The sequence below is a fragment of the Cuculus canorus genome, chromosome 9 (assembly GCF_017976375.1).
Source record: "Cuculus canorus isolate bCucCan1 chromosome 9, bCucCan1.pri, whole genome shotgun sequence".
NCBI classification, from domain to species: domain Eukaryota; kingdom Metazoa; phylum Chordata; class Aves; order Cuculiformes; family Cuculidae; genus Cuculus; species Cuculus canorus.
In genome coordinates this window covers 15,539,553-15,680,385 of record NC_071409.1, presented here as the reverse complement: position 1 = coordinate 15,680,385, position 140,833 = coordinate 15,539,553, and the positions used below count along the sequence as shown (strand labels likewise).

General features: G+C 40.8%; 6 protein-coding genes across 17 annotated transcripts in view; 5 read left to right on the top strand and 1 right to left on the bottom strand.

Moving 5' to 3' along the window:
• Nucleotides 1-34,371, top strand: part of ABCC5 (ATP binding cassette subfamily C member 5) — a 44,422-nt gene extending 10,051 nt beyond the window's left edge. For 2 of the 3 annotated variants that reach the window (XM_054074641.1, XM_054074642.1), the window contains exons 3-30: nt 3,942-4,102; nt 4,338-4,493; nt 5,177-5,324; nt 9,956-10,189; nt 10,283-10,456; nt 11,751-11,898; nt 12,315-12,463; nt 13,081-13,188; nt 14,616-14,966; nt 16,458-16,529; nt 16,650-16,774; nt 17,374-17,446; nt 17,991-18,194; nt 18,837-18,980; nt 20,645-20,747; nt 21,442-21,626; nt 22,677-22,823; nt 23,185-23,314; nt 23,823-23,976; nt 24,123-24,251; nt 25,546-25,732; nt 26,725-26,814; nt 28,301-28,490; nt 29,237-29,396; nt 29,816-29,894; nt 30,784-30,897; nt 31,981-32,145; nt 32,822-34,371. In XM_054074641.1, coding sequence (XP_053930616.1) covers nt 3,942-4,102; nt 4,338-4,493; nt 5,177-5,324; nt 9,956-10,189; nt 10,283-10,456; nt 11,751-11,898; nt 12,315-12,463; nt 13,081-13,188; nt 14,616-14,966; nt 16,458-16,529; nt 16,650-16,774; nt 17,374-17,446; nt 17,991-18,194; nt 18,837-18,980; nt 20,645-20,747; nt 21,442-21,626; nt 22,677-22,823; nt 23,185-23,314; nt 23,823-23,976; nt 24,123-24,251; nt 25,546-25,732; nt 26,725-26,814; nt 28,301-28,490; nt 29,237-29,396; nt 29,816-29,894; nt 30,784-30,897; nt 31,981-32,145; nt 32,822-32,923 — 4,182 coding nt within the window. In that variant the 3' untranslated portion in view covers nt 32,924-34,371. The remainder of the gene's footprint in view (nt 1-3,941; nt 4,103-4,337; nt 4,494-5,176; nt 5,325-9,955; nt 10,190-10,282; nt 10,457-11,750; nt 11,899-12,314; nt 12,464-13,080; nt 13,189-14,615; nt 14,967-16,457; nt 16,530-16,649; nt 16,775-17,373; nt 17,447-17,990; nt 18,195-18,836; nt 18,981-20,644; nt 20,748-21,441; nt 21,627-22,676; nt 22,824-23,184; nt 23,315-23,822; nt 23,977-24,122; nt 24,252-25,545; nt 25,733-26,724; nt 26,815-28,300; nt 28,491-29,236; nt 29,397-29,815; nt 29,895-30,783; nt 30,898-31,980; nt 32,146-32,821) is intronic. The other variant, XM_054074643.1, reaches the window with a different exon arrangement.
• Nucleotides 34,372-38,275: 3,904 nt separating this feature from the next.
• RNPEPL1 (arginyl aminopeptidase like 1) lies at nt 38,276-60,117 on the top strand. Of its 2 annotated transcripts, none has more exons than XR_008451288.1 (11): nt 38,276-39,298; nt 46,634-46,774; nt 47,434-47,585; nt 48,007-48,123; nt 49,219-49,454; nt 51,781-51,894; nt 52,831-52,943; nt 53,844-53,952; nt 55,073-55,300; nt 55,591-55,845; nt 56,403-56,538. XR_008451288.1 is itself a non-coding variant. In XM_054074644.1 (11 exons), the coding sequence occupies exons 1-11, from the start codon at nt 38,291-38,293 to the stop codon at nt 56,673-56,675; spliced, it is 2,634 nt and encodes an 877-aa protein (XP_053930619.1). In that variant the 5' UTR covers nt 38,276-38,290; the 3' UTR covers nt 56,676-60,117. The 2 variants fall into 2 exon arrangements, 1 of the variants encoding a protein (XP_053930619.1); XM_054074644.1 differs by having other exon boundaries at nt 55,591-55,733; nt 56,403-60,117.
• Nucleotides 60,118-63,415: 3,298 nt separating this feature from the next.
• Nucleotides 63,416-78,637, top strand: CAPN10 (calpain 10). Of its 4 annotated transcripts, XR_008451295.1 has the most exons (15): nt 63,417-63,470; nt 64,243-64,319; nt 64,407-64,614; nt 65,624-65,755; nt 65,993-66,189; nt 67,517-67,734; nt 68,292-68,433; nt 69,944-70,110; nt 70,671-70,954; nt 71,456-71,658; nt 72,815-73,070; nt 74,155-74,354; nt 74,980-75,025; nt 77,790-77,942; nt 78,034-78,634. XR_008451295.1 is itself a non-coding variant. In XM_054074716.1 (14 exons), the coding sequence occupies exons 3-14, from the start codon at nt 64,471-64,473 to the stop codon at nt 77,817-77,819; spliced, it is 2,019 nt and encodes a 672-aa protein (XP_053930691.1). In that variant the 5' UTR covers nt 63,417-63,470; nt 64,243-64,319; nt 64,407-64,470; the 3' UTR covers nt 77,820-78,634. The 4 variants fall into 4 exon arrangements, 3 of the variants coding, with proteins under 3 accessions (XP_053930693.1, XP_053930691.1, XP_053930692.1); XM_054074716.1 differs by having other exon boundaries at nt 77,790-78,634; XM_054074717.1 differs by having other exon boundaries at nt 63,423-63,470; nt 64,240-64,319; nt 77,790-78,634.
• A 299-nt stretch (nt 78,638-78,936) lies between these two features.
• On the bottom strand, nt 78,937-88,258 carry LOC104057820 (cytochrome P450 2J2). The gene is made up of 9 exons (XM_009559245.2): nt 88,070-88,258; nt 86,848-87,010; nt 86,178-86,327; nt 84,599-84,759; nt 83,854-84,027; nt 83,481-83,622; nt 82,673-82,860; nt 81,687-81,828; nt 78,937-79,964 (listed from the first exon to the last, which is right to left on the bottom strand). The coding sequence occupies exons 1-9, from the start codon at nt 88,238-88,240 to the stop codon at nt 79,786-79,788; spliced, it is 1,470 nt and encodes a 489-aa protein (XP_009557540.2). The 5' UTR covers nt 88,241-88,258; the 3' UTR covers nt 78,937-79,785.
• A 2,751-nt stretch (nt 88,259-91,009) lies between these two features.
• LOC104057861 (cytochrome P450 2J4) lies at nt 91,010-102,935 on the top strand. Its single transcript, XM_009559300.2, is given in 8 exon segments — nt 91,010-91,025; nt 94,045-94,065; nt 94,068-94,142; nt 94,599-94,750; nt 95,490-95,666; nt 96,917-97,058; nt 102,055-102,170; nt 102,173-102,935. Coding segments are annotated over 8 exon segments (831 nt in total). The 3' UTR covers nt 102,305-102,935.
• Nucleotides 99,700-120,902, top strand: LOC104057818 (cytochrome P450 2J4). 6 transcript variants are annotated; one of them, XM_054074927.1, is made up of 13 exons: nt 99,768-99,929; nt 100,439-100,580; nt 104,627-105,493; nt 107,464-107,585; nt 108,741-108,950; nt 109,601-109,754; nt 109,970-110,119; nt 111,652-111,812; nt 114,222-114,398; nt 115,751-115,892; nt 118,226-118,413; nt 119,090-119,231; nt 119,910-120,902. In XM_054074927.1, the coding sequence occupies exons 7-13, from the start codon at nt 109,975-109,977 to the stop codon at nt 120,086-120,088; spliced, it is 1,134 nt and encodes a 377-aa protein (XP_053930902.1). In that variant the 5' UTR covers nt 99,768-99,929; nt 100,439-100,580; nt 104,627-105,493; nt 107,464-107,585; nt 108,741-108,950; nt 109,601-109,754; nt 109,970-109,974; the 3' UTR covers nt 120,089-120,902. The 6 variants fall into 6 exon arrangements, with proteins under 6 accessions (XP_053930899.1, XP_053930898.1, XP_053930902.1 ...); XM_054074924.1 differs by lacking the exon at nt 109,601-109,754 and having other exon boundaries at nt 99,700-99,929; nt 108,788-108,950; XM_054074923.1 differs by lacking the exon at nt 109,601-109,754 and having other exon boundaries at nt 99,767-99,929; nt 105,230-105,493; nt 108,788-108,950.
• Nucleotides 120,903-140,833: the final 19,931 nt, after the last annotated feature.

The following is a 140,833-nucleotide window of genomic DNA, read 5'->3' as shown; positions in this document are numbered from 1 at the left end:
GAAGAGCAACTGTAGAGGTCTTGTGTAATGTAGTCACATATAACTATGTTAGAGTGACTGGATTTTAAGCTGTTGAATCTCTGAACTCCTATGGCAAACCTGACCACACCTTTGAACAGCTAATTCTCTTCAGAGGTATATGGGACAGCTGCACATCTTTTCTGCATTTGAGTATATGGCTGGTGCTGTAAAGACCTGTTCTTCCCTGTAGCAGAAGCTGGGAAGACAGCAGAGATGTGAGTTTTCATTTATATTCCACTTGCCAGGAGGTGAAAGCAAATGGAGGCCTTCACTTCTTGACTTGGATCACTGCAGTAATCCTGAAAGCTGTCACCATAACTCCTAGGTATCTAAAGCTGTCTGGTGGTCTCCTCTTGATGTTGTGTGAACTCGGCTCTGCTGTCTGTACTTGGCAATGAACCCATGCAGGTGTCCAAAGGATTAATGCCTCCTTCCTCATGCCCACTGTGATCCAGCCTGGTGCCTCCTCCTTGCTGCCCCTTACTTCAGGGAGACAGCTGGTAGGGATGGATGATACACTAAGCTAGTTTAAATAGGCTCATGTTCTAATCTAAGCATTCTAACTACAGAGCAGACTGGAAGTCTAATGCTGCAAATCCCCCTATTAATACTTTGTGTACTGCATCAATTCTGGTGAAAGGAGAAGAGGAAGATTTTCTTAGTGGAATATTAAGTTTATAGAATGCTTGCTGCTTCATCAAGTGTTGGCAGACGTGGCTGTGTTGGACCTGCAAACTTAATACCTCGTTTTTAGGTACTGCAGCGTTTGATGACTTCCAGAAGTCAGGATGACAATGCTTTAGTGCTTTTATGCTTTTTTTTTTGCCAGTGCTACCTGCAAAAGCAGTGTCTAAAACCCTAATTGCTTTCAAGTGGGGTTATGTTTGGAGAAACTCAGTAATTTTTGGAAAAAAGGATGTAATTAAAACTTGCGAGTATCTTTTCCTAGACTTTTGTTTTAGTTTGATTTAGCTGTCCTTAAGCTAACTGGGACAGTTGATCCTGTGTTCCCCAGCCCATAAAAAACTAATAGATAATCTTGTTTTGAAATACCAGTCCTTTAATGAAGTCTCTTAAATATTTTAAAACTACTTTAAGCACTGAGCAGGACTGCTGATCATAGAATTCTGTTGCTCCTTTTATGCATGCCTAGTCCTGAGCTCTATTGTGCTGGTCTGTTAATTTGCCATTTGCCTCTCCTGATGGAGATCTTGAACAAAGGAGCAAGGAGGCCTGCTGAGCTATGCTTTCTAAATGCAGGAGGTGGGAGTTTCTGTTCCACAGTGATGCCAACTCAGAGTTCTTTACTAAATTGAAACAATTTTAACTTTGCGTGATAGCAAATCAACTACATTAGCTTTTCTATTCTGTCAGCTGTAGGGATTAATAAAAGAAGCCTTTGTGTCTGCTCTAGTTTCCTGCCAGGTAACAGTAGGACCAAAAGAGATACAGCTTCTTCCCTGCAGTGATCTGAGCCCTGGAAGATGCTCTGCTTACGGAATAGTCTGTAATTTGGTGGGTGGGGTTTTGTTCATAGGTTGACTACATACACATCAAATTCTTTCTCTGCAAGATGAGTAAGGGATGGAAAATCTATTTTGCTTAGCCTCCAGGTTTGTCTGGTTTTGTTGTCAAACCAATAAATTGCTACCTTGTGTGTTAAATATGAGATTGCTTGTGTGAAAGACTAGGATCTCACTGGTCTGTTTGTTTCCTCCCCGCCATACATAACACAGCTGCCTCCTTTCTCTTTACCTGCTCCTCATCCTCAAATAAATGCCTGTGGTGGCTGCTTAGAAGGAAACTTAAAAAAAATCCACTATGTGAAACATATTTGAGTTTGCTTGCCTTTCTGCATGATGTTCTTCATGCCCCTCTTGCTTCCTGCAGACCTTCTGTCTTGCTTACCTCTGATATGCTGTCTATTGGACAGCTTTTTTAACTTGACTCTTAAATTTTATGTATTTTCATGGCCTTCTCACAGGAGCTTGGTATGTGGATTGTCACTTCGGTACTGCTGTCTCTAATTTAGTGCATAAATGTTTTTTCCTGCTCTTAAACAACACATTTTCCTCACCTTGCCCAGACTGTCTGTTGTGATTTGAGCCATCATGTTGTGTTCCTGGCTCTCACATTACTTTATGCGCCTATTGTTGCTATGACCAATTGGTTGGACAAGGAAATCATGATAACAGGTGCTGGCAGGGTTTTGTTGTGCTCCCGAGTTGTAGAAAGTCAGAGGGGCCAGGTGTGCTTCTCTTTCTCTGCCTGTCTGTGAGCTACCTGTGGAGATAAAAGAACAAGACAAGATCATGCGTGCAGTAGTACTTCATCGGCACTCTTGGAGATTCCCTTCAGGATTAAAAGTTTAATTGTATTCTTTGTGTTAATTTTCCCAGTTACTGAATTGTATCAGCCTGTGCCCAGGTATAGCACAGCTTCATGAAATGTGCTGTGTGGAACCATCACCCTCTGTTAGGAGCTGCCCATGGTTTCACATGCTTTCTTGGAATCCATTTGAGCATAATAAGACACTGTGTAAATGGTTGCTGTTCTGTTGTGTCATGCATGTAACCTATGATACATTTATCCTATGTGAGTTTAATTCTTCTGATTTTAGTCTGTTTATGCATTTGACCTTTACAGCATCCTGTGGCAAAGTTCTTGATATAAGTATACCTTCTGCCAAAAACATTAGTTTCACTGAGTGCCCCCAGTTCTTCTGTTGTAAAAACAGTTGATGGCCATTCCCTAGTGTTCCATGGCATTCATGAATTTGTGAACTTCCAAAATAACTCTACCTGATCTTTATTCCTCTTCTCTCCAGCTGAAAAATCTTAAATTTATGCTTGTGTGGAAGCTGTTCCAGTCCCAGCTCTTCTTGTTGCTCTCTGCAGAAAGGAATTTTTGAGCAGAATATCTTTTTTGAACAGAATTGATAGGTGACTGACTAGTGTTCAGAAAGGAATCAAACCTTAGTATTTTGTATGGTATGTGAATGTTTTCTGCTTTATTCTGTGTTGTTTTTAACAAGTCTTCCTTATCTGTTGGCCTTTTTGGTGATGCTGAGCAGTGAACTGCTGCTTTTCAAGAGATGCCTGAATGATTCCGTGCTGTTGAGTAGAATCCAATTTAGACTTGGTTTGTTTCTGTGGGCGTTTCTTTAGAGCTATAAACACTGAGATGTATCACTGTTCCATTGCTTTTATTGGTATATTATTAAGTTGCTGAATTACAAAAGGTGTCATTTGATTTCTGTTTGATACTGCAGCCATGATTTGTTAGATGTTCCTTTGGAGAATAGTGCTAGAGCCCACAATATCCCATTGCTAATGAGGGCTACAAGATTTTAGTTTCCAAGAAAACTGTATATGCATGTAGGCCATCAGGATATTGCTGATGATGAACATCTGAAAAATAACAGGGAAAACTGAACTAACAGTGTTGGGTTGTTGCTGGTTTTTGTACTTCGTTCCTTTGCTCTAGAAATGCACTGTAGAACTGCTTAGGAGTCTCATTTGATGATCCAGTGGGTCCTTTCCAACCTAGTGACTATGATTCTATGATTTCTTCCTGCTAAACTGCACGGTTTGGAGTTTTTCTAATATGACACAGAAGTGTATGGTCTTTCTTAAAATCTTGATTGTACAGTGGTGCGATGTGTTTGTTTCTTGATAGTTTTACATGTGGGAACATGCTGATTAATTTAAGTTTTACAAATGCAGCCATCTAATGCAGATCTAGTGTGTGGCTTCCATGTCTTTGCTGCCAGGCTGAAGCCTCTCCTCCAAAACATTTGATTGATGGTGATTGCTGTTGCACCACGGATCACAGGAGAAAAAGATGCAAAGTTGCTGGAGTCAGGAGTCATGGAGTTTAAACTTAGTTGTGAAGACTGACTTCTGTCTTTCTTGTAACAGCAGATTGAATGCCAGGATGCCTTGGAAGCAGCTGCTCGGGCAGAGGGCCTGCCGCTGGACATCTCTGTGCATTCCCAGCTGAGAATGCTGGATGAAGAGCATCACAAGAGCAAATACCACCATGGCCTGAATGCGCTGAAACCCATACGGACTACTTCCAAGTAAGTCTTTAGGCTACCAAAGGACTGATAACAGTGTTTTTTTTCAGGCTGTCCACAAAGCAGGATTGCAGCTGCAGGTCTGCTGACTGATACTGAATGCCTTAGAATTTATTGAGCAAGTAGGACTGGCATGGATGATCCTTCAATGAAAGGAACCTTTGTTTTTCTCAGGGATTTACAATTCTGTTTCCTTTTTCATTTGTTTGTGATTGTTTGTATTTTTTTTTTTTCTTAGACACCAGCACCCTGTTGATAATGCTGGGCTTTTCTCCTGCATGACCTTCTCCTGGCTCACTCCTTTGGCCCACAAAGCGTACAAGAAAGGGGAATTGTTTATGGATGATGTGTGGTCTTTATCAAGGCATGAGTCATCAGATGTCAATTGTAGAAGGTAGAGGCATCCTGTTCCATTATTTTCTTGTTTCCTTTTTTTAATACATTAGTTCACAGGCAGTGACATAGCATTGCACTAGAAAAGCAGCACGGATGTTTTGTTCTGCCTTTCTGAGAACAATGGAATTTATTTTATCCTTCATAGACCACCTCGTGCTGCTGCACTGTTTCTGTACTCTTGCCAATTTCAGTGAATTTAGAGGATTCTGTCTCCAGGAGTGTTTTGTGATTGTTCTGATTTTGCATGTCTTTATTTTTTATTAAAACAAAGTTTTTTCTTAGCATTACACTGGAAAAAGTCTTGTGCTAAAATAATGAAAAGAAATACTGACGGTAGCAAGGTGCTCTGAATATGGTTTGATCTTGCTATCCGGCTAATGAGAGTTTTTCGCAGGTATTGACTTCACAACTCTTCTGCCAATAAGAGTTTTTATATTAAGACTGCCAAAAAGATTCCACTCAAAGCAAAAAGCATTGTGTTTTTCATCTCTCTTTTGTAGAAGTAACACAACATAGGTATTTCAAGATGAAGGTATTTCTCTTTACCTCGCAGAATCTACCATGTATTTATTTTCTATTGCTCGGAGCTAGGAAGTGCTTGGAATTTTCTTGAAATACCTGTGAGGTTGTACCTTCTCTCATGGTGAAACACTTATTACACGACGCTTTTGTTTTTATTAGGCTGGAGAGGTTGTGGCAGGAAGAACTGAATGAAAGTGGGCCCAATGATGCTTCGCTTCGGAGAGTTGTCTGGATTTTCTGCCGCACCAGGCTCATCATTTCCATAGTGTGTCTGATGATCACGCAGCTCGCAGGTTTTAGTGGACCAGTAAGTAATAGCCATCCTTTCTTTAACAACCCCAGAGGGCTTCATTTCATGGCCAACTGTAAAATATTATGGTTTCATTGCAGAATCACTTAAATGTTTTTACTAGCTAGAAGTTTTGGGGCAAAGCTTCAGAGTGATTCAATAATCCAAGATAGGTTTCCTACAGCTGATGGATCAGTTGCTGAATACCAAGGCCAAGTTCTTGGAGAAGGGAGGGGGTGTGGGTTTCTTGGAGGAAATGCACACTGGGTTTTCTCTTTATTTTTGGGCATAGTTTAAAGTTCTTCCTTAACTGGTACATGGTCTTTTTGCATACAGTCCTTGTGTGCAGGTCTTTTAATTCTTTTCTTTTTCTTTTTATGTTTCTGTAAACTTATCTTGGAATAAAATTCAGGCTGATAAAACACTAATCTTAGATTATTGGCATTAATAGCACAGTCTTCAAGAAGTGGAAAAAACAATTTTATTAGAGCACTGCTTAAAAATTAACGTAAGCAGATCTCAAGTCATCTGTGGGTGTAGTCTTTACTTATCCTACAGAGGATGGCCAGGCAGTTTCATGTAGAAGTGCTAGAGTACGCTGTTGCCTTTAGGAGCTGCTGCTGTTTGTTGCTATGGGTCGTTATGAAGATAACAACATGGGACTTGACATTCACACCGTTTTTTTGTCACCTGTTTGTTGCACGTGCTGTGCAGGTTTACAGTTGAAATTTTGACTAAATTTATTCTCTACACATTTCCCTTGAGGAGTAGGAGCAGTATTACTGCTAGTAGTACACGTTTCAGTGTGCTGGTAAGCTGAAGGTTCATTTCTTGGGTAAGTACACTTGGGTGCACTGTTAGGTGAAATGTCTTTTTAAAATGTTTTCCTGCTTGTAAATGTCTTATCAAAATGATGTTCCTGCTTTCTAAGCGTTTTTAAAGTTTGCCTTGTTTCATGTAATATGAATAACAATAAATCTTTCTGTCGTACTGTTTTCTTGGTAATAATTTGTAGTAGCTTGTGTTATAAACCGTATGAACATACTTTGGTAATTAACAATAAATCATGATAAAGGTTTTAACAGCATTAGCTTTCCCCAAGAAGAGCTTCTGTCATTGTTTCACTACAGGGCTTAGTAGCAGCTTTTGTCCTTAGCGAAGAACTTGCAGCAGGGTTGCCCCTAATTTCTGTAGTGATTTCCTCTGTTTGTCTCAGCTGAAATGCTGAATGAGAGAGTGCAAAGGGAAAGGAAAAAATCAACCCAACTTGACCAGTCCAGGGGCTACCACTGCAACTGATGCTCAATTCGGGTAATTTAAATTATCTGTAGACTTTTGCCCATTTACAGGCAGCCTTATTCATTTCTCTGAATAAGGAACAATTCTCTTTTGGTTCCATCATTTGGCATGAAAAATAAGCCTTTACCATCCCTCCTCCCTGTTTTTAAAAACTGGCATGCCTCATAGAAACGCCTATGCTGTCTCCTCAGAAGTATTGGTGCTTTCTTGTATTGTTATAACCCTTTCAGTCACATGAAGGTGGAAGGGGAGATCAGGATAAGCACTTGACTTGACATCATATACTGGTAAAAATTATCAAAATGGAGTTAAACGCTTTATTAAACTTCAAAAATTTTAATTGAATCTCTATGACCTTGAAGTATTAGCCAACACCTCTGGCTCTGCTATGAGCATTGTGATGGTTATAACTGGAAAGGCGTTGTTGTAGACTTCCCATGTGTGGGATTTTTTTAATATCAGGTAGATCCTTCAAGGGTCTTCCTTTTTTTGTGTTTTGATAAGTCCTGCATCTGGCACGGTATCCAAACCCATAACCTGGTGAGACAGACACGTGTCAGACTGCCTTGGAATAACCATCAGAATGTACCAGTATAGGTGAGAGACTGTTTATCTCCAGTGAATGTTTGCTGCCATTTGATCAGCTACCAAAACTTCACGTGCAGGTTGAGGAGCAAATAAGTTTTTTTGATTACCAAGCATTACCAGTTTAACTCCGTGTCTGAACAATGTACCTGTTCGCAACTGTTCAGAACTGTTCTTCCTATTTGGGAGATGGGGAAAGTTGCTATCTTAGTGGAGTACAGCGTGACAGTTTGGTCAGTTATTGGAGGGGGGACTGGTAACCTGTTGGAGGTAAGTTTCCCGATTTCCTAGTTGGCTCCAGTTGCAGCCTGCCCCGTGCTGTCGCACGCTGGCTGCGGCAAGGATGCCGGCACTGCAGTGGGACCAGTGACAGAAGCTGTTCTTTAGAATTTTCAGGATGGCTGTTTTCTGCGTCAGAATGAGACAGTGCTGCTGGGCAGAGCCAACGCCAAGAGCAAAGGTAAGGTAATGTTTATTCAATGGGAATGCTTAAGACAGCCAAGCAGCTAGTACCACCTACTACGGTAATAGTCACAGGAGTTTCTTTTTCCCCATTAGCCTGAGTTTTAGTTTTTGTACTGTCTTCCTGGTCTTGTAAATAACTTTATGCTGGATTCTTGTCATTAAATTAGTTTAAATTCATATAGCGTGTGTTGATGTAAGTGTTAATTCTGTGTGACTTTTTTCCCCTCTCCCTTTTAAAAATTCTTTAATCTGCTGTTTCCTCTTTTCTTTCTTCTGGAAAAAAAATACGGGGGTATAACATAAGGTGGTCTCTGTTTCATCACGGGAGATGCTGAATCTATAAAATAGTGCTGAAAAATTGCACTAAAAAGTTTTGGGAGGAATGAGACCCCAGGAAACATCTGCTATCTTTATACATCCTTTCTTGGAGACTTTCAGCAATGCTGTGGCGTGTGAGAAAATGCTTACAGTCTGCGACCATGCTGAGTTACAGCTCGTGAGGAAAAAGGGGGCTTTTCACCCCAGTTGCTCAGTGACTCGGTTGCATATGTTGGATTGAATATTGGAAAAAGAAGTCAGTAATCTTCTTAGTAGCTGCAAACCAACTGTATGCAGTTGTGGTCCAAACTAGATCCAAGTAAGGAGAAAGTTGGAATGCAGTAGGTCTGTGAATGTGAGCTCCTCACATTTGTTCAGAGATCAGCATGTAAATTTTCTCAGTGACCATTATAGGACCTGATGGACATCTGGCTTTAATTCACACTTGTGAAAAAGAAAGCAAAATTATTTACAGCATGTTTCCTTGGTTCTGATGTGCAGAATTATTTTCCTCAGAACAGATGAATTTGATCTCCATTTTTTTCTGTTACTTGGTGCTGGGCTGTAGCTATCAACACCTTTGAAGTAGTGGGGTTTTGGTTTTTTCCCTCTCTCTTCAAACTATACAGAACTCTTATTTGCAAAATCTGGTTTAGCCAAGAGGACTTCAACGGACTGTGATGTGAAGAGTTTCTCAAACATTTTCTTTGGTCCCAGTTTTTTTTGTTGCTTTTTATTGTGGGCAAAGGTAATTCTCTGCTCTGTGCTAGCATATCAAAAGCACCAGTATCTTAAAGCATCATTTGTTGAAAAGCTCTCTAGGCAGTCTTTTTCTGTCTGTGAAGCCCTACCATAGGATACTTTTAAAACCAGATTTCAGAATTTGTGCAGCCTCAGAAGCCTCCTCTCTTAGCACCTGCAAGTTTGACTTCATTTGGACTTCATGAACAAATACTGTTCTGTTTTTGTATCTTTATAATTTTGTGTGTAATTTCAAATCTAGTTTGTTGGAGGCTAAGACTGACTGTTAGATATTAGCCCTTTATAATTATCCTGTATGTGCAGATTGTATGTTTATATAATGCTCTGCCTGTTGTACAGTGTTTTTGAGATGTTACCATTTAACATGGCACTTTATTGCAAATAAAAGCCTTTTGTTTCGCAGTCGATAGTATTTAATATTGCTGGTGATTGTGAGTTGTATTATGTTATATTGTGTCGTTGGACCACAAAAAGCTGGAGGTGGGAATCGATGGTTCTGGGGGCTGTCATCTTTCTGCAGGTGATGTTTGAAATGTGATTCCTGAGGTAAAGGGTTTATGTTTTGGGGTGAGAGGGCATGGGGAGGGATTGAATGGTTAATTTTTTGTCTTTTTTTTTTTCTCCCCTGTCCCAAATGACTTTTGGTATTGCGTACCTTGTGCTTTCTGCTTGTTTTTTTCTTTACTATTAAACTGCTGATGTTTATTTCCAGGAATGTTTTGCAAATGTCCTTCTCACTCTTCCCCTCTACAACTGTAGGTACATTGTTCCTTTTTATCAAATAAGCACGTTTGAAGCAAACCAAAGATAAAATAAAAAAGGTCTTAATGTCACGTAAAGGAATGTTTCTTAATGTGTGCAAACGTATAAGTAGTGACTATATTTTAAAACTCTTCTATATGATAATGCATTGCTTTCAGCTAACTGACAGATTTATGTTAAGTTAGAAGACACAGAGGATTAGAAGCGTGCTGCGAGGAATATGGTTCCAAATTAAACTCTTTTTACTTACTAAATTTGACTCAGTGCTTGGCTCTCAGCAGGGCTTTGTTACAGTACTTCTTGTATTGACACCTTTTACTTCTAGAAAGAAGATGCTTTCTATTTCAAACGGCTCTTTTAAAGCAAAGTAACCTACTTATTTCTAACTTAACATAAAGTTGTTGCATGTTCTTCTGGGATGATGGGATGTTCATGCAAGCTTGCATTTCTTCCTGTAGGCGTTCGTTGTGAAACACCTTTTGGAGTATACCCAGCAGAGTGAGTCCAACCTGCAGTACAGCTTGTTTTTAGTTTTTGGCATCTTTATGACGGAAATAGTGCGATCTTGGTCTCTTGCTCTAACCTGGGCTTTGAATTATCGCACGGGGGTTAGACTGCGTGGAGCTATCTTGACAATGGCATTTAAGAAAATTCTTAAGCTGAAGAATATCAAGGAGAAGTCTCTTGGAGAGGTAAGCTGTGGCATCGTTTTGGAAATTGCAGTGTGAAAAGGGATACGTAATGAGAATGAGCTGTCTCTTTAAATAATGTTATGTGTTTTTCAGCTCATAAACGTGTGTTCCAATGATGGTCAAAGGATGTTTGAAGCTGCGGCAGTTGGCAGTTTGTTGGCTGGAGGCCCTATTGTGGCCATCTTAGGAATGGTTTATAATGTGATTATTCTGGGTCCAACAGGCTTCTTGGGGTCTGCTGTCTTCATCCTTTTCTACCCAGCAATGGTGAGTCAGAAAGAGTTAAGATGTGGTTAATTTTTTTAGTCAGACGTGTATAAATCTGAGTAAGAGGTGTTGAAATGTGCTAGGTTTATCCTGTTTGTTGTTGAAGGTGTTTCTAAAGATGGTGGATGAAGCAGAAGTTTGGAAATGGAAAAATCAAAATGATAAAGAAAATTAGAACACAGAAATGGGAAGTATCATAGATTTGACTGAGATAAATATGCATAGCTAAATTAAACTGGAGAATGCTCAGGTGCTTGTGGCAGAGGTTGGAAAGGGATAAGGGCTCCAGTCTGTGTACAGGGGCTTGGTGTTGCATGAGCTCACCGTTCAATTTCAACAAGAGATGTTGAAAAGCACCACGTCTGAGAGGGTGGGTGTTTTTGATGAGTTACTCCTGCCTCTACATCTGAGCTGAGATGGGCTAGTTCAAGCCAAAATCTCCTTGCCTTTAAAATGCCCTATCACGCTGTTGATCTGTCACTGTATTCAAAATATACATTTTAGAAAGCATGGAGGCTGAATACTGTGAGGTCTGCTTTGGTCAAATGTATCTGGCCAACAGTAAGTATTAAAATGGAATTATATTTTAAAGAGAGCAATGAGGAGCAGAGTTTGATTGTCTTTTCTAGTTCTTTTCAGCAGTCCTCTGTTGATGGACATTCCGAAAGAGGTTGCAGGAGTATGAAGAAGGGCAAAGAGCTGGAAACTTTAGTGTGCTGGGTTTGAATTTCAGACCAGGATGAATGTGAGAGTAGCAGATACTCAGAAAAATGTGAACAAGTAATTATTTTTAGATTGGTTTAGTAAAAGTGTTAAAACTGTTTTTACCACCTTTATAGCACTGGCATATTGTAGAAATTGATCTGACTGTGCAAATCCAGCTCTCTGTCTTATGGGACCAATTTAAAAGGTTGGCTAAAATGGGTTCTAGTGTTTGTTTACCATGAGGATCAACTTGGTATATATTTAGGTTATATGCTTGTTAGTCCTTGTGCTTCAGAAGCTTTAATGGATCTGATACTATACAGTTTTGGTAGAACCCCACACCTTTATTTTCTCAAATTTTATGTATGTTGAAACTTGTTATTGTGACCATAGGGCTCAGTGCAGCTGGGCTGGAAATATGAGTAGTGTTTCCAGCCTGTCTTTTAAGCTAGAACAACAGTTGCTTCCCCCATCCCTGAATCCTTGTATCAGTTTTAAAATTGGCTTTCTCTGGTAATTTGGAGGAGTTGAAAGTACTTGCTCTTCCTGAGTTGCCATTAATGTTGCATGGTGTTGTGTTTTGTTTCAGATGTTTGTATCACGCCTCACAGCTTATTTCAGAAGAAAATGTGTATCGACAACAGATGAGCGTGTGCAAAAGATGAATGAAGTTCTTAATTACATTAAGTTCATTAAAATGTATGCCTGGGTCAAACCATTTTCTCAGAATGTTCAAAGTGAGTTCACACAATCTATAAACGTTTCTTGTTCTCTACGTGCCCCATTCCTATTTGTTGTGCATGATGGTCTGGACAAACAGACCTGCTTCTAAAGTTCCCCCTTCTAGCATAATGTTTGTGACTTCGTGCTAATCTTAACTTTAAAGATTTTGTTCTATTTTTTTATCATTTAATAAATGCGCTGGCTGCTGTTTTTAAATAAAGTAACCAGACGTATTCTTATGGAGATGTACAGACTGTTATAGTTTGCTTCTCTGTAACTGTGATCTTTAAAAGAAGGTATACAATGTGATGAATGCAAAAGCGTAGAGTTAGACCTCTCTTACTTGGTGTTTATAGTGTTGTAGTAGTGTCTGTTGTGTATGTACCCCTTGAATCATACTTCAAATGTGATGCCCTGTTTATATTTCTAGAAATTCGTGAGGAAGAACGTAAAATCTTAGAGCGTGCAGGCTACTTCCAGAGCATCACTGTGGGTGTGGCTCCCATAGTTGTAGTCATTGCCAGTGTGGTGACCTTTTCTGTCCATATGATCCTCGGCTACGATCTTACAGCAGCTCAGGTACTTTCCTGCAGTGTTGAAAACATTCTTTACAGTATTGCTACAGTAGCTTTTCTGCTAAGGCATATCTCTTCATCATATTCTTTGCTTTGTGTTTGTGCCTGTGTCCAGGCTGGAGCCTGGCTCACAGAAGTGAGTGTCTGATGGGTGTGACAGCAGCGTAGTCGTATATTCTGCACAAAAAGCTCTCAATGCTGTTTCAGTTATTACCTTCCCAGAACAAGTTTAGAGCTGAATGTGAGTGCTCCTGTTTGCCATTCAGATAGGATGTTGGGATTACTGGATGATTTTGTTTTTACAGTGTGCTTGGATGCAAACAGCACAAATGTTTTGCAACACTGTTTGAACTTGGGTCTTTGTAAGTCATAGATGAATGCAGAATCTGCTAACTGCTGCTTTCTGTAGATGTACAAGCACTGAAGATGTCTCTCTTGGTCTGTCACAAAGCACTAGAGTTTTCTGCTGCTTGACAATATGTTGAATATTTAAATGGTTATTATTTTACTGTGGGCCTTTCAGTGGCTTTGAATTGCTGCTGTGGCATTTGAGCTTTTAGAAGGTTGGAGTTGTTAGAATCACATCTGGATGCAATATAGTCTTTCTTGTTTTGTTTTTAGGCATTCACAGTGGTTACTGTCTTTAATTCAATGACTTTTGCTCTAAAAGTAACACCTTTCTCAGTGAAGTCTCTATCTGAGGCATCTGTTTCTGTTGACAGATTTAAGGTAAGCAGTCCTTCGGCCTTGCAGTTTTAACTGTAAATGTGGAGTATTGTATGTGTATGATGATAAATGCTAGAGGAACCCTTGGAAGGTAATGTTTTTAATGACTGAGGAGTTTTTTCTTTACACTTAGCACTTAGATAATTGGATTCTGCAAAAGAAATGTGAATTCCAGACCAGATTAAGCGAATGTGAATAAAATGCTATATGAATAAAATGCAGTTGTGATCTGATGAAACAGTCTATGGCAGAAAATGAAAACCTTTGTAACAGACAATTATATCTCATCCTTCAATCCCTGTGGAGTGAATACACTGTGTGTACTTTAGCGTAAACTCAGAAGACAGGCCTTTATTTTGTGGTTTCTCTTGAAAACAATAGTGTATTGCATGTTGCACAGAATTCCAAATAGGATTCCACAAACACTGACAGATACATGGATTCTGTGTAGTGCATTCAAGAAACAAATCTGAGTGTGAAAAGAATGGGATCTGCAGGATGGTTCTGAGTTCCCATTGCTTTTGAATGTGTTTGTTTCATCTTTTTGTCACCCTATATCAGGCTTTCTTAAATCCAAATGTGCTGAAGGGAGTTTGGGGAGAAAAGAGAAGGAGAGGGGAAATTGTAGTATTTCCCAGTTTGACTGTAAACACTGTAATCTGTGTAACACAAGGGGATGCTCTAACATGGCAGTAAAAATGTAACTGACTTCTTGGCTCTGTAGATGGGTATGAGCTTTCTTATGAATGTGTGATTTGGGCATAGCAATTGCAAGAGTAAATAAGGCTGAGAATTGAGAAGTCTTTAACTGCGAAAGGCTTCTTAGTTCAAAACATAAATTATGTATTTATCTTGTGATTAAACTGTGTGAAAAATCTCTTCCTAATCTGTGTTGATTGTAAATACTGATGGATGTGCTGGAAGACATGATGCAATGGACTTAATGGCTTACTGTTTACCATCATCAGTCCATGATAGGCCAGCTAAATTTGTGAGATTACTTTTTCCCAGCAGAAAAGTTGAAGGGTAAAGGTTGTGGTTAAAAGTTGTTTTATCTCCTTCCATAATGAGTGCTGGAAAAGTCAGTCACTTTTGCTCGAAGTGACCTCTCCAACCTGTGTATTCTGCTCATGTGTTTTCAGTCTGGAAATTACAGAGCTGCAGTTGCAAACTGTGTTAAAATAAGCCCTTCACAACCAGAATATTGCAGTTCTGTGAAAGTCTTGTGTATGAGTGCTTCCACCACATCCAGGAAAGCCCCAGCCACTTGGCAGGCCTGGAGTTAGTTTACACTAATGAGCTACCTTTTGCTCTTCAGCTTCCTCCTGCTATATAGCCTGGTGTGTTTTGCTGCGTGAGTGTGCCGTAGGCTTGTCTCCCAGTCTTGATCAGGTGTTTCACCTTTACACCTCTCTCACAACTCCTATCAGAGTTTATTTCTAATGGAAGAGGTTCATATGATAAAGAAAAAACCAGCCAATCCTCACACCGCGATAGAGGTGAAAAATGCTACCTTGGCTTGGGACTTCTCCCACGCCAGCGTCCAGAGCTCACCAAAGTTGACCCCCAAAGTGAAAAAAGAGAAGAAAGTCGCCAAGGGCAAGAAAGAGAAAATGAAGTTGCAGAATGAGGGACAGCAAGCTGTGCTGGCAGAGCAGAAGGGCCATCTTCTAGTGGACAGTGATGACCATCCTAGCCCTGAAGAGGAGAGCAAAATCATCCACCTGGTTAACCTTCGACTTCAGAGGACTCTCTACAACATTGACTTGGAGATAGAAAAGGTAAGAGAAGAAAGAGAATATCTAAGCTTTCAAAAATCCTCATTTTTAGCTGTCCATTGGAATAGAATGCTGTGTATTTTGCATGAAATGGAGCTTATTGCTTTTCTGCACTTCGGTAATATCCATGGCAACTGCTGTATCCAGGATGCAGTGTCTGATCTTGATGTAAACAGCTGTGCCATTTTAGCAAACTAGATCTTTGTAAACAGCCTATGAAACAGCTGCAGGTTGTGTAGCTTTTACATCTAACTGATGGTTTTGCTCTCTGTAGCTCTCAGTACAGAATGTGAGCATTGAGCTCAGCAATGCAACAGCGGTATTAGGGATATCGATGGTGGGTTTACTCCTGCAGCCATTTGATAGTTTACAGGGTTTCAGCTATATTCCGAGTCAACATTTTAGGTTATTAGGTGTTCTAATGGAGCATAACAGTACCTTTAATTGAAAAATGTGCAATTTTCTACCCTGAAGAATTTTTGTACAATTGAAGGACAAAGGTTTTCAGGAATTTAGAATCAGTTGGAGTCGTCACTCCAAGATGGGTAAAAGCATATAAAATGTCAAAGAAAAAGCATTGTATTTAATACATAATGACATCTACAAATACTAAAGCTTTGCCGTCTGGCAAATGAATGTTGCAGTAAGGGCATCTATGCAGTTATCAAGATAGTTAAGGTTAAACTCTACCCAGTAGTCACATGAATAGAGGGATAGTTTAAACTATTGTAAACTATCATGTCCCCTGTATATTTTAAAGCTTTGAGAAGGTTGCACATAGATTAAGAAATAGCCTTGAAAATGAGTACAGTTACTTGAAAATGTAAAGGCATGTTTGCTATTAAAAGTTTGTAAAAGAGAAGAGGCCAGCAATGTATTCCACAAGTGGCTATATACCCTTTCTGTCCACGTTGCCTTTTTTTACATAAGGAATAAATGTGGCTTTGAATTCATTGTTTAATGTGGGTATCGACTCGCCCATTTTATTGCAGAGAAATCTTCAAAATGACTAGATTCCAGCCTTTCCTTGTATGTGTTCCTTAGCAAACTGCATCTCATGGGCAAGGAGCTTTACTGAACCCACGTATCCTAAATTCTGCTTTTCTTTCAGCTTTTCCCTCTTTACATCTTCCATTACCACTTTCAAAAGCATCTTGCTGCAGTCTGTTCAGGCAGGCGTTGATGTGTTTGGCTGAGTGCAGCATTTTCTGGGCCCAAATCAGGCCTAGTCAAAGGGAAGCTGATCTTAAAACTTGTTCATTTTTACTTGTGGAGCTGACTCAGTTTTAGTCCTCTGTGGAACAATATTTGCTCTTTATTATTTGAGAGTTAAAATATTGACTGTCTGTCTCTTTTGTCTCTTATGCCCCTTTTCAGCTGTCAGTAAGGTCCAGCTGTCCCCTCTGAGGTACTAAAGGTAGTCCATATTCTGGAAGGGATGGAGAATATAAGAAATGAGTACCATAATCTGTTTTTTTTTTTTTTGCTGTCTAGGGAAAACTTGTTGGAATTTGTGGCAGTGTGGGGAGTGGAAAAACTTCACTTATCTCAGCAATTTTAGGACAGGTGAGAAATTCTCTTTTGACCAATTACATTCTTCTTTTTCCTATTTCACTTCTACTCTGTAGAGGAAAGTCTGTTCTAAATATGGAATAGCATAATTTCACAGTTTATCTTTAATTTCAGATGACCCTGTTGGAGGGTAGCATTGCAGTAAGTGGAACATTTGCCTATGTGGCCCAGCAGGCCTGGATTCTCAATGCTACACTTCGGGACAACATTCTTTTTGGCAGGGAATATGATGAAGAAAGGTTTGTCAGAACCATTTGAATTTCATGAAAATTTAGCAATTCTTGGCCCAAGTGTGGGAAAAATTAATGCAGATTACACTGCAGTTAAAGCCTTTGTCCTTTTAGAGTCTGTCACTAAGACTCTTTTAAGTCTCATTTAAGAGCCTGCCTTTCTTGAACATGGCTGCTGTAACTAGTGGCTGTCAGTGCATCGTTTGCAGCGAGGGCTGTACCTCATGCTGGAGTGCTCTGATCTCTGATTTTAGCAGTTGCTGTGGAGCAGCACTGAAATGGCGTTTGCTCTTGCTATCCTGGCTTTGCCCTCTTTAAACACAACAATAGCTTTTTGCAATGTACTGGCATCTTTCATGGTGCTCCCCAGTGGGGGCCTTTCGCTGTGCTAGCTATCCCTGGAAAGAAATTACCTCCTTACCTCCACAATACTTCAGAAATAGACGATTCATTATTGTGCTCAGTTTCCTCCTGGAAATCCAAAGATGGTCATTTGTCTTAGGCTGCTGGAATCTGTGCTATTAGTGTAGAAAGTGAGATAATGCTGTACTATCTAGATACTTGCTGGAGAAAAAAGTGTTCTTACTCTTTATCTAATTGTTCTTTAGATACAATATGGTGTTGAATGATTGCTGTCTAAGGCCTGACCTAGCCATCCTTCCAAATGGGGACCTGACAGAGGTATATATTTTTCATATAGTAAAATAGTAGATGAAGAAGGGAGTTTTGGTTTAGCAGACTAGACTAGAGTAAAGGAAATATCTGTCTGGTATACATATAAACCAAGCTGTTAAATGCACTGTTTTGAGCTAAGCAACACAGGCTCTGGGCTGTTGAAAGTTGTGCTGTGTTTTTGACTTGGATATTGACAATTTGGGAGTTATTTTATTGTGTTGTGTATTTAACTGCCTTAGCAGCATCTATTTGAACTTGATGAAAAAAGCATGGCTATGTTAATACCAAAAAAAGTAAAATAAGCAAGAAAGCACTGCTCTGTTAGAAGCATATTAACCTTGAGTTTGAATATATAACATTTCACAAAGAAATGTATGCCCAAACTAATTATATGTTTGCATTAAACCAATATATTGGCTTACAGGGGAGGGTATGTATAGATATGTATATGTAAATAAAAATATTATGATCTGCTCCATTCCAGTCACCTCTTGAGCTCTGAGTACCTGTTATATATTTCTGTAGAAATAAAATGTGTGTGTCTGTACAGATTGGTGAACGAGGGGCTAACCTGAGTGGAGGACAGCGTCAGAGAATCAGTCTGGCTCGAGCTCTGTACAGTGACAGAAGCATTTACATCCTTGATGATCCCCTTAGTGCCTTAGATGCTCATGTTGGAAATCACATTTTTAACAGTGCAATAAGGAAGCACCTGAAGTCAAAGACTGTCCTTTTTGTCACTCATCAGCTTCAGGTACTTCATCTCTCATACTTTCTTTCTTGGCCTTTCTTGAAATGCTGTTTAATCAGTTGGCTTCATGCTGGGAATTCCTATGCCCTGACCTGTTATAGCGTTACCCTGTCTGTCTGTAGGAGGCATGGTTTATGTTTACGAACTAGGTTTGCAAATACACACTGGGCATCACCTAATTCATTACTTGCTACCAATGCTGCTTGGTGTCTGGTCAGGATTGATAGCGGAAAATTTACCAGATACCTTGTTCAAAACTGCTTTTGCTGATGTACTATAAAGCAGGCTCATCACATCAGAAAACACTTAATTTGATGTCAGTAAATCAGAATTGATATATTCTGGGATTTTTTTGCCATTTTCTGTGCATAGAAATATTAATATTTAGTCCAACGGTGCTTGTGGTCTTTAAGTATCCTGAAATCTGTCTTCCATGACGTTGGTTTTGATAGAGCATAAAAACTGTATTTGTGTGCAGTGAGAGTAATCAGGATGTTCTAGTCAATGCAGAGCCTTTAAAAATCAGATGTCTGTTATATGGGAAGATGTGTATTGTGTGCAAATGTCTACTGAAAAGAATTATGTGGGAGTGTTTGATTATAGGACATAATGATAGAGATGTGTTCTTACTGCCATTTTCTGCAGTATCTTGTTGACTGTGATGAAGTGATCTTCATGAAAGAAGGCTGCATTACCGAGCGAGGAAGTCATGAGGAACTGATGAATTTAAATGGAGACTATGCAACAATTTTTAATAACCTACAGCTGGGAGAAACACCACATATTGAGGTACTTGTTTGTTTTTTCTAAAGCGCTCTGAGTGTTGACTTTGAGATGGACCAATGATCTGACCAATAGATTTCCTGTAGAATTATCTGTGCTTCATTAGCACTTTCTTTGCATTCACAGTAGGGAATGCAAAGTTGAGTGAACTCTGCCAATGAACTCATGAGTTGAACATGAAAGTAATGTCATCTCCTCTGGTGACACTCGGAGCTTGTTGTCTCTCTTACTGTACAACTTGCTGCTTAATATACCTCCAAATTAGAAAAGACCTGGACAAGCCTTTGGAAAAACTCTTAATGGTTTGTTACACTTTTTTCAAAGGGTGTGACTGAGGCACAGCAAAAGTGATGCAACTTGTCACAACTTAGATGTGACTGTTTTTGAAAATGTAGCTGAAACTGCTTTTTTTTGAGGGAGTTTTGAGGAAAGAAAGTGTTTCTTGACACTGCTTCTGTTCTGAAACAATGGCTGTAAATGCAGACTCAGATTTGTGCCCTAGTATTTTAGTTAGTAGAAAATGTAAATCTGGAAAATAAGAACCATTCAGTAGGACATGTAAGTACATCTTCAATTATTTCCTCCCTTTCTCCTGTTTGTTTTCTGAAGTTATTCTTTGGATAAGCAACTTTGCTGTTTTTTCTGTGACTTGTCTAAGTTCAATTTGCATTTTCTCTCAGCATTTTATTTTTTAAGAGATGAGAGGCTCCTTATTCACAAGTTGCAGAGTTTTTCAAAAGTTTCTGGATAAATAGCATTGTGATAAATATGCAGATGTAGCAGGTGTTTGAAATTTTCTTCTGGGAGATGTTAGTGAAAGAAGCAAAAGAATATAACGCATTTCTCTGCGTAACCTCTCTGAGGTATGAAGATTATAGTTTTCTTGTTTAATGTCAGTTAGTGTAAGATTCTCCAGTCTGCATGCTTGGCTGATCTTCACTGTCTCTCTGTAAATACAAGCTCATGGAAGAAGAGTTTGCATTCTCTGTGGGGTAAGAAGAAATGGATGGTGGAGTTAGATTCTCTGTGATTTGATGTGCGAGATGTTTCTTCTCACATAAAATGTGGAAGGATGACCCTAAGGATGGTATATAGGGTGGGGTTTCAATTAATGTGGACTGTCTCTGAAGAGGTAGTAACTTCCATTTGTGAGAAGATGGTTGGGTTTTGAACAACAGTTGTGTATGCAGTTCAGTGTGGACACTGGATTTCTGGAAGACCAAGTTAACCTGACTTTGTCCTTGAGACACTTCATGAAAGCTTTCCTGAGGGAAGTACTAGGGTGCTTGGGGTAAAAAAAGCCTCTTAATAAAATTGTGACTTATTTTTACAAGGGACAAAGGGGCTTTTATCTTTATCTTTATCTCAGTAGTAGGGGTGTCATTCCTCTACCATAAGTGTAAACTTGTGATGCCACTGATTTTGGAAATTAACCTTGCAAACTACCAGTACAAATTGGTAGTGGTTCAGGTTAATAGAGGGGGAGAACTTAATCCACCAGAATTAGCAATCATCCATAATAATGGCAAAGTTAATATTGCCCTTGATATGAATGCTAAGTTATTGAAAGCCTTTGTCCATAGGAGGCAGCTTATTAGAAGTTTGTATTCGGGTATGAAGATGTCAAAGCAATTTACTCTGATATGTTTAGTGTCATTGTTTTCCTGCAGATTAATATAAAGAAGAACACAAGCAGTTCACTGAAAAGACCACAGGATAAAAGTACCAAAACAGGGTCTGTGAAGAAGGAGAAAGTTGTAAAGAAGGAAGAGGGTAACTATGTAATCGCATTTCTGGCTTTATTTTATGCACCAAGAAGCTCAAAGCATGCACTTACAAAATGCATTATGAATGTATCTCTCAGGTTTTGAAAGCTTTCTGAACTCCTGGTCAGTCAGCGTCATTGACAGGACAGAGGAAGTGGGCAAAGAACATACATAAATTCATTAAAAATGGGTGCCTGCATAATGGTTTTAAGTTCAGTCAGGCTGTCACTGGTCAGATGCCATCAGCACAAGGAAGCTTGTACTATCCTGTCTTCTATAACACCTCTCCCTCCTGTCCCGAGAGGGCAGTGTGTGGTATTCAGAGTTGGAGGCAGGACACAGCATTTATGTGTGAAGAATTGGAAATTCTGACCTCAGTTTTGTGTTTTGTCTTTTTAATGTTATCTTTGAACTTCAGCAGCATTTGAAAAGCAGTGGTGAGGCCAATACCAGCCTAATATTTAGGTCTGTGCTGATTATGCTTTTTCAGACATACCGTGACATGAATGATTTTGCAGAGGAAATCTGACTTCTTGAAAAGCTGTTTGAACCATCGAGTTCTATTTATTAAGTAATGTCTTTGTGTCTGAAAGTGCTCTGTATGGTTTGAAAATTACTGTAACTTTATATGTGTTAAACTTACAGAAGTTTCGTGGAATGGCTTATTTTTCCTCATTCCCTCTTCCTCTTTTGTTTCACAGGCCAGTTGGTCCAGTTGGAAGAGAAAGGCAAAGGCTCTGTCCCCTGGTCTGTTTATGGTATCTACATTCAGGCAGCTGGAGGCCCCTTTGCATTCCTCGTCATCATGGCACTGTTTGTGTTGAATGTGGGCAGTACAGCTTTTAGCAACTGGTGGCTGAGTTTCTGGATCAAGCAAGGCAGTGGAGTAAGATAAAGAGCTTTTCTACTCTCATGTCTAACAGGCAAGGGGATTGCTCTCATAGACTAATTCCAAGAAGTCCTGTGAGACCAAATGATGCTTCCTAACTTAAGCAAGTTGTAAGGCCCTCCAGGAGGTGATATCACTAGAGAGATCATTTCCAAGAATGAGAGCGCTCCACTAATAAGATACATACAATACATCATGTGGTTTTATACTGCCCTCTTGTTCCTTGTCTTGGTAAGTCTAAGAAAAGGAAGTGAAAAGGTTAAAGGGGCCAACAAGCTGCAGGAAGAATTACTAATTTTAGTACTGGTTTTAATTTAAACACGTCCTTAAATCTAACTGGATAATCTTGTTAAAGCATATGGCTGTAAGTCAAATTACTTCTTTGATTTGCTTTGAAGACTGACCTGGAATGGTTTGGAACTTTTCCCACTCTAGAGACTTTAATTGCAAGTCTTGTTGTGTTTAAAAATTGAAATATAACTGTAAGAATTTTTTGTGGGGTAAGAAGAGAAAACTACTAACCTTAGAGAAGAAATAATGAAGTGCAGATGGCCAACAATATTAAGATAAGCAATGAAGTCTTTAGACATATTTAAAGATGGAAAACAAAAGAATGAGAATGTACAGTGTGGTAGTGAAAAATTTACTGTATACTAGGACAAAATAACTGTTTGATAAGACCAATGTACAAGATATGCAAGGTGAATATTGCTGTGTAATAGGAGTGGTGGCATGGAACTATCTGGCGGTGTTCAGAAGAACACAGGAAATGATAAGCATGAAATGGGCGATTAGGAACCAAATGAAGTTGGAGTTGTGGTAGTGTTTTCCAAATTATTGTAGGAAAAAGGCTAAGGGCTATAAATCTGCAAATCAAGTATCTCTGCTAGGGAAAACTTTCTGAAGTATTCAGAGATCATCGATGTATTTTATTTAATGTAGAACTATTAATTATGGCTGGAGGCAACACAAGACAGTTAAATTCTACCACGTGTAGTGTGTACAGGCTGAATTTTTAAATACACTGAAACCTTGAATTTTCCGCAGAACACGACTGTGACTTTGGGAAATGACACTGTCATAAGCAACAGTATGAAAGATAACCCCCACATGCATTACTATGCTGGCATCTATGCGCTCTCTATGGCGGTTATGTTGATTCTGAAGGCGGTTCGTGGTGTTGTCTTTGTAAAGGTTTGTGCCAATGCTGTTGCTTTTCTTATCCTCCCCTCCTCCTTCCTCCTAGTTCTGCATATTGCTGTCACTGTGGTTCTTTTGGTCACCTCCCAAGAGAGACTTTTGAACCAGAGGAAGTCAGATCACAAATTGTGAGGTTTCCTTAAGTCATCTCTTGGGGCTGCCCCATGCTTTCTCTTAAACATATGCCTGAATTAATAGCTTCCTCCCACTGCTTGGAAGCAAAGAATGCGAGGAAAAAAAAACTCTTATATTTGGAGAGGGAAAATGAGCAGAGTGTTTTGGTCCCCAGGGGAGGGGCAGTAGTGGGAAGGCAAACATCCTTTCATAACGCTGCTATGTTTTTTTGCACTGTCAGGGGACTCTCAGAGCATCCTCAAGGCTCCATGATGAGCTCTTCCGACGGATTCTGCGTAGCCCCATGAAGTTCTTTGACACTACACCCACTGGGCGGATTCTCAACAGGTTTTCCAAAGACATGGATGAAGGTATCTCATTATGCACTATAAATCCCACATTCAGACCTTGCAGTTAACTCCTTAATACTCTGCAGTCTCTTGCTGTTGGAGCCACCGTATCCTATATCTGTTGCCTAATTGAGTATTTGTAATAAAGCAGGAATTGGGATGTATCTGGGTTATGTTTTTTTGAAGGCAGATAATATCTGAAGTCTGTCTACTCACAGAGGAAACGTGCAGCTGCTTTTGTACCTACAGACTGCACATGGACTGTTAGTTAATGCAGGGGAAACCTTGAGTATCGGGGTGAAGCTGATGTGCAGCAAAGGTGGTTAATTAAGTCAGAGTTGCATCAGTGCTAGTTCTGCAAATGGGAGTAACTGGAAAGATTACTAGCATCTGAGAAGATAAAAGCAATGGTAATGAAAATATACTTAATTTGAGTAAGTCGATGATGCACAGCTGGACTGAATTGCTTTATCTAGGTTGGTTTAGCTTTCTGTACTCAAGATCTTCCTGTTTTCGCTCTCTCTTCCAGTTGATGTTCGTTTGCCATTTCAAGCAGAAATGTTTATCCAGAACGTCATCCTTGTGTTCTTCTGTGTGGGGGTGATTTCTGGGGTTTTCCCCTGGTTCCTGGTGGCAGTGGGGCCCCTCATTGTCCTGTTCACAGTTCTGCATGTTGTGTCTAGGTAAGTACATCTGCTGCTTTGTCCAAAAGTATGGATACTTTGACCTGTTAATAAGGACAGTGGGGTTCTTCCAGTGTATGTGCATCATCTAGTGGTTTGCATATGGTGGTTGTACACGTTGCTTAAAAGTACTTCTTTCCTTACAGAGTCTTTATTCGAGAGCTCAAACGTCTGGACAACATCACACAGTCTCCATTCCTATCTCATATTACATCTAGCATCCAGGGTCTCTCCACGATCCATGCCTACCACAAAGGACAGGAATTTCTGCACAGGTCAGTCTAGATGTCCATCTGAGAGTGGTGGAGCACAAAGCAGGTTGCATTAGGTTTATGTTCAGAAAGATTGGCCAATGGGGTCTATAGCTGATGGCACGCATTGACTCTAAGAGTGAAAGTTACTTTTTGGGGGAAAAACTGAGGGAGAACAGGAAGGAGAAGGGAAAGGGAAACTCCCCGGTACCCAACTGGGAAGAGCAGTGGTGGAGTGTCCCATGTGAATGCTCTCCCCTGGAGTTCTCTGCAGTGCAGCAGGTGAAGTGATAATGGTAAGAACAACTTTTTGGCTGTACTTTTTCCGTATTAGTCTATACTTCCTGCTGGTTATTTCTCCTGGTGATGTTAGCCTTGGTTAGAGTATGCTAACAAAACCTCTGTGTGCATATTGGTGAGCTGATCAGAACGTATAGTTGGGTTTTTGTTGAGTAGTTAAGTGATTGTTAGCCACCTTGTGCACTATGCTTGGTTTTCTCTTGCATAAACTAAAATCTGCAAAACAAATGATAGCAGAAAGTAGTAAAACATTTCTCATGTGAGTCATAGCTGCTTCCCATGAGATTCTGCCATAACCGTTTCAGGGTTGTGCAGGTGCAAGGTCATAAGACCAACAGCATGGGAGCACAAGGAGAATTGCTACAGAAGCTCTGGAACAACACTGCTGCAGCAGCTTAGGTGAAAGGTTTCAGAGGTGCAAAGAGCAGTCCCTTAGCATTGCTGGTGCTAAAGCACTAAGGCACTGCACGCACTGTGCAACAGTGATTTGTGCATAACTGAGCTGGATGATCAGAAAATCTAGTTACTGGCTTTGTGAATCTCAAGCATCTCCTGTTCAATGTATATTCTCAGCTCTGCAATGTCAGGATTGTAAATTAAGTGGCTATTGATGTGTTTTAATTAGTGTCACCACTCATGTTAAAACTTACTGTAACTTCACTTGTACACATGCGTATAAAATAACATTCTCTGCATATTCTGAAGATTGCTGCTTGTGCTGGTGGAGCGATTTGTAGCCGTTGTGGTGAAAGTGTGTGTAACGTTGCCGAGTTTTTCCCCAGTATAATTCATTGTTTTACACAGAAACTTGCTTATTTGACTTCTGAGAGTTTAAGTAGATATCTGGCATTATTCAGAAATGTTTGTAAACCCTGCTTTCATGTCCTAAGTCTGTCAGTGACAGATTGGTCTTCCCACCCTGAATTCTGACACTGAACAGTTTTAAGTGGCTGTGTAATTTTGTAGTATATCAGGCTCATGGAGGTCTACTGACCTTTCTTTCTTTACTTTGTTTCAGATATCAGGAGCTCCTAGATGACAATCAGGCACCATTTTACCTGTTCAGCTGTGCAATGCGCTGGCTAGCTGTACGGCTGGACATTATCAGCATCGCTCTTATCACAACCACTGGCCTTATGATTGTCTTAATGCATGGCCAGATTCCTCCTGCCTATGCTGGCCTGGCTATCTCATACGCTGTGCAGGTGAGTACATAAATGTACTGTATTACTTGATTTCTCATTTAATGTGGTTATCACTAATAAGTAACACAGCATTGAAAACTTCCCTTAGTGCACTAGAATGGAAAAAGGCACTTGTTACCCCTTTTGGTAATGGAGGGGAAAGCAGTTCAGAATCAGGACCTTTTGCTAGCAGTCAAATAAATTATGAGGAGCTAGGTGCTTAAGGCTATTGTTTTGGGAAGCTGCCTCTCATAACATGATGAAGTAGAAGCTGTTAGAGGCTCTTCATACGCTGTATATTGCAGTTTCCCTGGTTATTTCCAGAAACTAGATTGATGGCGCATCTAACATCTGCCAGACTGATGTCTTAATGTTTTGCTTGCAATATGTTGTCACGGTGAACAGTTAAGAGACTTCTGGGCTCAGAATACTTACTCTTAGAGCTGTTGTTTGGCCTTTTCTGCCTCCTTGTGGTTGTAAGGTGAAATTACAAAACTTAGTTGATATTTAAAGCTGTTGCTTGTGGAAAACCTCTCTAAACTAATGGTTTTACAAGCAACTAAAACATTATGGTTACTTCAAAATTAACCACTAACTAAAATTAACTTGCCTTGGGCACCCTAACTGTATGGTACGCAGTGCCAAGAGTACTTCTATCAAATATCATAAATCATAGAATCATTTAGGCCAGAAAAGACTGTAGAGAATGATGAGGTTTCCTCTCGGCCTCTTCTCCAGGCTAAACAACCCCAGTTCATTCAGCTGCTGCCCGTAAGGCTTGTGATCCAGAGCCTTCCTTTGCTGCCCTCCTCTGGACATACTCCAGCATCAATGTCTGTCTTGTATTGAGGGGCCCAAAACTGAACCCAGGATTCAAGGTGCTGCCTCACCAGTGTCAAGTACAGGGGGACAATACCCTCCCTTGTCCCACTGGCCACACTATCCATTAGATTTGTCTCTTAATTCAACAATAAATCACAGCTTTCTCACAGTCTTTTTTCCTATCACTCCAGTTAACAGGGTTATTCCAGTTTACGGTCAGACTTGCTTCAGAGACAGAAGCTCGCTTCACCTCGGTGGAGAGGATTGATCACTATATTAAGGTAGGACAATAGTAGATCCAACTGCCTGTTGTAGAATTTTTTTGTCACTTGTTATTTTGCTAATAAAAAGATTAGCAAGAGAAGGTCAAATTAAAAGAGAAGGTCAGCCATAGTCTCCCTTAGTACAGAATGTATATTTCTGATCTTGTAAACGCATTAATGCAGGTTCTGTAGTACTGCAGAGTGAGTTAGTTTTATGAAGCATGTATAGAAGCATTGGCAGGATGAATGGCATAAGAACTGGGAGGTAACTAAGCTTACAGGCATCACTTGCCTGGTGTCACTGAAGTTACATGAGAATGTCAAAAGTTTGCTGAAACTTTCAGTGGAGTTGAGTGTGAAAGGAGTAACTGGAGACTCAATACAATATTTTACAGGAAAACCCTGTGAAGGTTCTGTGTCTTACCAAGTCCCAGGGCTTTTTCACTATCAGCCCTGAGGCTGCTGTTGTGAGCACCAAGCTCAAAGAATTTGAGTACTATTGTAGCAGATAGCTAGTTCTCTCAAACCCTTGGAGTGTGATTAATCTGTCTCTAACTAGATGTTGCAGATATTCACAATTGATGTTCCCTATGGGATCTCTCCCTAGTTACTGTTGGAAATGGTTCTTTCCAGAGGGCAATTCATTACCTGTTCTAAGTGTTTATATCAGAATGAGAAAAATTACACTCCAGAAACGCTTGCTTCTTTGTAGGCACTATAAGGGAGTTGATGGGGCCTGGTTCGGTTGGAGATTATTTTCTATGTGTGTTAAGTTATGTGAGGTGAATCCCGTGGCAGGATTTCTGCCATTCTTTAAGGCTGCTTGTGCCAAACAGGGGAAAGTGACTTTGGCTTCCTTCTAAGTGTACTGTAAAGGCACACGTTTGGCTTTCAGTGGTTCTGCTTTCTTGTTTAATCTGTGAAATGCTTAATGAGGGACCTGTTAAGGGGCAGAGTGAAACAGTGAAAGTGAGCAAGCTGGAAGGGGCCCAACTGGCTCAGATTTAGTAGAACAGGGGAGAGTGAGGAAGAGAAGGAAGAGGGTAGCATTTGTGCAATGTGTTGTATGGGCGTTCTCTTCTGTGTCAGAATCAACAGAGGTGACCCTGGCAAGGCATAGCAAATGAGACACAAATTGAGCAGATTTTGCATTCAGAAGCACCCAGTGTTTGTAGTGCCACAAAACTCAGTACGATTGTGCTCATAAATAGGCCTAAAATAATTTTTGAATTCTATTGGTAAAAATAATTGTTCTGTAAAAGGACCAATGTCATTATTGAGGCAACAAGAGGGGAATAACAGTGTGGTCAATGTAACAAAGCAAACTTCTGAACCACCAGGCCCACATTCAGCCACACTGCTCTTCATAAAACTGCCATAAACTGATATGGAGCAGACCTGCAGGGGAGAAGTCCTGATGAAAGCTCTAACTGATAATTTTCCTTTCTGGTGTTTTGTTTACTGGAAACTGAACTTTGGTGTTTTTTTAATTTTTTTTTTAAAGACACTTTCCCTGGAAGCTCCTGCTCGAATTAAGAATAAAACTCCCCCTCTGGACTGGCCACAGGAAGGTGAAGTTGTTTTTGAAAATGCAGAGATGCGGTACCGAGAGAACCTCCCTCTAGTGCTTAAAAAAGTGTCTTTTACCATCAAACCGAAGGAAAAGATTGGCATTGTGGGAAGGACAGGCTCAGGTAAGGGAAAACATTAAGCAGAGTTAAATTACTACTTTTACAGAATGGGAGTGGAATAGAGTGGGGCAGTCGTGCTGGTTCTTCTGTTTTCTCTGTGTTTGGATAAATTGGTAATTGCACAGGAGTGGTCCAGCAGTCTGTCAGTGGTGGATTCTTTTCATGTACATACATAAACAGTATCCCTTAAACAATAAAAAGCAAGTTTCCATTTAAAGCAGAGAGAGAACCTATGATGCCTCAGCCAGTGCGCTCACGTTTAACACGCCAAGCCGCTTACCAGCACAGAATGCTGCCTACAACATGCTCATTGCAGCTTATTTGACTCTTTTGAAAGGTTTTTTTGTTCTGATGCTGCATCCAGGTTTGGCTCTAAGCTATCTCAGAATCTCTAAGTTATCTCCATAATGCAAAGAATCAACCCCCTTATTTGTGAGATGGCTGAAATCAACTCCAAAACACAGTTTGTAAATAAACAACTAATATTGCTTTATTGATTTCCATGGCAAGGTTTTGGTAGTGGGGATGAGGCAGTACAGGGATGGCTTCTGTGAAGAGAGATTAGGAGATGCCCCTACAGTTGCTTAGAAGTTTAAATGCTGAACCACAGCATTCACTAGCACTGTTTGCCAGAACTTTATGGCATTTTAAAATGCTTATCTTACACATGGACAGCTTTTAAAGTGTTTTCTCATCTCAAAGCTGCTTTGGCTCTGTAGAAATGAGTATTTTTTTTGTCTCCTTTTTAGGGAAGTCTTCCCTTGGAATGGCACTCTTTCGTCTCGTTGAACTGTCTGGAGGCTGCATTAAAATTGATGGAGTGAAAATAAATGACATTGGTTTGGCAGATCTTCGCAGCAAACTCTCAATAATTCCTCAGGAACCTGTGCTATTCAGTGGCACTGTGAGGTTAGTGAGACCATAAGAAAGCAAAGAAGGACTAAGCAAGCTATTGGCTTATACTAGAACTCAAGTAGGTGCCTGATGAGAAGTTCTCAGGCATCCTAGCTTCTGGTTTTGAAACAAAAAAAAGCACAGCTAAGTGATTTTAGTGGATCCAGTACAGAACTGGATGTTTTTGTCCTCTATGAAAGTCTTGCTTTCCCTTTAGATCTGACTGAAACTTTTGTATCTTTGTCTTCCATCTCCACTCTTCTGTTCTTTGGCTATTCTAACCTTTGTATGCTGGGCACATCTGTGTTCCTTGGCAAGGAAATTCTGTCAGTGGAAGGCTAAATTGAAATCATCTGTCTGGATGAATTAGCATGCTACTGTTTTTCCATTCATGCTGAATAAAAATCATGGTTGTCTTCTGCTTCCCTCTCCAGGTCAAACTTGGATCCTTTCAATCAGTACAGTGAGGAACAAATCTGGGATGCTTTGGAAAGGACCCACATGAAGGAGTGTGTAAGTGCTATGTGCCCTGTGAAATATGTTTGTTTTGGTTTCCACATCAATGTATTCTGTTAGTAGGTATTTCAGAGACCTTTAGATAAAGCTTTTTCTTTGTATTTTTTTTTCCCCTCACATTGTCTCTGCCTTTTTTTTCCTGATTTGGTCAGACTGACTTTTTTTTTTTCCTTGGAGAACATGCTGTATTTTGGCTGTGTCATTTTTTAGTATGTAGCGTAGTAGAGTGCTGCTCCACTGCATGCACTCCTCAGGTGTTAGAATATTTCAAGTGATATTTTACTGTATGTGCCTTAGGTGTGCATTCTGCATTTACATTTGTGAGTGTAAAGGTCAAACTGTATGTTTACTGAACTTAAAATCTGCCCTTTGTGAGGCCCTCTGCAGTCAGTCTGACTGCCATATCATTTCCAATTCTTTTCTTCCAAGTCAAGTGGCATGTGTGGCTATGGTGTGTAGGCTGCAGGAATTCCTGCAGGGACTAGGCTTACTCCTGGTGAGAAAGATTGTCAGAAGATCTGCATTCTTGTTGATTGTTTTTGTACATGGCACGCTTTTTTCCGAGAAATGAAATACTTTGTACTTAATTCATGCTAAGGTTGCCTACTGAGATGGTGCAGCTTTTAGCTTAGTCCTAGTGGTGTCCTCAGGACCTACCACTGGCTCACAGGTGTTTCAACCCGACTGAGTAGGTCTGATGTTCTATTGCTGTTCCAGCATTAGATGCTTGTTACTGATTTCCTCAGCAGAGACAGGGCAAGATGGACAGCAAAGTGGATATTTTGGAACATGGGCAAGATTTGTGGGAAGAGCAACAGTTTGTCTTATACAATGGAAATACAAGAAGTGTGCAGTGCTCTAAGATTTTTGCCTCTTTCTCGCGCAGGTTGCCCAGCTGCCTATGAAACTTGATTCAGAAGTGATGGAAAACGGGGAAAACTTTTCAGTTGGAGAGAGACAGTTACTGTGCATAGCTAGAGCTCTACTGCGTCGATGCAAGGTGAGCACAGGGATGAGGGAAGTAGCTGGAAATGACAAACTGATAGGATTGAGCCAGCCATTTTGTATACCAGATGCTCTCTATCTGTCAGAGGAATCACACCAACAATTAGTGTGATCCAGAGAGGTGTAGAGTTGGAACAACTAGGAAGGCATCTATAGCCAGCTGCCAGTTCCTGTAACATCCTGCCATTGGAAAGGTATAGCTCTTCAGAGTTAAAAATAGTGTGTCAGACTGGACTAATCACTTATTCAGTGACCTGCTACTGGTGAGCATCAGATTCTTTTCCTTCTTCCACCTTTTTGTGAATGTCAGCCAAGTAATTACCTTCTATATGGTGTTCCACTAAAACAGTGTCCAAGTGGAATTTGGGACCAAGCTGTGCCAACAAAGTTAAAGGTTTTTGCAGTATTGGAAGGCAAATAATAAATTAGAGTGAGAGAAGACTTTCAGATTGAGATCGACTGGGATTCTCATTTTAACATCTTTTTTTCTTAAACATCACACACCATAATATTTTAAGGTTCACTCTGCATCTGTTTTAAAGCCAGACTACTAAACAGAAGTTACTGCTCTCTCTGCAGTACCTGCACAAAACGAGGCTTGTTTAGCTTTGACAAGGCACCACTCCAAATCAGTTTGTCTGCATTTGAGAGGAAAGGTAATTCTTCCAGGCATAAGAAAGCTAGTAAGCCTAGCCAATATTGACTCATTCCAGAAGGAATGTCACCAGCAAGGATGTGTCAGATTAGTTGACCAGTAAACTTTGTATTTGAAATTTAGCTGCTGAATGTAAAGCTGAAAGTAGTGGAAACTTGAGACCCGAGTCAGAACCCGAACATCTCCTGGCTCTAGACAGTGGCCATAAAAATCAAGTGTGATACATAGGGTAGCTTTGTTGAAGATTACATAAAGCAAACTGAAAAGGTGCTTGTAAAAACTACCGTTGTGACCACAGGTCTGTAAGGATTGCCAGTTGTGATAAGTCTTGGTCACAGAAATTCTGCCCACTCTACCTATTTTTATATTCAGGGAGGGAAAGTGTTACTATGGGTAACAGCCAAGATTATGTGCTGCTTTCAGATTTTGATACTGGATGAAGCAACAGCTGCTATGGACACTGAGACAGACTTACTGATTCAGGAGACTATCAGAGAGGCATTTGCAGACTGTACTATGTTAACAATTGCTCATCGCCTGCATACAGTTCTGGGCTCTGATCGCATCATGGTGCTAACACAAGGACAGGTAAGCAGAAAGACTTCTGTGGCTGCAGTTCCTATGGCAGTCTGAAGGTGCCTTATGTATAGGGTGAACTGAAGGAACCAGCTAGAACTGAGGGGCGGAAAATCATCTGTGTTCCTTCACATCCTTGGAAATCATATTCCAGTAGAATCAGTCATTGCCTGACTGACAAGATCAAAGAGAGGAAAATTCCTTTTGGCCAAGAAAATACCACAGAGTAACAGTTTCTCTTTTAAAGTGTTTATGAACCTCCCTTTGCAGGGTATTTCTGAGATTGGACTCAGTGGCAGTTGCCCATTACTTTCCTGAAGCCCTGTGCTATCAAACAGGCATGTGGGAGATCATTTACCCACTTTTCAGGAGCCTTAAGCAGTTAAATCAAATGTAAGAGCATTTAGCAAGCCTCTTGAAGGCAGGTGAGACAAAACCCCATAGTATCTGCCTCTGTTTGCCAGAGCCACCAGAGGCTGCTTTCCCGCTGGATCCGTTCCAGTGTTTGAAGTAGTTCGAACCATCCCAGATTACAGTATGTATGTGCTTACTTTCTCTGCCAGTTGTCTCATATGAAGATCAACGCCATGTTTGGACTTCTTTATTACTATTTCACAAGTCCAAAGGGTGGGAATTAATTCTCTGCTGGATTTTACTGACACTTCACTTGCTTTGTTTGCTTTTCTAGGTAGTGGAATTCGACACGCCGTCTGCCCTTCTGGCCAATGAGAATTCACGCTTCTACGCTATGTTTGCTGCTGCAGAGAACAAGGTTGCTGTCAAGGGCTAAAATTCAGGGCAAAGTCACTTTAATTTTGGAGAGCTACACTCTGCCTGTGGCAGGCCAGCTCTTCTTCCTCCTCCAAGCAGATTATTGCCTTTTCATCTTTTAATTTTTAGCACAATGTGTCAAGCCAGAGATTTTAAAACAGTGTCAGAAGAATTCTTCATGTTTTTATTATTGTATTTATTCCATGATCATATTACTAATTTTTGTTCTTAAATGCACTCTACAGATGGCTCAGGGAGCCATAGTTATAAATGTATCAGAGGCCTATAATGAAGCTTTATACATGTAGCTATATCTATACATAATTCTGTATATAGCCTATATTTACAGTGGAAATGTAAGCTGTTTATTTTGTATTAAAATAAGCACTGTATTAATAACAGTGCATATTCTTTTCTATCATTTTTGTACAGTTTATGGTACCAGAGATCTGGCTTTGTTATCGGACTGTATCAGACACCATTTTGTCTTTTACAGTTGGTCTTTTCCTAGTGCCGGATTTTCTGTGTGTCTGAGTGGAAGTGAAGCTTTGCAATAGTGTCCTATATTGTCACATCTTTGTTGTCTAGCGCAGGGGAGAAGAGCTCTGTGATGTAACTCTATTGCATTGTAATTTATCAAAGCTATTTGGAGCATCACTAATGTTCACCATGGCAGCAGCTGCTGCTTCCCATGATGCTTTCCCAAAGCAGGGGTTTTAGTGATCTTCTGAGTGGGGAACCACTTCTGGGTCACGTTAAGGCCTCACATTTTCTCAGTGTCCTGATACAGTATTTCTTACTGTATCAGCAGGGTTTACTTCAATGCAAGCAAGCCCAAGCTCTTCCTGCTTCGCTGATCTAACACAACCAAAACCTAACTGTTTGTGGAATGATCTGTAACAAATTAATCATAAGGTTCAAATCATACCCCGTATGCTGGCGGGAAAGCCTTTTCAGGGTTGCTTCAGCTGACTGACTCCTTTATCTTGAAGCTGCTAACACTCCTTGGAGGTTTAGGTTTGCTTTCACTGGCATGGGTAACACTAACTCTTTGTTCTGCTCACTTATATTAAGGTTAAACAACATAAATATTACCTGTTTCTTTATTGCACACTTGTTAAGGAAACAGTCCCCCACCCCATGTCTTCTGGAACTTTAAACGGGTTCCTGTTGATCAGGATGTAACACTGGTGTAGGACGTGTTTTCTTACTGTAAAGAGACCTACCTCAGGTTACTAGGTCCCGCATAGTAGTATGTAGCCATGATCACTGTACACCATCCCTGTTTTACGGGACCTGTGGCCCGGGTGGGCATGGTCGCTCCTTTAATAGCTGTGACTTATTGAATGGTCAGCGTTGCATGTCTTTGTCAACTTGGACATTTTGTAGCCTTAGCATGTTTGCAAAATGTCTCATTGAGGCAGAAATCTGAAAAGTAAATAAAACTATTTTGGGTTTTGTAAATTTTATTGGCTTAAGTGGTTTGTTTTGGGCATATAAATCACTTCTCGCCTTTTTGAGCCTTGGGGGATGTTTTTTTTGCAGGCTGGTTTTTATTTCTTGTTTATGCACCACAGCCGGATCTTTCTTCCTTCAGAGTGGGAGTGTTTCTTTAAAAGTGTAGTGAGTAATTCTTGTGCCCTCCAGCATGAGGGTGGCTTGCAATATATGTGTTTATGTTGAGTAGTAGAGGGAGTAATAATTTATAGTGCAAGTATTCAAGCTAAGTAACAAGGGGGGAGGTTGGATGGAATCCAGAGGAACCTTCTTAGGCTCAGATTTTTCCACTTTCTTTATCTGCAAGTGTTACTGTTTGTAATGTGACATGACTTGGAAGTCGCAGCATTTCTAGCTACAAATATCACAGGCAAATCATGGCATCAGTAGAGCTTAGCCTGTAGCTTCAAGATAGCCCATAAAGCATCATTCGTTGTAGTTGTTCTTTAGTAACCCTTGTCCTGAGCAAGAGTTAACTGTCACAGATCTTGCCCCACTTGTAGGCCTGGAGCCAGGCTTACTCTATCAGGGACTTGCCACTGTTTTGCCCAGTGTTACTCAACTGGAGGAGCAGAGTGTCGTGATTAGGAAAGGGAGAAGTAATAGACCTCGCTCCAAAGACCACCCAGCTAAGTCGGGGATTCTTTTCTGATGAGAAACTTGAGGACAAAAAGAAACTAGGGGAGTGGCACAAGGCAGCAGAGGTGATAGGCCAAAAGGTAATGCCTTGCTTTGCCCCTAAAAGTAGGGGCAGATAGAATGTGAAGATGAGAGCAGAATACCTTAAAGGGAGAGGGAGAGAACATGAAATGCATCTGCCTATGACTGGCTAAAACAGCTCAGTTGGTTGTCATGTGCAACTTCCTCAAGGACAGGATTATTTTGTGCCTGGCAGAGCTGACCTTACCCATGAACCTCAGTATTTCCCTTGAAGAAAAAGGGGCTAACGTACCTCGTTCTTGAGTGCTGCTGGTTTCAGAGCATGGCTTCATTTTGCAGCTAAGGCTGAGCTAATGGCAGTCTGGGCCAAAGGGGAGCTACCCTGATCTTGTCCTCCTTCTTTTTCCAGGCTGGGAGTCTCTTTCACTTGCCTGATGCCACCACTGGCTCTTGCCTGGTCCAGCAGTGACCCATTTCAGAAAGCTAACTTGCAGGAAGGACACCTTCCAAAAGTGGGAATGCTGTACAAAGAAGGAGACAGGAAGGCACACCTGGAAGGGAGGTGAAGTGGGGCTGCTTTTTTCAGTAGGTGCTAACACTAGCAGAAGGAAACTGCACTTGGGATTCACTGCACCAAACTGCTGCCTCCCAGTTATGCTCTCCTAAAAATGGGAATGCTTCCCCACTGCTTCATTGAGCTGAAATAGCTGAACAGGGTGTCAAACCAAGGGCCTATGATGGAGCAGACAGTCACCTGTGGACAGCAGGGATTAGCTCCATCATTCTGTTAAACTGTACCTCCAGCATTGTCCCTTTGGATATTGAGACAGACTGCCAGAGGGAAGTGTTCCTTCTGCTGTAATCACTTGCCTACTTCCTTTGGCACTTGTTTCACAGACAATACAGAGGTATTGCTTCTTGCAGGAGTGGCAGTAATTTTTTAATTGGCTTTCGTCCTGAACCACAGGAGCAAGCTGAGGCTTGGCCCAGGGTCCTGTCACTGGAGTGGAAGGAAGAAACATCAATGTTTACGAAGGAGACTGAAATATCTTTCTCTTTGAAGCATTCTAGAACATGTTGATGATGACGGGAATTTTCAGGAATTGGATCGTGCTTTAGAACTTATAGTGTGACACCCCAGGGAAGACTTCCTCCTGTGAGGAGTGCAATAAGACTGTGCGATTGGGACAGAGGCTTTTCTTAAAGAGATCCTACACAAAACGGCATGGAGATAATGCATCCTTCTTAGTATATAGCAAAGGCTGTGGCCTAAGGCCTACAGGTGAGCAACTTCAAGAGAGATTTGCCCAAGGTAATTGGTTTGCCATATCATCCTTGGGAATTCCAGTTGCATCAGTTTTGCCTATTCTGTCCAAATACAGTGAGTGCAGCCAGTCCCAATTTGTTACTGTAGGTTTAAAGAATCATAGAATCACTAGGTTGGAGAGGACCCAGTAGATCATAGAGTCCAACCATTCCTAACACTCCCTAAACCTAAGACTCTTAGAAAGAATATGTTCCTGCTCATCTCTTCTGTCCAATGAGTGGAAATGTTGCATTTGCTTGGGACTTCAATCAAAATGCACGTGGGATTGTTCTAAACTTATCCATTGGAGTTAATGTGCAGTAGATTGGGGCGAGTCCAAAGTTAGGCCCTCCAGCTGTGCTAGTTTTGACACCTTCAGGAAACTGGTGAAGGTCAGATCCTGAGGATGCAATATTATCCCTAAATGAAAGCCAGAGGGAAATTAAGCAGTCTTAGTACCATGCTGGGAACAAAGTCTGAGCACAATTATTTCAAAAGGCAAATGTTATGGGTGAGAGAAGGTATTGGAAGGAAAGGATAAATGCAGAAAATCTGGTTTACAAAAGGAGAATGCAGAGAGAAAAGGTGGCAGGACAGAAAGTTTTGCTACAAGGGGATGGGGTGGAGACAAAATTGCTTCTTGAAGGTGGTTCAGAAGAAGATATGGTGAAGATGCAGGGTGGCTGTAATGCCCTGTTCAACTAAAGAGTTTTCCTGATGCTGCATTGTTAATTATGACTATAATTGCAGTGTGTGTGTGTGTTTTACTGTTACATAAGCAAGCACACAAAGGTTTTCTTTACAGTCACAGCATCACAGAATCACTAGGTTGGAAAGGACCCACTGGGTCTCGAGTCCAACCATTCCTAACACTCCCTAAACCATGCCCCTCAGCACCTCATCCACGAGTCCCTTAAACATCTCCAGGGAAGGTGACTCAAGCACCTCGCTGGGCAGCCTGTTCCAGTGCCCAATGACCCCTTCCATGAAAAAATTTTTCCTGGTGTCCAGCCTGAACCTCCCCTGGTGGAGCTTGAGGCCATTCCCCCTTGTCCTGTCCCCTGTCACTTGGGAGAAGAGGCCAGCTCCCTCCTCTCCACAACCTCCTTTCAGGTTGGTCTAGGATAATACTGCAGTATGTTTCACCCTTGGTTCAGCTGGAGACAGCAGTCACATTGCGCTGGGGCTACAGTTTCTGCCTCGAGTGTGACGATGCAGTGGGAACTCAGTTGGGAAATGGTGCAGGTGCCGCTGTTGGTAGCATAAAGCTTGGGAGACTTTTGGAATGTACCACTCTGCGTTCGCAAAACCCACAACAGTGTAATAAACGTTCCTGTGTCATGCAAAACTTGGGCCTTGGAGGTGCAGCAGAGGGAGGTAAAGTGAAAATAACTTACAGAAGCACCACTGTGAGGGACAGAGATTTCCTGTTCGCTGCCCCTGGGCTGTGGAGTTCACACCACGGTTACTTCCAGCGCACCTCCTTCCTTCCAGCTGTCTCCTGCCGTTGCCGCACAGAGAAACAAGCAGTTGGATAAATCTGATAACTTTGTCTTTTCTGATTCAGGGAGGCAGCAGCGGGTGGTGTGTGACTGTTTGCCTCCAGAAGGAAAGCTGGGAGGAGATGTCACACCTGAGCAGGGATCTGGGCTTAGTTTGGAGTGAGGATTGGAGCGTGGGGAGGATTGGGAGCTGGAGCAGCCAAGGCTGGGAGGGGAAGAGCCTCGGGGGCCCTTTCGTAGGTGAGGCGGGTGCAGCGCACGGGGCACAGATCCGGTACGGGCGGATCCGGTGCGAGAAGAGCGAGCAGGGGGCACAGCCCCGGTGCAGAGAGACCCGGTACAAGTGGAGCCGGTGCAGGGGGAGCGAGCAGGGGCACAGTCCCAATGCAGGGCGAGCGCAGGGAGCACGGCTCCCGTGCAGATGGACCCGGTGCAGAGGGCACGGAACTGGTACAGACGGATCCAGTGCAGAGGGAGCGAGGAGGGGGTTCACAGCCCCGGTGCAGGGGGCACGGACTCGGTACGGGCGGCCCCGGTGCAGATAGACTCAGTACAGGGGGCACGGAACCGGTACAAAGAGAGCGCGCAGGGGTCCCGGTCCCGGGCGAGCGCAGGGAGCACCGGGCACGGCTGCAGAGCGCCCGTCCCGCTCCGTGCGGGGCTCCCGCGGTGCGCGCGCAGGCGGCGGGCGGGGCCGCCCCGCACAGCGCCCCCTGCCGGCCGCGCCCGCGGCTCCGGGCCGGGCCCTGCGCTCCCTCGGCCGGTGCCGCGCGGGGCCTGCGCGGTCCTTCCCCTCCTCCCCGCCCCGGTCGCTCCGTCCGCCGGGGCCTCCCTCATCCCCGCCCGCCCATGGATTTCACATAGCAGCCGCCGCCGCCCCCGCCGCTCCATGGCGGCCCCGGCCCCGCGGCCGCCCGGGCTGTGCTGCTGCCGCAAGGGCTCGGCGCCCGGCCCGGAGGCTCCGCCGCCGCCTCCTCCCGAGCCTCCGCCGCCGGACGTGGCTTCGGCCTCGAGCTCGCAGCTGTTCGGGCTGCGGCACCTGCGGCTGGGGCTGGAGCTGCGCCCCGAGGCGCGGGCGCTGGCGGGGTGCCTGGTGCTGGAGCTGTGCGCGCTGCGCCCGCACCCCCGCGCCCTCGTGCTGGACGTGCACCCCGCGCTGCGCGTCCTCTCGGCCGCCTTCCGCCGCGCCCAGCCCGGGGAGGCGCCCTGCGCCTTCGCCTTCCAGCCCGGGGACGCGGCGCCCCCCCCGCCCGCAGAGCCGCCGCTGCCCGTGTTCGCGCGCCCGCCCGCCGCCGCCCGCCCGCTCGGCTTCAGGGTGGACCCCTTCACCGACTACGGGTCGTCCCTCACCGTCTCCCTGCCCGCCGCCCTGCAGCCGCACCAGCCCTTCCAGATCATCGTCCGCTACACCGCGGCCGACGGACCCGCCGTGAGCACCGGGGCGGGCCCGAGGGGCGGGGGGGGGGGACCGGGACCCGCTCCCCGTGCGGTGATCGGGAGCGTCGAGTCCCGCTCGTGTCCCCGCACGGGGCAGCCCCGGCGTTCGCACCGCCAGTCCGAACTCTTCCCGGGGGTCGGGCTGGGCGCCGTGACCGCGTCCCCGGGAGCTGCTCCGGCGGTCCCGCTGAGCGAAGAACCTTTTTCTAGTATCCGACCTGAGCCTCCCCGGGACATCTTCCTGCCGAACGAGTCCTATCATTGGTCACCTGAGAGAAGAGAGCAGCGCCTGCTCCTCCTCCTTCCCTTGTGAGGAAGCGGGGACTGCGATGAGGTCCCCCCTCGGTCTCCTTTTCTCCAGGCTGAACAGACCAAATGACTTCAGCTGCTCTTTATACTCTGCTCTCGTGAGACCCCACCTGGAGTACTGTGTCCAGTTCTGGAATCAGCAATATAAGAAGGATACGGAGCTGCTGGAATGGGCCCAGAGGCTATGAAGATGATGCGAGGGCTGGAGCACCTCTGTGATGAGGACAGGCTGAGAGAGTTGGGGCTGTTCAGCCTGGAGAAGAGAAGGCTCCGGGAATACTTATAGCGACCTTCCAGTACCTGAAGGAGCTACAGGAAAGCTGGAGAGGGACGTTTTACGATGGCGTGTAATGATAGGACAAGGGGAAATTGCTTTAAGGTGGAGGGGGAAGAGTTAGACTAGGTATTAGGAAGATGTTTTTCACGATGAGAGTGGTGAGGCACTGGCACAGGTTGCCCAGAGGAGCTCTGGATGCTCCCTTGCTGGAAGTGTTCAAGGCCAGGTTGGATGGGGCCTCAAGAAGCCTGGTCTGGTGGGAGGTGTCCCTGCCTGTGGCAGGGGAGTTGGAACTGGGTGATCGTTAAGGTCCTTTCCAACCCAAATCAGTCTACAGTTCATATGACTTCACCTCTATGATGGATGCTCAGGGAAACACCCTGGTCCTGCATAGGCAGCAGGAGATGCTTCACTGTCACCCCTCATTTTGTGTCCCTGTGCCTCCACTGCCTCTTCCCTCCTTGCTTGAGGGCCGCCTGCCCGCTGGGCAGCAACCTCTGTCCCTGTCTTGGCTGTGCCAGTCCCTGCCTGCTGCCACTGAGCCCTGTCTCTGTACTGCACCTCGTTTGGCAGGGATGCTTCTGCCAGCCAAGCTGCCCTCCCGCCTTCTGCCACCGCCGTGGTACCCCCTGGCTGTTCATCCCCACCACAGCAGTGCTTTTAAAGTCTTTTGTCCTTTAAGGGCGTTGCTGTTGTTGGCGAGGAGCGTGAAAATTTGAAAGCTCCTACTTTGGCTGAATTCTTCAGGACAAGTTACGTAATCCGCAAATGCAGGGAGTTTCCCTGTGGGTTTTGCCAGGTGCTTACAAAATCAGGCCTTGCACACCTATGCTGGTGTGCCAGCAAGCTGTGTTCAGGAGCTCTGAGAAGAGCACAGAGAGATTCCACATATTCTTACAAATTATCTCCTGGGAAAAGGGTGAGAAATGGCCCCAACCACCCGTTTCAAAGTGGCTGTGGGAGGTGCTTCCATGTCGGTGTGGGTTAGTCGTGTTCGGTAGTGAGATGCTTCGTAAATTCTGTCACTCCTTTTCCACCCTTGGTATTTAGAAGCACTTTGTGCTGGGCCTTTCAGATGCTCTTGTGCAAATCTTGTGTTTTTAAGAAGTTACAATAGTGGAAATAAATAGTTATCACTGGAACATCAGTTCTTCCTGTTCAGGTTGGAAATCCAACTGAAATGATTTTTGTCACATAGTTCATGAATCTATCTGAAAAAAGAAGTGGTTTTTTTTGAGAGTCCACCGATTTTGATGCCTAGTAGAATTGACTCTCGGCCTGCTGGTTTGGTATTGTTGCATTGGTCAAAACCAGTAAATGTGTGGATCTGTTTGACTGTTACAAATTATTTAACAAAAGCAGAGATTGAACATACTGGTTCCATGCAAAATAACCTAACGGCAAGTATATACTAGGTCTTTCATAAGGAAGGTGTTGCTGAACAGAATGAGTTTACTGGATCTTTTTCTGTCTAATTGTAATACTATGCTGAAGCTCACAAAAAGAACTTTGTAACATCCTCAGAATAATCTGAATAATCTTAATACATTGACTCACTCCAAATAGTGGGTTCTGTATGAAGATTTTAATTGACAGAAGTTTCTTTTTGTTGTATGGTGACCTTTTAACAGGCTGGTCCTTCCCGAAAAGTGCAAAAGTGAGGTGAAATTCTAGCATTTTAAAAATTCACATCTACTGATAAGTGAGGATATTGTTCCTTTTCAACTCTGGAGCTCCTACGTTTAATACTTCCATGTACACTAATCTGCTGTAGTTTTTCTGCACTGAAGAGGTGCGTGGGAGTCTGTGCCTTTCAGAGTCCACAGTCTGCTCAGAAGATTCTGGTCTTTATTTTTTTTTTTTTTTCAAGATTTTATGAAGAAACCTGTTGCTTTTGGCCACGCCATGCCTTGCTTATGGTGGGAAGGCTTTAAAGCCAGTTTGGTGCTGTTCCGTGCTCTATTATCGTTCTCAGTCTGGCTGACCATGCCTCCCAAAGTACACGGTAACTCCCCTCCTCTTGAACAAACTGTTGTATTTCAGGCTAGTCTGTGCTTTCTACTGGCTTTTGCCAGCCCCCTTGCTCTGTGCAGGCAGGAGTGATCTCAGATGTGAGGGGATACTAATCTGAGACTCTGCTTTAGAAATTATTTGAAAAGCACTAGAAGGGCACTGCTTGGTGTGATGTTTGTTTAGTCTCACCTTGCATTAACATGTTGCCTCCTTGGCTCTGCACACTAGTCCAGAGAGAATGTTCCATCTTTGAAGATGCTGAGAGCAGGGCATTTTTTCCATTCCCTCTGTTGTTTGTCCTTGTTTCCCCTGGATCAGACATGAGCTAGCTAGGTTCATCCTGCCTTTTAAAGCCTTTATTGTACCTTTCTTCAATGCTTTGGTTGAAATGAAGCTACAAGGACTAGTGTCAGAAGTTTGTTGATGGTTACAGTGTCAGGGGCATGCCCTGCCTTTTTTAAGTGGTACTGAAAAGTAGAAGCAGGCATACTCACTGCCATAAATCGTACCACATTTCCTCACTCGCTGTTGTAGATTTTGGCTGGCAAAATATTTGTCCTCGAGTAGCACCTGTTCTAGCCCTTCACGTTCAGCGCTGGATGCAGAGTCATTTCAGGCTGTTGTGGTGCTATCTGTAATTGCTGTTTATCATCATAGCATTGCATTTTAATGGGGATGAGTAACCCGTGTGTGTGAGGGTAAACCAGTTTATACTCATGTTCAGTATATTTCCTTGCATTCCCTCTTCTCTGCATGAGTGAAGCAGCTTTACAGTGTTAGATCTCTCACTTCTAAAAGATATATTTTCTTTGGCTTTTCTCTGAATATAATCTTTTTAGGTCAGGGTTTATTTTCTATGGGACCCTTAGCATGCTTGTGGGACCTATAAACCAGTAAATTCATGTTTACTGCTGCAGCACAGAGGTATTGGCAGTAAAATCAACAGCAAAGAGAGTAGTCTATTTAAAATTGGAAACCTACTGCCTTGATAAACTTGGTTTGAGCCATCTGGTTATGTTGTTCCACTGTCCCATTATTTGTCATGTAGAGGAAGGAGCCAAGATCTTTGGTTGTTTGATGGACATTGTGAGACAGCTGAGAGATTAAATCTGCCTTTCACAGAGCATTCCAGCTCCCTGTGCTGTTAGAAAACCATATGCTCAGTGCATCACCAATTCACTTCAGAAGTAAGGCTGTCATCAACACTGTGTATTCCTCATGGTGTGGGCTGAAGGCACATGCTGATCAGGTGTATCAGTGACAGTACTCCTGCTCTTCCCCCCCTTCTTTTCCCTCACCGCTTTACTTCTTGGTCCTACAGATACTCTTTCATAAGACTTTTTTTTTTTTTCCTTTTTCTTTTTCCTTTCCCAGGGAGGAAAATCTGCATCTGTCTCTTACCCACTGTGTCACACTTCTGATTTGGCAGCGCACATGTTAAGACCAGTGCTATTTTCTTCCCATAGCAACCTTAAATGCAAACCCTGCTCTGTGTTCTGGTATAAAAAAATGATGGCAGTTCCTCATCCTCGGGATTTAGCAAAAAGGACAGTCCTTTCTGCAGTGCTTGAAACTTCCCCAGCGTTCCATTGGATCTGTCCTGACTCCTCAGTCCTCCTAGAGTGACTTGCTGTCCAGTGTGCCTTGCTCCTGTCACATCCTCTGCATCTTAGATGTGTGGTTTACTTTGTCATCAGATGGGGCAGCCTGTTGTTTGTCTAGAACAGAAGCTGAGGCGTTGCAGCTCTCCTCGGGAACTTCATCAATAATGCAGATAGAAACATGGAGAGATTTAAAACTGAAAGAGGCTTAGCTAATTGCCTTTGTCATTTGCTGGGTTTGGGTAAACTATTATAATCTAAGTCAAAAGAAATTATATTCTTGGCAGGTGCCTTATAAAGGGTAAGTTTCTTTGCAGCATGTGGGCAGGGGGAAACCTGGACTGCCCAAAGCCTCTGTTCAGCAGAGGAACTAAGCAGCAGGTTTTCTTACCTGAAATGTGTCATAGAACAGCTTAAATATGTGAAATGGCTCTCCTATATACATGAAAAACTAGATAAAAATGATGAGCATTATGATGGCATCACATGTATTTCTGAAGAGGAGCACAGGAGGGATTTAGGTGTAGAGTAGCTGTCCTCATGTACTGCTCCACCCCCTGCCCCCAGCAGTACCCTCCTGCTTGCACTCCTTTCTGGGGTGTTGCTTACGCTCATTTTCCGCAGTCCATAGTCCTGCCTCTGTCCGCCAGCATAGCTTGCTCTATTTATATTACAGATCTATTTATATTGTTTCAGGATAACTTTCCTCATTGTTCCAAGTGCATCTGGAACGAGAGACGGAGGCTTGCCATGTAGCTGCAGACGCTAGGAAACGGGGGAAAAAAGTACATCATGCTTTGCAAATGTTTTTTTCCTCTTGGTCTTAGGGGCTGGTCGTTCATTTAACTTCAACCAAATGTCAGATGAAGCAGGACTGATTGAAAAGAAATTGTCCTTTAATTTATGGAGTTTATTGTAAACAAGTGTCAGCTTCTCCGTTCCCCTTTGCTTCCTGCTTATGTCTTTTTCCTGTGCTGGTTAGGGAGAACTTCCCCTTATCTCTCTGCTCTAAAGCCATCATCTGTCAACCCTTTTTCCTTCCTACTGGAGTACTGCAACTTAGGTCTAGTGGTCTCTGATTTCTTTGCTAGCCTTTTCTGTCCCTCAAAAAGGAAAGGAAACAGAACCTCCTGAGTCTCTTCAGCAGGGCCAACGACACAGATTGTAAGTCAGACTTTTTTTGATGCGAGCACAAAGCCACTGATCAGAGGAGTGCTTTTAAAAGTTGACGTTGGGGCAGATCTTCAAGAACTTAATTTCTGAGCCTCCTTTCTGGAGGCTCAGCCTCCCTGGCACTTGCATTTTTTTTCTGGATGTGTTCTGTGGGAAGCTATTATTTTCAAACTGTGGGTTTTAATGAGATGTGTGTCCCTAAATGCCTTCTGGAATAGTTGTCTCTAGTTCCACGATGTCACATCACAGAGGAGATATTAATTGCTGTGAAATGCAGGGATCCACGGAGTGGAAATCTGTAGCTATGCTGCACACCTCAGCTGTGACCTGGGGATCTGGCCAGTGATGTGCTGAAATGCAGCCTATAGATTTAAATAGTTGCATAGCCTTAGCCCTTGTGGTGCTAAGCGAGGCAAGATTTGTCAGGAAAAGTCACACAGTAAGCATGTTTCTGGCCCAAGATGCTTGAAACAGAAAAGGGTAATCTTAAATTCCAACATGAGAATGCTGCTCTAAGGCTAATTTTCCTTTTAGATAAAGAGTTTTAATTTTGTATTGCCTTCCACCTACAAACCCAAACATTTGGCAGTGCAAGTGTGAACCTCTAAATGAATAACTGAAAAAGGCTGGCAGTGTTTGCTTTCCTTCCCTTTCACTGATCCCCAGCGGGACTGCTGAAGAGGGTGATTTGGGAGAGGAGCACATTGGTGCCCAAGGAGAAGATTCTGAAGGCAAGGGAAGGAGATAACAAGGAATAACCTTACAGGGCAGAGAGAGAGAGGAAAAAAACTTCAACTTTCAGGTCACAGAGAGGTTAATTGGGGGACGGAATTGTAATGAATCATTAAAATGAGAGCAGACACATACCGGGACTTCTCTTCTGTAAGTATTTAATTGCTTTATTTTAAGGACCAGAACTGAATGAGTGTCTGCACTAACTGCAGTTCCCTGGATTTGGATTTATTGGTTGCTTTGATCTAAGATTTCAGCAGACTCAAAAATTTTATTCCTTGTGCTTGACTGTTCACAAGATTTCCAGTGGTTCCAGCTTTATTGCAGGTTTCACAATATTTGATATTTCCCATAAAAGTTCAGCTCCAGAGTTCTAGGATTACAAGAAAATCCTTATTTAAAGTTGTTTCTCCACTTCAAAGTTGGAGGCAGGGAGCATGTGAAACCATAAACATGACATTTGAAACAGAAAAACAAAAAAGGCAAATAACTGCACTTTTTCGTATTATTCTTAATCTGTCCTAACTATTTGCTGGGGGTTTGACTGATGGTTTATTTGCTGTTTGATACTGAAAACTGACATGCTCAGTGGTGGGTTCTGTTGTGGTTTGGGTTTTTTTGTGACCACCCAGAATCTCCTTATCCCCTCTGTAAAAGAGGCCTTCAGTGTCATTGACCAGATGTTTCTTATATATACTGACTTTTTTTGGGTAGTGTCAAAATGTTTGATTCTTCAGCCAACAGGGCAGTGTCAGGGTCAGAGATAGTGCTGTGTACACTGTTCAGCCTCGGCATTTTTTGATTTGTGAATTTGATGTTTTGGGTTTTTTTTCTGCAGCTTGCACTACACGACACCTACTGCCCCTGTTTGTGTTGAATTAAAACTACAAAGATATTCAGAGCACTCCCTCTTTGTTGTGTGGGTGTTTGTTAGGGACTTGTTATTAACCAAGCAAGTTGATACAGCAGAAACAGTGAGTGGCTAGCGTGGCGCCAGTTAGTGTTCAGAGAGTGACAAACCCCTCTGAGTGGTCACAACAGATAAACGGGAGTAGAAAGATGTATTGTTAGAAATGGAAATGTGCCCTGTGCCGGGTGTGCATCTGGGGAGCCAAGCAGGTCCTTCTCCACAGTTCTCCTGATTTCAGGGTTTGTTATTTGGCAGTTCATGCTTGTGATTTTGTCCCTTTCCTCACCTCTTCTTCACATCTTATTTCAACAGATATGGTGGCTGGATCCAGAACTGACGTATGGCAATGCCAAGCCGTTTGTCTTCACACAGGGCCACTCAGTCTGTAACCGGTCTTTCTTCCCCTGCTTTGACACACCAGCAGTGAAATGTACCTATTCTGCTACTGTCAAGGTACTTGACCAGATGGATGTCAGTGGTTCATGGAGCATTTATCTGCTGTAAATTTGTGAAAGCATAGATATGTTGTGTGGAAATATGATACGAAATATTAATTGTGACACACTGTTATAAAAAATCCAGGAGTTTTTAGATCCCAAATGCTGGTTCTTGAAACATAATCGGGTTACGGCCACAGAGGCCACTCTCTTGTGTGTCGTGCTTGGATCTTGCCTTCTCTGTACTCAGCCCTGAAAGAGTAACCATTAAACAGATGATATGGTACTGAGAATTTGGATGGTCACTTCCAGTAGTTGTTATTGATGATAATACTCAACTGTATTTTACTGATTCTTGAAAGGAAAAAAATCCAAAGTTTTATGAAAGCAGCATCAAATAATGTTGCGTTTTGTGTGGATGAAATAGTTAGATATATGGGCACTTTCAGAGCAGCTGCATGCAATACAGGAGGAGTAATATTTTACATTGGTATATTTTAATGGGCTGGGTAGATGGTGGTATAAAAAAACTGCAGAAATCTTACATTTTGTGTTGTCTAAGTGATTGTTTTTAATGTATGTCCTCACGTGCATAGAAGAAAAAAACAGATCTGCTGCATAGTCATTCAATCGTGATCATCTGCTGAGGTCATGTGTATGATATTGGTCTTCCAGGCTCCAGCAGGCCTACAAGTGTTGATGAGTGCCACCCAAAGCACCTACTTAGAAGAGGAAGGTGTATATCAATTTTATATGGAATATCCAGTTCCTGCCTACCTAGTGGCCTTGGTGGCAGGAGACCTTATACATGCAGATATAGGTCCAAGGTAAGATGTGTAGCGAGTTGATTCTGCTTTTTGTGTCTCTGCAGTGCTTCAGGTAATTAGTAAATACTTTGTGTCATTGATAAGGGAACAATTGGGACTATGAGCTGTGGGTGTTCAGAGAGTTTGAGCTTTAGCTGGGTGTGAAGCACTACACTGGCACAGATACTTTCTTCTTTCACAAATATTGCTTATTGTCCTCCTTAGCCATTGCAGCTACTTGCCTCGTTGCCTTGAGGCACAATTTAAGGGATCTTTGATTATGTCTTCTTGTGTATCCATAGAGTGTTAGCCTGAGTCTGATGTGAGACCTCTTAGCACTATTACCATACATGGAAGCGTGGTGAGAAGTCAGGGTGGTTTTTTTTCTGAGAGATAAATCAGTTTGCTGAAGTATCACCTGATGTTTTCTGTTTTCTGACAGGAGCAGAGTGTGGGCAGAGCCTTGTCTGCTGCCAACAGCCATCAGCAAGCTTTCTGGCATGGTTGAGCGCTGGTTGACTGCTGCAGAGAGTCTGTATGGCCCATATATATGGGGAAGGTGAGTTTAGTAAGTCTCCCAGAAATTTGTAATGGGAACAAAATAAAACCATCTTAAGAAATGATCACGATTTCTCCCTACAGTAGCACTTGCAGGGCAACTGAGCCCCTCAACTTACAGCACTGTAGTAGCTGGAAACAAACTGTGGAGTTTTGTCTCTGCAAGCCTCTGCCGTGGAGGCACGGGCTGTTTTGCCTGGTGTGGTGGGCACAACTGGAGGTTTCTAAACAGTAGAGCTTTCCTCAGGAGTGAAGGTTTTTCATACCATAGCATTTTGTGGTGCAAGTCCAACATTAGACTGGGTACTATCTAAAATGTATGGCAGTTTTATTTATTTATCTTTTTTATTTTTACATATGTTACTTGACATATTATATATTTATTGTGGTATGCCTGAGGCTGCTGAAAACCTGACCCAGTACAGACTCATTGAGAGTCCTTAAAAACAACATTCATAGTTTCTGAAGTTAAGCTTGACTTACGAGTAAAAGAGAAGTTTTTTGAGAGAACAGTTTCATTCTTTGGATGGGAGAAAATGTTTACAAAGGCTTCCTATATTGCTTTGCTAAAGGTAAGCAGAAAGAACTTGTTGTTGTCGGCTTACAAAATGTTGCTTGAAATAATCTGAGCAGGTGGCCCAGTGTGCCGGTGGTGATCATTGGTGGAAAAAATTAGAAAACAAAACAAATAGCATTGTTATATTCTGAAGCAGATAGGCTAGCCTTGACATTGTGTATGTGAGTAGTGTATGTAGAATAAAATTAGTGTTTCTGGCTCTCAGGTAGACAACTTTGGATGAGTTTGCGTGTGTGAAGGGAGCATGATGCTTCTAGGAAGTGCTGGGTCTGTTGCATATGAAAAGACTGTCTAGTCTTACATCCAAAAGTGAGCCAGTCCTTGGCCAACAGAATAAACTCTGTGATCCGCTGATCAGTAGAATTAGGCACCATTGGTCTGGAAAGTTCATTCCTGAAGTGACAAAAAACACTGACGAGCCTTCCCTAAGGGAACAAGAGAAGGTTTCTGTGTACGTCTTTTGAAATAGCTGTAATTTACTTATTTCCTCTCTTTTTTCTTCTCTTTTCCTGATTTTAGATATGACATTGTTTTTCTTCCTCCATCCTTCCCTATTGTTGCCATGGAAAACCCATGCCTGACCTTCATAATCTCTTCCATTCTGGAGAGCGATGAGTTTTTGATCATTGATGTCATTCATGAAGTTGCCCACAGCTGGTTTGGAAATGCAGTCACCAATGCTACATGGGAGGAGATGTGGCTGAGCGAAGGGCTAGCCACTTACGCACAGCGCCGGATCACTACAGAGACCTATGGTATGGCTGCAGAAATGCTGCTTCTTACGATGTGTCTAACCAATAATTGAGCGTTGCCTGCACAGAATATTTGCCTTCGGAGCTCAAAAGTCTATAGGAAGCTGATTTTCTTTTTTTCATTTCCGGAACACACACATGTCCCCGAACTTTGCATTGAACATCTGGATACTTACAGTCTTCGCTTTGGGTTCAGTCTGATGCACCTGATGCATCTGGTTCACCTGATGCAGTGATAGGGGCTTTGAAAGAGGTGTGTTAGCACAGCACTGTAGGGGTGTTCAAAGGAAAGTCGGAACTACTATTGGGTACGAGGCAGGTGTCCATATGACAGAGCAAGGTGAGCAGAGGATGCTTCAGAGAAAGATGTATCATCTTATCATGGCTACATTGTGAAATGACTGTCCTCTGAACAAGTGTTTTTCTAATCCTGATCAGTTAGTAGCTACCAGCTGTTGGACAGAATGATGGCAATGGCCCTTTTTAAAAAATAAAAGAAGTATACATCTACATACATGTATGCTTATCTATTTAAGGCTTCCTGTAGAATTGTACAGCCCTGCCTTTGCTTTGTCAGTGGATTTCGCAGGTCAATTATATGGTGCTTTCTTTAAAATATATTGTTTTTGGTTTTTTGATTTTTATGGAAGTGAATAATGGGAACATGTGTTTCTCTTGTTTGTCCTGTAATGTTCTTAAAAGCCTGTACCATGTGTATTCTCATGCATCTGCTGTAAACAATCTTGGAAAAATTCCTGGAAATCTTGGCAGTGAGAGTGTTTAGAAGGATGCCTTTATTTTTATTAATGTGTATGGTTTTTGGAGATGAGCTGATGATATTGAAGTTTAGGGAAGGAAGTGCTCTGAGCAAATGTGGAGATGTTATATATTATATACCTTTGAAAGCTGTTTTGTGTTTAGCAAGTCTCAGTGGCTAGGACTGTTCTTACAAGTCATATAACGTGGCAATGATATAAATAGGTCAGAAGATACTGAGCTGTTCTCTAATTCCCATCTATGTCTGTCTGTCTGACACATGACAAGATCCTTGCTGATTTTGGTATATTCTCTTGAAATTTAGAACTGGTTGTTTCAAGAAGCAATTGTTCAGAAAACTAGAAAGTGCCTTTCCCTGTGCCATTCTTTAGCAAGCTCTTTTTGCACTTTATTTTGTTTTTAGGACAAACCTCTGATCTAAAACTTGCCATTTCTGACATTTCTGGAGTATCTTCTGCTGTTAATAAAAAGGAATCTTTGTAATTATGTTATGTACAGAAATTGTGTCCAGAGACTACCACACTTCTTGGATCTTGCTAAAATCTCCTCCCTTTAGCTTGAAGTAGTTGCGCTTAAGAATAGCTATCCTGCTTCTTGCTTCCCCCTGTGAAGCAAATCTGCCTCTTTCTAAGCCAGTACAGATTATTCCATCTTCCAAATATATTTTAGTTCTAATTCTCATTATGCTTATATCAAATTCCTGTGTACATCAAGACTCTGATATTGTGCCTATGTAACAAGCCCTATTGTGGAAGTTGAAGACTTAGCGAAGAAAGCTAAAACGTATGTAGTGCTGTATGTTAAATATCTTCTGAATTTGAAAATCGTTTTCCGCAAGCTTTTACATCTGCAAGGGCATAGGAAAGTTCTCTTGACTTGCCTGTGTAATACGGCTAGTTTGGCTCAAAAGCATGGAATGCTGTAGACTGTAGTTAGATAGAATAGAAAGAGTAGCCTCCCCAGCTGTGGCTGTAAAAGAAGTCCTAATGAATGGAAAGTGAAAATCATATGATACTGTATGGGTAGGATGCTTAAAAAAGCATCTATAGGATCTGCAATATACTAACTAATTGTAATCCTTTTCTGTTTTCACCCAAGAGGTGACATTCACTTAATAATATCCTTGGCACTGAATATGGAATCGTGTGTCTGCTATTCAACCAGTGCTATAACTTTTTTGTAAGCAGTTGTACAGGTAGCTTTCAAGGAGCAATCAATACTTATTCCAGTGCTGCTCTGTTTATCTTGCAAGGACTGATAAGGTGATGTCAGTGATGAAAACTAAGCTAAAGTTTACATACTACTTTGTTTTTCAGTTCAGCTGCATAATCAGAATGAATACATGTGCTGGTTTAGGTTCTGGCTTTCATTACAAATTGCAAGGATTTTTTTGCACTCAGGTTTCTCTGCTGTTACATCACTGTTGTTCTGTCTCACTATTGTTGTATCTTTTACACTTTCAGTAGCTTTTATGTTGTACCTGTGTTAGTTCTAAACAGGTTTGGTTTTCCTTGTCATTTTTCCTCAATTAATAAGTATCTTTCTGTGGTAGGAGCTGCCTTCACATGTTTGGAGACTGCATTCCGTCTTGATGCTCTCCACAGACAGATGAAGCTCCTTGGAGAAGACAACCCAGTTAGCAAGCTTCAGGTCAAACTGGAGCCAGGTAGTGCTTTTGGCTGAAGCTGTTGTACACAAAATTTCTGTATAATGATGCTGGAACATAGACAACCCCCCATAATTTTTACATATCCTTTATTAAAGAAAGGAAAAAGAAGTACTGGTTTGATAACCAGTCTAAAAGTAAACACAGATACTTGTCTTGAAATTTTCTTCAAAGTTGGCTAATTCATCTTTCTAAATATTGTTCTTCTTAAGAACAGAAAAGGCTCGCTGAGTAGAAACAGAGCGTGAAGAACAACCTTGAAAGCTGTGTGGTTTTGAGCTTCTGAATGTGTAAAATAACATACCTTATTATGAAAGTATTTGGAAACATCATATAGAATTCTGTGCTGTTAAATGTTGCTCTTATGTGTTCATGTAAGAACTACATTTGTATGCATAAGCATATGGATAAACAGATGTACTTGCTTTCCTGCTGAGTTTCCTAAGATGTTTCCTAAAAATCCTGCCACTTTCCTAAAGTGCAAGTGGAGATAATATTGGAACCAAATGGAATGGGAAGGCATGTGTTTGAAGTATCATAAAAGGAATGAGTAGTGATTACCTTATATTGAAAGCTTTAAAAATTTGTGGTATGGTGATTCCCTGCATTTGGTACTGAAGAAAAAGGATTAGTCTTCAAATTCCAGGTGTGTTTTCAGTGACTTCTAAATTTGAAGTGACTTGTTCCATTGGGAATCAATACTTTCTTTACAAAGATGGATTTCTTTTTTTTCCAGTTTTCATTTGGTTTTCAGCCTGTGTGTTTGCTTCCATTTAATTTACTGCAGTAAGTGAAATGTACTGACGATAGGCTTGTTTTGCCTTTAAGCCAGTACATCTCAACTCGGTGGTCTCTGAGGGGTCTTTATACCTGGAAGGGTTGGAAATTAGTGTCCTCATTAGAGTATCTTATAATATTGTTGTTGTCTCCTTTCAGGTGTCAATCCTAGTAACTTAATGAACCTCTTCACCTATGAGAAAGGCTACTGCTTTGTTTACTACCTGTCCCAGCTCTGTGGTGACCCAAGACACTTTGACTCCTTCCTAAGAGTGAGTGTGAATAAGCCTGTGTTTCTCTTGAGATTTAGAGCTGCTTTTTTTCCCCTCAGGTTTTCTCACTGTGGCTAATTGATGGGTAAAGTTGAATACAAGTGTGTCTGAGATGGAAGAATGGTGTGGGCCTGTCAGCCTAGATGATTCCTTCTATGATGTTTCTCTTGGGTGAATGTGCTTTTGCTCTTTTTTCATCTCAGATTCTGAGCTCATGAGGTGCCCAATACATAGTAGTGTGGGTTTTTTTACCTCTTATTCTGTGCTCAAAATAACTACAAAGCTGTTCCAGTATAGATTGTCTGTGACCAGAATGATGTGACTTCATTAAATGCTAAAAAGTATTAGTGTGTGTTTTTTGAGCCATGGTGACAAAGGGCATGGTTTCCCACATTGGGGAAATGCTTTGGATCACATTTGCAAAATGAAAATCATGTCAGTTATTGACTTCTTTTTGAAAAGTGACACAAGTAATTGTTTTTTGTTTTACTGCATGCATGTTTTTCATGTCCTTCCCATCCATCCCCTGTTCCATCTTTCTCTTATCTTTTTGTTCTGTAAATATGACTTTAGTCCATAATCTACCAGTGAATAGTACAATATCCAGCTGTGTTCTGACTTTTCACTAGTGTCAAGCGCAAGAAAACATTCCTTCCTTTGATATGTAAATGTATCTGTGATCTGTATCAGAAAAAAACCCCTGCACTCAGTGTATTTGCAGCTACCCAATTATTTTCTTGTTCTGGTGCTCTATTTTTCTTGATTTTTTTTTTTTTTTAAACCTTCCAAATACTTGTTCTTACACTTCCATCTCTACTTTTTTTTATTACATGCACTGTTTCTACATCAAAAGGAAGCTGTCTTTCTCCTAACCATAGTTTATCCTTTTTACTGTTTCAGGCCTACATTGAGAAGTACAAATTTACCAGTGTTGTGGCTCAAGATCTTCTGGATTCTTTCCTGAATTATTTTCCAGAGCTGAAAGAGCAATGTGTTGAGAGCAAAGCAGGTAGGAAATTTACTTAGCTAACTGTAAATCTGGATGATAAATTTTGTGCTGGGCTTGGAGGATGCATGAAAAAAATGCTAAGGTGAACCAAACCCTTTGGCAACAGCCAGATGTTTGTGATAGAAATGGTCGTGGTGATTTATTGTTACTGCCTCTGTGCTGTGGAGTGGCATCGTCTTAAATTGCTGACAGTTTTGGCATTAATTGGCTGCATGGCCCTCTGTTAACTTTCTCATTAACTCATCTTTCACACTGCAGACAGAATGACCAGTGCATGTGAGATTTACACATGCTCAAATTCAAGGAGAAGGTGAACACGCTTTGAAACATCATCTATTTGAATTATGGAAAACGTGCTTTGAGAACTGTTAACTTTCCCCAAGGTCCTATCCATGCATGAAAAATCTCTTCCATGATGTTTCAACCTCCTTTATGTCCCCTTTTATAGCTGCTGGTGGATTTATGAAAGTTCTGTAATCTACCAGGTGCTTATTAGCCCACTTGCTTAAAGAAGTGATACTAATGTTCTCCTGTCATGTGTCTGTCCTTGCAAGTAATTATTGAACCCATGGGTCAGTTTAAACAAGACCAGCAGTGGAGTACAGCTCTTAGGGATCCTAGGTTTGTATGGGCTTTGTGGAAACTGCCTGTGGAGACATGTGGATCAGTGAGCCTACTGTGGGGAAAGCTGCAGCATGAGCTCAGTGGTTGTGTGTTTTACTTGGCCCACTGGTTGGCTAACAAGTTAACTGCAGCACGTGCTAAGTTTTGCCTGGCTGATATTCCGGGGATGCAGGAGAGAGAATTTTTAGAGTAGATGATGTGGAATGGGAAGTACTGCCAAGGGTCAGGAAAGTGTTGAGGTGGTAAAGGAGTCAACAGGAAGAGCTCTGTTGGAAACAGGCTCATGGTTAAATTTGGAGAGGTGATGCTGGCACCCTTCCATGTGTGGCGTAGCCCCATGAGACTGCTAAGGCTCTTACATCGCTGTAACTATAGGTTGGTCTGATTTGCTATTGCTAGAACCTCTCTTAACTGTGCTACAAGCAGTCCTGAACCTTGAGGCAGCCAAACCATCTGCAGACTCCTGCTCAACATTTTTTGGTGCTCCTCATTCCAGGACTGGAGTTTGAACGTTGGCTCAATGCTACAGGACCTCCGTTAGCTGAGCCAGACTTATCTCAGGGATCCAGTCTGACCAGACCAGTGGAGACACTCTTCAGACTCTGGACCACAGAGCCTCTGGACTCTGTTGCTGCTGCCAGCAGCGTTGACCTCACTAAATGGAGAACATTCCAAACTGTGCTTTTCTTGGACAGATTGCTGGATGGGTCACCACTACCACATGGTGAGTACTCTATCAGGATAGTAGAAACATATTCCTGGAATAATTAATTGAATTCTAAAGAGCCATACCCCTTGCTGACCTTATAATTCACATAAAGTCAGGGTGGATGGTGCCTTACACAACCTAATCTAGTGAAAGATGTCCCTCCCTGTGGCAGAGGGATCTTCAAAAGCCCTTCCCAACCCAAACCATTCTATGATTCCATGGTTTTATGATTCACTATTCTCTGATGACCCTCAGACTTGACAAAATAGGTCATAGTTCTTTCTCTGTGTGTGTGCTCTCTTCAGAGGTGATAAAAAAGCTTTCGGAATGTTACTCCTCTCAGCTGGACTCTATGAATGCAGAAATCCGTATCCGCTGGTTGCAGATTGTAGTCCGAAATGACTATTATCCAGACCTTTACAAAGTCCGTCGCTTCTTGGAAAACCAGGTACTAACTGCTGGATTAAAATCACTGCACCTCTCAGTGCATGAGACATGTGCATGAGACATGCGACGTGAAAGACCTTGGAACTTCTGCTTCCTGGCCAAGTGTAGACCAGGTGTGTTGCGAAGGGGCTGAGCATGGCTCACCTGCTAGCGGGTGGGAGGAATGGGCAGATGTAATTTGAAATGCCTACAGATAATCTCTGCTTCTCTAGCCTAACTCAATACCCTTATCCCACCTCTGCCCGGTGCATTTTTTGTGTTGCTTTGTAGCAGCCATGGCTTTTCCAGACCAGAAATTTTCACACTGCTAAATCAGGTGATTTTTTTGCATATTTACACTTCAAGCAAGGCTAGGGCTCATTGATTTCCTTTCAGTAATTTTTATTGTACAGGAGCAAGAGTTTAGTGCATGTGTTCACTGTGGTCTCTTCTCTTTGGACTTTTAAAAATGGTTTTGTTATTTCTGGAAGTAGCTCAGTCTTAGAGAGCAATATCACTCAAAACTCATTTCACTAAACTTACTCCAAATAGACTCGGCTGTCTTTTGAAGCAGTGTGTTGCTTGTCTCCAATCTGAAGTCATTCCGGGCTGTTGAAATGTAGCTGTAGAAGAGCTGAACCTCTTGACTGTTATTGAAGTGATATTATCCAGTTTTCCTTTTTTTTTCCAGATGTCTCGGATGTACACAATTCCACTTTATGAGGACCTTTGCACTGGCACCCTCAAGTCTTTTGCCTTAGAAATTTTTTACCAGACCCAAAACCAGCTGCACCCAAATTTGCGGAAAACCATCCAACAGATCTTATCACAGGGCTTGAATCCCCTTCCTGCCATAGACACTACAACAGTCACTACAGACACACCAGCAATGGTGCTTGAGGACAAAGTCTCAGAGGCCACGAATGGTGCCATTTCACTCAGGGATGTTAATGTGTCTGCTTAGATCACCAGCTCATGCCAGCCATGAAGCTTGAAAATGGGGACAGAGGAAAGATACAAGTGTTGCCTCCTTTCCCTCAGCCCTGCAGCTTCAGTGTGGTGTTGTAACTGGATTTCTCTCCCAAAACACAAAGCAAATGTGCCTTCAAATATCCGGTGTGCGACATTGCCAGGTTTCAGAGAACTCCTTCAGCTGTGGGATGGATATTTGGAATCAGTTTATACTGATCAGAGACTCCTGGGCAGTTGCTTCTCCATGGAAAGTGGATACTTCCCTTTCCTGAGGCTCTTCTGGGTGGTTTCTCCAAGTCTGTTTGGTGGTTTTGGTTTGGGGTTTTTTTGTCTTTTTTGTCTGAGGCCACTGAGGCATGTCCTGCTTGCTGTGTGTGTGTTGCTGGGGAGCAAATTTGTGTCAGCTGCCATTATCCTGGTATTAGGGCTGAAGTTCTACAAAGGGCAGACTCAGGAATAGCCAGCGGCAGCAAACATGTTTTCATATTATGCTCCTTACTGTGACAGAGGTATTATGATCTAGGAGGTAGGGGACTAATGCTTAAATAATTAAGAAACTAATTTTAAATAGCTCCTGTTCCCCCCTGCCCCAGGTGGCTAAATAATAATAATGCTTTTTATATATATATATATAAGTACATATATATATATATAAAAGAACAAGGAAACCTTATGATGGATTTTAAATCCTTCTGTAGTTAGCCCTACCCTCAGTTTTCCCTTTGCACTCAATGGGACAAGCAATAAAGAAAAGTATAGGCTCGAATTTCAAAAACTTTAAATTTAGGTGCCCAAATGCCATCAATTCTGGTACTAGCTGGACGCCTAAATCTATTTAACTGTTTTGACAAGTCTAGCTGCAGCCTTTGTTGGTGTGTTAGGATGTGTAGCACGTGCGTTCGTCAGATGCACTGTCTTCTATTCTGTCCTTTTGGAAGAATTAACAGGACCTTTAATTTATTTTTTAAAGATCCCTAGCATGTGTTGGGCCTGTAAGTCACCATGGAGAGATCCATGCTAAATTTTTACTGCCTTGAATAATATTTGCCTGAATAACAGCTGCCCTGTCATACAGTACCCTGAGAGAAGCACCCTCTTTCTTGATGTGAAACTTTTAGGCCCCGCTTTACCTGAGTCTGTTTTCTGACTTACAGTGGTGGTAAGATGGCATTTCATTTACACAGCAGATCTCTTGATCACCGGCCAGGCATGCAAGATGGGGAAACACTGTCTTCTGTCTGCGTTGTTTGGTCTCAGGAAGCTGAGGGCAAAGCACCATTGGTATTCCAGAGTACAGGTGATGGTTCTTAGACTCTGTGCCACATTGTTTTTAATGTGAGGGTATCTGTGTGCCTCGTGGTGAGCTCTCATGAAGCATCTCTGAGCTGACATATCACCAGGATAGAGGACTAGTTTGAATAAAAAGTGAAACGTGGAAGAGGCTCTGCTCAAGGAGATGTGAGAGAGAAGTTGTTATATACTTTGGGGCAGATTTTAGCCCTGCATGGGGATCTACATAGCACAGAAAGAGGGGAAATTTGGGAGATTTTTTTTTTTTCCACCAAAAGTATCTGTTTACACCCATGTGTAGATGGGAACTTAGGTGCTGTTACTGGATCTGCATTCTCTGGCTTTAAATGAATTTGGACTTCACCATAGCCTTAGCCTGGGCTGAACTGGGATAAAGCAATAATTAACTCAGGCCACTGAAGTGCTTCATTAGTTTTCAAAATGGGCCATCAGCATCGTTGGGCTTCAGAACTCTGAGCACTGCTCTTTGCTCCTTGAACGGGATTATTTCTTTCGTTCTGTTTTGTCTTCCCAGAAAGAATGGAGAATGATGTTTTCTGTACAAATCTCTTTCTTTTTTATTTGTTGTTCTATTGAAAGAGATTTTTGCAGGCTGACTTTCCACTACCTGAGTTGCCGCTGTTGGTGCTGCGTCTCCTGGACCCCACTGGCAGCAGCAGCAGCCTGGCCAAGACCAGTAACCACTAGCATCTTTTGGAGCCCCAGGCCTCCATTTTAACATGGTTTTTTTTTTGTGGGAGAATGTATGTGACCCTGGTGGGAATTTTTAATTTACATGGATGCCTTATGATGATTGTCAAATTAAACTAAGCTTTGTGACAAGTTTAGCGTTTTGGGCAGTTTTTAAGCGTCCCTACTATGGATGTGTGGAAGAGCCAACTTGGTACGTTCTTTGCTTTGTCCTTTTCTGGAGTGCAGCATAGAAGGAGTTGGAAAGCTATTTAAAAGCTGTACAGCAAGGATATTGGTTTATCTGTTGTTACTACAACCAACTGAAATACATCACATCAGCCTCGTGTTTGAGTATACATGCATCAGAGTGGGGAAATACTGACGGAACCCAACAGACTTTCCCGACTAAAGAACACGAGATCTAAGTTAGTGTTTCTGCTCTGATCTCTGTGAGATCCCATCAGATGGCTATTACTTGATTTCATTGCAGCCTTCATCAGAGTGACATGAGGTCTACAAATATCACTTGTGGAAAAGCTCTGAAGAGCCAAACCCTTTAATAAAATGGAGTATTATTTTTTTTTAGCATTTCATAGCCACATTGGTTAAAATATTAAGAATAGTTCTTGTTAGCTACAGCTGTTACTCTGTTAAGCTTGTATCAGCCATTTTACTGTCATGATACATTGCAACATCCTAACCATGCACTCTATTAACCCAGATCAATTCTACCAAGCATCCCAGACATTCTGATGTAACCAGAATGTTCTTATGTTCTCGCACTGCAGTGACTTTTGCCATTGCCTCATTTGGATAACACAGGACCTTCTGTACATCTATACTAAGCACATGTACTGCACAGTTCACCTAGGTCCAGTGCAATTCTTCAGTCTGTTTTCCCTCTTCGTATTTGTTGAAAGATAAAACAACCCAATACAGTCAACAGAAATCACATGACTCTTGTTTTCACACCTCTTACTACAGATTGATAAAAGCTCAGTCATTATGACCACAACATCAGACTTTGTGTACAAAAGAAACTACAGTATCAGATTTATCAAGCCACTGTCCTCTGAGACATAAGAGTATTTTTCTCTTGGGAGGACCCAATTTAAATGACACTGAATTTGTTGAAGCCCCAGGTATGTTGTTTTAACTTCTGATTATCTGCATTTCTAAAACTGCACACCTAATTTCTTGTTTGGATTTGTCTAGTTTCACCTTCCAGCTCTGGAAGCTACTGCTTTTCTTTACTGTTACTAAATTCTTTTCTGTCTAAGTAGATCTTAGCTCTTAAAGAGAACAGATTGAATTGTTTTGTCTCTTGCTGCAAGGTATGTCTCCCACACTTCGTGTATTGCTTTAGCTCTAGGGTGCAGCGTGATGTTTCAGCATCCTTTTAAAGTGGAAATTGCACAGTTTCTCAGAAATTACCCCAAATGCTGCTGTGTATTCTGTACCATCTTAAAAAGATTTTTTTTTTCATTGTGCATTTATTGTGGTTTTTTTCATTAATTACTTTAGTAATTTGGACACCAGTTAGAGCGTGTCTTACATGGACATGGTAACCTTGAATTATAGGTAAAGAAGTGTAGAGAAAAGCTATTCCATACACTGAAGGTGACTTTTCACTCTATACAGAGGTAGACTAGCTGGTTGCATTAAATAATTGAGCCTGTGGGAATAGTTCCCCTCACTCCTCTATGTGCATGCACCTTTTGCACTGGAAAGCTCAAGTCTTATCCCTCTGACTTCTTGTAAAGAGAGTTAGGGTTATCTTGAACATAGCATACTCTGTGCCTCACAAGGAAGATGTTCTAATACACTAGAGAAAAGTCCCTCTACAATTTAAGAAATGGCATTAATGGGTTTTGCAAGGCATTGGACCCTTTTCCAAAAGCATACTTGCTGAGATGCAAGGTGTAAGAAAGAGTGGGAGTGCTCCTGTGATTTGGTGGAAAGTGTCACGGGGATTAAGTCATAATAACAGGTCGACATTCCAGGTGTATAGCCTAGGGAAGCATCAGCTTTGTGCATTGTTTTAATTTTGGTGTCTTGTATCACTCTGACCTTGTCTGTTGTGGTAGCCAGCTTGGAAGTCTGGAGCTGTGCTCTGCCTCTGGGTGTGCCTGAGGGAATGAGGGAGATCTTTGTCTATCAGTGGGAGTCTTCCTTAGGCCAAGCCACTCTGTCTGGAAGAAGACTGAGCATATCTTCCAAATAGCTGAAGAAAGCACTGTGGTACCAGGCTGCTTCTGGCTGGCTCAGGGAAATAATCAGAGACTTCTTCCATAACATGTTCTTCTGAGCATAAACCCCCAATGTCCACTCCAAAATCTCTCTTGAGCAAAGTGACATTCTGTGCTCCAACACACCTCTGACCACTGCCAGACTAGTGGTATTGCGGAGACTAAGCCTTTGCCTTCCTAAGCTTGGTATCAGGATCCAAATAATTGGAAGAACTTCCCTGTGCAATTTGAACAACTGTGAGTCAGAATTTGCAGAAACCAACACACACATTGAGCCTTGACCACCAATGCTTAATCACTTTTACCTGTCTCTGTCCTTGAACCATCTCGAGATGGAGATGAGAGCAAACATGAGGCTGATGAAACCTAAAAACTGGAAAATCAGCATGAAAATATCAAATACTACTCTGTCAAATGATAGTCTTAATTCACATGGAAATGAGCTGCCTATTTAACTGGATGCAAATCCCTTTTAAGTGTTTAAATTTCCATAGCAACTGGACTCAACCTCTCTGTGTCCTCTTTCCTCGTTCAGAAGGAAATATGAAGCACCTATGTAGAGTGCACTAAGAAACAGATTAACTAAAAGGCTAGTGTCATTTTGTCTTAAACTATTATCTTCAAAGCCTGCTGTCTGAATAGGCCTGTGTTTCTCTCTTCAGGAATAGTTTAATCCAGCAGGATTGCCAATAGGCAACAGAAAAAATTCTCTGCTGGGTTTGTTCCAAAGAGTTTGGGGTTAATAGAAAAAAAAAAATCACCAGCTGCATTCTGTATGAATTTGCCTGTTTCCAACTTTGCAGTGGGGCAAGAAAACCACGTCAGATATTTTGGAGGCCAAGATACTGTCCATGTCTTTCCTTCTCCTAACAGCATCATACATAAACACTGTTACGTGTTTAACTAGTTCACTGTTCCAGGTTGGATATACCATATTTACAGTTTGAGCTCAACATTCACAGTGCTTTCTAGAATCTGCCCTTTCATGGCATTAATACAGTTGTGATCTGTGATCGCTGTTTGCTAAAGCAAGCAGCAAGGGTGAAATCACACAGATGAGAGCCTCACTGTTTCTGAGACAGAGGCCTTTTTTTCCCTTTCCTTCCCCCAACAGACCCCTCCTGTGTCTGCTCACTCATAGCCTGTGCAGCTGCAGCTCTTTGGCATGAGCTATAGACAAGAGGGGTCCTTATTCTTACTGGCGGCAATGTTTCCTTTGCTCCCCAAACGGTCAAAACTCAAACACGAAAAGTCTTGTTTGTTGATTAAATGAGCAGTATGCAGGGGAGAAACCTTGTGTCTGTGCAAGGGGCAGAGAATGTATTTCTGCATCAGTCAGGGGTTGGGCAGCCACTGCTGTTACCTAACAGTATTTCCATCCTGCTGAGGAAAGCCTTGAGACGGAGATTTCTGTATCTATTTCTGATAGCAACAACTCAGATGGGTGTTTCTGTGGATCTCTGTGGTTAAGGCAACCTCTTGGCCCCAGGAAATGGTGACATAACCTCACAACCTTTAGATTCAAACCCATCACTACAGTTGAGTGAAAACCATCTTTTTTTTTGGTAAACTTTATGTCTTCTCACACTGGCTGTGTACTTGACCACACCGGAACTTCAGAAACGCTGACATAAAGGACCCAGGTATGAAAAAGCAAGCAGTTTGCTTCAGCACGCCAGGACCCTGCTCCAAACTTGGCACTAGCAGTGCTTTATGGAAGGATGGTCTAAACGGCCTTCTATTCCTGCTCAAGTCTTAGGAGGAGCAGCTGAGGGAACTGGGAGCCTTTAGCCTGGAGAAGACTGAGGGGAGACCTTATTGCTGTCTACAACTGCCTGGAAGGATGTTGGAGCAAGGCGGGTTCTGGTCTCTTGGCATCACTTCAAATGAGTAACAAGTGGTAGGACAACAGGAAACGGCCTCAAGCTGCATCAGGGGAGGTTTAGATTGAATATTAGGAAATAATTCTCTAAAGAGTGGCGAAGCACTGCAAGAGGCTGCCCAGGAGTGATGGAGCCGAGTCTCCGTCCGTGGAGGGGCTCAAGAGTGTGTAGATACGGCACTTTGGGATGTGGTTTAGCAGGCACGGTGGCATCAGGCTGACGGCTGGGCTTGATCTTAGAGAACTTTTCCAACCTAAATGACTCCATGACTGATTCTCCCATCTCTGCTCTTTGCGGTTCGCAGCGAGCCGGTGCGCTCCGGTGTGTTTTGGACCGTGTCCTCTTTCCCATCTCACCGCGCAGCGCTGCCACCAGCGTGTGAGGAGTGCCCCGTGTCCGCTCAGCCCCTGGAATAGCGTTCTGTGACAAGCCTTGAAAAGCGGGACCCTCCCCTTGTCCCGAGACAGCGCCGGGCGACAGCCGCCACCTCACGCCTCTGCCACAGCCCCACGCCCCGCCCCACGACCGCGGCGCGCCCTCCTCCCGCCGCGGGGCACGCCGGGAGACGCCCCGCCCAGCATGACACGTGACCGCCCGGCGGCTCCTCATTGGCTGCCGGACCAGCCGCTACCTGCGGGCCCGGCAGGGCGGGGACGGTCTGGGGACGGTGGGGTGAGGAGGCGTGGGGATGTCGGGATGTGGGGGTGTCGGGATGTGGGGGTGTCGGGGTGGGTGTCAGGGTGGGTGTCATGGTGTGTAAGGGTGTCATGGTGTGTAAGGGTGCCGGGGGGGGGGGGGGGGGCTGTGGTTGGGGCTGTCAGGAGGGAGCTGTGGGAGGTGTAAGGGTGCGGGGGTGTTGGGAGGGATCTATGGGGGGATGTCAGGAGGGGACTATGTGAGGGCTGTGGTTAGGGGGGTGTCAGGGTGGGGAGGGGTGTTGGGAGGGGACTATGGAGGGTGTCAGGGTGGAGGGGGTTGTCGGGGAGACTGAGGTGGTGTCAGGGTGAGAGGTGTCAGAGGGGGTTGTGGATGGGGGAGGGGGCTTTGGGGGGATGTCAGGAGGGGGATATGGGGTGACTGTAGTTGGGGAGTGTTTAGAGGGGGCTTGTCGGGAGGGGGCTGTGGGGGTGCCAGGGTGGGGGGGATATCAGAAGGGGGGGGGCTGTGTTTGGGAGGTGTCAGGAGGGGGCTATGAGAGGGCTGTGATGGGAGGCGTCAGGGTGTGGGTATTGGGAGGGGGCTATGGGGGGGTGTGTCAGCGAGGAGGGGCTCTGTTTGGGGGGTGTTGGGAGGGGGTGCTCTGGGAAGGAGGAGGTGGGTATTGTGGTGAGTTGTCAGGAAGGGGTGTTGGTGGGGGTCCTACGGTGGGGGGTGGGGACAGGGTCTGATGGGCCCCTGGGGGGCAATTCTTGTCTGAACCCCCACCCTTTCTCTTCCCCAGCAGAGCCAGAGACCTCCAGGGTGGTATCAGCTGCTGACAGAAGCCAGCGATGGCGTGGTTCAAAGTGCTCCATGGAAAAAGTGAGAGGCTTTGTCTTACCAAATCAATCCATTTTGCTAGTTTGTTTCTCTGTTACAATTCCCGAGTAATGCTCGCTTATGTTGTAGGTTGGTCCTTGGCAATGTAAAGTTGTGGCCACAGCCAGCAAAGCTGCTTAGGATTGTGTAGAAAATGCTGGGAGAGAAAAAGCAGTTAACCGTGAAAAGAGACCTTTACACAGACCCCACGTTTCCAGCCAGTGACGCCTCTATATTCTTTGATTACAGCACCCCGCTCGCCCAGTTTAGAGGCGAGATCTCTTGGTTGAGACCTAAGGTGAGTTTTAAGGTGTAAAAAATGGTTTTAGCAGAACTGGACTTTAAGGTAGTAAATAGTAGTTAGCATTGAACAAAGACATGTAGTGATAGAATGAGGGAGAATGGCTTTAAATTGGAAGGGTAAAGATTTAGATTAGACATAAAGAAGAAATTCTTCACTGTAAGGGTGGTGAGGCACTGGCACGGGTTGCCCAGGGAAGGTGTGGATGCCCCTCGCTGGACATGATCAGGGCTGGGTTGGATGGGTCTCTGAGCAGCCTGGTCTGGTGGGAGGTGTCCTTGCACATAGCGTGGGCGTTGGAACTGGGTGGGCTTTAAGGTCTCTTCCAACCCAAAACATTCTATGATTCTATTGTTTATAAATAGAGAAGTGATAAACCAAATTTATGTACGTGTTGAGAATACGCAAGTTGGAGTTTTTAAGACTAGGCACTTGTTTGTAGCTTTGATTTAAATCCTGTTATGTAACTTTTGAAACTTTTTTTTTTTTCTTTGAGAGAAGAACCATTTTTTTAAAACTCACTTTCAGGTCCAATTAATCATTTAGGACTTTGCTTTTGAAATTACCTCTTTTGCTACCAAGTAATCTGGTAATTATTTACCCTAGGAAAGGTTTTTCCTCTTATGTTGATTGGGAGGTTTTTGTAGCTTGGGGTGTGCAGTTCAATCCGAGTGGCATCAGTTCTGTCACAGTTGATCATGTGTCTGGCAAGTACCTGAGGGGTTACGTTGTTTTTCACTTACTGGTGCCTCTGCTAAGGCTGATGGTGACATTCGTGTACTAAAATTCATGTAGGAACTGGATCTATCTCGCATAAGGTACCTGTAAAATATCCACAAGGCAGTCATTTGTTATTGCTTACTTAGCCTGTGTCTGAAAAGGAAATCTTCTACAGGTAAAATGCCTTTATTTTGTGAAAGGTCTCTGGAGACCTCCCATTCCCTTAAACATGGACCTTCTTAGAATATCATATAGGATTTGGCTTTAACTCTTCTTTTAATTTTAGGACATTTGTTCTGCACCTCGGTTATTTTCAAACCACCTGCAGGATGCGCAAGTGAAACAAGGAATTTTGGGAGACTGTTGGTTCCTGTGTGCCTGTGTAGCTTTGCAGAAGAGTAAATATCTACTGAATAAGGTATAGAGAAGTTTCTTGTTTCACGTTTCAGGAATTTTTCTTCACGTAATTTACATCTGTATATCGTCCTTGAATCCCAAGCCTCCATATGAGCTTAGTTACGCCTGGTTTTAATGGTTTTGTTGTGATATTTTTTGCTGTGATCATTATAGGTGGTTGATATTTGGTATATTTTAAACTGAGTTTCTTTACAAAGAAATTCATTATTTATCTTGGTTTTTCACTTTTTCCACCTAGGTAATCCCTCCAGGCCAGCCCAGCTGGACGGATGAGTTGTATCAAGGCTGTTTCACGTGTAGAGTCTGGCAGTTTGGACACTGGGTGGAAGTGACCATCGATGATCGTTTGCCTTGCCTTGGTGGTAAACTCTGCTTTTCCCAGTGTCAGACAGAGGATTTGTTTTGGCTTCCACTATTGGAAAAAGCTTATGCAAAGTATGTGAACACCTTTATTGGGGGAAGTAAAGGGAGGCACAGTGCTTGTGTATCTTCTCCTTACTTATTTTATCTGACTACTTTAGGCATAGATCTGTGTATTATTCAATGTAAAGCACAATGGCTGCTCCCTTTCCCATACTGAGTAGTGCAGAAGTTGCTGTACTGTAGATCTGTAAGATGCATTTCTAGTTGCATATGAGCTAAGATAGTCTTAGGGAGAGAATTATGATGAAAGAACTGCAATGAATTAGCAAGATTCAAATGATGTTCATTAAGTCACTATCCATTGGTTATCTAAGTTATTGAATAAGGGGAATATTTTACTAGTGCAGCGTTTGAGGGCAGCTGAGGGCTCAAGGAAATGCAGAAAGCATGCAAGTATTGTCATGGGAAGCAACAACATTACATCAATTTATGCTAGTTGAGGCTTTGGTTATATGAATTTTACTGCTCTTTGGCTTAGCTTGATAGCTTATTATTTCAAGAAGAAAGAACCGTTTTGTTAACATGTTTGAAAAGGCAGCTAGTTTGCGTTTTATGACACACCCATCAAAATGCTGCCCAGATGGGCAAAACAATTTGGAGACAAAGCGCACTGCTAAGATGGCCCTCGAATGTCCAAAAGAACTTGGACGAAAGATTGTGTCATTGCCAGTAGAGGGCAGAAAAAGACTTCTAAGTGTGAAGTAATTTAGGCAACTGTAAATACATTGGGCAGAAGTTGTGGAGCATCAGTGACATGTTAAATCTTCTCTGTAGCTTTGAAAGGTAATATTCTTTATTTTCTGTAGAGATCTTATCATTCTATTTTGTCTTATTGTTCTGTTATAGTCTTGACTTCTTTTGCTATTCTTGCATCCACTAGTTCAGGTAGGGTAGGCTCTTGATTTACTTAAATTGTTGAAGGAAGTGCTGCTCTGGTTGTTTGTGGAGAGATAATAAAGAGTAATGCAAGAAGAGGAAGAAATAGTACGTATTTATACAGAATGCAGTTAGTGTATCACGAAAGAGGACACAGTGCATAGATAATGAAGTACAAATGACGAGTACTAGACTAGAGTGCTTTCTATATATGAATATGGAATGGATTCCATTCTATGGAATGAAATGTAATAAACTTCCGATCAAACAGTGGAATGTCTAGTGTCCTTTAGGTGTTGTATTCTGCATAAATGAAATAGCATGTATTTTCTCTTGGCTACTTCAGGATATGAGGTAGGGTACAGTCATGATTATGGTATAGGGTGGGGTTGAATGTCCATAAGGACCACATTTCTTTAGTTCTGCTCTGTGTAGAAACTTTTCTCTTTTTTCTTTAAAATAGAGTGCATGGATCATATGAACAGTTGTGGGCAGGACAGGTGGCGGATGCTTTGGTTGATTTGACTGGAGGAATTGCTGAAAGATGGACCCTGAAAGGCTCTGGAAGTAATGTGGAGAAAGAGAAGACTGGCATGGTTTTGGAGAAAGCAGTGTTTAGAAGGTTAATGAATCTGAAGGAACAGTGTGTAATAAGCTGCTCAGTCCTCGATTCCAGACAAGGTAATAGTAAAGTTCTAGACGTTTTTAAAGTAAATGTTCCTGTTTAACAGGGTTCAGCACACAAGGCAGCCGGCAAATGCATAGTGCTGATTCTACTATTGTATGAATTTCATGGTGCAATTTTATATAACCTTGGATAAATAAGGATTTAAGAATGTTGCTGAGTTCAGGATGGAGGGGTGCTTTTGAGGAGTGCTTTTTATATTATAATAGATGCTGATAGGTCAGTTCTCAAACAAACACCTACTGGGCCCACCCCGAAAAAGCACGTAAAAAAGTTGTTTCTCAGGTTGTTTAAAAACCCCAATGAATTTCAGTACTGAGTCTCTGTGGATGTTTGAGATCAAGTAGCGAGTTAATATACCTTAAAACTTCTATTTTATTTTATTTTATTTCTATATAATCACAAATAAAATGAACTGTTCAGTTTTATTGTGCTGTTTTTATATTGATTTGAAAACAATTTCCTTTTATCTCAAAATTACCTTTTTTCAGAGGAGAGTTTAGTGTTACTCATTGTAAAAGACTTTTTTTTTTTTTTCTTTTTTCCTGTTCAGGTGCAAGCGAACTGGGAGAATTTCATGCATTTATTGTGATAGACACATTGAATCTGTCTGAATTGTCAGGCAAGGAAATTTTCCTACTACGAATCCGAAATCCTTGGGGGAGGCGGTGCTGGAGAGGTCCGTGGTGTGAAGGGTGAGTAGGTTTATTTTCATTTGGAAAATCTTTTGTGAAAGTTCTGGAGCACAAAGCATACCTATGTGTTGTGTAGGCAGATATTGCTCGTAGGCAATTGTGAAGGAGAGAGGCTTCAGTTTGTATGCAGCTCTTTGGAGAGTTCAATAGTTCACACAGCTCACTTGTTCTAAGGCGAGTTGTTTTGATCTGTTAGTTCTGGTAATCTATACTTTTAGTAACAAATGTTTGTGTTTATCAAGGCATCATATGTTTTCATAGAGAAATTTAAGTTATTGGTTTATTTTCTGTTTCTGATTTTTGGGGTGCTTTTTTGTTCTCTAGTTGATCTAAGTATCTTTGCTTATACGATACTTATGACTTATAAGTAGCTTTTTGGCTCTTGTAATTTGATCTTTCTCAGTTGCAAAGACAAGCTAAAGAGAGTGTATAAAAAATACAGCAAAAGGAAAGATGTTTATGTGTTTTGCTTGTGTGCTCTCACTTCTGTATATTCATATGAGTAGGAGAAGCTGGAATTGAGTAGAAATGAAGAAGAGTAGCTATAAAGTAAAAGATACAGATATAAAAGAGATCTGTTTTAAAGGAAATGCAGAAATATGTTTAGCAGTTTCTGGAGCAAGGTAACAAGACTGAAAGGGCAGACCCTACTGGCTTATTTTGAAAACTGTTAGCGTATTTAGACTGCACAAAAGAACATGCAGTTCTTGACCCAAAGATCAAGTTTCCAGCATTAAAATATGGTAAAATATGGTCATGTTAAGAAACATTTAAGAGAAATATTTTTTTCCTGAGTTAAAAAGATGGCTTAAGCGCATTAATTGAGATTTAAGTTGGTAGGTTTTGCTTTTGGGAGAGTTTTGGTTATACACTTGATCTCTTGTTTCTTTGCCAAACAGTAAGTTGCTATGTAATTGCAAGAGGATAGCATTTCATTGCGTGGCCTTGGAGCCCCGTTTTATTCGAGTGCAGAACTATTCTTTGTTGTTAGTGAAACAACCAAAATGTTTAAAGTATGAGCTTTTAATGGGCCCTAAATAGCCAGATGTTCAAATTCTTGGCTGATTGTAACTTAGCCAGCAGATTCGTGGATAACTATCTACCTCATACAGGCAGTGGTTTTGGATGTTCACTGTACGAAAAGCCTTTCAGAACAGTCACTGTGCAGGTTTTTTTGTTACTATTTGTAACAACTAGTAACATCTTTATTTTGCTCTCGCGCTTCAGTCTGTGCTATTGTAGGCAAAGTAGCTCTTTCACCTGTAAGTCTGCTGCTGTGTCCAGTTTGTTGTTAATTTTTTTTCTAAGTTTTCTTTGATATGTTGTGATCCCTGCTTTCTGTTATCCCTCTCAGTGACTAGCAGTGTGTATACAGGAAATACTAAATGCAAGTATTTGACAATAAAATGAAGAAACTTCTTATTGTCTTGCCCATAGGATATTTGATATAGTGTTGGTAGGAAACTTTATCTGGCAAGGAACTAAATGTTAACTTTTGTCTTGCGTGCAGTGGACAAGGGTGGAGCCGACTAGATCCAGTAGTTGCCTCAGAACTGCTCTCACAGATCCAAGAGGGAGAATTCTGGGTTGATGAAGAAGAATTTTTCAGGGAATTTGATGAGATTACCATGGGTTTTCCAATCAATGAGGAAGGACAACTTCAGAGCCTCTACACAGGTGGAGTATGAGAAGACTTCTTTCTCATATAAATGTTATATCAATAGGAAAAACTTATTTGAATTGCAAATGGAGGCAACTAGACCATAATTTCTCCTTCTCTGTTTTTCCCTCTCCTTCAGACCCATAGGCCTTTCCTGTCTTTACTGGGAAGACTAGAGGGACAAGAGGAGAATTGTAAATCTCTAGAGGAGTGTGTGATATTTCTCTGAAATCTAGTTACTTGCTAGTTAGTTGAGAGATCAGTGTTCTCCATCAAAAGGTGGCTCTTCTGGACAGCCATGTGTTTTTTTGTTTTTTTTTTTAATGGGAGATGAATTCCAAATTTCTAAATGAAGTTTCCTGTTGTAAAAAATCATGTCATCAATCTGCCATTACCAGTTGTGACATTAATTCTCACGCCTCTTGAAGTCCTAGTCATGAATATCTGCTCAGAGAAACTGTCAGGGCTACAGCAGCCTGTGTGCTTGGGCTGGGGAATCTCTGCCATGCATCTGTTGTGTTAAATTAAGTAGCCTCTGGTGTCTGAAATATGCACCGTCTTTCTCTTATGTTGTTAGAGAAAGTGCTGTATCACTCGCAGAATCTTTTTGGATCCTGGGTGAGAGGCCAGTCTGCAGGTGGCTGCCGTAACAACAGCAGCTTCCCTACCAACCCGAAGTTCTGGCTGAGAGTCTGTGAAAAGAGCGAGGTGTGCATTGCTCTGCTGCAGAAACACAGAAAATACAGTGCTGACTGGGCTGGAAGGATTAAAAATCTGATTCACTTAGCAGAGGAAAATCTGTCTTTGACTGAAGGTGTACAAAGGAAGAATTATCAGGCTGTGGGATTGCATGTATGGAAGGTAATAATAAGAGGGTGACATTTTTATTTTGCAAATACAAGTTTTAAAGCGTTTCAGAAACATCTGGGCAAAATCACTCATTTCCCATGACAGTTGGTTACGATTCAACTGTTCATCTGTTCTACACTGCCGATTTACATTAGGATGATCCTGTTTATCTCTCAGTGCAGTTACTGCCTGTACAGGCTGTTAGGGGACTAGTACTTTCTTCTTAAAATTAAGTGCCAAGTAGCAGAACCTTAGGGACTGTTCCAAACTGATGCATGATATTTCAGGGTGATTATTTAAACACTATTCCTAAACTTACTCCTCCTGAATGTTAACTCTTCCTGCTCCTCTTTGGTGTTCAGCTTATCTGCTGATACCTTTTTCCTTACTTGTTTCCTTTTGTAAATCTATGCAAGTTTAAAAATGTTTTAAGCAATATTTAATCATTTTTAGTTCTATTAAAAACTCCTCATTTTTCCTAAGCCACTACACATCATTATGCATCTGTTCTAGGTGGAGAAGAAACGATTTAATCTTCCAAAGACCCTCTCTGCTCCTCCAGTTGTAGGTACCATCTGCCATTCCTATGACAGAGAAGTGCATGTATGCTGTGACCTTTCGCCTGGGTTTTATCTTGTTGTTCCCAGCACTTTTCTGAAAGATGCAGTAGGGAATTTCTTGCTTCGTGTATTTTCAACTGGAAGGATCTCTCTCAGGTAGGTTTAAAACAAAATAGACAATTTCTTAGTCATTGACATAGACAGACAAATGTATGAAGTGTAGCACTAAGTGTAGATGTTCAACGTATTTTTGAAAGATTGTGCAGGGGACCAACGGGCAGCATTGTTTTTTTTTTCTTTGAATTTGTGTGAGTAGTGTTCTGTTTCCTTGTTTTTTTTTTTCCTGAGGCTGCTTTTACCTCTTGCTAAAATATTAGTCAGAAGTAGTCAGGTGAGTAGCATCTTGACTCTGAACTGCAGCCTAGTGCTCTGACAAAGCACATGTTTTGTAAAAGAACTGAATGGATTTCTGCAGAAGATATTTCTCAATATGTGGAAGTTCTTTCTCAATGTATGGGAAAATTAAGATGTTTTGTACTCCCTATCAGCAATGTATTTGGTTTCTGGACCTATTTCACCTCTACAGCATGTTGGGCTTTCACTGATGGGATAAAATTTCTAGTATTGCCATGAACTATAAGACTTCCCTGGGCCAAAACAGAGATACCAGCCTAGATATGTGTCTAGCATGGACAATCACAGAATAACATAACTGTTTTATGTTCTCAGCTGGAAAACTGGAAATAAGGACAGATGATACATTACGAGTTATGTTGAAGTACAACTTTATGTGTGGTATAACTGGTAATGATACCAAATTGTTCATATAGCTGTGAAAAGTGATGCTGGGCTAGGATGGGTTGATGTTACAGTGGTCAATTCAGAGGTAAAATGGTAGTTTTCTCGGATTAAAGACATAGTGAATATAAAAAAAAAGATTTCAATGTGTGCTTTGAACTTACTGAGGCGCTTGTGTACTCCAGGAGACACTGTCAGTTGTATTGGTTTCAAATAGGACGAATAGCACAAGAGTATTGAGATAAAATGTGGAAGTTGCCTTACTTCATGAATGTACAAAAATATCTCTGTTCTTAGCGTGTTGTTTGCATATGCTGTGTTGTTCTCATGGACTTCTGTGAATTACTAAACTGTCCAATTCTAAGTCCTTCTCTTTTACTTTGTGCTGAAAGTTGGGAAGAATTGTGTTTGTGTAATACTAATAATAGTTCATCTGTCTGAGGTGGTGCTCTGGTGCTTGTGAAATCATGCAGATTTTATGTATTTAGTTTCTTGTCTCTTTTGTGTTTGACAGTGAGCTAAAACCACCACCTGCAGATGCTGCCCTCTGTGAAGAACTCCCAGCAGGTGAATGGGAGACAGTGCAGCTGCATGGACACTGGAAAAGTGGAGAAAGTGCTGGAGGTAGCAGGAACTTCCCCTCCTTCCACATCAATCCCTGCTTTCCCCTCTTCATTCCTGCTGGACCAGGAAAAAGCAGCGTGAAAGTTACCCTCCGTCAGCACTGCCAGGATAGCAAGTGCCGTCCAATAGGTTTCCATATTTTCCAGGTGAGGCTTCTTCTGGTCAGTTTGATTACCTTTGCACTCCGCAAACGATCAAACCTGCCAGTCAGTGCAGCACTCCTTGCACTTGGCAGGGGATGTGCTGCTTCTAGGAGAAACACAGGCTGGTTCTGTGGATGTGCATGGAATATTCAGAACAGCTACACACTAGGTGGGTAGCATAGTAACCAGGTAACTGGTTGCACTGAATCTTTCCAACATTTATGTTAGTTTTAAAAATTATGAACCTTTTTGAGGATTTGCAAAGAATTGGCAGTGCCTTGGTGATTGAGACCAGACTATTTTTGGTAATCAATCAAGAAAACTTACTTCCTTCATCACTAATAATTACTTACCTGTCCACTGGCAAGAGGTGTTGGATATGCAGACCAGATTAGGATTCAGAAGGTCTGATACATTGAACTGATGATCTGAAACAAAACAAGATATGATTTGGTATGGACAACTGCAGGTTCTATGTCTATGTGCCTGTGGTTAACCACATAAAAGTGGGATGGGAAACTTCTGTTTAGGTGGCTGTTTTGCAGGGAAAGCCAGTTTTGTTTTCAGAAAAAGTGCTTCACAAAAAGGTGTTGCTTAAATGGATAGTCTGGAGTTGAGCATTAGGAGTGATCATATAAGCTTCAAAGATCAGTATGTGAAGAAAGATTGAAAGACTGGCATCTTTCATGCCTGTAGGAGACTGAGGAGAAATCTAATATGCCTTTTTAGTATAGGCAAGGCCACTGGAAAAGAGGACATTGTTCACTGTATCCATGAGGTGAAAAGCAAGGGCATTAGGCTGCAGCAAGGAAGAGTGAGGTTAAATGACAGAAAATGCTTTTGAGCTATGTTGGTAGTGGGTTGTATAAACTGTCTGCAAACATAGCAGGAATGATTTATCCATACTTGATACTGCCATCTGGGTTTTCTGGAAGCTTTCCCATCCCTCTCGTATAGCTCTGTACTGAAGAGTGAATATTTGGAGTGGAATAGATATGGAACATGCCAGACTATGGTATGCCAGGAATTTAACATTTGTGAGGCCTGAAATACGGAAAGATAGATGGATTTTTCTGTCTTTTTGCAGGTGCCTAATAGCAGCTGGAAACCACATACTTCCTCTTTTCTACACTTGGAGCCAGTGGTTAGCTGTGTACCTCACTGCTATTCACAGGAAGTAAGCCAGCTTTGCAGACTTCCTACAGGAAGTTATGTGATTATACCTTCTACTTACTTGCCCGATACAGAAGGCAATTTTACGGTGGTCATAGCAACTAAAATAGACAGGTAAAAATGCTAGTTTCTATTTGCATTTATCATGTTCTTAATGCATTACTGGGTGCTTTTGTTTCCAACTGTAGTGACATGTTCTCACATGACATTTCTCATAGAAAATAATCTTTTTCCTTTGTTGTTAAAGTCTTTGTATTGCTGTGTTGTTTGCAATCTCTGCTTACTGCTTTGACTGTGTTGGAAGAAGGAGTTAAAAAAAAAAAAAGTATTTGCGTCAGTATCCTTGCATCAGACACTGAATAACAGATGTCTAATGCTGGAGAAGATGGTGCTACAGTATCAGAATATCAGCTATGTCCAGATATTAGCATTTATGCTGAAATTTTACTAAGCTCATAATAAATAGGGTTGTTTTTTTGAAAGCTGCAGTCTATTGCAAAAACTTATTGTTCCTTCTGAAGGTAGTTCCTTCTGATGAGAATTGCAACAGGTCTGAATCAGAATTTGTAGATTCCATAAAACTGCATTAAGAGTCCATAAAATTGCATTGAGATTCTAAAACATTATGAACAAAGCCTAGTGTTATAACCTTCTCCTTTTGAGGAGGGATAAATGATTGATGTTTCCGAGATACCTCGTTGCTTTGTGCAGAAATAAGTGTGGTTTGGGTTTTCAACAGGAAGCGCATTCACAGCCGGGAGACACTTGGACAAGTATTACCAGAAGTAAGTAATCCATCTTTAATTTCAGTTCTTCTAAAGATGTTGCAGAGGCATCATGAAGGCTGATGTATTAACAAATACTGAGAGTCCTGTACTAATGGACTGAACTTTGAGTGTTCTCATTTACTAGCTGCAAACTGATAATCAGTAAAGCCGTTAATCTTTGGTTTTGTTTCTCAGCCAGAAAAGTAGCATTTGTTAGCAGCTGACAAAATTTATCTTTTCACAGCACTCAGATACATGAAAGCTTCTTTATGACTGATATGTAAAATCATTGTTTTCTCGTCATTCCCCAGTTCCTAGCTCTGCTGTTACATCTCTGAGAAAGTGGACTATTAGTGATAAGTAGGTGGTTGTACTTGACTTTTACCTTTTGCTTTCAAGAGTGTAAACAGTTTTGATGCATTTGGATATATTTTGATGTATTCATTCTTGATGTCACCAGAGATCTGGTAGCTTAATTATGTATTATATCTTTCCTCCATCTCATTGGCTTTGATGTTAATTTGGGATCTTACATGTTGCAATTTAGTGATTCTAAGGTTGTTTTAATGTTGGAAGGACTTAAATCACAGCAAAAAGAGAAGAAAACCAAACAGGCAATCCAAAGATTAGCTTGCACCACACTAGCATTTAGTTTTTCATTTGTTTCCTTACAGCCAGCCCATAGAGCATCCTATCGTTACAGTCCTCCTTGATGTGCAAGCTGTTCTGATCGAGCTAATGCCACAATATTTTTGTATTGTGTTTTGCTTGATTAGATGTGTATGTCACATTGAAGGGTTGGATGTGAATGCTGAGTATCTATTACTTACAGTATTTTTATTGGGTGGAGAGGAGAACTTTTAATGTATTATTTTAACAATTGTTTAAAGCTACATGATTTGGTTAGTGGATCAAAGCATGCCCCTGATAATGCTTAGCTTATTAGGTGAGAACAAGACCATCTATCTGGATTTCTGTAAAGCCTTTGACGCGGTCCCCCACAACAACCTCCTCTCTAAATTGGAGAGATGGATTTGATTGGTGGACCATTCGGTGGATAAGGAATTGGTTGGATGGTCACATTCAGAGCGTAGTGTTCGACGACTTGATGTCTAAATGGAGATTTGTGAAAAGTGTTGTCCTTCAGGGATCCATACTGGGACCAGTGCTGTTAATACACCTGGGTCAGGGCAGTCTGTGGTTTCAATACAGGCTGTGGGGGACAACATGATTGAGAGCAGCCCTGTGGAGAAGGACTTAGGGGTGCCGATTAGTAAGAAGCTCAACATAAGTCAGCAATGTTTGCTTGCACCCCAGAAGGCCAACTGTATCCTGGGCCACATCAAAAGAAACATGTCTATCATGTCAAGGGAGGGGATTCTCCTCCTCTACTCTGCTCTCGTGAGACTCCACCTGGTGTACTGTGTACTGGAATCCCCAACATAAGAAGGATATGGAACTGTTGGAAAGGGTTCAGAGGAGGCCATAAAGATGATGCGAGGGCTGGAACACCTCTGCTATGAGGGCAGGCTGAGACAGTCAGCGTTCTTCAACCTGGAGAAGAGAAGGCTCCAAGGAAACCTTATAGTGGCTTTTCCAGTACCTGAAAGGGGCTTACAAGAAAGCTGGGGGAGGGGCTTTTTACAAGGGCATGCAGTGATAGGACAAGAGGGAATGGCTTTAAATTGAAGGGGGGAAGATTTAGACTAGACATTAGGAAGAAATTCTTCACAATGAGGGTGGTGAGGCACTGGCACAGGTTGCCCAGGGAAGCTCTGGGTGCCCCTTGCTGGAAGTGTTCAAGACCAGGTTGGATGGGGCCTCAAGTAGCCTGGTCTGGTGGGAGGTGTCTAGGCCCATGGCAGAGGGGTTGGAACTGGGTGATCATTAAAGCCCCTTCCAACCCAAACCAGTCTATGATTCTATGATCTAGAGACTTAGCTCTTTCCCTTTAAGGTTTTAATAAAAACAAAACAAATATCTTGGAGGAACTAACTCTTCACCCTAGATTAGAACTGGCTCACTAATTTTCTTGATCTAGGTCATGTTGACCAATGATTACATTTTGTCCTTAAAATCACACAGACAGTAAGCAATTTGTGTGCTTCACAAAAAATGGACAAAGATCTGTATGTGCTTTACTCATTCTGCTTTTTTTTTATATTTAGGACCTGAGATATGTAATTAAGTCCTTTATTGGAAGCAAAACATTACAAGGCTGTTATTACATATGAAATATGTTCAAAGATACATTTCTTATGTTGCTCCATGAAAAGGGTTGAACTTGGGCAAAGGGTGCTCTGTGACATTGAGGGAACAAACAGTTTAGGTTCTTCAGGACTTGAAAACTTGAAGAATTTGGAAGTGACAGTTATAGTTTCCTTTGCAGTGGCAGAAATTAGTGTCTTAATCTAATCTTCAACAACATAGGCTTTTCTAAAGACTGAACTTTAAATCATTCAGTCTTTCTGGAGGTTTAACCTCTGGGGGGATCTGGGTAGTCTGCCTTACTGAGAAGTTGGGCTGTTTCCTGAGGGGTGCGTCACAGCAGAGCTGGGTGTCAGTGTATTTTTCTAAAAGCTTGTCTGTCATTGCTAATTACTGAAGTGATGGGATTTGTGCGTTCTGTTTTTTTAAGATGTTTCATAGGAAAAGCTTGCCTTTTGGCCTTAACTTTCTAAATCTTTCTTTTCTTTGTTTTAGTTCCTTTTGGATTTTTTGTCAAATAGAGGAAAGCTATCTGATGAAATAGCTTTTATCTGCATTGTTCATTTTCTTATAGATTTCGTTTACAACTGTGATGAAAATATAATCTGGAATTCTCACACTGTCGTTTTGAGAAACATTGGAAAGCTGAGGGATGCCTCGCCTCTTGCTGTTTTCACTTTTGAATGGAATAACAAGATGATACCCTTAGACCAACTGTCTTTCACTGGTACCAACTGTCAGGCCTATGACGTATTCTTTGTAAAAATACCTCTGTAATCATGTATGCTCTGAATATTTGTTCTTCCTGTGTTTTATAGAGCCAGCATTGTACAGCCAGTCTTCATAATGTACCTCAGTTCTTCAAAAATACAGGTGAAGAACATGTGTATGTCTTAACCCAAGCTGAAGAAAGCCGGAAACATATGTGTGTAATGAAATATAAAAATTTTGGGGGGATAAAAATCACACAAGCTCACAGAATAACTTCAGGAGACCAAAGGGGTAAACAGAGGGAAGAAACTGGAGTCTTTTTTCAGGTAAGACATACCTCAAGACCATAAAAATAAACTGGATCAGAGAAAGTCCAAGCTTGTATCCTACCCTACACTGCCAGTCATGCAGCTGAGCACTTTATCATGGGCTCTTTGAACCATGCAAATGGTGGGTTGAAAAGAAAGATCTTTTTGGTGAGTTTCTTTTTAATGAACACCACGAAGGTAAAAAGATAAGACTTGAAAATTTTTATTTATGGACTATCACGTCAGCCTGCTTTTTGTAAATGTGTTTTATGCAAGATCTGTTCTTGCTGTAAGACATAGGAAGTTTAAGAGATTTTTCTTAATTTCTGCTTGAAAGTATTTCTTATTCAAGGAGAATTTTTTAAATGTTATATTTTCCTCAATAAAAGCTGAGTAATCTTGAAAGTTTTAAAATGTCTTTTTATTAAAAAGGTGAAAACTGTCAATGATGTCAAGTCTGCATTTGTTCTGCAGTAGCAAACTTTACAGTGTGTTAGAGCCCCGGGGCTTTCACCAAGTGGAAGGGGATAACTGGAAACATTTGAGAGGAAAATCAAGTCTTCCACTAGTTTTCTGTATGAGAAATATGTAATATTCTACTTTTGCTTTTAACTGCATCCGAGAGTAATTTGTGCTTGCTCCTATTGACCTTTGAAATTTGAAAGCATATAGGATGCTTGCAGCTGAATTCTGAGCAGTCAAAACTTTCCACATCTATTGTGGAATGATGAGACAACAAAAGAAAACACTGAGTAATAAATCTGTACTGTGCCTGCTTTAACAAATGTTGGCATCTTCTTTTATTTTCTTCATTTCTTGAAAGGCTCTTCTTTTTCCTTCAAGTAGGAAATTACTGGATGATGTAATAAAGCTGAGCAGCAGATGTAAAGATTCATGAAAGCACCTGGATCCAAGAGTTGTTATAAAATAGATACTGAGGAAGTAAAATAAAAAGGTGTAAGGATTTCTAAATGGACTATAATAGGCCCCATTCTGTAATAACTGATGCATGCATGAAGTTTATCCTGCAATGTATGATGCTTCGAGGGAGTGTGGAAGGAATAGGAGTGAAAACTGAGTGCGTACACGTTAGTACCTCCTGCACACCAGTGTAAGAAAAAACTGAATACAGAGGAAGGACAAAACCTTTTGTTTATTCAGGCATCCATTCTGCATCAGAACAGTTGTGCCATTTTAAGAGTGTGATATCTGACCGGGCACATATGCAGGAAACTCCGCTTCATACAGATCACTTCTCTAAAAGTCTACATCTAATTAATTGCTAGTGCGAGTGTAAAAATACATTTATTTTTTTTGGTAACATATTATTGTGTATGTGTATGCATCTAAGATATGGTTATGTGAGCTTTGGTAGGTACACTTTTATTTCAAAAATTTCCACTATATGAGCTCAGACCTCCTAAGTAAATACTCTTTCTATTGTTTGCTATACTGAGCTACCTACGTTTGAATACAACTGAAGCAGTGATATGTGTTTTTGAAATATCTGTGATTTCAACAGAGTCCCTCTGTGTTGTAGAGCGTTGCAGACTAGCGTGGAATAGCACAGAGTTCATACGGATGTGGCTGCAGTATTGCACCCAAGATGTACTCTGAATTGATTTCCGCTGCTCCTTCAGGGAGCCGGAAAGTGAATGCCCGAAGGAGGTTGGTAAAGAAGATGAACAGTTCGACTCGTGCCATCTGTTCCCCTAAGCAGACACGGTGCCCTACAGACGAAAGGGAATAAGAGTTAGTTGTATAAAGTTAGGTTCTGTAAAAGAACATCCAACAAAATTCTACTGAGTTTTATAAATTCTGCTAATGTAAGATGATTATTTCCTTCTGTATAGAACAGAAGATGCCTCTGGAGGTGGAGGAAACAGTTGTTTAAACCAGAAACTGTACTTTTTTAATTATGCCAACTGGTTTAGTTTTTTGGGGTTTGCTTTGTTTGCCCCAGAGCCTGTATGAGATCTTCCCTTTCTGTTTTTGCTGCTTGTTCAGTGAGAGCCACGAGCTGCTGCTCAGTGAAGCTGGATTTTAAAAGGCTTAATATGCTTAATGGTCTCATCTTTGGTTGTTGAGGAGGGGGGGACTGGAGCACTGCAGGATGCAATTCTGAAGCTAAGTAGGAGAATGTAATCAGACTTTCTTCAACAGAAATTAAGGTGGCTGTATTGGGTGCTGGTAGCTCACAATCCCCAACGGCGTCCAGGAGCACGTATGTAAGCTAAGGGAATGAAATGTAGGCATGTGCAGAATCAGTGACTCATTTTGGCATATTGTTTCCACAGTGTATTTCGGGATATCTATTCCAGACTGAAAAAAAGAATCCAAACGTATTCAGTATGTATAAATGCTCATATTATATAAACAGAAAACAATCAAAGCAAGTTAAAAAAGAAAAGTTCCTATGCCTGGATTGAAATGGTAGCCTAAATTAGTTGTCTTGATTCATGTAAACTAGTGGGCATTTGGTGCTTAAAGGAAGTAAGATGCTAAGTACCTGTTTTGCAAATACAATTTGAGGATTTACAGGCAATTTGGGCAAATGGTTTTAAAATCTGGATTTACTGTGTTTAATCTCGGTGCTTTGTACATTACTTAGTAGACTATTTGCTTTTTATCCACAACAAATGCCTAAAAGTATAATCTGTCACAGTAACATAAAAAGCATGAGCTTTTTTCCAGTGTTTTTATTGTTTATTTTTTATATTTTAATTTTCAGCAAATAATGCCAGCTTCCTGGTTTGTGTTGCTTTCCATCCTAATCTGTTTATTGGAAAAACTGGTAGCCCAAGAAGCTCTTAGAATTGTTTTGTACTGTTTCTTCGGTTATTTTTTTTTTTGTCTCCCATATCTTTGAATCACTACGTTTTGCATTGCGAATTAGGGGAGTTGTGCATTGTCGTATGCTTTTGAAACGTTAGGTAACAAAAAAAAAAATCCAATAATATTCTACTGAGAAGAGTGGAGTTTGCTAGTTTTCTGGAGATACAAGAAAACCTGGTGCTAAACTGTTACTGTAGGACTTGGGAGATGGAGTTCTGGTTTCCTGCTTTATCACCGCTTTTCTGTGTGTATTTTGACAAATTGTTTTTATGTTTCCTGTTTGTAAGGTGAGAATAAATTGATTTTGTGGTTTGAGGGTGTTACTAGGATTTAATACATTAGGGACTAAGGTGCTCAAATACCCTTATGGTGGGAACTATACGTGTACCAAGGAGGCAGCATTATGTCTCTTAGCCATACTCATCCTCTGTATTAACATATGAAAAATGTAAAATGCAAGATGATATTTGTGGCTTTTACAGTAGAAACCTAACTTTAGATCTTTGTGTCAAATACATATTTATAAAAGCACATTTTTAAAGTTTTAGAATTTAGAAATAGTGGTTTTAGTCCTGTGAGGCACAGCAAACAGGAATGTTCAAACATCAGGGCATTACCTGCTGAGAAAGGTAAGAAAGCCTCTTTGTTCACAAAATTGCCATCCAAATCAAGGAAATGGTTTGGGTTGAACTTCCAAGGGGTTGCCCAGTGCTCAGGGTCGTACACAACGGAGTGCAGATTTGGCAGTAAGAGTGTGCCCTACAAGAAGAAGCAGAGATTGTATTTTCCATGTATGATTGCTTCTTTTTTTGGACTTTCCTTCCCTCTAATAGGTAATTTGCTATCTTGAGCCTGCAGCTCAGTTTTTGGATTCAACTTGGTATTTTCCTGTGCACATCCAGGCATAACAAAGCCTTGTACCTTCTGTTTGTCATAAAGTTTACACATTTGCTTTTGCCAAAGTTATCTTCTGTCAGCACTACTGAAGCGTCTTTGTGTCTAAGTTGGAGTGTGGATTGGTTTACCTACTTGCCAGAGTAATCATAACACCTTCCTTTTTTTTTTTTTCTTTTTGTCCTTTTCACTGGATCTTTCAATTCCATCACATCAATTTTATATGATATATGTGGGATGTGTATCATGTCAATGTGACTGTCAGATCTGTCACTGCACTGAGCTGCTGTCATCTTAAGCGTGTGAGTTTTATCTCTGTTTGTTTTATCAAGGATGACTATAGGTTTCTCCAAGCTGCTCCCTTACGTGTGAGAGTTAGCAGGCTTGACGTTAATTAAACCTCATTTCTTCATCATAAGAGACATATTCTGCTTCGATGCTCAGACATCATCCATACTTGGCTAGTGGGAAGAAAGACTCACATTTTTCTTATGTTTGTTTCCTACTTGTGCTGTTAGCCTTCTCCCAAGCTTCCTTTTGCATCTACTATTGTAGACTTAGCCCTGGTTCAGAACACACAGCTTTGTTCCCTGTTTGTGACGTGCTACCACATGCTGTCTATTCAAAATCAGGGACTGTAGAAGCTGACATTGTATTAATACTAAATATTAATAGCTCAGATCTTTAAGAAGCATGAAGGTATCTGTACCTTTTTAATGTGGAAACCCAGCAGAGTCGTGTTTCTCACACATTGTCGAGGGACCCCAACGGAAGTAATGTTGCTGTACCGCAAAGCCTCATGGATCACGGCATTAGTATATGGCAGCCTTTTGCGGTCTTCATAGCTGATGAGATGGGAGGGTTCCAGAGCAGCCTCTATCTCTCTTTGAACCTTTTCTGCAGAGAAATGAAAATATTTTAACTTCCTCCCCCCTTTCAGCAGATTTCTGTATGAGTATGATCCAGGACTGCGAGGAGAAGAGATTATGTTCCTATGAAATGTGCTGGTGTGGGGTTTGACTGCTGTGTTGGTTTCGGTTGATCAAGAAGGCGCATATCCCCAAAGCACAAGATGATCTCACGTATAAGACTCATCCCTCTTGGTCATGAGGGTAACACAGTTCTACATTTAAAAAAAAATTATTTGAAATTACAGGTGTAATTTCTGCTGTGTTTATAAATACACAGACTGGGTATTTTAAAGCTGTCCCACTTTGAGGGTTAGGAAGAGACTAGGTTGCATACGAAATGTCTTTACTGTCCTCTTATAGTGAGACAAAAGAATGGCTACTACTAATTTCTGCCAATGTTGCTTCTTGGTGAATGGGTGAGGAAAGGACACATTTGTTTCATTTATTAAACTTTCATTTCCTTGATCTCAGTTGTTGATGTGCCACTATTAATTGTGGAGAGTTATTTTGATGTATTGCAAGTGTTTGAGGTAGTACTTACACAGTAATGATGTTCATTACAATTTAATGTTGAATGCAGTTCTCCCTGATAATGCTTTTGCTTACCTTGTATTTCTGGGTACTGCACCATATAGAGCAGTGCCCAGCGAAGGGTGGTACTCGTTGTTTCTGTCCCTCCCAGCAAAAGATCAACCATGGTCTGAACCATATTGTCTTTATTAAACGTGGAAGTAGGGTCATCTTTGGTCTGTAGGGCACATTCACGAGGAAACCATGAAGTGGGTAATTTCAGACATTTCATCAGTCATGTAGAAATTGTCATTTTTTGAAGAAAACAGTGAGTAGCTCACCAAACCAAAAATCTTCGGTGCTGAACAAGTGAAGTATGCATACAAAAATTCCCTAGCAGTTACTTGAACAGCAAGTATTTGTGGTACGTGTTGAGGCCAAGGAGGGGTCAGTGTAAACATATACTTACTTTTGTTATTTGAATTAGGTAGAAGTCAATGAGGTCCTGTGGATCACCTGTGTTCTGTCTCTCATGAGTCTGGACCTCCTTCATAACCAAGTTGTGCATGAAGTCACTGTATGCAAATGCTTCCTGGTGAGGTCCTGGGAGACAGTGCATAAGCCATGGGAAAGCATCGTACATCTGTGATTTTAAAGAAAGAGGAAGAAAGATGAGCTCTTTTAGACTGAGAACCCAATTCTGATTTCATCTTAATGTGATGGCACTGCAACACTTAGGCTCCCAGTTAGGATGAGAGGCAATAGGCACAAGTCAGAATATGAGGAATTCTGATTAGGTGTAAGAAAATATTTATTTATTTGTTAGAATTGTTTTAGCTTTGCCAGGAGATAGACTAAATACTGGGAACAGGTTTCCCTGAGAAAGTTTCCTGTGAGTTTTCCTGTGAAGTTTCCATCCTTAGAGACTTCAAGACTCGACCAGACAAGTCCCTGAACAACATCATCTAAATAAACCTGCTTTGAGTGCAGAGTTGGAGGAGCTGGTGTGCAGCTGATACCTGGTTTAAGGATATAAAGAAGGAATGTAAGGCAATAATGGCATATGCAAAGTATGTATTAATTTATTACAGCACAATTGCTCATAGAATAATGGTATGGAAATGTAAAGGGATAATCTTCACCAATGCCTTGTTTGTTTTGACTTGTGAACTGCAAGTGCACTTTAAGGAATAAGAAGAAAATGAGATTCTTACCCTGCCCCAGATAGTAGCTTGAAAGTAAATCACAAAATAAACAGCTTTGATAAGCTTGCTGAAAGATTCATCCTCGCTGGAGAAGCGATGACCAAAAAGAACAGCACAAATTATATTTGCAATGGCCTGGACGACGGAGGTGTGGGGATCGAAAGGTTTGCCTGTAAATATAGGAGGTACCAAAAACAGTCTGAATAGTCTACAGTGAGAAAAATGAGGAAGACTCTTTTTAAATGACAAAAGTAATAGCTGATTGGACTACTTTTAGATAAATTTCACACAAGTAAATTCTTGTTTAATACAAATAAACTGTATGGATTGTAAGTGCAGGGAATCTTTATTTTCAGTCTTTTTTACTCTTGTAAAATGCAGTGATTATCAGTTTTGAGATGACAAATAGTAGGTGGCTTTTTCCCTCTTTAAGTTGTGGTCTGGATTGTGTGAAAACACAAGCAATTAATTAGAACATATGCCTTCACATCTGCAGGCAGATATTTAAGTTTGGCAATTAAAACTCAAAACAAACACCCCCTCCCACCCCCAAAAATAAATAAAGTTTCAATTTCTTAGTCATGTTGAAATGACTCATGTTATTTAGGTTTTTAAACTACAGCTTAATAATTCAACTATATATTTTTTTTCCCAGAGACTGGAAAGGCAAACCCTGTGTAATGGGATGAAAATAAGTTCCCATTAAAAATAGGCTAAATCCAGAAAATACTAAATACACATTTCAGTGGCAAGGAGAACCTTTGAATTATACTGCTGTGGAAAACTGCATCTCTGACTTCAGTCCAGTGCTTGTAATCCTTGGAAAGAGTAAATACAGTGACTGAGTTGAAAATTGAGCAAGTAGTGCATGGAAAGTAAAGATTTGGGCCATACAGGGACTCTGTGTCAATGGTTTGGGACTCAGAGTCAATGGTTTGTTAATCTCCTACGTTTTAAAAACTTGTGAATATGTTACTCTTGGAAGAGATGTGGCCATTGTGCTGTCTAATATGCAGAGAGCTGGAGAGAGACCTTGGGCAGCTTCTCTGTGTTTTCATAGCAATATGGAACTCAACATAGGTGAGGAATTTGGCTATTCAGAACATTTATATTGAACTGCTTTATTTTGGCATCTTGCTTAAATTCTATTGGTTTATATTTCATCCAAACCTTAAAAAGAAGTTTAGTTGGACGTGGATGATACATTCCTTGTGTTGGGTTCTTTCTCTGGCAAAATCTAAAAGCCTCCTGTCCTGGAATGACTCGCAGCAGGTCACAGATTGTGTACTTTATGGAAAAGAACATAGGGTTTTTCTATGTTCCTTGAATGTAAGAATTGTTACCAGCTGTCCCCAAGACTGTGTTGATAATAAAATTTTTTTTTTTACTGTCCTTATTTGAAAAAACAACTTTATATTGCCTGCTGTGCAGACAAAACATTTTTTGTGAAGAATGCAATTAAAAAGCCAGTGAAAGTCCTGCTAGTTAGAAAAATATCTATATTATTTGTAGAAACATATTGTGAAACTTTTAGTCCCTGATTGAGTATATTTAAGAATATTCTCTGTTATTCTTCTAGTGAATTTACCTTTTGTGTTTGCAAAGATGTCCACAAGGTGACAGGCCTCTGTTTGAATTTGATGCTCCAAATTGTTCTTACCGAGTGCCAGGCTTCTTATAATTGTCATGCCAAAGCGTCTCTGCTGCTTCCAGGTGTGGCCACTTGTCAGAAAGATACCTGAAGAACACAAAAGCGTTTGTTTCATTGCTGGGGAGGGAAATCCTTTCAGTGCAGAAGCCAATTGGGTTGTATTTCACTAACAAAGAAGATACCGTGATTTCGGATGCTGACTTTTGGTTTCCAGTCTAGGTTTTTTTGACTCCCAGCTATACAGCTGCTTATAAATGTGATCCTGGAAAATGAGGGGCAGCGGGTTTTGGTGAGGACAGAACAGCTTTGCCTGTAGATGTCTTTTAGACAACAGTCTTCTGTTTTAGAAGCGATACAACTGAAGGGCAACTCCTCTAAGCAAATATTCCTTTGAGTCTATTGGGAAGAAAAGAAGTTAGTGGTATGCTTTATAACAGGAGAATTTTTTTTCCTTTCCTTATCTGCCAGCTCTGCAGGGAACCTTTCGCCCAGTTATGTGCTTGTTTAGCAGTAACTCGTGTATGCGTGTACAGATAGGAAAGCATCTCTCAATCCTTTCCTATCAATATGTCTTGTTCATATTTCAGTATTGTGTAACATATGGTACCTTTCTCGCCCATCATATCCCTGTAGAATGGGGTGAGAGGTCTTCCAGAAACTTCCTCTGAGTGGGTGACAATGCCGTCTTTGACTGCTTTGTAACCGTTTAGTACAACCATAGGTGTCTGTCCCATCCACAGGGTGTAGATATTTCCATAGGTGTTGGTTAACTGAAGAGTTAATAACAGTGAATTAATAAATATGAACCAGGGAATGCATACACTTAAATACTAATTTTAAGAGTTTTCTGTAGTTGTAATTATATCTATTTGCCAATATTGAACTGAATTACAGGTTTCAGAAAAACTTAGTCTTCTGTTGTAATGTGCTTTGGGAACAGAGGATAATTGTACTTTATCGAACAGATACTAAGGATGTCCTTTGAAAGACCACCTCTGAAAATTTCACTGAAAGAGGAACAGAGGTCTCTATCAGCTCAGATCACAGAACAAATGAATACAGTCAAAATCCCAGAGCTTTTCTGTTTATTTTATTAACAAACCAAAATAATTGTATTTTCTTGCCTCTAACTTCTGAAGAAAGCAAAGAAATATTTTTGCATTCTTTCCTATAGCTGTGGTTGTTCTGATTTTTCTCTGTTTTCTTTCCTGAGATCATGCTTATATTTTTCCTTGAAATAGACTGAAGCAGATTCCTTACATTTTTAATAGTTCAAATTGGTTTGTAAAAGAATCATGTTGTGAACATAACAGCAATCAAATTTTCCTGCCTTGTTTTAGTAATAATCTGTTTATTACAGACAATAGATCTTTTTGCTGTAAAAATATGAAAAGTAAGAGTCAGTGAAGAGTATATGTTTGTCCTCTAATGGAGATTGGACCACTTGTGGCCTGGAGATGTTCTACTGTCATCGGTGCCAGGCAAAGAAATTTCTGCTGGGCTTGGTTTACAGGGCTCGGTATCAACACAGAAATAGAGAATTTAACTGTCAATGGAACAGTATGGTATTGACGGTGCTTGGAATAATGTTATGCATGAATATTAGTGTATCTAGAAGAGAAAGAAGATAATAAGGAGAAAAGCAATTATGGTGTTTATTACTTGGAAATATTTTTAATAATGCAGGATCCTTGGATTCTTTGAAATAGGCTGATAATCTACCTCGAGGTTTAAAAAAATAATTCCAAGTTCAGACTGTTCCTATGCAATGTACAATGTAAGTTAAAATAGATTCAGACTGATTTTCAACCATGGAGATAAATAAATACCTTGGTGAGAGTTTCTCGACGAAGTTTGAAGTCCAGCAGCCACAAATTTCCGATGATGGGAAGGGGAGCTGGTCCTGGAGGAAGCTGGGTACGCATCCACTGCAGCTTTAGGAACTGCAAAATCAGGAGACACGCTACTAGAGATATTAAAAACTCAGCAATTCCCAACATCTTATGAAATATTTAGCTTTTCACTGGTGGTGGGTATTCTGGTTTTTTGGGTTTTTTTTTCCTTTTCCCCTATGACTTCCTCTGAAAATCTGGGGTTATGTAGATGAGTTCGCTTCTAGTGAAGGCAAACTCTTTCTAAAGAATATCCGCCTGCTTAGCCATCTCTCTCTCTCTGACAATGTACAGTTTTCCAAAGCTGAAGTCCTTAGAAAACCGAAATACGTACTCCTCTGCAGTTAGCCAAGCCACACCTACTCTCTTTTATGCTCTGTAATTGTGATCTGTCTCTTTTTTTCACTTAGAATTTTTTGTTTCCTTCTTAGTATTGGTACAAGATCTAGATTCTAATTATCAAACAGTCATCTAAGGATATCAAATATCTTGCATAATGGTAGAACCTCACGCAGTTTCCTGTAGCTAAACTCCAAAACACCAAGGATACATAACTTACCAACTTTCTGAAATACTGCAATTATTATATGGTTTCTTTTAAAGAAGAAGAAACATCTACACAATGCCTGTCTGCTAGGATGTGATCTCTGAGGTGAAAAATAATTGAATTCATGCAGCATAAAGCTAAAATTTATGACTTTTTTTTTTTTTAAAGAAGGTGTAATTTAAGTATTGGGAGAATATCTACTCTTCCTTTATATCATATTCTAGGTTAAGTTGTGATTATATGGAACACGATTGACAGATTGTTGTTCTATCCTGTACTTTGCATTGGGGTGTTGTGGTGTTCCCCATATGAGTCGTCTGGGTGCTGTCACAGTGACCCTATCCTTCTGCCTGTTGTCTGCTCTCCTAGACTTTTCTGCAAGGTAATTCTGGGTCCTGCTGAGGAAGGCTTAGTCTGAGCCTGGACATGGTGGGCAGCGTGCTTTCCTATTGCCAGGTGAAAGCTGTGGGCATGCTGGAGTACCGTGAGGCAGAGATATTTCAGAAAAGCTTAGGCTGAAGGTTACAAGCAAGCAGGCTTGTTTAGAAGGATTCAATATTCCTCATTTTAATATTTTCAGTGTATGTGAACAGCAGCTCTTCACATAAATCTTGCTCGCTCTCGTCTGACACAAATACTGTTGCAAGACCTCACCAGTCAAGGTGACAGATGTTTAAAACAATCAAATTTAACAGGTAAGGAAATCTGATTTTGTAATGAATGCTTCAGGCTGTAGGAGTGGGAAGCAAATGCAACACCTGCAGAGGACGGGGAGAGAACTTCTTCAGAGAGGTGTGAGGCAAACAAATGATGAATGTGGTGTGCCGGTGGGTCAAAAGGGCTCCTGGTGTGCCTCTGTCCAGGGCTTGTGTCACCTGCTGTGCCTTAAATACCCAGGCTCATTTTCCTTCTGTTGCAGAGACACGCTCAGCGTGTGTTAGAAAACACTGGCTGGTTCCGTGCTGTGCAGGCAGTGCTTGGTGTGGTAGTGTGTGCTTGCTGGTTGGCCTGGCGTCAAGCTAAGCATAATGAACCCTCGAACTCTAAGTGGGTGGCTTTTTGGTTTTTGTTTTTTTTTTTTCAGTGGAGACACTAATTTAGATTTCTCAGCTTGGCTGTTCCTCCCTCCCTTGCTCCCTTGCAGCCTCAAGTCTTTAAAGAGCTTCATAACAGGAGCTATTAATTGGTTGAGCCATCACAACTTCTCTGTGGGAAGAGAATTGCACAGATGCTGTATGTGCAGGCAACCACTGAAAGGGGGAGAGCGTTGCTTAGAGCACAGAACTCGAGTGAACATGAAACTGCTAAATACGAACAAAGAAAGTTTCCATTTAGTGTTTTTGTTCAGTTCAGGAAAAAGAGAACTTTGCTTATAAATGCGTTATAAATAAACAAGATAGGTTTGTGGGCCCTGAAGATTGATGAGCTGTTTAGGTTGCATAGACTAAGTACTAAAGTGGGACTTGGGAACTTCAAATTCTGTTCCTAGATCTGTTCATAACTCGTCTGTGACTCTTGGGAATTTACTTTTTCTTTCTGGGTTGAATTGACCCTTCAAAGAGGTTGAAGATTGATTAATGAAAGCCAAGATATAGATGACAGCTATGTTCTGTTCTTTCCCTGTCGCCTGTATTTGCTTCCCACTCCTAAGGGCTGAAACCTTCATTAAGAAAGCAGGTTTTCTGAGCTGACTGCACATCTCTGTCATCTCTACCAGTGAGCTCTTGCAACAGTATTTGTCAGATAAGAATGGGCAACGCTTGCATGGAGTGGTGCTTCTCATGTGCAAAGAAGATATTGGAATAAGAACTTATTTTTCCTGAAACAACCTATTTGCAAAAAAGCTTCTCTGTAAACACTTGCCTATATTTGCTTGCTCTCACCATTACTTTATTTGTATTTTGGTCCTTAATTCACAATTTGTGCACGTTAACTGATTTCATTTAAATACTCTCACTTCTGCCTTACCATTGTATAATAATATCCATCACTGTAATTCTTCCTGCTGGTAATAAAGTACCTAGTCATCCCAAAGTAAAACCAGATGATATATATAATCTCAGACCGATTTACCAAGGCTTTTTTCAACACAGGACTGTAATTAATTTATTCATTTTCAGGCGTATTTCTGACAGTGTAGCAGGCTGAGGTCGTGTGCATCACTGACATGCAGTGAGAGCAAGCTTGGTAAAAGGAAGAGCCCTGGCTAGTATGGCGGAAAATAACTGTTGTGAACATTCCTCATTTTGGTTTTCCAATGCCTTTTGGTTTTGTTGCTTTTGATCGGTGGCTTTTTTTTTTTTTGTTATTGTTGCTTGTTTTTTCCTGTAATGGAGCGCTACTCAGGTAAAACAATGCAGACCTTATACAGTTGCTGTGGTGCTGAATATCCTGATCGTGTGCAAACTGCAAATCTCCAGTGCCCTTTCAGTCTCACTGGTTTGTGAAGAGCTGTACAATCACAGCAGTGCTCTGCAGTCAGCTGCGGAGGAATTGAGGAGAGACAAGAACGTCATAGGCTAAACCATAGCACATGGTCAGTTACCCTTCAGTTCTCGCTTAAGTGTCAGGAGGAAATAATGTTATGCCTGTTCTTATTTCTGGCATTTCCTAATGTTTGACTATTTGCAGTTCCAGCATTCTTTTGGACAGTTTTTCAGGGCAGTATCTAGTAGCCTAGATGTTGCACTTGGAATGTCAGAAGTCATGGACGGAGCAGAAAATTTATGATAAAACTTGCTGCGAGAGGTACTAGAGCGCTATTCCTTCCTAAAAGGGAAGCAGTAACGGCAAGTGCTAGGGTGCTAGCTGAGAAATGTTTAGCTGTTCCTGCATTTGAGACTGGAAAGAAAGTGACAATGCTCATCCCATTTCCATTCTTATTCAGGAAGCAACCCAGGCTTAAATATTTAAGAGTTTCTGATTGCCCAGATACAGGCAAAGATATAATCCCTTTTCAGCAGTGTGGCAGTGCCCCACAGCTAAACAGGAGCTACGTCATCAGAGGATGTTCAGAGAAGCCAGTGATTGCATGTATTCCTTTTGATATAGGGAACTCATCTAGACATAATTGAGCCAGTATATTGTGCAAGCTTTTTTTAACATCTGTTTCATGCTTAATGTTTTTTTTCTTCACCTTTCTTTTATTCTGTTACTGGGTGTAAGATATGGTAAGCAATAGATGCAGAAATTCTGAAAAAGGTGCAGAGTAGAAACCTAGTAAATGGAAAGCCTGGAGAAAATGTGAACTATTTGGGTATTATTACTTCTCTGATGTGAAAACAAAATGAAAAATTTAAATATTGAAAATTTAAAAATGTTCAGAAACAACTATCTTGCAAACATCCAATTTCAAAACTTATAAAAAATGAAACAAATTCAAAATCTTAGTGATTCTTTCCCTTCTCCTTTTATGACCACTTGCATTGCAACCCACCCTCACTGGATCACCTTTGTGCAGATATCTTTTATCATACCCAGAGAAACTCTGCCAGCTTAATATAGAAAATTTAAAACTATAAAGCAATTATCTGTTGGGTAATAGAGTAGTTACGTGTGGCTAACATGCTGTTGGGCTGAACGTTAATGCTTACGTCTGCTCTTGAGACACTTTACGAGTCTCTCCACCAGGGAGCCATCAAACGTGGGGGGACATCAGCCCCTGACATGCCTTAGACATAGCTGATTCTCAGTGTTACGGAGCTGCTGTCTTCCAGCTTTCTGCTTTTTAGATTTTACTCTTTTCTTGTCAGTTCTTTTTCTCATCAGTACTTGAGCTGAGAGCTATCTCAGTCGCAACAATTACATTTAGATCTGTTTTTATGTACTTTACAGGGCTTCAGTTTGTGTTCTTTCAAATTTAAAGCTTAATGCTCACTAGTAAGATAAATGTATCAAATGAAGTTTTGCGATTGGGGTTCCTGTAATATTGAGCACTTTCATAAATAACTTGTTTGATAGATGGAAGAGCATGCTTATACATTTACAGCTGATAAAAAAACCCAAGCGTTATGAACTGAAAAAATGACCTGGAAAACTCATCTGCTGTTCAATAAGGCTAGGGATGATATAATTGTATACTATGAGTTATTTCTAATTATATGGTGAAGAAAGAGAGGCTAAGCAGAAGCTGTGCAGATAAGAATCAGATCTTGCAGCAAATCACAATCTTAAACATGAGTCAATATATGATTCATAGCAAAACCCAAGCATGTGTTGAAGGGATTATGTGTCATTATAGTCTCCATTCAAGTTGCTATCCAAAATGTTTTTATTTAGTGACTAGTTTGTTCCACGTGTGAAAAGGTGTAGAATTTCAGAAATCTCAAGTTTGACTTCTCCTTGGTTTCTCTGAATGTATAGTAAATAAAGGGATGGGAACACCTGTCTGTTATAAGAAAATGGAGAGATTTCAAAGTTGATCTTGGAGAAAACACACTTAAAGTGAATGAGAACTCTAGAGTACTGATAAAAGTGCCTTATGTTTTTTCTGGATTTATTTGGATGAGAAATACGTGCTGAAGAACGTGTTTCAAAATAGGTGCTTTTGTTTCCTGGAACTATTACGGAGAGATTCATCCTGTTTCACAGTGAAAAGAGATTATTCCCTGCAGACTTCAGCAGCAGGGAGGTGGAGAGCACTGGAAAATCTCCAAAATATTTAACCTCAGAGAACCTGTTCTTGGCTGTTAAGGCAGTTACTGGTTTGGACAAGTAAATCTGGTGTTTGTGGGGACAGCTGATGAGCTCAGCGTTGCATATGAGGTATGTTATACTTTTTGTCAATAGTATTACCTATGTTTGATTCTTCACTGTGCCATTTGCAGTTCATCTGCATTGCTTACTATGAAAACTTTGTTCCTAAATCTGCATTTGCAACCACACTTGTAGAAGGCTACTGACTGCTTCCCTTTGCCTCTGCACCAAGAAGGCTACCTGGTGAGTGCTCCTGTCCTTGTCTGTGTACACAGTATCTGGATGACAGCTATAGCTTCGTATTTGAGCTCTTGCCTTGCGTGTAGTCAGTGCTTTGAGTGGCATGTTCCATCAAAGTGATTGCTCAAAGGGATGTTTCTGCACGAGGTGCCTGCCTTCCAGCCTCTACTGAGTCTTAAAGTAGTGGCAGTTATTAGCATATTGCAGCATAATGATGTATTAAACACACCCAAGAATGGCAACGCTCCTCATTTTCTGAATCAGGAAGCGCGGTAGGAAAGAAGGGGGCAGAATAATTCAGAAAGCTTAAATGTGACAGGGAAAAGTTAAGAACAAGAATATAGTGTCTTTTCAACAGACAGATCCATAACAGTTATCTCGGTGACAGAGTAGTTTGGAGGTGTGAAATGATAAGTGTAATATTTTGCAGTTGGAACTCTCCGAAAACTTGGAATGGGAATAAAGGAATGGAGCGTGGGATACAAACTGAGGCCCATTACCTGGTCAAGTTCTTCAAGGACGAAAATGGTACGGGATCGATAACGTTCTTGGGAACTGCATTTGGACTTTTGACTTACTATGTGGTCTGCATGACTCTAAGGGTAAAGACTAACTATTTTTGCTCCAGAAAAGAATGGGTTTAGAGCATAGCTTGGATTTAGAGCGCAGTCAAAACTTTGTAAAGTCAGGCCTCAGCACCGTGTGTTTTGGCATCAACACCAAGATCAAGACTATAATAAAAACATAAAGAAAAAATAACCCCCAAAGAATAATGCTAGAGGCTAAAGACTTGAGACTTTCCTGTCCTCATTTTTGAATAAGGTTTGTCTTTTATTGTTCGCCAGTGATATTTGGGTGTTTCAGTGTGGCAGTCTAAACAGCAGAGAGGACATCTATTATAAACTGTCATTGTGATCTTGATTCCAAAATAGAAAAGGAATAAAAGAAAGTGCTTTGGAGATCAATGCTTATCTCTGTCTGCAGGAAGAGCTGTCAACCCTTCCTTTCCCATTGTTCATGCTGTCTCTAATGTGATCTGTGCTGTGGTTTTTGGACATCTAGAGAATGAAACCTTTTGCCAGTTGATTGAAGCATACAATTGTATAGTGGCTTTTGGGAACAGCTACCTTTACTATGTGAGAAAATGACTTCTTAAATATGCAAATTATTATTGAGGACATTATTATTGATTATTGAGGACATTATTTATTACATTATTATGCAAAATAATGATATTATTATACATATTGTGATTATAGTTATTGAATTTTTTAGTACACATTAAATGCTGGTTAAAAATTCTTCCTATGAATATGAACTGGACCTGCAGTGCTTTGGATTTGATATCCTTCAACTCTAATATTAATATTAATAGTATAATAATAATCTTTATTAGAATTTCTTAGCAGAGGCAAAGTGTTTGGGATGCCGAACTTTTCTGTAATGGAAACACTAGTATTGTTAAGGTGGAAAGAGGATGCTCTTTGTATCAGAATAAATGAGTGATTTTTTCTGTGTGCTGAGGTAAGGTATAAAAAAATGTTTACTAATATTATTATTAAAATTTTAGTATCTGTTAAATCTATTTGCAAACGTATTCTTTTGTTGGTGAATTCACAGGGCAAATACAAATAGAGTCATGCAGTAAGGATAGGAAAAAGTCTAGTGTGGAAACTATGTTGTCTTTAATTTGCAGTTTTTGATGTGTGTTCGTCTACTCAGCATGTACCCAACACTTCTCTTTGTGCTACAATATTTTTCCTAGAGAAATTAATTCAGCAATTTAGCACCAAAACCTGTCCATGCTGTATCTCTATAATAACCTTGCTCATGTCATGTAACTTATCGCATCTGTGTTGAATGCTTGCTCTGCAGGTGTGTGAAATTTTCCCATGGGCTGCAGAGAGACTCCCAGGACTTTTGAAGAAAGCATCATCTTGCTGTGATTTTGTTCATTCTTTCATAAGGAAGGAAATAAAAAAGCACAGGGAAAGAGGCATAATAGATAAACCGGAAGATTTCATTGACTTTTACCTGGATCAGATAGAGAAGGTAATTTATGCTGTATGTGACAAAGATACCTTCATAATGGGTTCCCTGCACCTTTCCTACAGTTGTCTGTAGGAAGCAATGTTATTACAGAGCTCTACAGATACTGTTAAAAAAACTCGGTTGTTTAATTAAAATATGAACTTTAAATAGTTAGTTTGATAACTTCTTTTAGAAGTAGGAGGGCTACAAAGATGATCGTAGAGCTGGAGCACCTCCCATATGAGGACAGGCTGAGAAGGTTGGGCTTGTTCAGCCTGGAGAAGAGAAGGCTCCGAGGAGACCTTATAGTGATTTTCCAGTACCTGAAGGGGCGACAGGAAAGCTGGGGAGGGACTATTCACAAAGGCTTGTGGTGATAGGATGAGGGGGATGAGGGTATAAACTGGAGAGGGGCAGATTTAGGCTGGACATAAGGAGGAATTTCTTCCCAATGAGGGTGGTGAGACACTGGCGCAGGTTGCCCAGTGAGGTTGTGGCTGCCCCATCCCTGGAGGTGTTCAAGGCCAGGCTGGATGGGGCCTTGGGCAGCCTGATCCAGTGGGATGTCCCTGAACATGGCAGGGGGGTTGGAACTGGATGATCTTTAAGGTCTCTTCCAACACAAACTATTCTATGATTCTAAGTATAAATTAATTATATTGGTTTGTTGTTATGCTGTGGAATCCTTAGCGGATTCCACCAGGCGATGGGCAGTGGGGTGGATGTTCCAAAGGTACAGATATCTGCATGGCTGCCTAATCCTGATTCTTTGTGTCTGACTAATATTTGCATTTATTATCTTTGTACTTTGTACTGAGCTTTTGTGTGCTTAGTAGCACTGTGTGATTATCATAACAATCTTACAATTATGGCAGTCTCTGCTCTGAGAAAAAGCATAAATCTTTCAGAAAGATCACCTATTAAATGTGCAGCCAAAATCAGCAAATGCACATAGAGTGGCACGGGTGGGATAAAACTACTTTGAAATGTTTTTTTCTTGTAAGGAGTTTAACAGCAGGGCAACAAGTCACTCTAGAAGGCAGCATAACAGGACTTTAGACACCTGACACTTTCAAGAGCAGCTGTAATTTGACAGTATCAAGGAACATGTTTGAGGAAGACCTTTGCATAAATCTTTGTTTTCCTCCTATATCTATATTTTCCCTGTCCCCCAGAAATACTGCTTGTTTAGGTATAGTGGTCACTGTGTGTCTCAGTGCTAACTGTTATGCAGTTATACTCCATTTTACCTCTGTCATTGATACCTGTAGACTAAAAATACTCCCAAATCTACATTTGATGAAGACAACATTGTGCAGTCTGTTTTTGACCTTTTCCTGGGTGGCTCAGAGACCACTGCCACCACTCTGTGTTGGGCTCTGCTCTACACAGTGGCTTACCCTGACGTCCAAGGTGAGTTGTAGACACGATCACGCGTCTGTTTTGAGACGAACAACTGTCTGTTATGCTTTTTTTTCTTGCTAAGATCAAGTTTTTTTTGAAGATAAAGCTTTCTTTATTTTAAAATCGCATTTTTAAGCTTTACTTTTAAGAATCCAGTGAGGTAGAAAAAGACAGAGATTTTAAAATAATTCCAGGGTCAGCTTCTGATACTGCATTTTGTCTTGTTGATTTTTGTCAGACTTTCTGTACTGTAAGCATGCAATGGAAGACACAGGCTGGCTGAAAACACTTGGCGTGAAATATAAGCTTGGGTGAGGGACACTTTTCTGGTATTAAGAATGTGTGGTAAGAACATATTATTTGCACTGTTCATGCTGTCTCGAATGTGATTTGTGCTGTGATTTTTGGACATCGCTTCTCTAAAGATGATGAAGATTTTCACTGCTTGATTGAATTCATTGATATTATAACAGCATTTGGGAACAATATCTCTTTTTTTTTTGTGAGAAAAATGATTTTGTTTGTTTGTTTATGTACTTTATATAAATAGACTATGAAAAAGGCAACTTACTTGTTACTTTTATTAAAAAAATAAGTACTAGTGCACCTGAAATTACTGGAGCACATGTCAGAACAGTACTTCCAGATGCCTAGTTCAAAGCTTGTTTCAATTCCTTATGCTTCATCATAGTACAGAAATTTCCCATGTCTGGTGGATAGGGATGGAAATACATCAGTTCACAACATATTTGGGAGAGGTACAAAGGACTTTCTTGCAAAAGTACTACCTGTACAGCTCCAGGATTTGAAACTATAAATGAAGCTCAGTAGTAAAATATAGGTAAAAGTATCTGAAAAGGGCTGAAATAAGCTTATCCTAAATTCTACCTGGCAAAGTGGGTTTCTTCACTACATGAAATCATACGTCAAGAGTAATACAGGTGTTTACTGCTTTCCTCGCTATTGTTAGCTAACTTCATAGAAACCTAAGTACAGCAACTGTTTTGCGCAACGGTCAAATATAATGTAATTGCTTAATGGTGGCTTTTTCCTATAGTTTTTGGCATCTGTAGCTGTAAAACATCTGCATGTCCTAATGAGAATTCAGTAACGCACACTGGAAGTCACTCGCCATTAGCTGCTGTACGATATTTGTCTCTGTTCAAGACAGCAGTTTTATGGCTGATCAACTTTATACTTGATCCACTTTATACCTTATCCACTGGAAGCTATCTTGCTTCTGTGTGAAGCTGTGACTGCAGCCACAAACCGGGTAGACCAGGTTGCCTCAAACAAAGGCAGTTTTATCATGAACCATTGGTGAATGGGAACCACAGTACTGTCCGTGGTCAAGAAGTCAGTTTACCAATGCACAAGGCAACCTGCTTCTGCAGAATTTGCTGGAACTCTTATGGCTTAGTATCTTGCATGGCTTCCACCATCTCCTACTAACTGGAAACTCCTGTAACCAAAGTCCTAGAAAATTTCAGGGGTAATTTGATATTTTTGTTAAAAGTATAAAACAACCCAGAACTATTTATGATTTTCTTGCCCAGAAGATGCAGGTAGAATGATTCCTATGCTACCTTGTAATCAGGTTAAACGCAGGATCAGCTATTTCCGAACTGATCTCAGTAGGTATTTGTATAGTCTGCTCTTAACAACTCTTAATAATGTGTCCAGGTAACAAAAACATTCTAGTCCAGTTCTTCTTTCTGTCCTACTATCCACAGTCCTTTCACAATGATGTGCAATCCTTTAATGATGGTCGGTACTAATCTGTTTTCCTGGTAAGTGGGCAGGTGGTTTTAAGCGAAATTATGCAGTAGGATAAAGATAACATTCAAGCCATGAATCTGAATAGATTTGTGGAAAGATAAATCTTTATAATGCAGGTGCCATTTAAATAAGTGAGCCCAAGAATTATGGCCTAATCCATAATTTAAGCTGCAGTAATTCTGTAAACTGGAAGGACATAGTGCAGTCTGTGAAAGGGGAAAAAAGAAAGGGAAATGAATTAGAGGAATGGAATTGATGTAAAAAGTGTTTTGTTTCTTTTCTCATGAGATGTAGTTTCATAATGGTTTAAGTGCAAGGGTCTGAATAGGTTTAGAACACTGAATAAACAGCGGGGAACCCACACTGCTCTATTTCTACTTAATCAAGTTGTTTGGTATTTCACATAGACATGATATGCTTCCTTCTAATATGTGAGAAGGTGTATCTGTAAAATCTCCGTGCTTTTGGTATCCAACACTAAGAAATAAACCCAAGTTTTGATATTTCTGTTTTCAGTTAGCAGGTGTGCCAAGGAAATCATCCTAGCTCTGTTTTTTTCAGTGACAAGATAGAAATAATATGTATGGGTGATAAGCTAAGAACTGGGTCATGTTTTATATGGGGTCCTTGCTACTGAAATTCAGTCTAGCAAGGAATTGGGGTACAGAGGAACTTCATTTATTCTTTGCACATAACAATGCAAAATTTATGGCATAAAACTAAAAGAAATTCTGCTCCAGGGAAAAATGGGACTACAAAAGGCTTTAATGAATCATGGGATAGGCACTGTCCTTTCAATGTCGTGGTGAAGGTGCAGTCGTCAGAGTCTCCCATTTGTTTCCACTGCTGAAAAGCCTGTATAAGGATTCTAATTTAGTTTGCTAATGTCACTAATACCACATATGCAAAATATCTCTTTCATAGGTATACGAAACATTTCCCTGGTTTGCAAGTCTTTTCCTAGCACCAGTGAAACAGTTTATGTCCAGCGTGAATTTTGTGAGCACTCTATTAGCAAAACAAGTTGAAAGTCACAGAGAAAAAAGAAAACCAAATGAAAATCGAGATTTTATTGAATACTATTTGGATGAGATAGATAAAGTAAGTATCTCTGAACAATTCTTATGCTCCACTAACAACAAGGGATTTTAAGTGCTCCTTTGATTATAACGATGTCTAATATAAAATTAGAAGTATACATCTTCTCCACGGAAAAGCTTATAGGTGGATGAATATTAAAAAGCTGACACTAAGAGATGGCAGTAGGAGGATGAAGTGATAATGTAAGTAGATTTCCATACATAATAACAGATCTGCCTATATTTAAGGTACAAGTAGAAATTACTGTTATAATGAGATTTGCAGCAGCAGTAGAAAGTGTACAACTAGTAAATTTGGATGAAGAAGAAAATGTAGATAGGATAAAGTGACAAATGTACCGGAGAATATTAGAAAATGTCTTTGTATTATTCAAAAAGTTTATTTTCTACCCCTTTAACTTGGGTTTTTTTCCTCATTTTGGATAGTATAAGTAAATGTTCCTGTGATGCAAGGTGGATGTCTTCTTTTTTTGTGTGCCATAACTTGATCTTTCCAATTCATATCTGCAGACTAAAGGAGATGCTGATGCTACTTACGATGAAGCAAACTTGATCTAGACTATTTTAGACCTCTTTCTGGCAGGTACAGAAACTACAGCCACCACTTTATCTTGGGCATTGCTCTATGTGGTGGTTTATCCTGATGTTCAAGGTAAGCACAGCCAAACATTTCTGCAACATTTTAGAAATTATACATCTTCAAATAGAAGTAGAGCTCATTCAAAGAATAGTAGAGGAACTAATTACTAGGGTATGAACCAAGTGAACTGTGTGTATCTGTTTCTTGCTGAATACTTTCTAATACACAGGTCAGTAGTTTAATGTTTCATTTTTAAGGGTTCTATGCAGAATGCAGGGTGTGAATCATCTGATCAGATGGAGGAGAACCAGTCTTGGATGTGATAAATTGCATCATTGCCCCTCCATTGATAATAATGATTACACTTCCACTGAGGACAAGGTGAAGTCTTCAGTTCATCCTTTTCAACCCATGAAAGCTACTCTTTGATGACTCCTGGCTTCTTTGCAGCAGAAATGATTTCAATACAGTAGGAGGTTGCTAATATGTGTGGTTATTCCATGAAGCTTAAAACTTCAAACGCAGACATCTACTTATAAATACATATAAAAATTAAAAAGACTGCAGTGAGTATCTTGAAACTGTATGTTTTTAATAATGATCTTCACAGAACAAATATATAGGTTGGCAGAGTAAAATAATTGAAAAGGAAAAGCCAGTGTGTAAAAAATAGAAAGGGTTAAAGGCATACAAATCACTTCAAAGGTCTCATATTTGAGTGTTTAGGCAGAGTACCAGACACAGCAGGAAGCTGGCAAGAAGAAAATGGTGGAGGTGGTAAGAAGAAAGCATCTCCCATTGTTATTACCTTACAGCTCTTCAAAAGCCCTAAAATATGAGACTGAGTTGCCCATAATGAATTTTCACAACATGATCGTTCACCCTCTCAGAATGTATTAAAACAGTCTTCTGTTTCCTAATGCGTAGGGTCAATCTAATTGCAATAATAAAGGCTGTGCTATTAATCAGACCATTTCAGCTCAGAAATTAATCAGAAATTTCCATTTTAGCTCAGACTGTAAGTAAAAAAAGAAAAAAGTCCTTGAGAAAAACTAATTTGTGTAAGTGCTTCCCAAGGCAGGTAATTACAGAACAGCAATTAGGCCATCTGTAGATGACAAGCAAAATCTACATGGTTCTGAGTGCAGAACAATTCTTGATTGGTTACTAAAATAGTCCCTTAATACATGACTAATATTACATTTTCCAGCTGATTCCCTGACTGTAAAAACGCACACTAATACAAATCTTTTTATAAATTGCCTCAGAGTAGTAAATGTAACAGGAAACTAAATATTATTATGGGACAACATTGTCTGCTACCATTATTTTTAAAGTATTTCTTGGGCATGCAACCTATAAACACCTTCAGTGTCAAATCTTATTTAGATCATCTCTGTGAGAGTTTGAACGTGCTCTTTTTTTATAAGATATCTTTTCCATCTTGTTTGATATTATTCTGACTGTAAAAAGCAATAGGAAAAATTATGTGTATAGTGTTAATAGATTGTTAGTTGTATATTTAAAGCTGAATATTCCTCTGTAGAGCAAGTCCAGAAGGAGCTTGATGTTCTGAGTTGTTCCCATTTAATTTGCTATGAAGACAGAAAAAAGTTGCCCTATAAAAATGCTGTAATTCATGAGATCCAGCGATACAGTAATATATACTCCTAGTTGCACTACCCAGACAGAGTGTGAAGGACACAGAACTGCTGAGATTTCCTATTCCCAAGGTAAAAATACGCTGCATATTTGAATACGTGGTACACTTGCAGCAGTTTTTTAAACTGATTTAACATAACTTCTAAATGACTGAAGCCACCCCAGCTGGCGATTCAAAAATGCTGTCCTTTTTCACTTTGTTTTGATTTAACTGCTCATTTAGTTGAAATGTGAGTTACCTTTGTATGCCTTAAAATTTTTGCTTTCCTCTTTATTTGGTTAATCACTACCCTAAAAGATGCTTTTCAGACAGTTGCATCCTGGGAATTGTATGTACAAAGAGTTAAGCTTTTGTTCTTGTTTTCTGTTTGGAAAATTTTGGTAAATATCTTCTGATGCGTAACAAATAAAGACATTAAGTGAAGAATTAGAATTGGGCCTTATTCATTGCTAACTGGAAGGAGGATTTACAGAGATAGGACTTGGAGCAAAGTCTGTAGATCAGAAGTCTCATGAATAAAGACCCATGCATTTTTTCTCATAAGCCACAGTTGCGTTTGTGGAGATAAGCTTAGAGGGCTTTCATTCTGTCCCAGGATACTTGTGGGTGCAGGAGTTAGAAGAAAGTTTTGGAGGAAGCTTTCTAGAGAGGCAGATAATACAATCTAAAATAACATTCCCTTAGACTGATCAGGTTTATGGTTACGCAAGCTTGTTGCATAAAATCCTGCCATTGACACCAGACTTTCACCCACCTGCGCAATATCAAACCTCTCCAGAACCTCTGCCTCCTCTTCTTCCCTGTGTTTGTCTCACTTCTCCAGAGTGTTCCTTTACAGTTTGTACCATTTTTCCAGGAGGCTGGACTGGTGTGGAGCAAACAGAAGAAGATACTGTCCATCCTGTTCCTCAGAGATCACTCTCATTTCCTCGTTTCTCTCACACGTTCAATGAACACTTCAGGTGTTCTCTTGCTTGCTCTGCTTTCCTGCTTTCAGTTTTTGCTCCCAGCTTGGCTGCATTTGGCTTCACTCCTTCCTGTGAAGGCTGGTGTGAAATAACCTTTTAGAGTACCAGTTTGTGTGTGCTGTAGTGAATCCAGGTAGTGCTGAAGTACCTTGTGATATGAAATTGGCTCATGTAATAAAAGGATCTCCTTACTCTTTGCCTTCAGAGGGAGCTCTAGCCATTTTCTCTGAACTTGGTAGAGAGCTCAATTCTGAATTGACGTACCAAAAGACTCTTAAGAGAGGAAAAATGTGTCTTTACCCTCTGCTGTGTCCCAGTGTAGCTGCTTGCTGGTTCAGCCCCTTTCTATTTAATGTGCTTTTTTACATCTGTGTTTTCAACTCTTCTGTACTTTCATTCTTCCTAATACAATGCCCTCCATCTCCAAGTTTTAATTTGAATATCTTATAGGCCTGTCCTGTCTGCTGTTCCTTCTCATGCTTTCCTCACTGAAATCTCTACACCTATTCTCATCTCCCCTCACTCCCATCTGTTGCAACATATATTTGGCAGATATTCCTCATTCTAGTGCCTTCTATCTTCTTTCTTATTCTCTCTTATATCCTTTTTCTGCTTTTATTACTTTTCCTACACCTTGCAGTTTTTTGTCTTTCCCTATTCTATAGAGTTTCTTGAATTACATACAAAGTAGCCATAGTTATGTTCCCTAGCAGCATAGCTTTGTATGCATTAAGATAAAAAGCTGATAATGACAGAGTAGATTGGAGTCATTTCACCTCCAGAAGCAGAAAATATAGGGGAATAATGCCATTGTTGGAGACAGCAGCCTGAGGTGTTAATGTTGCTAACAGCAGTTATAAAATACCATTTTTAAAAAGGAGTGCTTGTCAGACAGCTTAAGGAAAAAAGGCTAAGATGGGAATTGCCAGCTTCTCCATTCCTCTCTCTGTTGGTCATTCCTAACGGCCTCACCAACTGCGTTCCTTTTGCTGTAAAAGTGCCTTTAGTTTTAGAGGACGTGATCAGCATCGCAGAATCACCATTTCTGCACATGAAACAAAATTACTCAATCCTTGTTTCTTAGTTTTCTGAATATTAACCTGTGCTCCCAGGATATTCCATGTCCCTGGTGTCACAGTCCCTGCAGCTGTTGCTTCATTATTTAGGAAATCCATTGTGTTGGGAGGGGTTTGGCCGCATGCTGCCATGTCTGGATTCTGCTAAAAGGCTTGAAAAAGTTTACTACTTACGAATCATCGCTGGTGATGAGTTTCTGTGTTTAATATACGTAGTCCAAGGAGCCATGCTATCCTAGAAAAATATCTGGGAAGTAGATCCCAATGTTTCAGAGTCTTACACTTGAAAATCTGGCAGAAATGAAGATAGCCCTGGAGAAACTGGAGATCTAAGATGGATATAGGAACTTAAACTGAATCTTTATGCCTGCCATAGAAATATAATGTTAAAACATATATATTCTATTTCAGTCCTAGATTGTTTCCTGTTGGAGAAAGATGAGAATTTACTGTGGTTCCTCAGGAAGAGGGAGGCGATGCGAATGAGGGAGAGGTACAGAGAAAGTCCTGCTGAGACCAGGGAGAAATCTGATCTTTGTCTAATGTGGAGAAGAAAGGCAGAGGGGCTGGGGGATCTGATGCCTCCGGCTGCCTCATGCTGCAGGAGAGGAGCCGTTTCAGGAGCCAGACAGCTTGGAAGGAAGGCTGTGGCCACCATCTTGGGTGGGCAGCTGGGAAGGCAACTGAGGTGTCACAGGCAAACGTTGCGGAAAGATCTGGGAAAAAAGCACCTGGACTGGTGTCCAGAGACAACCTGAAGGGAAGGCAGGCTGCTGGCTAGAAGGGAACAGTTTACACAACCGTGTCATGCAGCCCTTCTGAGGGAACTGCGCTCCTCCTTATAGAGACGTTTCCCACAGTGGCTGCCCCGTATAGGACAGAGAAGGGCTGGGGCTGTGGGTCCCACTTCCTGCACGACCCTTCTCTGGCACTGTGGTGGCCGTCAGCGCTGATCTGCTTTCTCTTCAGCTCTCTCTCTTCAGCTTCTACCTCTGTTGTGTGCCCCGATTTTAGACAGGAAAGGAAGATTTGACTGCTGCCGGGTCCGGGGCTGGGCATCGTGAAGGGAAGCAGAGGGACCAAGTCTGGAATGGACAAGAAATCTTCTTCCTCCTTCAGGACACCACCACCAGGAAAAGTGTTTTAAGGTTTCCTGAAGCCGCCAGAGCATGAGAGGAAATGTGAATCTCCATATCAGAGGAACTCGTTAGCAGAAATGATGGCAAAGGAATAAAGAAGGAAGAGCTTCGGGCTGGTGTTAAGACTGTGGCAAAAGATGTGAGTGAATCTGACGAGGGGTTGGAGGGTATTTGAATGCCTGGATTTGTGAGAAAGAACTGATAATGTGAAAACTCAAAGCTGCAAGGTCAAGGAAAGAAATAAAGAGGTCCTGTTGTGCAATTTCTTCACTTCGCCATGGAAAAGATCACTGGACAAAAATGGCTTTTCCTGTTGAGGAAAACAGTTTAGATGGAAAATCTTTGCATATCTAAAAGGCCAAGGAAGGCACTACATTGGTTCAAGATGAAACATTTTAATAAAATGGTGAATTTTAAGTAGATTTTCTGAAATTACACTGGCTACAGAGCAGGTAAAACTTAACAGAATTTCTTTTTAATGATTTTTTTCCCCATTGAAGGAGAGAGTTAAATTAGGAACAAGTGCTTTGAAAAATAAACTTTTCATTGTAAAAAAAAACCCCAGAGATTTTGTGGAAGAGTCCCTTTCTTGTTTAATATACAATACTCTGTGATGCTTTAGTGGCAATGAAGTGCAGAGGTTGGAGGCCAATTGACTTGGTGGGCCGTCAAACTCCGGACTATTCTTCCTGAATAAGAGTGTTTCACATCCCGGAGCCGCTAATCCTGTGAAATAGTTTCTGTCTCAAAGACAGGGCAGTTGAAAGGAGCAAGCTGATCCACAAGTTGTTTTGGAAGGCTTTCAGAAAATCAGTGAGAATGTGTATCTTTTACGAGCGTTTTGTTTTCAGGGGATGAGCGTATTTCACAGAGAAGCATTTATCTGTTATCTAGATCTGTGACACAGGGCTGTAACTAACACTGTTATATGGTGCCCAGAAGCCTTCTCATGTGGTTTGCATGGTCTGATTGCAGGCATGTAAACTCCCCTAATGCTGGATTTATACTTCCTGCATGTGTCAAAACTTGGCAAAGAGCCTTGGCTACAGACTGCGTTTATTGTAAAGATACCAAGTACAGCACATGCACGCCATGACTAGTTTGCCCTTAGTTCTGATTGTAGATCAAGTTTTCTAGTAGGCTTTTCTCATGTTTATTTAGATTTTTTATTTATTTTTTATATGTGTGTTTCGTAATAGCTGCATTTCCTCTATGCATATGCTTATCTCACAAGCTTTCTGATAGTTGTTCAAATATCTTTTACAGTATCCACCTTTATGTCAGGATTGAAAGGGGAAATTCAGAAGCAGGCAAAATGCTCAGTGAAACTGTCTGTTGCAAATAGGTTAGGGCAAAAGAAGTGAGGTTGTATATTAAACATTATGTTTTCAATTAAATCTGAAAGCCTAACAAGTTTTACTTTTTGTATTAAGCATTAGATATTTAGATATCTATCTTAAGATAAATGTGCACTTTTAACTTTTATCGGCCTTGCCATTACTGGAGTTACGTATATGTGGAATACATACAAAACAATTTTAAAACTCCAAGATTTAATATCCACTTAGATTTGCATACTTAATCTTTATGCATGGCTATTGCTTTTCTAAAAGCATTCATGAGGTATTTCTAGGAGTACATACCATCCACAACTGTTTGAGAAAATTAGACAGAGAATTTATGTGTGGATATGTGTAAGTAGATGACCTTTAAGGTCCCTTCCTACCCAAACCATTCTATGATTCTATAATATTGCCTGGAAAATCTTTGCCTTAGTGTTTCAAAACACTGTTCCCACAAATCCTGTGATCCATATTAGATAAATATAATCTGTATGAGAAGAGAGAGAAGGGTATGCATCTATGAAATATCCTTGAGCATGGCAGTGTAGTAAGTGGGACAAAAAGGGAGTGGATGATAATAAGGAGGGAAGGTAAGGGGCGGGGAATAGTTATTACATGAAATTTAAACTCTTACGAAAAAACTGGTTGAACAACCAGCCGTACTAACTTCTATAGACTATTTTCAATAAGGACAAGCTGGTAAAAGCAGCTGTGAAAATGTTGACAATAAGTCAAGTTCTTGTAGCCGTGGCTGTATTTCTTCTAGTTATGCAGTTTTTAAAGTTGCAACAAGTACGGAGACGACTTCCTCCTGGACCAATCCCTCTCCCAATTTTGGGGACCTTGATACAGCTCCACTTTCAGATCAATCGTGATCTCCTCATGAAGGTATTTATTTTCATATACTCCTAATTGCTTAAAAGTGTTTGTAATTCCCGTTTCTCCTGTTGTTTGCTATATGAAAACATCCTTTCCTGATATTACATTGGAAACATTACATTGGTAGATAGGCACTGTAGTATTGCACTTGGTTAGCTTTGGAACTGCTAGTTTGATTGGTAAACTAAGAAAATGTTATTGCAGCAAAAAGTAGTTTGCCAAGCTAAGAAAACTGGTATTGGAAGTTCTGAATGTATGAAAATTATCCTGATGCTTAAACCCATCACCTTTAAACACTGAATTTGACGAATTTGTGTGAAAATTGATGTCATTTAGGATTAAATACCTTTCAGGATTATACATCAGATTTACAGTTAGGAAAAAGAAAAGCTATTTTAAAAAAAATTACTTTCACAGCATGGATTTTTATCTTTCTGAGCACTGGCACTCTCTAGCTTGAGCAATAAATACATACTTAAGATGCACTACGTGTGTATATTAATGTTTGTACTGACAGATCTAAAAATATCCCACAAACCTTCTGTCAGTTGTTTTTTGAGGAGCATTTCTCTACACAAAGCCACCTTTTTTCATTGTGTTGGTTCTTGCAGTGCTTTCAGAATTTTCGGTAGACAAGTCCAGTGGCTTCTGTCACTGTGATTTGGATGAGGGATGCCAGTTATTCCAACCAAATGGCAGGTTCAGGCATGAATTAAGTACCTTGTGAGACAGAATGGTCTTACATTCGAGTATTTAAACATGCAAAGGGATGGGGGGAAAGAAGAAAGTAACTGTTCCAGTCTCTACAAGGTTGTTACTTCTCTGACATTTCTGTGTTCCTTTTGTGCCACTTTACCAGCACAAATTATAGAAACCCTTTTGAAATAAATTCATGCATGAACAATACCTTCTATCATGTGAATCATTATGAACTGAGCCTTGGTTTATACACAGGAATGAAAGGTACCTAATCTTTCTTAATGTGGCTCCGTGGCTCTGAAAAGATGGAATACTCATTTGTTTCCAACAGCGAATACTGGAAAAGACATTCATACCTCCTCAAAGATAATTGTTATCTTGTAGGAAAGATGGAGAGCATCATTTCATGTTAGGGCTGGTCCTATAATCTGTGTAAAAACAGGTTCATCCTCTGTTTGTTTGCAGTGCGTGGGATTTCATCTGCACTTCTCTGGCTTTTCTCCCATCTATAGCTCGCCAAAATTCATGGCAACATATTCACCTTATGGTTTGGGTGGGCCCCAGTGATCGTACTGAATGGATTTCAAGCAGTTAAGGACGGTATGACCATGCACCCTGAAGATGTTTCTGGGAGGCTAGTGTCTCCTTTCTTCAGAGCAATGGCCAAAGGAAAAGGTGAGAATTTCTTGCCATAAATATTGAACAGAAACATCGTCTTGACAAATTGCAACTCTTATGTAGCTTGTAAGCACTCTCAAAGGTACCAAAGTGACAGGGTTTGTCTATGAGGAAGGACTGCCAGGGGAACTGCAAAGTAGGAAGCAGTGAAATAGACTTAAGATAGTAGGAGGAAAGACCAGCAAAGGCAAAATCATTCATAATGGCTTGTATGAAATATTCACCAGAGCAGATTCAGAGGTGATAAGATGAGGCAGTGGTAGGTTGTACCATGGAGAAGTAGAGGAAGAGCAGGAAACAGCACACTTTCTTGCCCTGCCTCCTACCTTTACATTTTCAACTGAAGAGTGAGCTTGATGCTGGGATATTCTTCCTTTTCCTTTCCTTTTGTGAATATTTTCCTACTCTCACCGTTGTATCTAGAGGTTCAGTGCACTTCTGTTTCAACTTTACTCTATGTTTCATACTCCCCAGCCACACTGGAAATTCCCAAACTCTTGATTTTCATGAATGCATGCATTGTGAAACAACCTTTATTTTATTTGGGACCTCGACTTTTTCTAAGGAAACCTAATTCCTTAAATATTTTTAATTTGAATTTGTTTCAGTCATTGGTGATTCTTATACTACATTAAATATCCTGTTAGGATATGATGTTTATTTCTCCTGAAGACATTTGAACTTTTCTGGCCTGGGGACAGGAGCTTCTCTCTCTGACTGTGGACAGTTGCAACTCTTTCCCCAAAGGCAGCACTTTGAAGATCACCTAGAGAAGCAGATGTCAAGCTGCTGAGATAACAGGTTGTCTTGGATCAAGCTTGGTTCTGCAAGCCATCTCATTGTTGAGTTTGTGCATTTAAGCCCTGCCCATATGCTTCTGTGCCACAGCTGTTCCTTTGTGTTCATAGGCAATGCAGTAGTTTCACTGTATGACGTGATTTAGTAAATTTGCTAATGTAGTCTGTGTCTATAATAAATATTAGCATGATAAAGAGCTCTTCCTTGAATGGTTGCAGGGATTATGCTGGCAACTGGTCACACCTGGAAGCAGCAGAGAAGGTTTGCACTGAGAACTCTACGCAACCTTGGTTTGGGGAAAAGAGGTCTGGAGCACCGGGTTCAAGAAGAGGCCAACTACCTGATAGACTTCTTTGCAAGTATGAAAGGTATCTCTGCAATAAATACTGGTTCTTTCTTTGTTCAATCTGTTGTCTTTAGTGCATGAACTGCTCTGAAATCAAAGACAGCTTTTGTTCCACAAGAGAGTGCTGGGTGGAATGTGTCTATGTAGAATGGATTGAAAACGCAAAGGCGCCAGTCCAGAGTTTCAAATCCAGTGGGAAAATACTCTTGTTTGAAGTTATTTAGAAAACTACTGAAACTGTGAAACAAAACTGAAGCCTATTTATTATTTCTATCATAGAATGCTTTAAGTGGAAAGGGATCTCTCCAGATGGTCTAGTCTTAACCCCTCTCAAAGAAGGGTCAATCAGAGCAGTTTTCTTAGAGCTGAGTCCAATTGTGTTTTAAATATCTGCAAGAATGGAGACTTCACCACCTCTCCAAGTAACCTGTTCCAGTGTTCAATGAGTCCTACAGTGAAAAAGTTTTTTATGTTTAGGCGGAATTTAATGGTTTTGCCCATTACTGCACTTGATACCACAGAGAAAAGTCTAGCTCCATTTTTTTTAGCCCCCTCCACCCCCATTGGGTACTTATACACATTTAATACTTCCCTATTTGGACCTAGCACTCTAGATGGGTCTCACCAGTGCTGATAGGAGGGGAAGGATCATACCACCTGGCCTGCTGGCAATGCCTTTCCTAACGCAGCCCAGGATAATGCTGTCTTTCTTTGCCTCAAGGGCACATTGCTGGTTCATACATGGTGCTTGTGCATTAAGATATGGACACATTTTCAGTGCTGATGTTGTGGCTAGCACTGTATCAATGAAAAGTAACTAAATCTAGCCCAATCAGTGATTTAAGAACTAGGAGAAATTAAGATGTGAACATGTGTGCAGGAAAGAAAGGCCTAGAACAATAAGTTACTAATCAGAATTGTGCACTGGGTGTTGGACAGCCGCATCAGTGCATACCTAGGTACAGTTGTTTAAAGTAATTTACTCTGGAGTTACAAAATAGGGGGTTTTTACATTAGTTTTTCAAGTAATTGCTTTAAAATTAGTTATAATTTTATTGATACAATTGGTTGAAAGGACTTTATTACATTTTATCTTACTGGAAACTGTGCTTCTCTAGCAAGGTCAGACAAAATACAGTAGCCTTGTATGTATTCATGTTCCTGCTGAATAAGACTGCCTCTTCTTATGGTTCTCCTCTCAGATTTTTTTTGACCACAGTGTTTTCAGTCATTCCCATACTTGACACCTATTTTGAATTTGCCAGAGAGCAAACTTGCATATATTTTTTTTTCCTTACCTCTAAAATCAGTCTGTCATATGCATTACAATATATTTTACACATTTGGCATTTCTTTAGGGTATACCACATTCCCGGAATTATGGGATTGCACCATAGTTTCGAAGAAACAGTTTGATATTGCAATTTTGTAAGAAGATTGCCTCTTCTCTGTGAAATATAACGGTCTTGAAATTCGTTTGGGTAACCTGTAATATTCTCTCATTTCACTAAAGCAGACAGGAGACATTAACACTGACAGTTATTATGTTTGCAGGGAAACCCTTGGATCCTTCTTTTCCTCTTATTCATTCCATCTCAAATGTAATATGTGCTGTTGTTTTTGGACATCGCTTCTCCAGGGAGGATAAAGCCTTCCATGACCTCATTAAAGCCACAGAGTATCTATTCAAATTTGGAGGCAGCTTTATTCATCACGTAAGTAAACTACCTGTTTCTGAATAAGACAGAAAGAGAGAAATGCAGATTCGAGAGGTAGCTGTTAGGTGAAAGTTTTTGAATGGATGGGGCATGATTGATGTAGCGTTAGCAGGCAGCGCAGTAACTTGAAATGTGATGGTAACGGTCTACATGCCAGCCTTGGTCATTGTGTTCATTGTCCTATGTTTGAATACTGTGATAAGGTAATTTGCTCTTGAATCTTTGCAGCAAGGCACAAGCTGTTGGGTCATGTTTGTTACTCAGTTTTTCAGCTCCCAAGAACAACAGATTCCTGCTTTGGGCATCATGATTATTAAATACTAAATGTCAGGTCTAGACTTATGATTCACATGCCAAATTTAGACACTATTTTATATATGGTCAATAGAGACAAAAATGATTTGAATACCTGTTTTCCCTGTGGCTACTTAACTTCATTTCCTCTGTAAGAAGTGAAGACCTGAAGACTTCCCAGGGAAATTGCACTCCTCCAGCCTGAGTGAGCTGCAGCTCTAGACACAGGCAGCAGAAGGCAGGAAATACTAAGCCAGCAAACACACCTGTAAGCTTGGCAAAAAAACCAATCAGTGCTCTTCTGAGAATCAAGGACTTAACTGACGCCAGAAGAGGCTTGCTTCGCACAGAACTGTATTCAAAGTTGTCTGGTTCTGGTTCTGAATTCTGGGAATTCTTATGCAGCAGCTCCTTAATGTAAAATACAGAAGCAGCCCCTGTGATACAGAGATTTCCACCCACATCCCATGGAGCAGTCTTCTCAAGGAGTTGTGATCATGTTCCCTGTTGCTTGGCCTATCCTTTGTCCTATAAGTTGTGTGTAGTGGTGGCAGATGAGACCTACTTATGGGACGAAGAATATACCTCCTTTTCTTCTTCCTATTCTAGCGTGGCGTTAGTCCAATGAATTAGATACTGTTCTGGGAAATAAGAACAGGGATTCAGACCATTCCAGAGGGAGTGCTGCAATCTTCCTGCTTCCTAGATGCAAAGGGTACTCAGTATCCTGTAAAAAGTAGGCATTGCTGCATCCACGTCCTGATTTCTTAACTGGATTCCATGCTTTCAGGCACTGAACAGGAGAACGCTGTGGCCTGGGCTTCTCCAGAAATGGAAGAGAATTTTGGCAGGACTGGTAGCCAGGAAGGTGGATGGGCTCAGTTCCTGTTTTAAACGTTGACAGCTAAATGCCACTTACCATTAGAGTGTCATAGTAGCTGGATAGTGCATACTTTTGAGACTAGGAATGCATGTAACCTGGGCAACCGTGTGTTTGTCAGACCTCAGCTGCACATACGACTTCTGAACAGATTTTGAAAGAAAATAAAAAAAACAAACAGAGATAGAACTAAACAAAAATACATGAAGTTCTATGTGAATTTACCAAGGGCTGGACTTCTACCTTTCTGTGATAAGGCAATGATTAACTGATAATTGCGTGTCTGACAATAAGAACTGATTTTGAAAAAAAATGGAAGGATGGTCTGATTAATTCAGACAGACTCCAGTAAACACCTAATAACATGCCTTCTGCGGTATAATCAGGACATTATGAGAAGAGCTCAGCAAGATAAAGACTGAGGAAGGATTATGTTTCAAGCAGGAAAAGAACTGTTAAGGGAAAATACACTGCAGATACAAAGAACAATGTATACAAATTACTTGGTCATAATATAGGCTGAAAATCAGAATGAGCTTTCTAGCTATCAGAATAGGTAGAAAACGGCTATTCTTAAGCCAAATTTCCCCAAACAGTAAGTGGGAAGGGTAATATTAATCAGGTTGCATCAGCTAACCCTTTCTTTTCTAGAGGGCAGCACTTAAAAGTGTCAGATAGCTGTTTATCAGCTTTTCTGCATTTCAGCTGTCTCAGGATTTACTGAGGAGCCTCTAGAGCTCAATTACTATAGAGTGCTTTGGGAGACTACCGAGGCTGTGTACTGGCCACTGGCACCTGACCCTTTGGGTTCCATCAACTGCTGTCCTGGTGAGGACACACTGCGACGGATTTACTTCTTCCTTCTTGGTATTCTCCACTGGAGGGCAGGATCTCCCTTTTTAAATATCTGCAGAAGGTTCATTGTAATTGAATACATGAATTGAATAATTAAATGAATAAATACAGTTAATTCTAATTATAATAATTCTAATTTGGCTTGTGGTTGAGCTGGAAGCCTGTGAAACTCTGAAACTTACCATCAACACAACTAGAAATTATTTAGTGTACTGTTTAGCAACTTGAAAACGTAAGCATAATCTTTGCCAGAATGTTTTACTAACGATGCCAAACACACATGCTAGCATGAATTCTATAGTCTCTTTTCAGTATGCTTAAAATGCATTGTCTAGTGATAGAGGCTTTGTGGTACTTCTTGTGTGTCACTTCTTCAGCTGTATGAAATCTTTCCCTGGCTGATGTCCCGTCTCCCTGGTCCTCATAAGAAGGCATTATCTTGCTATGATACCCTGAGCGATTTTACAAGGAGAGAGATTAGAATGCACACAGAGCGTGGGACACCAGATGAACCACAGGATTTCATTGACTTTTACCTGGATCACATTGAAAAAGTAAGTGTTTATTCTGCTTGATCATACATTCATGAGGATAAGGTGAAATGGACGATTAAATCATCCTGTCTGCACCCTTCTAGCACAATCTCTTACCTTTCATAGACATACTAATATGAACCCAGTACCCAGGGACTTGCTAAATCCTTTCTTATTATTGATATGCCACACCACCTTGCAACACTTTCATTAAAGGGCAAGTTAAGATATTGCATTTTTTTTCTCATTGGCACAAGATACAAAATGATTAAAGGACCCCAGGAAGGAATATTGAATTTTGAAGTGGACCATAAGAGAACTGGGAATGTCTTGGGGAAACAGAGTGGGGTGTTCTGGGCAGGATATCTGTCTGGTAAGGGTTTGTCAAGAGAGGTTACTGCAAGAGGACAGTTGGATCTTGAGGGTGCTTTGTGGGGAAATAATCTAGGAGTCAGTGGAGTTTCAGTCAAGGCTGGAGAAGAGGAGAGTGCCAGGGTCGGTGAGGTTTCAAGCAAATAAAGGGAACTGGGACAAATTTTGAGCATTTTGGGCTGGTAAGCATAGTAGAGGTACATGGGAATCCATAGGGTTTTGAAAGGCTGTAGGAGGAGACTTGCATAAGCTGTGAGTAGGGACACGTATCTCTCCTTCTTCTAGACCTTACCAGAATTCCCTTTTCTTTGTCTGAATCTCATGGGAGCGGGATCCCTTCTATATCCCTTGGACTAGCAGCTGTCCTTCCCCTCTGACTCCTCCTTCTTCCACTTAATTACTCTTTCTTTCTCCTCTTCTCCACTGCAGTAGGGCATGTTCCTCCTTACCTTCTGCTTGATGATGGGAAGAAAAAGGAGAAAGGGGAGGAAGATGAGACTGGCATTAGTGGTGGATGATAAGGCAGGAGTGGCTCAGAGAGCCAAATGAGGTATCCACAGTGGGTTAAGAACTTTCAACAGCCCAGTGTTCTGACCCAGCCCTAGTCACTTTATTGCTTGGTATTAAAACTAAGTGGTGGAATATGACTCAAAGAGTGAAGAATGACATGCCAGTACATATCTTCAGAGGAATATTTACCCATGAAACATTCTATTTGTACCACTATTTGCACCATTAAACCAATAACCCTTTTCTGTGGAGAATGCGTGATTTAACTTGATGATAAAGAGTGGAGAAAAACATGCCTTGTCCATTTGCAAAATGTTAGCTTTTCGTATTGATAATCATCTTTGGTGTCTAATATTCTTTGTCAGCCTCTCTGTATTACATAATAGGCAGAACACACAGCAGCTCGAAAACAGTGATAAAATCACATTTAAACCTGTTCCGTTTTTTCTAACTTTCTTGTATAAACCTCTACTTTTTCTTATCATTTTCAGTCCAAAGATGAACCCAGGTCTACATACAATGAAGACAACATGATTTATTCTATCAACGACCTTTTCTTGGGTGGATCTGAGACAACAAGCACTACTTTGAACTGGAGCCTGCTCTATATGGTGGCAAATCCAAACATCCAAGGTGAGTGAACAAGCCTGTCGCAAATATCTCTGATGCAACAGAAAGCCAAGTCATAACATTTTCATGGATCAGTGATTATTCCTAGATAATGGTATTCCTAGATACTAACGGAACCTGGACTTTTTGTAATGGTATATCTGTGCTAGGCAGCATTGGTAGATCCAGAATATCTGTATAAAAGCTCTTACAGCAGTCACAGATATAAGGCAGTTTCCAGAAGGAGTTCTCAGTTTGGGAAGTATGCAGATATATAGGAGGTTATGGCTGATGGAGATGCAGGGGTTGAGGTCTTTTGGGAAACAAAGATTGTGGCAGGGTAGCCAATGCAGTAAGAGGACTGGAGTTGCTCTTTGGGAAGCCAGGGGGGTTGCAGGCATAATCCTTGAAGGAAGAGGGACCGCTGCTGCACCTGTTGTTGAGTTGTTGTTCTGTTGTTGCACCAGAACTTGACATGTGATAGTAGGGATGTCACTCTTCAGAAACTTACTCCAATTCTCCTTTGTGTTTGCTGAGTATCACTGATGGGGGCTACAGGGAGTCCTGCCCTTCTTTGTAGTACAGATAATCACCTAAAGGTCAGCTAGTGACTTTGGCTTTGTTTTTGTCCATCAGTACATTTATGATCCCCAAGTGTCAGAGTGTCTATTTAATCTGTGATTAAATTAGCTCTGTGATGTATTTGAGTTTCTTGCAACAGAAATTATTCCAGTTAGGAATTTTGGTTTTTGATAACCATCTAAAGCCATAAATTTGATGGTTCAGCTGGTATGCCTATGTATATTTAAGAAGTTTATTTTTAAGTCTAGCTTTTAAATAACCATCAATCACTTTCATAGAGTACTACATGAAAACCAAAGAAAGAATGATCTCTTCCACATGGTAACAGGAATCTCATTGTTAGTTAGCAGAATATGTGCAAATACCCAGAGCAGAACAGGATTTTAAACAGAGGAAAGAGATGAAGATAAGAAAAAATTGCTTAACTTGTAGCTGTCAGACAAGAAGGTCTACTTAATTTCATGTTATTACATGTTTATTATCACATAATTTAATTAAGGCTATGAATGCACTGACTCATCTAAATAATTCTATCTAATTACAATACTTTGTGCATACTTGGAAAAACAGAGTTTGTGCAGAAAGGCCCTTCCCAGGCTTCTTGAGCCATATGTTGCATCTAGACTCTCATAATGAACTAACAACACTATTCTGTCATCATTTAATTGGTAGCTTCTTTTTGAACCTGTCATTTTTGCCTGTGTTGATATCCAGTGACAGTGTTGTGCGGTCCCATTATGATGGAACTGCATTTCATTACAATGGACTTTTCCATGTGGAAATGTTTGGCTTTTTGTCTAATTACTGGGTCGGGCTCTCCTTGTTCTCTGAACTACTGGAAGGCAGATGCATATTTATGCTGAGGCAGTGGCTGATTATTTCAAACTATATGGGTCCTGAAGCATTCATGCTTCATTTTGGAAGCTATTTCTTCATTGAAGGAAATTTACTTTACTTAAAATCTTTCTGGATATATATTTTCAATTATGCAAGGTGCTTAAATCCCTGAAGAACTGCTGGCAGTCACTGAACAGGCTTGATGTGAATGAGCACTAAATGCTCAACGCAGAATGGGCTTCCCTTAGTGTTGCTTCAAAGGTCCGGGAGAAAGACTAGATAATGTGTCAAAACTCCAAGGTATTTTTGTTGTGTGTGTAGTGCCTGTCTTGAAGCTTACAAAAGAAATTTTATACTTCTGTTAATATTCCAAATAAAAAATTAAAATCAAGTTACTCTTGATCTAAAGGTGGGTACCGAGAAGAAGATCTTTTTTTTTTTAAAGATATTTGGACGTTGTTCTAGCTGGCACTGCTTCACTTAACAGAAGTCCTACATAGGAATCATTTCCTTTTGATAGGAATTAGGCTTCTTAAGGTCCAGATTCACCTGGCTGGAATTCCAGAAAGCTGTGAACTCTGTGGTTCTAACTGGCTTTAGGTGCCTGAGGTGCCTAGCCAAAAGAAAACACAAAGGTAAATCAGTTCTCTTGCATTTAAGCGTTAGTAAGGCAACTCTTTAAGATTTTTAAATTTTGGAGCAATAGAAGTCTTATCTTAATCTACAATCAAGTAACTTAGACCCAGAAGTAGAGATCCCATATGTTTAAGTTGTTGGAATACCCTGCTACTTTTATTTCATTATAAAAGTTACTTACGTTTTTTACATAAATTTTGTTGCTGTCCTCAGTTCTAAACATGAAATTACTTGGAAAATGGAAGCAGTGAAAATACGTGATACATTTTTTTCCATCTTAAATGGTGAATATTTCTCCACAGAGAAAGTACAGAAGGAGCTGGATGCTGTTCTGGATCCTTCCCAGTTAATCTGCTATGAGGATCGGAGAAAACTACCCTACACAAATGCAGTCATTCATGAGATTCAGCGCTTTAGCAATATTATCTCAGTTGGCATGCCCAGAACTTGTGTGAGGAACACTACATTGCTTGGCTTTCCCCTTAAAAAGGTACAGAGAGTTTCTTAGTTGCTCCAGACTTCCTGCATCAGTAGAGCAAGATGTGGATTAAAATTTATTTGTGCCAGGGTCTTCTCAACAGCAGTGAGGTTGGAAACCTTTGGGTCATAGCCTGACTGGAAAGAAGGACAAGAAAACATCTGCCAGGCTGAGTTGAGTGATGCAGCTTTGGGGAGGAGGTTGTTGGTAGTGAAAGATGCCCCTGGATGGAAGAAGGGATATTAGTAAGTGTTTCTACAAATCAGTGAAGACAAAACCTCAGAGATGATACTGAAAGATATTGTGATTGATTTGTGCTAATAAGGCATTGGAAAGATTTCTGACTGATTTTTTTACCTGAGAAAGCCTGTGAAAGATCAGGAAATAGCATTAAGCAACTAGCCTTCATCAAAGAAACTAAATCACAGAAACTTCTAACACCTGAAGTGAAAATGGTTTTAGTAGAACCACAGCTGTTAGTTTCTATTGGAAAGGCCACTTCCATTGTCAGGCTTGGGCTGACATTCTGAAACAAAAAGACATGATGTTTCTACTGGGAAAATGAGCCTACTAGCATATAACACTGAACTCCAAAAGTAAAAGATCACTGCTCTCTGGTCGATGACTGGTTTGGGCTGCTGGGGGAAGACTGACAGCCAGAACTGAGTCAGTGTTTTTCTCCTTTCAGGGCACCATAGTTCTTCCAAATATTGCTTCGTCATTGTATGACCCAGAGCAGTGGGAAACACCTCGACAGTTCAACCCTGGTCACTTCTTGGATAAGGACGGAAACTTTGTGAGCCAAGAAGCCTTTTTACCATTCTCAATAGGTAAATGGACTGACAGGACAAATATTAATGGTTTGCGTTGGGACTGTAGAATTAAAATGTCTATTAAAAACATATTGGTTGTTTATTTTAAACCTCTTTGAGGAAAACAGCGATAAAATCAACACGATTATTTTCAGTAACATTTTCCAATCTAACTATAAACCTTTGTTCTGCTGAAGAAATAATAACAAGGCAAATCAGAGATGTCCTGGCAAATGTATACATCTAACTTGCCCTTTTAGTGGGAGGAAATGCCCTATTAATGATTATGGTTATTGATTTGGGGCATACATTTCAACACCAGACATACATTTGGAAAGTACTTGCAAGCGACTGTGCTGATGCTTTATGCATACAAAATTGGAGCGCGACATCTCCCAGGAAGAGCAAGTCCTTATTCTTCATTTATGTGATTGAACGAATTCCTTTAAAGATGTCAGTCAAATGAAGATGAGGTTTTTGAGGTAATTGAAGCGAAACTCGGAGCAGAAGTTATCTATAGCTGCAGACAGGATTCTTTAAGGGAAGAATCACATTAAGTTTTGTGTCATTGATTACATTAAGTTCCAAAGAATTTCTGGGCTCAGCAAAAATACCTTTGCTTTGTGTGAGGATGAATACAATTGTTTTTGAGGTCAGGATAGTTTACTCACTGCCTTACTCCTCTTCCTTCTGCAGGGCACCGTGTGTGTTTGGGGGAGCATCTCGCGAGGACCGAACTCTTTATTTTCTTTGCCGGCCTGCTGCGGGCATTCACTTTCCAGCTCCCTGAGGGAGTGACGAAGATCAACACAGAGCCCATTCTGGGGGGTACACTGCAGCCCCACTCATACAGGATTTGTGCCATTCCACGCTAGGCTGGCCATCACAGTACATCTGTTAAGAAATCTTATTTACCTTTGCAAATGTATGCCTTGATTTCATGTAACTCTTTTTGGTATGGTGTGATGGATGTGTCATGTGCACATCCGCCTCCTGCCTCCACCCCCAGCCTTAACCAAACCAGCAGCAGTTTGGTTCAGACTCCAGAGGAGGTAAAGACCTGCACTGGGGCCGAGCACTCCTCCAGGAAAACGATAAGGAGCAGAACAATGCAGGGAACACTGATAAGCTGTGGGTTTAAGGAGCCTCAAGCTTACCTCTCCTTTTGCATGCAATTGGACTGTGAGCCAACCACATTTACCCCGTAAATATGAGAGCCTAAGTGAGCCTGCTTTGAGCTCTCCCTGCTGGGCAGTGTGGCTGTGCGGCAAAGATCTCCCCTCACGCCGGGACCCCTGTCAGGAGCACTCCTTGAAGCAATGAGATCTGGTACCAACGACAGATTGCTGGCTCCATTTGAATGTTCCCTGGATGGCAACTGGACTGTATGCCAGGAAACTCTCCCTTTTAGCAGTGATTAGTTGCTTAGCTCAAATAAGAAACATTCTAAACAAAGTAAATAATTTAGATTTATAATATTGTGTAATTTAGTATGCTCTTTTGCTTAGCTTAGCATAAGTAACTAGCCTTGCTGAAGCAGTAGGCTGCAAGCGGGGAATTTCTAGATAAAAACTTTCCCAGAGCATGCAGCCTATTTAGTCAAAACATGGCCTCCAGAGTCACCAAAACACAGGAAAATACAGAGGATTCAAGGATACAGTTCATCAACACCAGCTGCACTAAGGCAAGATATCTGAAAGACCGCAAAGGAATCCAGTGAGGAACAAGAAGATCCCAGACCCAAACGTTACTACTGGACTGTATAATCCTTTAGCTGGAAACACATCTAATGTTTAGTCTCTCTGTCTCTTAGCAGGAAACTATCAACCAAATCTGGGACCAGGACTGGACCCAGCTGCACCTGGGCTCCTCTGTGAGAGGGAATTTAGAAAGCAAGGGGCTTCATTCTGAACCTCGTGACCTGACGGGAGGGTCTCCCTTCCCTTTCTGCATCCCCCATCCTTGTGCAAAACACTCCACACTGGTTACAACCTGATTTTCCCTTTCATATATTTCCTTTATGTACTAAGTAGTAGAGTGACGTTATAAAACTCTGTTAAGTCACACTTCTAAATAAATATGAGTTTTATCAAAAAACTCATTTGCGACACTTGGATATGAATTTCTTTTCCAAAAGCCACCTTTTGACTATGGCAAATAATTTTGTTCAGACCCTGCTCCCTGCTCTTGAAGTTGATCATCTTCTAATCTTTGTTAAAAGTTCTTTTGATCTGGAAAACACATCATAATTCTCAGACATAAAGGCATCATGCCGTGGCTGACTCCCCTGGCAGATTAAAATCTGGTACACTGGTGAGCAAATGACAAAATTGACTTGGAGACTTCAAAAATTAGTTCATTTTCTATGAGTTATCCTGTTTTAAAAAAGCAGTGGAGTTTGGAAAAACATACCTGGAAAATTTTGCATCATTATATTACTGTCATTTCAGTTAAGTTGTTGTTGATGGTCACTAATAAAATATACGAAGGAAAAATTAGCAACTGGTTCAATTTATGGATGACTGAGAATTTCTGGATTTGCTGCAGTAGAATATGTAAGGCATCTTTAAATCTGCCGGAGGACAATTGGTTTGAGTCCAGCAGAGAAAAGGTGCAGGCTTAAACTCAGTGAAGAGTGAAGATGCTGAGAGAGGATTTCTTTTAGGGCAGATAGTTTTAATATTTTAAGATTCTGCCAAGTCAATTCTTGGAAAGTCCTTTCTAACACAGAAACTGTGTACTCCTGTGTGTTGACTTCTGTCAGGATCAGCAATGGCTGGTTGCTACAGCAAGTGCAAGGAGCTCCTCCAAGGAGTAGTTTGGGATGAGGAGCTTGCTGGAATTGCATCTGATGGTAAATAAAAAAAAAAATATGCTTGGGAAACTCCAGAGATGCTTTTTAGTCACCTCAGAAGCTCAGCACTATACCTGAAGCTACAAAGGTATGTCATATATACAAAATACTGATCAAATTAAATGAAAATCTATAATAGCAGAGAAGGAAAAAAATGGTTCCTGTGATGCATATAAATTTATTTATTGTCTGGACAAGACTTTTAAAGTGTAAGAGAACTTGTCCTTCGTTAATATTTCTATTTCTTTGTGAGAGGATAAGACATCTAAACAGAAGATCATCTGTTAAATCAGTTATCACCAAATTCAGTTGCTGCGTGATTAAGATTAGTTTAGTCATTTTACAATGAATCACAAATTTAGACTGTCTCATTATTGCTAGCTCAATAGCTGATGGAACACAGCATCAAAATAGTAAGCCCTTGATATTTAGCTGTTATTAAATTAAATGGCAGAATAGCAGTAGAGAAATGCGGTAGATCACATCCTGACATTTTATTTGACAGAAAACTGTTAAAAACTGTTGTCAAAGTCTGTTGATTTGCATGTGTGCATGGACAGATAAAGCAAAGCAGAAAATGCTGTGATTTGGGGACACTGAAGCTGTCATTGTTTCTTAAAAATGAAGCTGAAAACATCAGTAGCGTTACGAGCGCTAATGTCATTGCTGTGTGATGCTGTCACTCCTAAAGGCCACATGCTCTCCCAGATATACTTCCAAAAGGGAAGCTCATAAATAGGGCTGAGATGGAAGCTTGCCCAGGAGAGCTTGTGTGCAGTTGGAGCAGGTTGAGTTGCCTGAACACATGGAAATGACATAACTCAAACCAACAGGCATAAATATCCCTTGTCTGGGTGCTCAAGAAGAGACTCATAGGGTGCTTCAGAGAAAAACTTAACATATGTGATAAGAACTGTTCATTGGTGATTTTTAATGAATTATGCACAGGTGGCCGGGAGACGAGAGCCTGGCACACGAGGTGTGGCTGCAGGACATCAGCAGGAGGTTCACATCAGGGAGATGGGAGAGGTATGCTTTTCAGAGCCTTCGCACTTCTGTTCTTGCCTGACCTGTTTTTGAAGTGATTAACTTTAGCTCGTATTCTAGTAAAGCCTGGTGTTTTTAAGCTTGAAAGACTTTTAAAGCCTGGCTGATGTTGCAACAGAAGGACAACAAAGCTGAGAGCAGATTTCAGAGTAGCCCAGCTGCCACTATAGCTGTACCATGGATGCTAACCAGCCTGCTAGTGTCTGGTGCACAGGTCAGTTTGTCGCTTCCACTTTATCTCCTTTCTCTGTGAGGTTAGTTGCTTTTAGTCTACAAAGCTGATGGTACTTTGGTGCCTCATTTCTTGGCATGGGGCCCCGTTTAAGTGACTATTCTCCTGGACTGTCGCATCAGCCTTTAGGTCAGTCTCTGTCTTGCGTATTTTAGATCACACCTCAAAACTTAAATCCTTGTAGACAGAACATTGAAGAATAATTGCGAGCTTGCCTGGTGACCAGTCAAGGAGGATAGACTTGTAGGGAGGGGGACTCACTGACATGGTTAGGCCACATTGTATTTTCCTGGAAACAAACTGGAAATTCAGTTTTGTTTACAAATGTGGGAAGATGGTTTTCAGCATAGTGATTTTGTCAGATATGGAACTCTTTGCTTTGTCCTTCGTCACCCCATCCTCCCCTCACTGCTGAGTTCTTCCCCTTTGACTCCCCAGCAATACCATGCAACCGTTCAACCATTCAATGGAAAATGTGGCTGTAAAGGGAAATACAGAAAATGTAGAGAAGCAAAATTAAAGATTTTGTACTCATGCAGCTCTTGGAGAGGCTCAGAGACGGTACTTCTGTGCTCATCTGTCTCCCTTTCCACTGAACCTTGAAAGGACACTATAAACCCAGGGGTGTTATCTGGTGAAGGCAGTTTCACAACCCTTTGTCTCTAGAGTAGATTATGTCAGTAGGTATGAGATGTTTAATCTCCTTACAGTTAAAAGTGAGGCCAAAATATTTAAAAAAAAAAGAAAAAAAATTTATCTTAAGAGCATTTGGGCAGATAAAGCTATAATAATCATAATCATATACACAACTATGAATAACAATTTGTAACACATATATGTAAACTTTTTTTCCCAAAATCTGTTGAAAGTTTTAACTTTTTTAAAATACGATTTTCCTGCGATTAATTTAATATATAAAATGTTTTCACGTTCACAGATATTTACTCAATACAGGAGAAAACATTTTCTCAGAGGTAAGAGGTTAAGAAAAATGAATCGATCTTTGGTGCAGATATTTTAAAATATTTTCTACCTGGTGTGGTTAAAAAAAGAATTCTAAGGAAAGGAGGAAGGTAAGAAAGCAAATGCCTCCAAGGCTTAGAGTTAATGAGAATTTAAATTTTTCCAGTATCAGCTGAAAGACAGATAAAGCAGCAAGGAGTTGTGAAGACTGAGCAAATCTTCAGTAGCTCAAATTATTTCTTTTCTAGCTATTTGCTTTCTGAACTCACAATGGCCCAATGTCAGTTTCCTTCTCTATCAACTACAATAAATGTCAAGATTTGGGAGGGCAGGAAGGTGTGACTGCAATGGAACAGGAGTAGCACATGAAATAGATCAGCTTGGTGGGAGGAGAGAGCACACTGCAAAAAAAAGAGTTCAAGCACTTAGATAAATATCCCATGGCGGAGAAGGCACAGTGGCTGCAGGGCTGCATTTGGACACTCAGCACCAAGACTCTTGAGCCATCTGTAGGTGACATAGAAGAAGAAGGCGGCCAGCTCAGCTGTGCAAGGAGTTTGCCCTGGTTTTCAGTGGAGCAATTAGCGCAGGCAGAATGTGGCCTTTCTGCAGTGAGCTGCTTCCCGGCGTCACAGCCTGACTCTTGCAAAGCCAGCGTAGATGTTTCTGCCCTGCCCTGGGCTGCAGCTGCAGGAAAAAGTGGGCTTTTCCCACCTGTTAGAAGTACTCCCTTTTAACAAGGAGAGAAATGTCTCCTATAAAAGAGCAAGAGAAGGGCAAAGGCAAGAAATACAGTGGAGTTATTTAATATGAATTCCCACACTAGTAAGGATACAATTCTTGCCCTTGTTTCTTGAGCCTTAACAAACATATTCCAGTGTCTGCACAGCATCAGCAGCACAACCTAAAGTGAATGCTCCTGCATTGTCTCTGTCCTTGAAGAGTTTGCCAGTGACGTGAAAATGTCACCATCTAGAACTTCTATATGTGTTATGTGGCAGATTTACTCCCTGTATCCTTAAAGTTTATACACTAAGCAAATACAAGTAATAAAGATTAAAAAGTATAATGAGGACCAAGGAAAGCACTGGTTTCTTAAAACTGCAGTACATCAGGAAAGCAGATGGACAACTTAATGCCTTGTTTGTCCTTAGTTGTCAATGAAAATGGCAATGGTGATCCAGAGGCCAATCCATTTAACACCACTAGTGTTCACGGAAGATTTCTGTCTGGATTAGGAAGGAGAGGTTAAAAAATAACTAGATAAATGTGATGTCTGCAAATTCTCTGGGCTGATTCATCCCAGAACACTTACGAAATAGAATGAACCTCAGAGCAAGGAACAATTATCTTTGAGAACCTGTAGAAGATGAGAAAAGGTCAAACATTTGCTTGCCTTCAAACGGTAAAAGAAGTTGCTGAGTTATAGATCAGTCAGCCTGATTGCTCTTCTCAGAATATCCTCGGAAAAAAAAAAATCAAACTGTAAGCACTGAGAAGAAAACAAAGGGTCAGTATGCAACAAATAATATCAAAGTTTTATTTGATGAGGTATTAAATCAGGTATCTCCTGTTTTCAGGAGAGAACCCATCAACGTAATTTACTGCTTTTTAATGTGGCTTTGACAGAATCTCGGGAATTCTAGGCAAATGTAGGGTATCTGAAGCTTTGCGAAACTTCAAGGGAAAACTCAGGAAATACATATGAACAGTACCATGTCAAACCTGAAAGATACACTGAATGGGATTCTGTCCTGTGTCTAGTACTGTTCAATATTTATTCAAGGACCTTCATAGTTAGTATAAACATCAATCCTGGGTAAGGTCAAGTTTCTTGATGCTATCAGATCCCAAACTGATGCCTGCAGCAAGATGAGAAACTGGTATTCCAAAACTTGTTGTGGTTCATGGAAATTTAATGGCAAGACCATTTTATTTGGATTTATTATCTTTGTGAAAGTGTGAAGGCTATTGTAACATGGATACTTCTCTTTATCAGTTCTAATGTCAGCTAGCTGGAGAGGTGAGGATGACCCTATTCCAACACCTCTCATCATTTTTCTCCTTCTTTTCTTCCTGGAGTGACAGTTTTCTCTGGAGAATTTCTCTGGGATTTTTTTCTTGATCATTATGGCTCCCACAGATGAGTAAGTTGCAGCAGAAAAATACATTTTAGTTTTGCAGTGACTCAAAATACCTCTAAAAGACAGAGTCTTCCAACTTGTTTGATGTACTGAGCTAAAACAGTTTCTTGAATAAATTATTTAGTGGAAAAATAGAACATTTTCATCAAGGAATTTCTGAGAAGGGTTGCTTGAAACTTTATTTATCCATTGAGATAATTGGCCTAAAAAAATCCAAATGAACTGGATTAATGTTAAATAGTATCTCAGCAGAGTTTGACGTATTTACTTTCTTAGTGAAAAGCTTATGAACTTGTCTCAATATCTGTGAAGAAATCTCAGCCTGTGGTATTTTTAGCCAATACTCCAGGAACTATTCATTTGCCATCCTGCAGTGTGAGATTCTAATGTTAAAGGAATAACAATAATAAAATTGCAGCCCTTTCCCTGAATAGTTTATGAGATACAGCAGATGAGACAGGGAACAAGCTAATAATATGAATATATTCTGGGGTCAGATGGTGATATGGTGATATGATGATATGCTACAATAAATGCATTTTAAGGAACATTACAGAGAAAATGAAGAAAAAATGGATTTTTCTTTTTACAGTATTATGTTTGAAATAACTTTTTGGAATACTAGAAAAACGTTTATTTCAATGATGCAGTCACATAAGCATAGGGTCTGTCTTGTAAATTCACCTTGGGCTGACAACTGTACACTAGAGATGATTCTCATTTATCATACAAGACAGGCAGCTTCCCTTAGCCTACTTTTGAGTAGTTCTAGGCAGGGACAAATCTCATAGCCACCGCGCTTCCCAGATACTGAAGTATTGGTAGCTTCAGCACTCAAGGACAATAATCAACATCACAGAAAAACACAGACCGTTACCGCACTTTGAAATGCTGTTAGGAGTTTTTAGACTGCTATTGAATTATAGGACCTGCAGGCAGAGGTGCACAGGGTTTCAGGTTTTGCTGCTCTCTGAGCCTATTGGGGCACTTGGCCTGAATCCCGGCGGATAAGGTTTAGATAGCAAATCCCAGTGTGCGTCTTTGGTCTGATACCATAGTTAAGGGAAGCCGCCTCTGCACAGCTTTCAGCCACCTCAAGAACATCAACAGGTGCTAGAAAGAGTGCTGGTCAATTCAATACAGATCAGCTGTGAATTCTGCGGTGCAAAATTATCCAGTTTTAATACTGGAGCAGTGCACCCTCCGCAGAACCAGGCAGAGGGCAGCAAAGGTCTCCTTGAAAGCGCTTTCCCTACGCCGCTGTCACAAGCTTAAAACGCACCAGTTTCACCATGGGGTGCGTTAGGTGTTCATTGGCCATCAGTATGAGACTGGTTGAGGGTGGGGTGAAGCTGCTGTACGCAAACACTGAGATTCAAAGGCTACAATACAATGTCCTTAACAGATTCTTGGACACAAGCAAAACGCAGAAGCTGCAGGTTTCTTGATTACTAAGTACGTGGGTGTTATTCACTGTGACCACGCTCGTCTCCCCTCTGATCAAGACGAGAGGTCTATAATTTTCTCTGTAGTCTCCCCAACATAAGGGAATGCAGCCCACTGGGGAAGCTCCCAAATAAATTACCCACATTAACCCTTATTTTCTCTATGTGTGACAGTGGCAGTAGATCAGGCCCTGATGTTGGAAAAAAATGTAATGATACAATTTGAAATGTGGGATCCGCCTCTGCGGGGCTTAGAAACAGAACATTTGTTCCATGAGAAAAGAGAAAACTTTGCTATAATTTAAAAAAAACCACTAAACACCCCCAAAACCAAAACAAACCTAAAAATATTGAATAGAATAATTCTGGCTAATGTTCAACAATTTGGCTTGCTGGTTTTTTTTGGTTTTTTTTTTTTTTTTTTTTAATCCAGCTTTGCAGGTGAGCTTCTGCAGGAGGGGAGTCAGTTAGGACTGAAAATTACTTGCCTCTTATCTTTATGATGTGTTTGACAGGATGGTTAACACAGAGCTGACCAAAATTATTCTCCTTGAACAATGCTGTCACTTCATCAAAGAAACCCGAGTATTCCACCGGTCTGAAGAGTTGAAAATATCTCAACAGATCACCCCAAAGCATTTAATGAACAGAGACAGAGGACTCATCTCTCCACCCTTTCTGAAAGGTGTGCTGAGCACTGACTCTGCAGTGGGTTACACTGTAAGTGCAGATGTTGGAAAGATGATTTTCCTGTTAAGGGTGGGTCACAAGGAGTCTAATCTATTATTGTCCAAAATTTTCTCATGTGTGTCTGTGGCAACTTCTGTTGCTCCCCATGATGCACGTTTGACTGCATGTTACATGCTAAACTTTTATTGCTCTTTGATCATACATTGTGTTACTTACAGAATCCCCACTGGCAGGATGGAAGTCGCTAACGGCATGGGTTGTCCTCAGTTTCTCCACACCTTTATCACCCAGTGAGTATATTCAGATTTATTACACCACCAGAATTTGCACAGGACCAAATGCTGCATGAATAATGTATCCATAGTGTTTCCTGTGGCATCTTGATTTTGTTGTCTGGGTGCTGCATAGAAGGTGACAACTAAATCTTCACAGGTACATTCACCCTGATTTTGCAAATGGGGACACAGTCCCTATAGCGCCAACGCCAACATTGACAAATAACCTTTTGTACCGCACGGAATAAGCTTAGGGTCTGATTCTTTCAGCAGCTTTAGCATGTTTTAGCATTTGTGTATCAAAATGTTAAAATTAAACATCTGTATTCAAAGCACAACTGCAGTGGCTGCAAGTTGTGAGTACATTATGTTTCTCCAGACCTGAGCTTTGTTGTCTGAATGCAGACACCCATTAAGTGAATGCGTAATTGGCAATGGGTACATCTGAACAATAGGGACTGTGACTTGCCCAGCAGTACACAGGCATTCAGGATGAAAAGCCAGCTCTCAAAAGCGGTTTTCTGTTGGCTTGGCCAGAAGATTTTCTTGCTGTTCTCTGCCTATTCATGACAGCGTCATGGCAGAATTCAGCAGCAGAGAGATGAAGCCTGAGACAACAGACAAAGCTCTCTGTAATCTGGATTTGTTCACAGAGCAGGGGCTGCCAGGCACAGTGCCGTGGACGGCACGTGTCACGTAATTACAGACTTTCATGCACACTAATATCTGAACTGGACTATACTACAAGAAAACCAGTCTTTGTTCTTAGAGATTGATGTCCATTTTTCATTGAATTTGAAAAAGAAATTCAAGCTGACATTTGGAATCATTCAGTTAGCTTGAAATTAAAATATACTGGGATGTTACATTCCTACATGTGGAACTCCTACCGCTTGCTTTGATACAATTATACTGGGACCTATAGCTAGGAGGACACAGAACTTTGTTACAGTGCTCAGCTGACAAGCGGTAATTTCCTGCTCTTTCAACCTTGGGATCTACAATTCCTATACTCCTGCTCAGCTGCGAGTTAAGCACGAGTTTTGAAAACTTGAGTTAAAAAAAACAAAAAAATACCCCCTACCCATCTCCCCATTTTTGAGAACAAGATAAAAATTTTCAGACCACCGTAGGTGAGATTTTCCTGAATATAATGCATTTTTTTTCAAAATCTAGTGTTTGCACTATCCATCTGTGATTCCAATTCTCATTCAGTCACGCAGTTCTCTCTTTTGCATCTGTAGACTGAACACCATAAGGATCTCTGGGAGTAAAACATGAACCGGTTAAAAGTAGTTGTAAATGTGTCATATGATTTTGACCATGTTGCTGAGAAGGTTTTGCCTTAAAACAGATCAGACAGGGCACATTTGAGGAGTAATGTCTGCTGTGTTGGAGGAATTTGCTTGTGACAGAATTAATGATATTCTTTTCGGTCTGGAACACGCTATTAAAAGAGAGTGAGGAAAAGATGAGTGGTAAAATAAAGAGTATATGTGATCTACATATTTAATAGGGTTAAATGTCTGTAGGAAGGACTAGTAGAAAAAAGTTTGGCCTTCACATTGCTGCAGGCAAATTTTTTTAAAGAGACAAGTGGAGAAAACCAGCTGTGAAATGTGAACAAACATCATCCTCTAGCCTTGTTTTGTGTATGCTAATTGTACAGTTTCTGGAGTTATGATATGCAAATATGCAAATACAAACACTCATGCTGTTTTGTGTCCTGGTTTCTGAAAGAACAAAGCAGTCAGTGAGATCTCCTCACGAAGGCGGGCAGGAAATACCAAGTGCAATAACATAAGAAAGAGGGCTACTGTTTTTATAAATATTTAATAGGAGAGAGAAGGACATATTCATTAGTAACAAAGCCTCTGAGGCTCATAGATCAGTCAAGAGATCTTATTCTTCCCATTTATTACTGTATTTTTTTTTTCCCAACTTGTGCTTTCTGGGAGATGATCCAGCTCAACCAGGCTGTAAATCTGCAGGATACCTTCTCTTTGGAGAGGTCCCAGTTACTGAAGTTTGAGATGAGGGGAAACACTTGGCTGCCCACAGCAAACAAGCTGCCATGTGAGCTGTGCCTGTTTCTGGAAAGTCACAGCAAATGGAAAGGGTGAGATCACTTTTATGTAGAAACTGTCCGGAAATACTCAGCTGTCCTTTTATGTGCTTGTCCCTGCTGTTTCCAGCACTGCGGTGTAAATGTTAACTGTCTCTTTGAGCAGCGGTGAGCTGCTTTGTGCTTGTGGTTGTTCTGACAGGAAGGGGCAGTGTGAAAAGCAAGAAAAATGAAAGTGAGGGCAAATACCGGAGGCAAAAGGACAAGATCTGAGAAATGCATTTGAAGGCTTCATAAAGGTTTTGGGAAAAGGTAGCTGATCTTTCAAGAACATATCCTGAGAATCTCTGCAAGCTGAGTGGATTTTCCAGTTGGTGAAATGGTTTACAAGATGTTCTGAAACAAAATCTTTCCTGAAGCAAATAAGCCTGGAAGGAGTTGTTTTTCCTGCTCCCTACTTTTCTCAAATTGTGTAATAGTTCTTCAGCCTCAGAGGACACTTCTTTTCTCCTCTGTTTCTAGATCCGTAACTGCAGCCTTGTGCTGTCCCATGCATGTTCACCGTCCCCACTCTGTGCCATAAATCTCACCCCAGCTGTCGCAAAAAAACAGAGGATGCAGGAATGCTGACAGGGACAATATGTAAAAGCGATGGATGTTTAGGACAATAGACATTGTTTCCTGTGGTAGAAGATGGCTTTCCTGGTTTATATGAGAAACTATGGATCCTCTCCCAGCAGTATTAGTGCAAGCAATAAAATTTCTTGCAGCACAATATCTATAGGAGAAGCAAAGCTTTTTAACCTCAAGTGGTATTTCTCAATCCCTTTTAACTCAATACTCATTGAACACTTTTTTGTAAAAAGGACATTCTTGGACATCCCTACTGTAAGGCACAAGCAATAACATAATAATTTGAGCAATAAATACAAATTATATCGGATTTTTCATATATTTTTTTTCTTGCTTAAGTTTGGGAATGCGTCTGTATACTGCAGTTACTTCATGTGCAATTGATTAGGAAACTTGTGTCTAAAGGACTGCATTTTCTTTGCCAGTGTCAACCGCTAATATCTTGCATATTAATTTGTTAATAGAGTCAATACCTGCCACCCAACACAAACTTTGATCCCTAAATAATTGTTAAATAATGAAAGCTGATGAGTGTGCTTGTCATCTTTCCTGAAAGTCGCAGTAGCAGAGCTCCTATAGGTGCTGGAAGTTAGTTCCTGAAGGCAGGCACTGGATGGCAGAGCCATAATCAGCATTGTCCAAGGGCTTTCTTCCATAGAGAACTTGAATAAATGTGGAGGGGGGATGGTATTGCTTAGATGTGTCCCCCACCCACTCCTCAGGGAACTGGCAGAAAAGCAGCAGAGAACCAGCGCAGAGGCAGATGCTGAGAGAGCAGACAGATTGACAGAGCTTGTTGGGGCACGGTCCTGGTTGTACAATCAATTATGAAGAGAATTTCTTGAGTGTAACCCTCAGTCCTCCTGTTCTCTTCATATCAGCACATCACAGTGCAAGTCCCCATCATTCAACTCGCCTTGGAAGCAAGAGAAAAAACTTCCGTTAACAGGGAATAAAGGCATGAGTCAGACTTCTGGCCACAGCACTTTATATATGGCTAATAGTCACATTGCTACGTTAGCAGAACAGATGTTCTCTGTTAGCAGCTTAATGCAGTTAGTGCAATACTTCAAAAGGCTGCTGTGCCTGCCACCCCGCTGGAGATTTAGGAGTCTGTGTGTGAGGCAGGGTTATTAAGCTGCTTCGCTATTGCTTGATTCTTTTTTCCCCCTCAAGATATACAAAATCAAATGTAGATACGTCACCTAAATCTTTCTCCAAAGTAGTTTTGAAGACTTATTTAGGTTGCTAAGTCAACCTCTTAGACCTGTGATGTCACAGAATAGCCCTGCTCGATAAAAAGCCTGTGAGGAATGAGGATGTAATTGACTCTGAACTGACAGCCACACTTTCAGGTTTGCTCAGAGGATGTGTTACCCTCTCATGATTATGTGCCATCCTGACCCTCTGTAATGCCCATGTGGCTGCTGCTTTCGCAGTCTTCTCTCGGCTTCTGTCTCCTGTTGCTTTACTTCTGTTTGCCACACCCTAATTAAAGACTTCGGGGAATTGTAAATACCTGACTGCAAAGGATTTACAATGGGGAGTGTAAGACGGAGACAGGCAATGGGGTTAGTACAGCTCCACTAATACTAACATGGTATAATATATTGCTACAAGTTGAGGGTAGCAATCAGAATACATTATTGAGTTGTGCTGATTCTGCCTTTTATGTTTAGCATTTAAATTCCTACCATGTAAATTTAGGGGTATTAACACTTGCCTGATTGGCAAGTCTGCCCCATTACATATTTTAAATATAAATAATTCTGTAGTGCTGTGTAATTTCTTGCCTTCATGTGTAGGAATGGATATCTTTGCCCTGACAGATCTAAAATGTAATTAATAATGTTAAAGCACTCTGAGATGTTTGTTGGAATGTAAACTAAAGAAGGGAAATCATTGCTTATTTTCGGTATTCTATAAAGTACCTTGGAGTTAGAGTTATAGATGAGGGTTTTTTTGAGATTTTTGGTTTATTTTGTTTTTCTTTTTGACACTATTTTAGTAGAATACACATTTTAAACTCCTGAATAGCTTTGATTTGAAAGTATGAGATATTTAAAGACAAAGTCAGTGTGGGCATCATATTGGCCTTGCAATTTTTTAGTCTTGCAATCTTTTAGTCTTGCAAACCTTATTCGTTAGCTTGTTTGTTCCCTGTTGCACATTATTGCAACCTTCTCAACCTTTCTTTGTCTTTAAGTCTTCTGCTATTTTAAAAGCTGCTTCTCGTTTTGCAACCACTGGTATATACACCTGCATCCTTTTAAAACTGTGTTTCTTCTCCATGTGATTATTCCCCTTTAGCTTTCTCTTTCACGTGGCTTTTCTGGAAGCTGTGGGGTTTGTATTGCCTTGTCATTTGGGGCTGAGACGCATTCCTGCCTGTGGTATTCTGGGCACATATCTGCCAAGCTTACCATCTACAGTCAACCTGGTGAAGAACATGCCAAAAGCAAAACGCTCATCTGCAGTGTTCCCTGCTGGGTAAGTTGGGTATAAGCATCCTAAGTAAGCCAAGATCTATCTCAAATATTATTGTCATTTTCTATGAGGTTTGGTGCCAAGACTTCTGCGCTTCCCAGTGCAGAGCTCCAGGGGATTGCATCTAACTCTTCATCATCCCACTTCACTTGGGACAAATTACTTTGTGTCGTGCAGCTTTGCCTTTGACTGCACTGCAGCTGATCAAATAGTTGCCAGCTCCGTCAATGATCCTTCTTTCCGAGTTTTTCTGTTCTCTCAGCCTTGAGATCTGCGAGCTTTTCAAATATCTTTAGATTTTCTTAAATTAATGGCTTATGGTAATTGAAAGACAGTAATGTAACTTCAATACTGTCGCTTTATCAACCAGATTTGTAATATTTTCAAATAAAGAAAACAACTTTATCTATTTAATGACACAGATTATCTTCTTTAATTTGTGACATTAAGACTGTAGAATGAATAACTTTTGGTATGTAACGCTTTCTTTCATTATTCTTAGGGTGAAAAACTTTGGCAGTCTGCTGCTGTTCTTGCTTTAACTTTGCCTCATACAGTTCCTTTATGCCATGTACAGTGATATCCTCAAGGTTTCCAGCTGTCATTTTTGCTAATTGTTGTGAACTTTATTTTGGCATCTAAATAGGACTTTTTCCTTGTGCTGTTGGTTTTTTCCCTACTCCTATGTCAATAAAATTATTTTTACCTGTGGTCAGTACAAGTTTTCTACATTTCCCCAGCTATTCACTCTTCAATTACAACACTTCCGGATGTTAACTTTGGGGTATTTTTTATTATAAGCTATTATGATGCACACTTTTGTGTGCTTAATTTTTGTCAGAACTTCGTGGGCGTCTCTTGTGGAGCTCATTTGTTTAGCTCAGCTTAAAAGCGCTCTGTCATTAGTGTCTTGTCACTGTGCTTTTCATTATTCTTGGCAGTCATTAGTAGTACTGTGAAGAAAACATTGACAGAGGTTGAGATAACATCAGTACTGCATTTTACAATTTTTGCCATATTTTTGCCAGTGCTTCTCTCAGACATTTCTGAAAATCCTGTATTTGTGGGCTCTTATTTTTTCCAGAGGTCTGTAGATCCTCACTTACTCACTGGCAGCAAAAGCACAATGCCTACCACCCTACAAAAAGGATCCTAATGTAGGAATGTTGTTTTCAGCCTCATTTGTAAAAGTGGAAATATCTTTTTCTGTCAGGTTTCAGAACTGATCTTCTCACATCTTTTTTACTCATCCTTTGTTGTTGATTTTCTTAACCCTTGGGATTTTGTTTGCATCCTGGGGCTTGTTAGGCAGAAATTATGGACATGATCTCAGGTATTTTGCATGTGTCTGCATCTTGAATAATTCATCCAGATGCTCCTTACACAGAGAAATCATCTGGTTCCTCATAACTTCCCTCAGAGAACATAAAGTTACTGTTGTCTTTGGCAAAATCTCTGCAAGAAAAATTCTTGTAGCAATTAGGTTCAGGGATCCCAGACCCATTTCTGTTGTCTCTCTCCATTTTTTGTTTTGGATACTAAGGTCATGTCCAATGTGCTCAGTTACTAAGCATTTTACAGCTTGGGAATTTTGTGATTTTCTGGAGGTAATTGCAGCTGAGGAGTTAAAAAGCGTAGCAATACATTGTGCAATTTCCATTTCTAAATATTACAGATTTGAAGCCTCACTCAAAGCAATTGGCTGCTATTTTGTTTCCAGTCTTTGAACAGTTATTGTGCTTTGGAGAGCCTAATTCCTGACATTCTTATCAAATGTGTTACAGTTTAATCTTAGTATTTAAGTATCAGTGTCCATGAGCTGATATTAAATCATTGCTTGCTCAAGGATATCAGGACCGAGCTTGTTTGATTGTCACATCACCTGTGCAGCTTTACTTTTGCAAGTCTTGCACTAATCTTTCTGAAACTTACTTCACAGTGTGCTTTGATGTTGGCTCAAAATCTTATTGAAACTTTGGCTTCCTGATAACTTCCATTAAAACTTGCTTTTTGTTCCCTCTGAATTCACTTCTTTGGACTGCTCTCTACTTGGGTTACTTTTAGGACACCTGACTTTTCTGCCAAAAATATAAACCCAGTAAATATTGCTGATAGCGTATCCAGAAGAGGAGGCATCAGACGGGAACAGATCCCCGTCAACATAAAGTGCCTCAGCCTCTTTCTTTTTCTGGTACAGCTTATCAACAGTGACATCAGGCACTGGTGTAAGGAACCATCCATGCATGTGTGTCTCAGACAGCTGGAAAATCCGGAAAACACTGAAAAACGAAAGGTGATGGTAGCATCTGGTAGGACAGAGTGCTGGCTGGCTCATTTGGCTTCTCCCTGCTTCTGACAGTGGTCATCTGATCCCAGTTAAATCTGACCCACGTTTGGAAAAAGGTGTATTCATTTACTGATATGTAGTACTGATGTCAGTACTACAGCAAGTATGAAATGTCTAAAACTAAGCAATGGAATATCAAACAGATAACAGATGAATGTAATTGTATTTAGTCTATGTATGGAATTGATGTAATTCAGCATTTCTCCTGACTATAGCTGTGTGCACAAACCTAATTTCCTTCTATTTTTTCAAAGTTTTAACTGTGATGTTTTGGTTTGGAAGAGCAATTTTGTCTGATTTTATATTTTGCTGATTTCAGCCTTGCAGTGGGCAGTTATGCCTGACTTGCACAGGTTTTAGCAAAGCCATGGAGCCTACCTCAGCCTGCGTCCCACACATGCTGCCCGTGCTTTGTTAGTTTTGCACAGATAAGATAATAAAACCCCACTTTTCTACTCCATCTTCACTGTACGATGCAGACACGTAAGTACCTATGATAGCTGCTAAGCTGGGCCAAATGAAAGAGGTGGATTGATATCACTGAGTCATGTTACTTTCTTATGTTGCCAGGTTTGGAAAATACTGTATTTATGGATGTGTTGGAGGGCTGAGCAATTTCTTGTTCAGACCTGTACTTCATCTTTGGTGAAGACACACCATCAGTGTTTCAAACTACGTGTGAATCCTTTCATTATCAGAGGAGAGATTTTTTGTGTGTTCTTTAAACTTATTGATAACTGGTAATAATAGCCAGCATTCTGAAATGGATAAAAAATGTAGAAATAAACCAAAGCAAAGGAAGCTTTCAATTAGGTTGCATGCTAAAAAAAAATAACAACCAACTATTAGAAATTTAATATTTAATTAAATTTAAAATATAAAAAAAATTAAATATTCAGGTATTTTTAATTTTTTAACTTTAATATGAGTTTTTAAGATGTTATTAATTCTCACTTGATGAAACTCTTATTTTCCCCAGTTACTGGAAAAAATGTTTTACTGAAGACTCAAAGCCAATTTTTCACAAATTAAGTGTAATAATTTTGTCTTTAATTGCAAGCTTAGTCTGTAACTTCTGTTGGTTTTGCCCCTGTGAACTGTTTGTGCTGGCAGGAAAACCTGAATTTACAACAATGTTTAAAGTTAAATAATATTTGTGACTAATGCACCTGAACAATATAGCTTATTATAAATGGCATGTAACACTCATAGTGTGAATTCAGTGATTCTGAGATGAACAGCTGTATGTTTTTGAAGTTCCCAAAGTTGTCAAAACTCAGCTTCAGTCATCTCACATCCGGCAGTCAACAAGGGATCTTGCAGCAGGGAGAGGAAAGCCAATATCTAAAGAATTGTAAGAAGTGAGTGACTAATGTGGTCAATTGGATGCAATTCTGGTGGCACTTTAGACACTGTCCACCACCTCTTTTGTATCATCATGAGTGTGTTGGAGCAGTCCCCATCTTGAGCAAAGACTCTTCCCCAAACGATTGAACTTCCTCTGTCATACGCCTGTCCCTGCTTGGAGACCTCTACTGTCTCCAGTGGTCAGTGCTCTCTCCTCAGTACTGGGAGGAAACTCTGGACTCAGCTGCAGACCACTGGCTTTCATGGCTGTTGACTAGTTTCTGGCTCCACGTCTCCTCCTGCAGCGCACAGATGGAGCGGGTTTAATAGTTGGTTTTCCATTTTGTAAAAGACGGGCTAGCTGGAGGCAGAGAGCCCCAGAGGAATGCAGAGTGGGGCTGCTCAAATAATGAGGTAGAAATGTCTGGGGTTGGATGTGATACATTTCTTTCTTTTGCTGTAGTGTTGCTGCAACCTGTGTGGTGAAAAGAAAATCACTTCCCTTCAGGTGAAAAATCCTGGCTGCTGGAAGTCTCATTCTCAGAAAAACAATAGTCTCTTTCTGCTTCTAGCTACAATTATATTCAAGGGGATGATGTTCTCAGCACAAAACTGGCCATTGGGCCAGCGGGTAGCAGGTGCAGTGTCTGAGATGTATGGGGTTTTATCTATTCTTTTCTGGCATCTTTTCCACTTACAGCTGGCAAAACCTCATAGTAACATATATACTTTGTAGACCACACTGATCATTCTGAATGGATACCAAACAGGTCAGCAAGACTACGCACCCTGAAGATGTTTCCAGGAGGACGGTGGTGTCTTCTGTCAGAGCAACAGCCAAAGGAAAAGGTGAGATTTTCTGATCATAAATACCACACAAGAATGTTGATGTGGCAAGTTACTCTGCCTTGTTAGAGCCTCTACCCCCAATTCAGAATGCTCTTCCATCAGATTCTGTCCAAGTCCTTCATTAGCCCTTGAGAACAGCTTACTGTTTCCCATGATGTCTTTTATACTGAGCTTTCCCAAGCCTGGGAAACACTCCAAATCACGTGGTTTCCAGAAGACCATTCTGCTGTGTTCAAGATGTATAAGATCCCAGCTAAGAACTCAGCAATCTTGCCCTCCTCACGGAATAATCCAGTTTGCTGCACATGATTTTGCTGTACGTTAACACGAATGTAAAGCTTGTATGCATGTTTGGTAACCATATGTTTGCAAAATGCCTTCCATCACGATCAAGAGAGCATAACACCCTCCTTCAGAAGTCTCACTGATGTGTTCACAGCCACTCTTAAACCTTTGGGGAATACCCTTTCATTGTGAGAGTGCTTCTGACCCACAAAAACCCACTTTCCCTTAATGTTTTTCAGTAGTTTGCAGTCTTTTCTTTCCCTGCATTTGCTATGCCAAAGTAAACACAGATTAATGTCTGAATTTGATCTCTCTTCCATGTAGAAGATAAGGAGAGTCAATCTAAAGTAAAGAAAGAAACTTAAGTTTAGCATTTGCTAGTAATGTGAATGTGTGGCTTAGCAGCCTGATCATTATTATAATACTGGGGTTTGTGTTTTTTTTCTTTCAAATCAGGTTTTTATGACACAGAATCACTCCCATTATCAATCCTGCTTGGATGAGGCACAAATGTGGGATAAGATATTCACTTTGCCAGTGGGTTTCACTGCTAAATTTTATGTAATGTAGAGAGTTTAGAAGGCAGTGCCTAGGGGCTATCTGAACACTCAGATATTCCCCATTTTCTCTGGGCCTTTTTCTTTTTCTCATTGCAAACCATGCCATACTTCCTGCTCTCCATTCAATTTCTTTCCAATCCCCCTTCCCCAGTTTATGTTCCTACTCTCACCTACACTGTATCCATACAAACTCTATTTCAGGATTCACCTTCCCTTTCAGTTTTCCACCACTTACATCCTTTCGTTACATCAAGCTTGTCTCCTTTTACTCTTTGCTGCAGAAATATTAGTAGAGGAGTCAGTGCTGAGCTGAAAACGGTGACCAGTGACTTTTCAGGAAGGAGCTTGGAAGATCTGGTTTATTTCTTCTTGGAGGCTCCAGAGCATGAAAAGAAAACAGTAACTATGGATGTTGCACTGGAGGTAATTTAGTGTAAGAAAAGACATAAATGATGACATGATGCAGGAATTCTAAAATATCTGTTACTTAATGTAACTGCTCACTGGCATTGATTCAACCCAAGCCCAAGATGGTTTAAGCACACAGCTGGAGGTGACAGAGAAGTTCATTGGAGTTTTGCTAAAGCAAAGTGCTGTCATATTCTTCAATGCAAACCACTTTTGAAAAAGGTCCAAATGTTGGAGTCGAGTAGAGCTGTCTGTAAACACTGCTGTAAACTTAGGGTTGAATTTGTATGAGGACCAAAAGTGCTTTGATGTTAGAATACAAACCATATGTAATTAAATCCCTGTGGTATATCTGAACTTCCTGAATTTAAAATGGAGGAGAATGTTACTGAGTATCAGGCTGAGATGGACCATGCCTTGTAGCTCTGGCAGTGGTCTACTCCAGCACAACCCAGTATCTGCAGGCTTTCTGGGCTGGAAGGGAAATGAGGACAGTAAGGCGGTTTCACAAAGCAATAGTTGTCAGAAATAACCCAGCCTGTTATTCCATGCAGAAAATCGCTGTTCCAGGTCTTCCTTTCCAGCTTTATCTGCACTTGTCCTCCACCCTGCCCTCCCATTCCTGCTCCTTTCCGCTAGACCTGCTAGAGATGGTGCCTCTCATTGCCTCTGCCCACTCCTCTTGTCATCTTGCCACTCACTGAAGAAGCTTAATGATAAGATGTGTGTAAAGCTGTTGTGCTCAAGAGCTGGAACATTATGTCCATTAGATTGCAGCTGTACTCAGTGCTGTTGATAGATAGCTTCCCTGTGACAAGGCAGGACTTAGGAGTGGCACAAATTGGAAAGAACTAGTGATTTACTGCCATTTTAGCCACTCAGGGACCCTGTCCAACAGACCCCTACCATGCAGTATGAAGAAGCGCATCTGATTTTGAAGATTCTACAAAAAACTTGACTGAAGGGCAGAAGCCCCCCAGCTCTCCCTT

Bases quoted from the DNA above. Each gene is read 5' to 3' on its own strand.
- LOC104057818 (XM_009559244.2), top strand. From the start codon at position 107,415: ATGTTGACAATAAGTCAAGTTCTTGTAGCCGTGGCTGTATTTCTTCTA. The intron at 114,399-115,750 runs GTAAGTGTTTAT...TATCATTTTCAG, and splicing joins ACCTGGATCACATTGAAAAA to TCCAAAGATGAACCCAGGTC. The intron at 119,232-119,909 runs GTAAATGGACTG...TTCCTTCTGCAG, and splicing joins CTTTTTACCATTCTCAATAG to GGCACCGTGTGTGTTTGGGG.
- CAPN10 (XM_054074716.1), top strand. From the start codon at position 64,471: ATGCTGGGAGAGAAAAAGCAGTTAACCGTGAAAAGAGACCTTTACACA. The intron at 64,615-65,623 runs GTGAGTTTTAAG...TTTTAATTTTAG, and splicing joins TCTCTTGGTTGAGACCTAAG to GACATTTGTTCTGCACCTCG. The intron at 70,111-70,670 runs GTGGAGTATGAG...TTATGTTGTTAG, and splicing joins ACTTCAGAGCCTCTACACAG to AGAAAGTGCTGTATCACTCG.
- RNPEPL1 (XM_054074644.1), top strand. From the start codon at position 38,291: ATGGACCCGGTGCAGAGGGCACGGAACTGGTACAGACGGATCCAGTGC. The intron at 53,953-55,072 runs GTAGGAAATTTA...TCCTCATTCCAG, and splicing joins ATGTGTTGAGAGCAAAGCAG to GACTGGAGTTTGAACGTTGG. The intron at 55,734-56,402 runs GTACTAACTGCT...TTTTTTTTCCAG, and splicing joins GTCGCTTCTTGGAAAACCAG to ATGTCTCGGATGTACACAAT.
- LOC104057820 (XM_009559245.2), bottom strand. From the start codon at position 88,240: ATGTTGGGAATTGCTGAGTTTTTAATATCTCTAGTAGCGTGTCTCCTG. The intron at 86,328-86,847 runs GTACCATATGTT...TGTGTTCTTCAG, and splicing joins GGATATGATGGGCGAGAAAG to GTATCTTTCTGACAAGTGGC. The intron at 83,623-83,853 runs GTAAGTATATGT...TGTGCCCTACAG, and splicing joins ACCTAATTCAAATAACAAAA to ACCAAAGATGACCCTACTTC.